The sequence below is a fragment of the Nannobrachium achirus genome (assembly GCF_963921795.1).
Source record: "Nannobrachium achirus genome assembly, chromosome: 5".
Taxonomy (NCBI): Eukaryota; Metazoa; Chordata; class Actinopteri; order Myctophiformes; family Myctophidae; genus Nannobrachium; species Nannobrachium achirus.
In genome coordinates, this window is record NC_137814.1 from 35433277 (window position 1) to 35577455 (window position 144179).

Genomic DNA, 144179 nt, shown 5'->3' on the forward strand with positions numbered 1-144179 from the left:
TGGTAGTTTTTTGGGGCTTGTTTTTAAAGTGTTGTTTTTTGGGGATAGATTGAAACACAGGACAGATACATGATAAAAACAGAACACATCAAGCCTGGCCAGGACAGCTGCCCTGGACCGACCAGGTTACCATAATGTACCAACTATTAATAGATATAAATACTGTATAAGTATCATGTACAATCTTTCACCAGGCAGTATGGTGCATTCATCAAACGGGCATACATCTATTGTTCATGAATGGATATATAAAGACTGTTATGTACACTAGAATGTCAGCCGGCTACAGAGAGGGAATATGGATAAATAGGTCAAGTCAATCTACAGTGAAGGAGCAATATACACCGGTCCATCTCAATTGTTCCTATTGTATTTTGCATTACAAGTATTCCAGCAATTACTAGGCATCTGGACTAGGGCATTAACGAGTCGACTTCATTACACAAGTCGACTCCCACCAGAGAAAGTCAAAAGTCAAAAAAAAAAAAAAAAAAAAACCTTTCTATTGTGAAAATAGCAGATCTACATGCTCACAAAGCCTTGCGTTGCGAGGCATTGTGAGCATGTAGATCGGCTATTTTCACAATTTTGCCTCTATATATTTGACAATTTGACCAATGTTTAATTTGCCATTTTATAGATATTAAAGAGTCCTTAAATTGCACTTAAATTGCACTTTAGAAATGTGAAGATACCCTCTACTTTATGTTGGTTTGTTTACAGTTGAGTGAGAAAACGATGTTTCACATTAAGTTAATCATCTGGGGGGTCGTGTGTGATGTGATGACGTCATCAAACGATAAAGTCGACTTCAACTCAACTTTTTACTCTAGTCTAGTCGACTTGCGAAAATCGTCGTAAATGCCCTAATCTGAACCGTACTGTCTGAACTCCTGCCTGATCCCCTGGATTATGATCCTCTGCCAGATTATCCCTACCGGTTACCAGCCTCGAAACCAGACAAATATGTCATTACAGAAAAATTAACGTTCTGGCCCCGCTCAGTTGTGATTTCACACCCTCCCAAGTAGGGAGGGACCAATCAGGGCCCAGTATGCAAGTACAGGTATGCATTTTTTCAAAATCCGCCCCTTGGTAATGCAGTTCCCACACAGAGATTCCAGGCTAATATAAACATAGTGATAGTCTGGCCATGCCAGGCTAACCAGTTACATTTGCCTTCTCTGGTTGATCTCCTGGTTCTGACCCTTTACTGTTTAATGGATTAAACCTTGTCAATTTCGATTTTGAGGTCTTCGTGTTTGAGGGTACGTTCTTACTTATTCTGAGTCAATGACGATTACAGATTTTCAGGCAATGGTTGATATTACGTGACGAAGTGGTGGTGGGTGGTAGAAGTAATTGTCTTGACACGATTACTTTTGTGACACAGAGCTTTTGAAATATCAACCTACCTGAACCAAAATAAAAAACCTGTGTTATTAATATAAATCATAGCAATGTAGGCCTACTCAGTCACTGTAGAAAGGATATTTGTACTTCCCCAAACTTGTACATTAGGGCGGAATCGATTATTTTCTTAGCGATTAGTCTATCGATACATTTCTCAACGAATAAAATAATTGAGAGGCATGTTTCTTTTTGTTATATCAACAAATCAATTGACCATTATTTATTTAGTAAAATAGTAAAAATGGCAGACAACAAGCTCAAAAGGCGATGTAACACATTGTGAGCTTGTAGATTTGTTATTTTCATCTTGTAGAGCTGCTATTTTCACTACAGTATATTGAAGAAAAAAAGAAAAAAATAGCGATCAATTATTTATCGAAGATTTTATAAAATTATCGGTTATCTGTTTAGTTTTTTCAATAATGGATTAGTTCGATTAATTTTAGGCCTAGAATTATTTAATGCTTTAACTATTGATAAATAGCAGATCTACAAGCTCACAGTGCCGCGCTGCAGGCTTGTAGATCTGCTATTTTAGTTTAGTTTTTTTGTCTTTTTTCTCCAATATATCTTTTTAGAAGCAAACATTTGTAACTCAAATATTTGCTTCTGTGGGGTCCCTAGAACAACATATTTTGAGATGGAGGTCGGCCAAATAAATGTCATTTTGGGGGGTCCTTGACATAAAAAAGTTTAAGCACGACTGACATAGAAACATGAGTTTTTCAAAACGTAAAATGGAAAAGGATTTAGAAGACATTTATAGAATCGGGTCAATATATTCAAAGACTTGCAGCACAAAGTTTCTAGATTTTTCCAAAATAGCAGATCTACAAGCTCGCAGTACGGCACTCAGTGAGCTTGTATATCTGCTATTCTTTAATAGTTAAAGCATAAAATAATGGTTAAAGTGGTTCAAATCTAAAGTGAACTGCGTTCAGGCCTAAATGGCGATTATCTGCTGCACCCCTAATTTACATTCATAGCTAACACAGTACCTTCATTTCCCAGAAGTAGCGCATGGTCTCCACCCTCTCCAGATACTGAAAGAAGACCAGCTTCATGTCCTGATTGTCATACTGATGAACTGGCCTCTTCTTGGGTGAAGGAAACACTTGGTCATCATCACCCCTCTCTCCATGGGACCTCTCTGGCCTCCTTGTGTGGCTGACATCAGGTGCCTGGCTAGGAGGGCTGGGCCTTTTGTCTGACCTGGAAAGGAGAGAAAAAAGGTCAATTAATAATCAGTAATTGAACACACACACACACACACACACACACACACACACACACACACACACACACACACACACACACACACACAATAGTTGAAAATAATTAAAACTGTCAATAGCTGACCTACAAGCCTCAAAATGTTCATGAATTGTAAAATAGGGCTTTAATTTAAGTATTTTATATTTTATTTAAAAAATAAAGCGTAGGAAACATTAAAAAAGTGAAAATGATTCAGTTTTAAAAAAAAAATGATAGCAGCCAAGCTAGTGAGCTAATTAATATCTTCTGGTTTTGATTGATTGAATACTTTATTAGCAGCTCACATAGGAAAAGCACATGTATAATGATGACATATGGCCTATGGCTTGTTTACATTGGGGTCCTTGTGCACCCATTTCATTGAGAGTTTCAGCTGAAGGATGACAACACAAGGTTTATACTAGGCTCAATACGTTTTTGCATGAACAATTATGCAAATCTACACAGTTCAGTAAGTGAGGACTATGGGACGGTAATTGGATTGGAAAAAAGAAGAAGAAGAACGTCATGCAGACATGCACCAATTTAATTGCAAACATATCAAAATATAACCTCGTGAGCTTTTATTAAGAGGCAACACAGCTTCACATGACCACACACGTGACCAAACGTCAAAAGTTCAGCGGGAACCAACCCGGAAAAACAACAACATCATCATGGCGAGCAAAGAGACGACAGCCGCGCTCTCGGAGTCAGTGCAGTGTCCAGTCTGTTCCAGGGCCTTCCAGCCTTCCAAGATCAACGCACACCTGGACAGATGCTTGCTGGCAGTGTCTGGTGACGACTGTCCTCCGGCAGCAACAACAACAGACGTGAGAGAAGCAGACTCACCGCCTCTGAAGAAATCACGCATTTCTGGTGAAACGCCTCCACCTCACACCCCCACATCAGCCACTGCAGACAGCGAGCCGATACCCAGTGGTGGTGCCACTGCACCAGTGTTCTCCATGTTCCACAGCAGCAACAAGAGTAACAAGACTCCGTTTAAAAATGTACGAAACGTGCTATTGTCTGTGAAACAAAGTCCCAATGCCGCTGTCGGCAAAGGAACGAAGCGCAATCTTGAAGAGAACGGCGTGGAACAGATAGGAGCTGCAGCTGTGAATGTGATGCACACTGCTTCCCACATCCGCCCTTCTACAAATGAACCCATAAAGATGTCATCGTCATCATCGTCGAACCCACTATTGATCACCCGCATCGACAAGCCTCTGGCGGACAAACTGCGACCAAACACACTGGATGAATATTTCGGGCAGAACAAAGCGGTGGGGGAGCACACGTTGATCCGTTCACTGCTGGAGTCTACTGAGATCCCATCACTGATCCTCTGGGGGCCCCCTGGATGTGGAAAGGTATGTCATGTCACTCACATACTAATATAATCTCTCAAGAAGAGACTGATGAAAAAGGAACTTTTTTTTTTGGGACCATGGCTAGACCGATTTCTCACATACAGTGAGAACACACACTTTTATTCCAGGGACTCAGCCTCAGGGAGGGACGCGTATTTGGAATTGACACCAGGCCTCCAGGGAAACCCCGCCCACCGAAGCTTTTGATTGGCTGAAGCGGAGCTAGGGAGCGCTCAATTGTAGTCGCTTGGACAGGGCGTGTATCGTGGGCTTGCCCAGGCCTTACGGCCTGGGCATAAATATAACGATTGCATTCACCACGGCTTCGTAACTCGCGCGGCGCTCCGCCGGCCGCGCGGCCCTGGCCCGCTCTTCGCGAAGAGCAGGACCAAGGTCCGCTGGCCTGCGCGCCGCTTGCAGTGTCGTGGACAATCGAGCGGCTCCGTCTGGAGGCCTGGTGTCAATTCCAAATACGCGGGAGGGACCCCCAAAGTAATATGTGTGTATTGGCTGCAAACCCCAGACGCCATCTGAAAATAGTTTGTGCCAGTGACCCCCCCCCCCCCCCCCCTAGAATATTTGTGTTGAGGGTATTCAAAATCTTCTCACATTTTTCCAAGATTATTATTATTATTATTAATATTTTTATCAGATGTTGTGATGCAACTCATAGTGAGCTTTTAGATTCATTGGCTATTTTCAAATATCCGACATATGGTTTAAAGTAGTTAGACTATCAAAACTATCATCATTCTATATAATTCACCAAATATGTGTGTCTGTCTGTCTGTCTGACTTTGAGAACCACTGTATATTCAGGGTGAAAACCAGGAATTTAAATCTAAACAATTACCACTTTCTCACCCTCTTTATTTGTGCCTGTGTGTGTGTGTGTGTGTGTGTGTGTGCACCTTTTATAGACAACGCTTGCTCATATCATTGCCAGCGCCAGTAAAAAGAAGGGGACCGTTCGCTTTGTTACTCTGTCAGCCACCAGCGCTTCCACCAGTGACGTCCGGGAAGTTATCAAACAGGCACATAATGAACTCCGACTGTGCAAGAGGAAGACTATCCTCTTCATTGACGAGATCCACCGCTTCAACAAATCCCAACAGGTGGGATTTTGATTTGAGACTACTTGTCCCCCTTACGTCAAATTCAGTGATGTGAAGTAATTGAAGCTGTGCAGTTTTATTTATGACTCCCTCCTTCAGTGGTATTCCCCTCGACCACAGTCACATCATTAAAGCACATGCTCTGCACACGAAGGTTAATCAGTCTGCCTGGTCTTAACCGCAGTCTGATGAGAATGTGCTTCCCTAAAATAAACACTTGGCCAGCACCTCCCCCCTCCTGGAAAATTACCCTCCTATGCCCCTTCACAATTCATGTTTTATTGCACATATTGAGTTGAATCAAATGCGTATTTATGAAAAACCCACTCAATTTAAAATTTTAAATATAATTTCATACCAGAAAAGCAAGAAACATGAGCATTCCAAATTATTACAATATGTTTTCAGATTGATCCATGGATAGACACAGACATTACAGTCATGAGAGCTGGCTCAGTCAGTGTGACTCAAAACAGCTTCAACAGACCAAGTTAATAATCAACAAAATGAATACTTATTACTTACCCCTGGCATTTTTCTACTTCATCACAGAATGTCAAAGCCTTCCTTGTTCTTCCCATGTTCCTTTTGTTCTCCCCCCTCTCTCGCTTTCTGTATTTGTACATTTAGGATACCTTCCTTCCTCATGTGGAGTGTGGGACAGTCACCCTGATAGGGGCCACCACAGAGAACCCCTCCTTCCAGGTGAACGCCGCGCTGCTGAGCAGGTGTAGGGTGCTGGTGCTGGAGAGACTGTCTGTAGAGGCGATGAGTTTGATCCTGCGCAGGGCAGTGGCCTCACTTGGGATCAGGGTGCTGGGAGAGGAACCAAACGGTCCCCAGGAAGACGACCTATCAGATGGCTCTCAGTGAGTGCTCCTTGCTCCCAGAATCCTCCCCTTTTGTTGTGTTGGATTGTACGAGAGAGCTGTGAAGACCCACAGCTCCACATCCTCTCCTCTGTCCTTGATTGGCTGAAGAATGGGAAATTCTCTCTCCTCTTGCGTGCCCTCCTGTAAGAGTACAGGAAGGAATTGATATGGTTCAGCCAGACTATAGGCAGTCATTAATTTGGAACCAGGAGTCCCTATAGACTTGTTACATTATATAACCCTAAATATGGGAGTCTCCCCTTGCACTTCATCTTTATTTGTTGACAGAAAGGAATGGAGTCTGCAGTGGATATACAGTCTGCTTATTGTGGTAACTGTTAACTGCTGGTAGCTGAGAAAAGCTGTATTTTAACAGCTTGCGAGATTCATGTTTAATGATGGCCTGAAGCTTTTGAGCTTGTTGTAACTTGTGTTGGCTGCATATAAATGTTTGGAGTCCAAAGAGATGCTCCAACAGTGTTTATTTGTCATGTACAGACAGATCACCACCTCAGTCATTTGTTTGGCTTGACTGTGTGTGTGTGTGTGTGTGTGTGTGTGTGTGTGTGTGTGTGTGTGTGTGTGTTTTTTTATTTCTTTTTCTTTTTCTTACCTAAGCACTTGTCGTAATGAACAAGAACAACACAATTGTACTCGACGGGTTAACCATTTTATGGCAGAGGAGATCTGAGCAGAAAGAATGGTGTGATGAGGAACGTAGGCATTGGGGTGGGTGCTGCAGTCTCCATGGATGCTGCCACGGCGTAATTAAAGAGTCATCCATGGCTCTAGTGTTTGTCACCATTCACTGGGGTTCTAGGGAGCCAAAAACGGCCATGTGCTCCAAGGGGTGGTTGGGGGCAAGTTTGAAGCAGGGCAAAGATGCTTCACCATCAATGTCACTTCACAATATATGAAACAAACTGTTCATTTATTAACTTGTGTTTTACTTGTACCATGAAATCTTAAGCCTTGTACTCATTTAGGCTTAATAAAATATGAAATCTGCATTCAAAATCAGTTTTTATTTTTAGAATTCCTTTTTGCGATCTAATAACATGTTAGTAGCAGTAGCAGGTGGTTTAAATTCATATTCCCTGTCTGTTCACGTCACAAAGCAAAGAACGATGATAGACAATCTTTACAAATGATTTTAATTCATGCACTTTCTTTCTTCTTTTTTTTTTGCAGGCCAAAAGTTTACATTGAACAGAAAGCTCTGGACACCATTGCTCACCTTTGTGACGGTGATGCCAGGGCTGGACTCAATGGTCTCCAGCTGGCTGTTCAGGCTCGGGTGGGGGCGGCCCGCCCTGACCGTTTAGCCCAGGACTCTTCTCCCCTGGAGATTGTGGTGCAGGAAGTGCATGTCAAAGAGGGTATGCAGAGGTCCCATATTCTCTACGATAAAGCAGGTAATCCCAGAATATTACTATGCACTCGTAGGGCCAATGCATACTCCACTTTTAGAGCCGAATTTCATTTGGTTAAGCTCTGTCTAAACTAGAATATGACGTCATTCAAAGGGCGGCTACCGAGATTTTGTGGCTCCCCGGGCCAAGTGCCGAATTTCATTTGGTTAAGCTCTGTCTAAACTAGAATATGACGTCATTCAAAGGGCGGCTACCGAGATTTTGTGGCTCCCCGGGCCAAACCAAAATACATTTGGCCCTAAGGCCATGGCTACACGGAACTGGATATTTCTGAAGCTAGACATTTTTTTGTGCTGTTGGGGCTTGCAGCCACATGAAGCTGGATATTTTTTAAACCGGATAAATAAGTGAAGACATTGAAAAATATCCGATACACTGGATCCGTGTAGACATGGAACCCGGATATCCCTGAAGACTTTACTGTGTGTGTGTGCTTGTTAGACCTAGATATCTTTGTCGTGTGGACCGAGATATTTTTCTATGTGGATATCTGAAAAAACGGGATATATGAATTTAATATCCAGCTCCGTGTGGACCTAGATATTTTTCTATGTGGATATCTGAAAAACCGGGATATATGAAAAATCCAGCTCCGTGTAGCCATGGCCTAAAAGTGGAGTATGCATCGGCCCTTATCATGTGGCCTGCTTTACTGCAGTCACTGCCAAAGAATACTCCCTAACCTAAATTGTTTTCAAGCCATCCATCTACACCTGAGGAAACGATGATGCTCTTTTTATTAGTTTGTTAATTGGTCTGCCCAGAGCTGGCGGTTGCGCTGTCCAGATTCTGCAGCTGACACACATAAAAGTTACGCGTCAAGTCAGATGAAGGAAATAGAAAGTGTTAATAGTTTTTTGATGCGTTTCACAGGTTCTGAAATTGAGCGTCTCGGACCTGCATATATACATTTCTTAGCCAAGGCACAAACTGCTCCTAATACACATATAGTATTTCTGTATATCTCCTATCTTAGCTGGTGTACGTCAGAGTTTGTGCTAATTAACTTACTCATTGACTCAGCAGATTTGGTAAGGCAAGCTTTAAGCCAATACAAGGGAAGTGTATTTTTTTGCACTTTTCAACAAAAAAAGGCCATTTCAATACAGTTAAAGGTGTTGTAAGTGATATTGTTTTTGTTAAATCATAAAGTTAATTCTTAAAAAGTTAAAGCGTTATATTCATTGCCATAGGGTTCAGAAACCGTCTCTCCAGCTCTTTAGTACTGGTAAGCAGAAATTCAATTGGATGAAATTGGTATCCCTGAAAAGATTATTTTCTTCTAACTAAAGACATGCAGAGATCCCTATTATTGAACAAAAACTCAGGAATAAAGATGCATTTAGAAAATAAGGTCTGCACTCCGCAAACCGGTGAAAATAAACTGCATTGTTTTATTGCGTACAATGTTTCAATCGAGTGGGCACTACAGAGTTTTATTGAACACTTATTCTAACAAAGAAATACAGTATCACTTACGTACACCACCTTTTTAAAGAATAGAATACTAATGAGTTTAAATAATAAAATATAATTATAATAATAGAAAAATCATAAACCTCAGCAAAAGGCGGTGGCAAACTGAAAGGTCTTCAGCTTTGAACAAGAGTTGTAGCAGACCTGCAGTTTAATGGGAGTTTATTTCAAATAAGTGCTACATAAAAAAAACTAACGCTGCACATTTAGGCCCCATTTACTGTACACTGGCAGCCAAATCCAGCCTGAATCTTATCTGAGCCACATCCAGATTTATTTTTTTTACTCAAAAACATTAAATTCTTAATAAACCAACCGTTTATTTTTTTTTGTTTTTATTTTTTTTATTTTTTTATCATTAATTTGACATACAGCGAGGAGCCAGTGTAAAGATCTGAGAACTGGTGTGATATGGTCTGCTGTCTTGGTATTATAAGAACTTGAGAAGCAGCGCTCTGAATCAACTGCAGCTGTCTGATCCGTTTCCTTAGCGCTTCATGGCGATGGCGACTGACTGTGTTGCCACATAATCAGAGACTGAGTGACGCCTCTGCCCAGGGAAGCATGATTAGTGTGTTTATCAGAACCAAATACTAGTCTGCATTGTTAGTCTCCCAGCTGGGGTGTAGGAGTTAATACAGCCTGCTTAGAATAGCAGTGTCAACATTCTAATGCATCAGGATTTGGTCCCGGAGAAGCAACAGACCATTTATCATTTAGGAAAAGCTACCCCAGAGTGACAAACGAGATAGTGTTTCAGATCATTAGAGGACCACTGTCTAATAATGGAACGTTACTTGTCACGCATAAGGCCCAGTCGAATAAAGGCTTCATGCAACAGCAGCTTTAGAAGAATCAACAGGTTCAGTTAAGGATTATTAAAAGCTATGGTTTTGTCAGAGGCAGAGACCCTCACACTACCTTTTGGCACTGAGATGATAGTATAATGGCACTGTCGTCTCGTGGTTGTAACAATAACAGTGGAATGAGTTACTGTAATATGATAAAATATTGCATACACACACCAGCAGGCAGATTTAAATCTTAATGTGTTTATGCTGTGTGCCATTGTTTATTCCTGTCTACCAGCTGAGAGCTGTCTATAATGGCCTCCTCTGTACTTATGAGAGCTTCTTGTAGGATTTAGATGGAGAGAGTGAGGCGGCATAGAGTAAAGTTTCAATGTACAGATTTATTTTTATTATTATAATTATTATTACCCATAATTATTTATTTTTTTGTTTAGACTGATGCTAGGTTCTTGGTTTGCCTACAATCCAAGATTACTGAGGCACTGCACTGTCAATGCGTTTGATGTATACGTTTACCATGCTTACTGTAAGTCGCTCTGGATGAAGAGCGTCTGCTACAGTAAATGCCTATTGCCTACATTGCAAATTGTAGAAAAACAATAGTTAAAACACTTTGGCAACACTTGCCCCTCCCTCTCGCCCCATCTAAGACATGACACCGTCTCATTATGCAACACTCAGCTGTCTCTGAAGCCCCAGATTTACTGTACCCTGCTCCACACACGGGGCTCCCAAATCTGCCCTCCGTTTGACTTATGACCTTGAGGGAGCTAGCAGTGGGTGCAGTCTGGCATTCACCCCTTTTTATTATAGAGGATAATCTTTGTGAATGTGAATTGCTTCATTCCCTTTCTTACTCTGATGATGATGAGATGCGTAGGGCTGTCATGATTATGACATTTTACATGACGATTAATTGTCACTCAAATAATTGCGATTAACGATTTAATTGTGTTTTTGTTGCTGACAATTACATTTCTATTTGGCTTTTAGGCTTTTAAGTTGCACATGGTTGATATGACACATAACCTAAATATATAAAGAAATTACTGACATATTTGACAACTTAAGAACATTGCTAGTGGAAATAGACAATTGTAGATCTGTTATTTGCACTATTATTTTTTTACATAAAAAAAACAATCAACATGGAAACGATTATGACGATTATGAAAAATAATAACGATTATGTCAAATAATTGCGATTAGATGATTATGTAATAATTGTGATAGCCCTAGAGATGCGTGAAGACTGACCCATCTCCTTTATTGTGTGTGTGTGTGTGTGTGTGTGTGTGTGTGTGTGTGTGTGTGTGTGTGTGTGTGTGTGTGTGTGTGTGTGTGTGTGTGTGTGTGTGTGTGTGTGTGTGTGTGTGTGTGTGTGTGTGTGTGTGTGTGTGTGTGTGTGTGTGTGTGTGTGTGTGTGTGTGTGTGCGCGCGCATATCAAGGAGAGGAACACTACAACTGCATCTCAGCATTGCATAAGTCAATGAGGGGCTCTCACGCAAATGCCTCCCTCTACTGGTTGGGTCGCATGCTGGAGGGAGGCGAGGATCCTCTGTATGTGGCTCGCAGGCTGGTCCGCTTCGCCAGTGAAGATATTGGTGTGTGACTATAGAATAATTAAGATTTATGGATTATTTTTGTGCGAGCAAATATTTACACCGAGTTAAAACTTGGTGAAATGATCCCTTTCTATACAAATGTGTGTGAAATTGAAAAACAAGGCCGGTTGGTAAAATTACCAGGCATATTGTAAACAAATATCACCCACTCTATTCCCACTGGGAATGCTGGTTTTGGTTCATTGTTTCCCATTTGATCTAACCAGCAGAGACATAAACTTGTACAAGTAGGGGGCCAGATTGGAAATAGTTGTTTTCAAAAGGATAGAAAACATTTTTAACTTTTCAAGTGCTTGATATACAGTGTGTACAGTAGTTGCACATGGTGTCGCGCACTGAAAAGAGCTGATCTTCAAACTCACTGTAGATCTCCTATTTTGTGCATCACCATCATGCTACATTATAAATCTGGCTTAATAATTATTCTGACTGGATGTCGCATGTGTGTTGGTCAGGTATGGCAGATCCCTCTGCCCTCCCCCAGGCTGTGTCTGCCTTCCAGGCCTGTCACTTCATCGGGATGCCTGAATGTGAGGTAAGCCACACATACGCACACATCACTCACATCAGACATTTGGGTCTCATCTCATACTTGCAATGCCCCTACCCGTTAACCACTTGAACTGTCAACTTGACATTTGACTCTGTACATGGCTGTACACCGGCAGCCATGTGAATTATGGTCAATGAACACCTCCAGTGTCTCTGACATACGGTACATAGAATCGTGAGATGATTTGTAGTTGATCTGCCAAAAAAAGGCTCCATTTACTTTCCTTCCTTTTACCCTGCTCGACAGGTGATCCTGGCTCAGTGTGTAGTGTATTTGGCTCGGGCACCGAAGTCTGTGGATATCTACAAGGCCTACAACAATGTGAAGGCCAGTCTGAGGAACCACAAAGGACCCCTACCTTCAGTTCCCCTGCACCTTCGCAATGCCTCCACCAAGCTAATGAAGCAACTGGGATACGCGAAGGGTTACAAATACAATCCAGCCTTCAGTTCCGCTGTAGAGCAGCAGTATTTACCCGAGGAGCTGCAGGGAATAGACTTCTTCACTTGGACGCCTGCTGAGTGAGCCCTGAGCATTGGTTGGGATAATAATATGTACACAGAATATCCTGTTGAGTTCAAGGAAAGGCAAACTGAATTTATTTGAGCAAGATGGCAGTGTGCACAGACAGTAGTTTATTTCAGCTCAATTCACAAGTACCATTTGATTAGTCAAGCAGGCTTTTCTGTTGGAAATCAAAAAAGGATTGGGGGGTGTTTTCCCGTAATATAGGATAAATAAGCAGTCATATTTTAAATTAAATTCAAATTCAATATTTCAAATATTTCTCACTCAGTCGTACGAGAGTCAAAATCCAGGGAATCTCCTTCATACCAGTAGAAGATAAACACTGTTTAAATGATAAATGTTTTCAGATCTATTGTAAATATTGCAATATTTACAAAAAAGTATAATGTAAAAATGTCTAACGGATTGTTCTCATTAAAATCTTTGACTTTTTGCCTCTAAGATTCTTTCAGTTTGACAAAAAACTTCATCAGCAGCCATGCAGCAAAGCAAAGACTTTTTTTTAGCCATTGTCTGCAAGAAAGAAAAATCTAAAAGAAAAGTCATTACTGCTATATATTTTGTGAATAAACAGTAGCTAAGAATGGTACCATCACTCACCTCACTGATCCAGGGGATAAAAGAAGCCACACCGGGTAAACACTGGGTTTCTGGGCAGTATTACAGCCACTTCCACTGACAAAGCTGGTCACTACTTGGACACATTGAAGTAATTCACAAGACAATACATTAAATAAGTCAATCAAGAAGTAATCAAGAATAAATATCAACTGCTATTCTGAGAGGACAATATCATAGAAAGTCACAAGTAATTCACAAGAAAATACATTAAATAAGTCAATCAAGAAGGTAATACAATCAAGAATAAAAAATCAAGAGTAAAACCTTTTGCAGTCTACAGGGGAAGCAGAATATAACAAAACGGGTAATCAATATCAGTGAGCATTAACCAATATGTGCTTGGGATCAGACCAGTTAAAATTACAGGAGTAAGGGTCAGAATCGCAAGTGTCATATATGGACATCACACAAAAACAGGTTACAGGTTTTCCAGCTTAGTGAGGGCTTACACACAAACACTGTGTCCCATACCTGTAGTTTGTCTTGGTCTAGTACCAGTGGAGGAGTCTTTTGCTCCTCTGCCACAAGAGTCTTGGCTGTTGTGCTCAGACACCTTGGCAATGGAATTGAGTTTCTCCTACTGAAGGCTTTTCGTTTAGGCTCGACTTCTCTTGTTGGTTTGAAATGGCGCCATCTGTCTGCTCGTTATTGGTTTTCTCCTGGTCGTCATTTGTGGAACTGGTGTCCTAACTCTGGAGTCTGGACTGGATAGAAAAAGATCAAAGGAAAGTTACGGAGGCTCTAAGGGAAAAATTATAAAAGATTTCATGATGGTCTCAGAACACGTTGCTTCACACTCCATCGTGAGCGTATAGACTTGCTCTGCGCTGCAGCCGTATAAGTGAATTTATGAGGGCGTCCACTCAGTGTTTTAAAACACACAAACGTACCTATTTTGCTGTGCAGCTCCTTGATTTCCACACAGAGCTTCTCAATGTCCTCATCCAATTCCTTTTTTATTATTGTGTGGACGGCGTTGAGTAAAGCAGACACCTTTTTGGAGATTGTACGTTCTGGAGAGAACACAGACACACAAGAGATTGTTTTAGGGTAACCCAAACAATAGCTATGAGGCCTAGAACATCTATGCTTAGATATGAGCAGCCATGTAATATTCTACCTCTCTAGGTACTATATAGCTCAAAAGGTGTGTGTTCACCTGTGGAGTCTCTGTCATGGTTGCCCTTCAGAGTGTTCTGACAGATCAGATCCACATCATCGCAGTACTCTTAGCCGTCCCGTAATGGTGGCGGTCTATGCGTTCCTTGACGGTGGACAGGTCCATAGGCTGCTTGATCACCTTAGCATACTCTGGGTTCTGAAGCAAGACAGCAAATATAAAGTCTATGTCTCTTGACAACAATAAATAAATAAAATACTCCAAGCTGTGCCACCCGAAAAAGGGATTTTCTTTTATACATGAAATGGCCCCTCAAAACGATGGTTTAGTGATGAGTCATCAATTTTCACAGTCTTTTGGGGTCCGTTTTTAGCCCAAGGAATGTTTTTCATGCAAAACAAATGCTTGCAATGGATTCAGAATAATTATAGTGTAGTGTATAGTAAGTGAAGGTATGTAGGTCGTTTTCAAAACTTTCCCCTGATGGGATTCCTTGGGACTTTTTTCTCTCACTAAGGACAATGAGGATACAGAATCAGTTGAGTTTGCCACTATTGCAATTTGTTTTAGGTTTAGCCTAATTTTGGCCTAAAATTACTGGACTAATTGGTCTATAGTGTGTTGCCCTGTGGGCAACCACACTAAATAGCAGATCTACAAGCTCACAACGCTCTCACCAGCTTTCTTCTTGGAGGTGGGGGCCCTGGCAGCCTGCTGTATGACCTCTTCAAAGAACATGCTCCTCTCCTCGCTGTTAGGAACCTGGACGTTGAACACCTCACAGTACTTCTCAAGGAACAGATCCTGCACCTGGGGACAGTGGTGGGACAAACATATGGACCATGATCTCTAATCTTCAAGAGGCATTGTGATAAAGGGGAAAGTGGGTTAAAAGGCATTAATTTTTATTTTATTTTTTTAATAGAATAAAATAAAGAAAAAATGTTTTTGTTAAAGCTCTATATGATGGTAATGTAAAGGGATTCATGCAAGAGTCAGGGTTCCCACACATTTTTTACAATGACATTTCAAAACATTTCCATAGCTTTTCCAAAGTATTTCATGCCATCTCAAGGATAAGGTGTGCCAAAGAGTGGCCATTTCTTGGGTAAACACAGCCTTACACAAGTGTTCTGATTAGACTATAGCATTTGTTCTATGCAATCAAACAATTGAAACACCTGTGTTTTGACCCAAGAAATGGCCGCTAAGGACTACAATGACGCAGCCGCTGGCACACACTATCCACAAGTTTCCGCGGGAGTTTACTGGAGACTATCGGGACCAAACTTCCGGGTTTAACTGCAGACATACAAGCTCACATCGCGTCGCAGGTGCTACCCGTTGTGAGCTTGTAAATCGGCGCCGGAAGCTCGGTAGAGACGTCTGCGCAATGCACTATGGGGCGTTGGAAACTCGTGGATATTAATCGTGCAAACCAGTGTGTTATCAATGTATGAAGACTCGATTGAAGGTGTCACGTGACAAAAAGAACAGATCTACGGTGTAAGCTAACAACCTATCACGTAGCACTGCATTTTACCATGTTACATCTTTCGCATAATGTTGGACAAAAACAATGTGTTCAATAACAGGGGATCTCCCGTTCTCTTAATTAACAGAAAATACATTTTCAGGTAGGTGACAACATAGTCTCGCGTGGCCAGACTGTTGCCTCCGCGATTTGGTCAAATGCTCCCGGCATACAGTCTGGCAGACGGAAATAGAAACGATGAGTGCGAGATGAAGCGGAAGTGAAGCCCCCACGTCACTTCCGTTTCAGTCTCACATCACACATATTTATCATTATATAAATAAAAATCATATAAGCATGTTTAGCTTGCTGCTTAGCAGAAATGATATTTTAAAATATATATTTTTTTAACGTTAATGCCCGTTTTCGATACTCGCCGTTCGGGAGCTGCTGTTCCAGACTATATAGCATTCAGAGATTGTGGAATAGTTGTCTGGCTACGCGAGACTAGTGACAACATTACAGTGAACAGCGTGTGTGTGTGTGTGTGTGTGTGTGTGTGTGTGTGTGTGTGTGTGTGTGTGTGTGTGTGTGCGCGCGGCCGCGCGCGCACCTCTGCACTCAGCTGGTCATAAGGCAGGTTACAGGTGGCCAGCAGCATTATTGGGGAAAAGGAAAGGATGGAGTTGAGCAGGCTGATGAACGTTTCTCTGATTGTAACACCCACCGTCTCCCACCACCTTTCAACATTAGGGATGTATAGGATGCTGGGAGTTACGCCTTGCTTCAACAAACACCTACAACCATAATGGGACACATGCATGACCAAGACGTTCAATAGATTTATTTTTAATATTGCAGAAAAACAACATGTTACACTTGACCTAACCTATAACAAGCTACAGGACACAAGGAGACACATTAAGTTTCCTTATGTCTAGATAGAACAGATCGTTTCCCCTCATCTTACACCAGGCATTGACACTAAGGCTTGCCCACCTGCCCCCAGGAAGGTAAATAAAACGACAGGTGAAGTTTGCGTTCAGGTTTTCCCGACCGAGCAAATGTTCATTTCAACACCAGATATCTGTCTAAACACCTGAACGTGGCCAGAGCGCTCTGTCTTCTGGTCTGTGGAATGTAAAATAAGAGCACTGTTTACCTATAATGTTTTTACTGTTAAACTTAAAAATATAAAATAACAAGTGTGAAACCATAGACATAGGTATTTGGAGGTATTGAGGTATGATATTTGCTTTACCCCCAGGGCAAAAATCCACTCGTCCGAGACAGTTTGGCCTCCTGGCCCCCAAGTTGTGGAATAAACTCCCTGTCGCACTTAGAACAATAACGGACTCACTCGCTAGCTTTTGCCGTGGACTGAAGACTCACCTTTTCAGACTCCACCTAAACCCTTAGCACTACTGAAAAAATCAATAACCATAAATGAAGCAAGTTAGCATTTGTTTTTTAGGTTTTTAGAACCTTTTTTTCTTTACTGATTATGTCGTTTTTTTCTAGATAGATATTCATTTGTTATATTGCTGTTGATGTACTGACATTGTGTACTGACAATGACTGATGTACTGACAGCAGAAAAAATGCCTGAGAGAGCCCTGGCCTGTCATAGTGTGTTATGCGTCACTGACGTAAGTTTGTTGATGTGTTTATTGGTTTACCTTGTTTACCTTGTATTCATATAGAGTGATGCCTGCTCGTAGACAATATTTCAGACCTTTTAGAATATTGAATGTAGATGCCTGACTTGGGTATTGAATGTTACTCACTGTTGAATGATATTGTGGAGAATATTGTTGATGAATGATATTGTTAATTGTTAAATGTAATATATTGTATTTATCTTTCTTTGTAGAAATAAAACCATGACACTTCTATAAAACCCATCTGGAACTCCTCTTCATGCACACTCTAACCGGTGAACCACGGCAGTGTTAAAACCCCTAGCCAGCCACCTGAACCCTAGCTCAATCATTTTATTTAGAAACTTTTACAAAAACGCCCATTGAACTCAATAGACTTTTGAAGTTACACAAAGTTTAATCAAGGGGAAATAAATGTTTATGGGAAACTTTAGGAACACCCCAGGCCAGCACAATAATATAGTGACTGATAAAGGGAAATGACTGCAAATTAATTTATATACACATAGTAAAGAATTGTCTTAAAGTTACCTAGTTTTCCTTTAATGTATCCTGTTATATGAAGCCATATGAACCATGCAACCTGCTGAAATTGAGGCGTCCTCCTGAAGCAGGCACTTTGGCCTGAGGCTGGTGTTGAGAAGTGAGGTGGTCTTCATCTTCACTATCGTCATCCTCATCTGGAAAAGCATACACACAACTAAACTTTTACTCACCCGCATCCAAATAAGTGTAACAGATGCTAAAAGGGTTAGTGGAATTTGGGAAAGGAATTTGAATGAACGGTACCCTACAGCGGCCAAATAAAGTTGGGCTCCCATTGGTTTAGTGATGAGTCATCACTTTTCAGAGTTTTGTGGGTGCTTTCTGGAGCTGTGGTGACCCCGAAGGTCGCCGGCTCGGGCGCCCTAGCTAAATAATTAGAGCATGCCCTGAGCTACATCTGTGCAAAATCTTGCACTTTTAGACTGATTAGCACGAGAAAAAAAAACCCTAAGGCCTCCGACTAACATGAATGCTCACCCATACATGCATCGTTTTCTGAGGCCATTTCTAGCCCAAGGAATGTTTTTTGTGCAAAACAAATGCCTGCAATGGATTCAGCATCATGACAAACCCCAAGTTAGACCCCTCAGATCCTATACCTAAATACCCAGAAAAAAAGTTTTTCTCATTGAACTGCACACACACTCCCTGGATGCCAATTCAGAACTTCTACCCCATGTTTTTCACATGGGCCTTTTCTAGCGCCACCATGATCCATGTGATCGACATGGATCTGTCCAATTTTGCATATTCCATCCTGATTGGCCAATATTGGCTTCAAAGGTTTGCTCAGTAGGATTGCTCGGTTTTTAACAAAATGCCTCAAATCACAAACGAAGCGTGCAATTTTCATGAAATTGTGCACACACATTCCCACAAGGCTGAGAAAGAAATGCCACTACAGAATGTTCAAATCAGCCTCATGGTGGCGCTATAACAGGCCGATTCGTGTTTTAACCAGTAACTCTACCGATCAGTGTGCAGAAAAATATTTTCTCTGCATTTCTCACATCAGCCTTTTTTAGCACAACCTTTAGGCTGACATATATGTAAAACACATGTTTGGATATTACTCCTTCAGATGTTATCCAAAAATCACACAAATCAGTACAAAGTATCTCTACAGTCATGTGATCAAGACGGATCTGTCCAATGTTTCATATACCATCCTGTTTGGCTCAGATTGGTATCCAAACTTTGCTGGATTGGTTAGTTTTGAACAAAATGCCTCAAATCATGAATGCAGCTTGCACTTTCCGTAAAACTTTCTACACATATTCCCACTACTAGGTCAAGGAACAAATGCCACCCTTTTCAGATTGGCCTGTTATAATGCCAGCATCAGGTCGACTTTTGCAAACAATTTGCAGCGTCTGTGAAAGGCTGAAGAAGACCCGGCACCATTTTCACATTGGCCTATTATAACACCACCAGGAGGCCAGAATAACCTTCCTGACCTGTTGGAGACCTGTGCTTGGGAGAGCACTGCTTCTATTTCATAAGGAAAAACGTCATTATGTGCCTGTATAGCACCACCAGCAGGCCAACCGAGTTTATGGAGTAACATTTAGCCAATGAGGAACCAGCATTCTTGTGACGTCACATTTATTCCTCATTGGCTAAAAGCATCTTTTTTGCTGCTTCCTCATTGGTTAAAAGTTACTCTATAAAGTAACCCTATTTCTTGAAAGGGAAAATGCAAAAAAACAGCAACTGCACGCACATTTCAGAGATTTGCATATTTCTAGTTCCAAACATCACACGAATCAGTGCACACTGCGCAGTATCTCTATGTCATGATCAAGGTGAATCTGTCATATGTCATATGTGACCTCACCAGTATGACACGAGCAATCTAGCCAGCAGGATAAAAAGCATTGCAGTTTCAGAGAGTCCAGATTAAATCAATGTTCCCCATAAGCTCCAGCAGAGCCTGTCCTTCAAGACTAGATTCTTCACCACAGAGCTCATCAAGACTGCTTTTATAAAGACCAAGAGTTGACCAAGAGTCTAGAATCTAAAAACATATTTATTTTCTTTGGCTGTTGAGCTCTTAATTCTTCTACAGAACAACACCCAACAAACAGGTTTACTTCAATTCAACATTGTTGTGTTCAAAATGTTTCATTGGACGGCCCATCTGGATGGGCCACCGGAGCAACAGCATTGTAATTTAGCAGTGGGACACAAGCTGTATTTCTTTGGGAATAATACTGACAACAAGATAGGGATTGCTGTGCAGGTTTTAAACACAGTGTCTTCACGCTGGACATTTTCTCCAGAGACAAATAGTCGTCACCTTGGTGTTCCCTACACAGCTGTGCTGATAGAAGATATCGCCTACATATGGGGAGGGCATAGTTTCTTGATCAAGCTTCATGCATTTGATGTCAACACCCACAGATGGTTCCAACCACAGGTGTCTGGGACTGTTCCGGGGGCGAGGGCGGGCCATTCAGCCTGTGTTATGGGGAAGACAGTCATGTATATATATGGAGGATGCAACTATACTGGATACGTGAATGACATGTACAGGTTGGACACCAAGACAATGGTCTGGTCTTTGATTAACACGAGAGGCACCGCAGCATCTGCTTCAGGATATCACTCTGCCACCGCCATTGGGACAAAGATGTTTGTATTTGGGGGGAGAGACGATCAGGGCTGTCTGATCAACAGCTTCAGAGTGTTTGACACAGAAACCAACTGCTGGCTGAACATGCCTTCTGCACAGCTTCAACCAGAAGGACGAATCTGTCACGCAGCTTGTACCTACAACGGAGAGCTGTACATATTTGGTGGCTACAATAGATTTGACTTGAGCCCCAGTTTCAAAAGGAGCTTCGACGTTCTGTGGATATTCAGTCCAGAGAGCTTCTTGTGGAAGGAGGTTAGGCCCAAGGGGAAAGTCCCATCTCTGGCGTATCAATGTAAGATGTTCTTTTGCATTGTGGGAGATCGTATCTTCCTCTTTAGAGCACATGACAAACATGACCAGTATGTATTAGACTTAAGTCCCAGTCTTAAGACGCTATGCAAGTTAGCTGTTATTCAGTACGGTCTGGATCAGTCAGTACTCCCACACGACATCAAGTGGGAACTGGCAGTGGCAGCCATACCAACAACAGTAGATAAAAGAACAAAGGGGTACTGTTGTAGACCCCATAGGCCTATAGTCAGAGACCCAGTCACCCAAAATTTGAGAGGATCTCTGATGTATGCCATATGTTGTATTGTATTTGTGTTCTTTTCTATTAATTTGGTCAAAAAGGTATACAGAATAGGAGGCCTGCCCTGATCACATCAGTGTGATGTGAACTAGATTTGTTTTTCTTTAAGTCCTCAGTAACATGTGTAGGCTGTCAATAAATGCTTCCCAGAACAAAGGCCCAAATTCTTTGTCTGTATTAATTCTTTGGAGGAAAGGGACGGATGATTTGTATATGCACACACATCAACAAAATGTTGGTAATGTGTGTGTTGTTGCAGACGAGTGGAGCTGTGAGGAAAGCAGCAGGGAGGAGACGGGATTGAGAAAGGAGGAGTGAAAGGCAGAGGACAGGAGAGGAAACCGAAACATGTATATGTGACAGTTTCTTTTTTTGAGTTTCAGTGAAATTGAGAACTGGAGCGCTCGTCGTGCGGCGCGGGGCAGAACAAGCGGTCGGCCGGTCGCTGATCCACAACAACAACAACAACGACGACAACGTAGCGTCGGCAGGAATGATAGCGCCTCACCCCACGGAGGTTAGGGTTAGGGTTAAGGTAAGAGGCATAGTTTTACTGAGGTTAAGGTTAGGGTTAGGGTTAGAGTTATAGGCATAGTAAGCTAATGGCTAAACACAGCCGAGCTAGGCAAGTAGATAAACAACGAAAGAGGTGTCGCAAACGAGTGACGTCAGCGACTGCACAAGTGAATGGCTGTTGTCGCCATCTCATGGTGAATACGCAGAATTACACGCGCTGATAAGAGACTATTAAAGGGCCAGTTCACCTCTGGGACAACCAGATCTTATTGTATTGTTGTTTGGGACAATCCTGAGTTATTTTTTGTGTTCAATCTGTGTTTTTAGATATTTTAGTATTTCAGCATGAATGATGATGCATTTTGCATCATATGACTCATCATGCTGCATCATTCCAGGTGGTGTTAGGGGTGTGTGGTGAACGACAAAACGAGCGCTCTTACCCCAATCTCACTGAGTTACCCAACCTGACTGTAACATATACATCTGTGAGGGGTTGAGGGGTGTGGGCCTGAGGAGGCTGGTCCTTGATGGCTGCTACATTCTAGCTTGGTGGCTCCACGGACAGCCCCACACCTACGCACTGCAGCTGCCAAGGCCATCACTATAAAAGTGCCGCTTAGAAATGGAGCTCTAGTCAGTGTGTGGCAGCCGGAGAGAGAAGATCTGTCTGGGAGACGGCCACCAGGCTAAGGATGTCACACAGACCAGTAAGCCGGATAGCGACCCGGCCATGTTTATTTGACAGGTAGGCCCATTATTTGTGTCTTGAAGTTTTTTTGTTTAATTTTTTTGAATTAAAGCCCCAGGCCATTTCCCAGCGGGGAACTAGAACTCCAGCCTGACTGTGATCCACACTACTCCTCCCACCCAAACCTTTCCTGTTGCCAATTATTACACACCTTCGAGCACAGGTCTCCACCAGGTCAGGTATGTTATTGTGGCCTCCTGGTGGCGCCAAATGTGAAAAGGGTGCCATGTCTTTGGACTATAACGTTGACGCTGCATGATTTAAGCATTTTGTTCAAACTGGAGCAATCCTGCAAAATTTGGAAGCCAATGTTAGCCAATTATGATGGAACATGAAATATCGGACAGAGATGTCTTGATCACATGACTATAGAGTCACTGTGTACTGATTTGCATGATTTTTGGATAAAATCTCAAGGAATAATAGGAATAAATGTGTTTTACACAAGTCAGCCTCCTGGTGGCGCTATAAAAGGCAGATATGAGAAATGCAGGGCAAAGGTTTTTCCTTGGCCTCTAGGGAGTGCACACACAAAGTTGTACACTGATCAGTCGAGTAATAGGTAAAAATACGAATCGTCCTGTTATAGCGCCACCATGAGGCTGATTAGAGTGGCATTTATTCCTCAGCCTATTGGGAGTGTGCATGCACAATTTAACCAAAATGGTACACTGCGTTCATCATTTCAGGCTTTTTGTTCAAAACAAACCAATCCTGCAAACTTTGGAAGACTGTTTTAGCCAATCAGGATGAAATATGGAAAATCGGACAGAAGTTCGTTTAGCAAAAATGGGCCTGCTGGTGGTGCTAGAAAATGTGAAAAATGTGGGGCAGAGGTTCTGAATTGGTATCCAGGGAGTGTGTGTGCACAGTTTGGCAGTGACCGGAGATTAGCTGGTAACAAACTTGGATGGACGGACCAAGCCCCCAGAACGGCTTGTAAACATTGAAGCGGCCGCCCTACTGGCCAAAGCTGGAATTTCAGGCGGGGTGAAACATACATGCACGAGCATAAGAGCGCGCCGCTGGGGTCTACAATAGGGTTCAATGGACGTCATTACGTCTCAACGTCAAACACTTTGGCCACTAGGTAGTGGCCAATATCCCCCAGAATGCACCTGGATTAGCTACTTCCGCATGCTTCAAAACACCACTGAGCACCATAGAGCTATAATAATGCTGAGCACTTGCATTGAAGTGAATGGCTGGGGGCGGGGCTGTCCGCTCTCTATTAAATATACTCTATGGGACGGACGGACGGACGGACGGACACGGACACACACACGCACAGACGGACAGACCTATGGGAGGGGCCAGCAGCACTGCTGGTCTTTTTTTGGGACCTTCCCGGTTAGTTCTGGTTATATGGAAACGTAAGCAGAACTTGGTCCCGGAAAAGGTTCTTGAAAGTTCTTGGTTCTGAAAAGTTCTGGTTCTAGTTCTGGGTTGGCCCTACAGCCTACAGTGGAAATGGGCCGGGGCTCTCTACATGCCTTTCGGCTGGTGGAGACAATAATGGAGGTGAATCATGACCATATAACCTTTGATCCTATGTGAAAACATATTTTAATATTACATTATTTGATATACTACATTTAATAACTACCCTTTGTTTAGCGATTTTCAAAATGTTCTTTTCATAGAAAAAAAGGTTATATGGTCATGATTCACCTCCATCCTGGATGGCTTGGTTCGAGGCTTAACATAATTGTTATAAATATTTTTGTAAAAGTCTATGGCGAAAATGAATGGGGAATGACGTGGTGACCCCAGGAATCAACTTCCGCTGCGATGCTCTATAACCATTTCCGGTACAAATAAATGCTTCTTATAACTTATACATATGACAAGGGGCATAAACATGGCCATATGAACATAAAGAACCATATACAAAATAAAGAACCAAAATAAGAAATAAACTATTATACTGGCAGTTACACCCTCATATATAAATAGTAAAAGGGCCCTTAACAAAAGGCTGTTAACATGGTCATATAATGTAATGTTTAACTCAGTATTCTTATTCTTATTACTTTACCTGTCCTGTGTTAGTTGCTTCTGGTGAGAGAAGTTGAAGCTCATTCTTTATCTTATGTCAAAAATTGTGCATCCATAGCTGAGTGGTTAGTGAGCCTGCCAAGGGTCCCTGGTTGTCACAGGTACGATTCCAGGCCAGGTTAGCAATGTGTTGCAGTGTCCCTGAGTAAAACACTCAACCCCTGTTTTCTCCCTCCTCCTCTTATTATTTTCTCTGGAATTCTTTTGAAAAAGTGCTAGAGTTTATAGGCTAATAAACTTGTGTTATTAAAAAAAAATATATATATATATATATATATATATATATATTTTTTTTTTTTTTTCTTCAAATAATTAAAAGCTAAAATATAGGAAACAAAACAAACTTTGTTGTGGACCCCAGCGAGATAGATTCTACTCCGAATGAATAAAAAATAAATACACATAGTTATTTATAAAAACACATTATAATGATCATTTCATAATTAGGCCTACTTGTTAGTTGTCTTTATAGTCTTTATAGTAACCTCTTATAGAGACTGAGTTATTATAAAGCAATATACAATTATTGTTATTATACGATAATTTAACATAGGATAAGCCTACATAGAAACTGTCATTATAAAGTTCACATAACACATTATGGTTTATAATGTGTTATAATTGAGTAGCCTACATGTGAGAGCGTACAACTGCAATTACACATGCATGTCATGCTTATGTGTTATGCTTATTGCTAATCATTAAGTATTCATGAGTGTTTATTAAAATAATGGTGTATTTATAATATAGCTCTATTTTTCACAGGTACTTGAGCTTTTATTCTGACAGATCGAGACTCAGTGGGCGTGTGCCGCTAATTCTGAGGAGGGAGTTTTGACAAGGTAGAACTGAGGGAGGAGACCACAGCGCGCGCACGGTAAAAGTAGACCATTCTGTCCGACTCAGAACTCAGAAGAACCGAGTAGCTGCAGCGGTTAATACTTGGAAGAACCAGAATGTCCACGTCCTGGATTCGCCGTTTAGGAACATGGGGGATGACATGGTGGACATGGTGGAGAAGCCTCAGAGGACTAGACAGCAGCCGCAGCCTAGGAGTGAGTGTATTATATTTCTTCATTCTAATCTAACCACTAGTAGCATTTAAGTTAGATGTGTGGATGAATGGAACTCTACGTGTTCTAGCTCTCTTGTTAGCCTAGCTAGCTTGGCAGATCTACAACTTAAGCTAACAATTAATTCTCTCTGGTGTAGGGACGCAGCTTTTCCTTGCTCACATTTACATTCTAGTTATTGTTACGCTGTAATCCTCAACTGTTCCAAGTTATGAGCAGAGTTTGAGTTGGGCCTATGCGCTGTAGGCACGCCATGGTCGAGACTGGAATGTAACTTTGCACTTGGTGGTAGTGGTACACGACACGTGCGGGAGCAGCGTCTAGCTCGTCTTCGTTACCGTTTAACCATTAAGAATTTGATTACCGGTAAGCACTAACGGTTAATGGTGACCGATTAAAAAAATAATAATAATCAATCTGCGTCGCGTGTCACACCAAAATCCCCGGACATCAATTGTTTGTGTTATCACCTAGGGCTAGGCTATGCAACTATTCTCCCTGCAGTCACACATTTTTGTGCGGTCACCAATGTCTGTGTAACCTTGCATGCGTCTGTCTGCGACACACACACACACACACACACACACACACACACACACACACACACGCGCGCTGCTGACAGACAACTTGACTAGCTTGTTCACCAAGAAACAAACAGCGATTGGTTTTAACAGACCCCCGTGAGTCCCGTTTTAAAGAGAAAGGAAGAGCTTAAAACACAACTCTCTGGTGTTACGTGTTGATGACATTGGTTTATAGCCGATCTGCAAGCTCAAAACCTGTCGCGCTTGTTGATAAGTGGAACGTGCATATTACTGTGCTGTGTTCTATTCGTCTGTCATTCAATGTTATGAGATACTTAAATGGTTTCCTGTGGAAATAAGCTTAGTCTTTTCTAGGATCTCCTTTTAGTAGACCTTGTACCAGTGAACTGTACCGTCATGAAACTGTACCTTTTCCTATGCAAACTTCTAATAAAGTCTTCAATCAATCAATCAAACAAACGTTAAACCAGCCGTCTTTACACAGTAAATTAGGAACACATGTCTCCATTTGGTGATCACCATATGACCAACATCTAGAGCAGTGGTTCCAGGGGCGGTGACGTTTCAATATTCAAATGGGTGCTCGTTTTTGACCCCGCCCCGCCCCCCCCCCCTCCCCCCCCGCCCTCCCCCCCCGCCCCCGCCCCCGCCCGCCTGCCTGCCTGCTCGGCCAGCCGCTTAGACAAAATGATAATGACCATTGCTATGTTTGGCCACTAGAGGGCACTGAAAACCCACAACGCTAATATGTTCCCCATTTTCAGCAGTTTTGTGACAAGTTTTATTTAGTATCACTTTAGTTAGTAGGCCTATCACTACAATATAGAAATACTCTGTTACAAATATAAGTCCTGAATTAAAAATGCTGGCATGCTTACTTGAGTAAAAGTCCAAAAGTATTGGTATAACATAAAAAGCCTACAAAAAGGAAAAGCTAGGCTTTAGGTCTATACTGTATAGACCTACTGTATATTTGTGTATTTATATTTTTTTGGCACTGTGTTGATAAGTAGTTCCTAATGTTTGGATGAATGGACCATTGTAAGTTCTTTGAGTTTGCAATATGCTTAGAAAAGTCACTTAAAATTGCAATCCATTATAGAAACGTTAAGCACTACTATTCTTTGTTGTGTTGTGTTTTTTTTTTTTTTCAAACTGTTCTCGACACTCGGCTGTACACAACAGTCCTTTTTATTTTTCTTACTGTCCTGTAACCTTAACTGGGTGACTTAATTTCCCCTTCCCCTTCTTTGTATATACTTACTGATTGTTTAGACTTACTGTTTTCTCTTTTATTATATATTTTTTCTCTCTCATTTTCTTTTCTTTACATATCTACTGCATAGTACTGTGTTCTATTCGTCTGTGTCATTCAATGTTATATGATATACTTTAATGGTTTCCTGTTGAAATAAGCTTAGTCTTTCAGGATCTCATTTTAGTAGACCTTGTACCAGTGAACTGTACCGTCATGAAACTGTACATTTTCCTATGCAAACTTCTAATAAAGCCTTCAATCAATCAAATAGGCTTTAGGCTACATCAATTATATGTAATTCAAAGGAGCTTTACTGGCATGATAAAATACTATAATGCCTCATTCACATAGGGAGCAGCAAAGCTAAAGTTTAGCTTGCTTGGTCAATGTTATCTCAATGGAAACCAGCTTTAAAGCTTTCAAAGCTTTGTTCTGTGTATCTCCTGTATCTTTAAAGCTGGTTTCCATTGAGATAACATTGACCAAGCAAGCAAAACTTTAGCTTTGCTGCTCCCTATGTGAATGAGGCATAAGAACAGTTCAGTTGAGATTTTTTTTTTATTATTTTGGAGGTGGGGGTAGAATACTGTAGAGCTACATGGCTACATCACACAGAGTAGACATACAGCCAGGATGTGGAGGCGGGCTATGACGCTGGGTGACGCCCTCGAAAGGGACAAAGCCGACGTGTGATATCGGCCGAGTGCCAGGAATGCAGTTTGGCCAGTTTGGGGCGAACGACTGAGAATCAATGGGCTCTCATAACAGTACGCTCAAGCACTCACGCGCCCCCTCTGTTCCCGCCGCTGAGTGGTTCTCAAACCTTTTTGGCTGCTGTTCCCCTGACAACAGTATTTTGCTTATCAAAAGCTCATCAACTGTCCAGTTCAAAAGTCAATATGTCAATTTTGTCAAAAATAAAACAGCATAATGGCGAATAAACATTGATTTCTGTTCAATAACAGTTGTACTAGTCAAGTTATTTATGTAATTTGGTTTTACAATTCACAGATTTGCAGGTTCAAACAAAGACTGTCAATGTTTTGTCATTACCCACAATAGTAATGTCATTCTCTCCTCTACCCCCATTTGAGAAACACTGATCTAGAGTCCTGTCATTGATCCCTTATAACAGTGAAAATACTCCATTACTTCCCATATACAGTATACACAAATAATTACACATTATACTCCATGTAATACCTAAGAGATACATTCTGGTTCATTGCATACAATGATGCAATAAAATACAGACACTTTTAATTAATGAGTGGTTATTATCCATACTATAATTAGAGAGAGAGGTCAGTAGGTCACAAAATGCATTATCTATTCACTCGCTTCAGCGACTGATCTCAAATTTAACATGGTTGCCATTAACATTATACACACGGTGACGGAGCCCGAATTTCATTTTTCCCAAATTCTAGCTATTTATTAGCGTTTCTTCACTCTACAGCTCTACAGCCTGTTGTCAGGGTTACGGTCCGTTCCTCCAGGCCATGGGATCTGTAGCCCCGGGCCCACACACACCTCTCTCTCTCTCTCTCTCTCTCTCTCTCTCTCTCTCTCTCTCTCTCTCTCTCATGCAACGGGTGATGTGTGTCACATCTTCCAACGGGTATAGAAAAATTATGTGGAGCAAATACATCCTCATACTTCTATTCACCTAATTTTGCTGTTAAAGTTGTACCATGTAACTTTTTTTATAAAACAAATCTTAAAATTGTCCTAACTGTTAAATCGCTAAAGTTTTAGAACACCCACTCCGTTATTTTCAGCTTCTGAAGCCTTCTCTTTATATGTTTTCTATGATCCTGGCCGTGGACCGGATTTCGCGCCAAAATGACGTAATCTGCATCATCTGTATACGTTGTGTATACGTTGCCCAATCACATCGCCGATCATGCACACATGGTACACTACCGGCCAATCACAGCGCATCTTGAAGTGGGGTCGCCATATTTGTAGTCGCCCGTGTGTCTCTTTACTCAAAAGGTAATCTCGCCTACCAGGCAGGGTGAAATAGTCCGTTTCTCCGGAATGCCTGAACGCACAGGAACCAGGGACCCCTCTAAAGATAGCTCTCGGCGTTGTGGAGGCAGACGCGGGGGTGTGAAGGTACGAAAAACGGGCGAAAGACGCGAACGCGACCGCGGTTTGCTATAGGGGTACTGACCACTAGTTGAGCATCTTACACAGTATAGCTTTAAATTATTTGTATCCATCATAAATATACACTCCTCCATGGGCTGCTCCTTACATTATGATGCTCCCACATATTCTCACGCACGCACCATGCAGTTACAGTTACTTTCCCCATAACCCACACTCTGCACATATTTTGCAGCACATATATTCGAACGGGTAAGGTCTAGTTAAAGATAACTAAAGGGTGAGGTCGCACAGGACGGGATTCATTTGCAAGTGTGATTCGAGTTGCGGTTGGTTGTTTAAGTTGGACAAAATGTGGGCAAATTATTTTCTCAAATATGGATATGACTGATGTCTGACATCATAGATGTCTTATGTTATAGACCACATGAGACTCACAATATGTCCATATGGGCATTCCAAGCTATCGGCTTAATATTGATGACATCCGGGATCTCCATAATTGGAATCCAACTTATCCAAGGGACAAGGACGGAATTGTGACTCTTGTCGGGGCAGCCACACTAGTTAGACTGACACAATATGTATATATATTGGCATTCCCAGATATGGGCTTAATATTGACTACATCAAGGATCTCCATATGGCAAAAAAGGGATTCTGTTAGTGTGGTTCCCCTAACAGGGCATTGTCTGGGAGCGATATGGGCATTGCCAAATATGGGTCACAATGTGATAGCTATAGACATTGAGGTGTTACGTAAGGACTAGTCTCGCGTAGCCAGACAACTATTCCACAATCTCTGAATGCTATATAGAGTCTGGAACAGCAGCTCCCGAACGGCGAGTATCGAAAACGGGCATTAACGTTCAAAAAAATATATTTTAAAATGTCATTTCTGCTAAGCAGCAAGCTAAACATGCTTATATGATTTTTATTTATATAATGATAAATATGTGTGATGTGAGACTGAAACGGAAGTGACGTGGGGGCTTCACTTCCGCTTCATCTCGCACTCATCGTTTCTATTTCCGTCTGCCAGACTTGACCAAATCGCGGAGGCAACAGTCTGGCCACGCGAGACTACGTAAGGACATACAGACAGAATGTGCCAGTTTCATAGTTAATAATTGTCCCATGGTAGTAGTAAAACCTGATAAAAATATCAAACTTTTTAAAAAAGTGTACACGTCCAGACGGATGGAGTCAGCATATCTAACTCTGTATCACGTGGACTTAACTTAAGTTTGTGGGATTTAATGGATCTTTTTCTAAATGTGTTTCAGTACCCCATCAAGGCTCTAGCACGACGTCCCATTTCTGAGGGTGGGGGGGTGACTGTAACCATCAAGGTTGTCCCCAAACAAAAACAACTCAAGGATCTTCAACACCGAGATAAGAAGAAAGTTGAGGTGCAGGTGAACGACCAATTGACTGTTCGTGAGTTCCTGAAGTTGGTGGATGAAAAAGTAAGTGATATATTTGCCAGAGGTGCCACGTCTGTGTCTCATTTGTATAGTTGCCATTGGCGGATATGGATATTGTTTTTGTTGCATTCCTAATGGTTAATGGGGTCGCCAAAATAAATCCTTTGTTATATGGGGTCGTGCTAGAAAAAACTTTTCTCTAATAATGTCCTGTATTCAATAAAAAAACGGGCCTTCTTTAATTTCTGGGGGCTGTTGAAAAAAACACTTACAAGCCTTCGTTCCAATATAAGCCTCTAGAGGGCGATGTTTACTATGGTACTGTGTGAGCCACAGATATAAAGAGCTAGATGCCTCGTTCGCCTCTGCAGTTAATTGGAGCGATGTGCAAAAGTTCCTGGAAAAACCAAGGGAACGCTGTCAGTCAAAGTGACTACTGGCCAATCACAGCGTGTCTTTTCCGTGACTTATCCAAGGACCACAATTCATTTCAACAGAGCCAGTTCCGATGTTGCGCTGCTCAGCTGTTCTTACAGGCTGCATACGTAAAGACCAGCCCCCACCTGCCTCTGATTGGCTTACCGACTTCCGTATGTGTGGCGCACGCGGAAGCAATGAACACGGAAGTGACGAAGATTCCCTTGGTTGCTAGATGCATACGCCCCCTAGCCGAAGGAGGCGTCTAGCTTTATATGTCTGTGGTGTGAGCAGCGTGACCTGCTCCTGTCTCCAAACTACTTCTGTGTGCATTAGCGTGACAACAACAACACATCAGGGATGCAAGTTTAGCTATGATGTAGCCACCATGTTCAGAGTAGATGACACCGGTCCGTGGACCGTCGCGGACCCCCTGATTTAATGCGTGACAAACACAACCCAGTGTGAAGGATATCCTTCTCCCAGAAAAAGCAGATATGCTCTTTTCTTGCAAAAAATCATGACTGACTTCTATAACCACCTTCCTCCTCTTCGTTGCAGAGTAATCCTTAACTTGTTCTATGCTAAAACAAGAAGGAGTCTGTGCTGGAGAACTGATGATTTAATAACAAAAATATATTCCAAATAAACACGTGAACAGCCAGTATACAGTATATAGTATAGGGCAGGGGTCTTCAACAGGGGGTCCGCGACCCCCAGGTTTTTTTTTTTTCACATTTATGTTAAAAAATTAATCATGATTCTATCCATTTTGAATAGCTTGAATACATGATTACTATGCAATTGACAGATTGTTGATATTATTGACATTGGTTCTCAGTTAATAAGTAGTATGTTGTACGGCCCACCCTGCTCGCTGTAACTTGTACATGTTTAAAATAAAAAAAAATATGTCGTAGCCCCGACCCCCCCACCCTACGAGGTCCCTGCTCCATCAGTTTGGGGGTCCCCGGCCTGAAAACGTTGAAGACCCCTCAGGGGTAGACATTAAGGGAAATTTACTACTGGCCCTCAGGGGAATATCATTCCCCATAAAAACAACTCATTTGATTCAATAACATGTAGGCCTACTCTTAACACCAGCTGTAGCCTGTTTAACTGGTGAGGGCCCCAGCCCAGATTGACAGCTGTCTGTCTGCCTTCCCAGGATCTCCTAATTTGGGGTTAATTAGCATAGGATCAAGGCTATCAAAGCTGTATTTTATAGATGATATAAAAATTCCTTTTGTTCCTTTTAAAGAGCCGTTCAAAAGACTGGCTCATTCTAGTTACTATAGTTACGTTCATTTCAAAGAGCCGTTCAAAAGACTCTATTCGTTCACGAACGTCCCATCTCTAAGTAGCAGGCTAGCTGCTCTGCCTTGTGTAACTGTGACTGCAGCTGATGTACACACGCATGATGCACGCAGAAGGCAACTTTGCTCGTCTTTGATCGGGATCACGCAACGTTATATTTTAACGGTAATTACGAGACGAGTTCACCGAAATTATTACAAAACAGTACAGAAATTAGATAAACGTTTTTACTTGTTTTATTTTCAATTAAGGCATTAAATTCACTGGCCCAACGGGCAAGTCCCTGATGAGTTCTGGTGGCCCTGTCACTCTAAAAAGTACATGCGGGCCAGCGGGCCATTTATAATGTCGAGGGCTGCCCCTGGTATAGGGTTACACTTCTCAGCCTTAATATCAGACAGCTTAACATGTGCAACCCTAACAGTGCAGTGTTGTCTCCTTAAAGATCTGCCTACCTTCGATATGCTTAAGGCGCTCTACAGACGGACAGCGGTTGCCGCAGGGGCTCCCGCTTGGTCCCCGCTTGTCTGTGGGGACCGCGCCGCGGTGATACACAAACACACTCGCTCAGTGAGTAAAACGTTGCGCGGTATTTCATAAAGATGTTCTCAATCCATCTCTCGCCGCCCGTGTACGCATGCACAAACGGGAATTTCACAGACCGCGCCCGGCACCCGCTCGCCGCCCGCTCGCCGCCCTAAAACTTCGCTGCGCGGCCGAAAAAGCCGCCCGCCTCTCATTGAAAATGAATTGCTAGGAGGCGGTGACCGCGTCTAGTGTGGTGGGCACCTACCTCAGTCATAATTGTATTGTGCAAACTGCCTGTGGTCATTTATATCTTCCAGGGTTTTGGAACTACTGAGGAAACAACCGGCCTCCAATCACTGATCTTTTACCAGAGTCGATGTGTGTTCCACACGGGCTACGGGAATGGAGACAGCAATCTGATGGACTTATGCCAGGGCTTGAGAGACGATCAGTCACCTTGCATTGAGGTTGATCAATGGATGGTGAGTCATCCCAAAGTCACACACTCACACTCACAACTAAAACATGCTTGTTTCATGAAGGTCTTTTAGAACTATTTTAATCAAACTATAATCAAAACACTTAAGATTTATGTGATAATACAGCATTGATAGTATAAAAAAAAGAAATAAACGGTCATGATATTTTTTTCTTTTAAATCTTAAAGTGTGTCATCACTGATATAAATAGGAACTTAAAGGAGTAGTTCACCCCCAAAATGACTTTTTTTCTATTGATTACTCACGCCATGGAGAGTAGAGTTCAATAATATCTTTTGGTTTTTGATTCCGGAACGGGTCCCCATCCGGAACGAATGGGGGTAAATTTACTCTAATCAAACTTTTGTCTTGGAATGTGACAAAAAACAAAAAATATTATTGAACTCTACTCTCCATGGCATGAGTAATCAATAGAAAAAGTCATTTTGGGGGTGAACTACTCCTTTAACAGCATACTATTGGTTCCATTGATCCAACTTGAAATATGTGTGCTTGTGTGCTGCTCAATGTGTTTAAAATCAGATTATTTTTTAATCTGGGAATTAAAGCTGGGAACAGCTTTCTGTAGTTTACATCTAGACTGTGATATGACTAAAAATAGTTAGAAACAGTAAAAATATCATTGTTATGCTGAAGTGGGAGGCTATAGTCTATAGTGGGAGGATATAGTCTTTATAGGCATGCCACGATTTATGAAAAAATCACACTCGTGTGTGTGTGTGTGTGTGTGTGTGGGTGTGGGTGTGTGTGTGCAACAGCGCCCCTCCCTTAACATGTGTGGTCAGAAAAGGTTACTGCAGGCTACAGACAGACACAGAGACACGGAGACAGACAGACAGACCCACACACACGGCCACGTATAGGAGCGTTGTGACCACCGCTCAAAAATCGATTTAAATAGATTCAAACGGGACGATTCAAATTGATTTAGTAAAAAAAAATCTTCATACATTTTTTAACTTTTCTTTTTTTTCTTTCATATCAGACACACGATATGAAATGTGAGCTTACCATAATCATATTCCATCATTATTTAATAGCTTTTGGAGAGAGATAGTTCAGAGCACTGCAGAGGAGAGGTCTGTGTCTGTCACCAGGTGTTGCTCGTTGGCACATTGTTGCGACCGTAGGTCGCACTTTACTATCAAAACCACCACAAAGTGTAACTCCGTCCGTCCCTCCGTCTGTCTGTCTGTCAGTCTGTCTGTCACACCTCACACGTCACACTTTTTCCCTGCTTATATCTCCGCAACCGTTGCCCCGATCCATGCCAAATTTTGCACACACGTTCCTTGGCTGCCAAACTACAACCTCCAAGGACCCCCGGAGCTCCAGGGACCCCCAGGTCCCTGGGGGACCCCCAGATGTAAAAAATGACCAAATGCGCAAACATGACCAAATGACCACCCCAACGGGGCTGCTCACGGGGAATTCCCGGGGACCACCGACTCTTGGTGCTCCAGAACGGATGCAAAAGTGGTGGCGCCCCCAGTGGAGGACCCCCTACACTGCAGCTCACATAAAATGCCGTAACTCTGGCTAGGAGCGACCGGGACAGCCAGGGCCGGTACCTATTCGTCCGTCTTGCCGGCGCGGAGACCCCACCCCTCATTTCTCACATGGCCCTCTTCTAGCGCCACCATGAGGCCGATTCTTGCAAAACACATTTTTGGACACTGCTCCTACAATTTTCGCCCTAAAATCACGCAAATCGGTACACAGTATGTCTACACTCATCCCATCAACATGAATCTGTCCCATATAGTGCCACCTCCAGGCCGATTTTTAAAAACACATTTTTGGACACTGCTCCTACAGATTTTGCCCTAAAATCACGAAAATCACTACACAGTATGTCTACACTCATGTCATCAACATGGATCAGGAAGATTTTGGCAAAACACATTTTTGCCCTATTTGTGGAGATAAGTGACCTACGGTCGCTTATCTCCCGATTAGGGAGCCTTACTGGTACATATGAGATTTACTGTCCTACTGCCTGATGTTATTATTTATTTATTGGGGCTGGTACCAGCAAAAAGCAGCATACCTTTGCAATGTTATAGAAAATTATCTATTGGTTATTTCTAAACTAATTCATTTTACAATGGACGCTCAAATGTGTACTTGTCAAACTGGTGGCAGAGGGCAGCCTTATGCAAGAATTAATGTGAATTGGGCCGCTCGGCTTGCCATACATTCAGAGCATAGAAATGCATTTTCTAGAACAGATCCACAGAAAACAGCCAGGAAGTGATTTGGGACTCCATTATTGCTAACGTGCGGTAGATTTTTGAGAGCAGCGTTACGGGAGATGTTTTTACTGTACACGGCGGCGCGACCCCTCATCAGCTTACAATCATCAGACAAGGTAAAAAGAACGAGCCGTATTGGGGCGAACGGGAACGTCTGAAGCAATAAAAGAGTTAATAGCTGGGGTGGTGGTTTAAGAGAAATAATAATGTAAAAAAAAAAGTAATTGTGCTAAAAGATTGTGAAATCGTGAACCTAGAATCGTGATTCGAATCGTATCGTGAGTTGAGTGAATCGTGGTATGCATAAGTCTTTACATTCATATTGTATGCCTCTTTGATTCTGTTTGAGAGGAGGGAGCACAGTTTAGTCCTTGAATGCCTTTGATGCACTTTGAAATAACTGTTTTGTTTTTCTGTGTGTGTGTATGACTTCTAGTTTGCTGTTTAATGAAAAAATGTGTTTCACAATGGGTAATTTAACCACTTATTTAACTTTATCAGGTGCTTAATGATAAGCATGCCAATTATGGGGAAATGGATGTCGAAGATGACTACCTCAATGGCTACATTGCCGGAAGAGTTGCCTGAAGAGACTGTCAGATTGAGGATTCATCCTCAAAAGTTTGAGTGAGTAAAATACTATCTAGTGTTCCCTGGGAAACTGCCAGCAGTCTTGTTTGTGCTTAAAGGACAACTCTTTTTCTTTTTTTTAACAACAAGGGTTCATATTTTGGATTGTAATTAGAGAAAAGAAGATGAGTGTTAAAATGATGCACCACAAGATGCAACACAATCTTTCATGGGCAGATGTGACTTATGGGGGCTAGTAGTGTTACTGTAAATAATAATAAAGAAATCACTGGCTTATTGTGTCTAAAATACATATTTAGCACTACACATGCCCCCACCTACTGAAGTCAAAGTAATTAAAAAATTGATAAAACGATAGAAAGCAGTAAATGCAAACAATTTAACACTCTATTTTCCCTAATTACTTACGACTACGAATTAATAATTCTGTTGCTGTCACATAGCGCTAGTGTGTTAAGAAGAATACGCATGTCATATTACTTCCATATTACTTGGGAGCTGATGCATAATTCTATACCACCTGAATGGCAGATATGAGGGTGATTAGCGCCTCCATCCTTTCACATGCACCTCCTCCGAAATTATTCTATAGGCCTACTGCCTGAATGACATCATAGTGAGTAGTAGAGATGATTGATGATACATTAGACCAGAAAAATAAGTATATATGAAATGACAGGATGTTTATTTGTTGCGCTAGTACAAATACTGTTACATAACTGTCAACATGTTGTCTTTTATATTATACAGTGGTGGAAAAAGTACTCGCATGTTTTACTTAAGTAAAAGTATCAATACTGTAATACAAAAATACTCAAAATGTATGAGTAAAAGTACAAGAAGCCAAAGTATAAAATAGGGCTAAAGTGGTTTATTTATTTTTTTATATTTTGACTATAGCCTATCCATACGTTCAATTACAACTCTTCTCTCCCAAGCTTGTCAAATACACTCTAGTAGCCTACTGCATAGCCTATAGTAACTTATTAATCTCTGGTGGTATAATGTGCTTATTATGACTGTTATGCCATGAAAACATAGTAGCCTATTTCTAATTTCATGAACATCACATATTATGCATCTCCGCTATTCAGGTGGTATTGTAATCGAATTATGCATTATTAGATGGTATTTTGCAAAGTAGAATGTTCTTCCTCTCTACTTGTGCTTACGATTAAGCCAGCAGAGAATTATAACTCTCAGCAAGTGGCGAAATTTCACCTTGCGTGTGTCAACAATCCAACAACAGACAAGTGTATTTTCATTTAATCGGTCGGTCTGCCCTGTCGTAAATGAACTGCAGTAAGAACCAGAACAGACAAGCGCATTTTCATTTTGACAAACGGATAACAAGACGGCGGTCTCAAAGTATTTATAAATTCTTCTTTGTAGCATTGTGACCAGCAAGTATTATGACATGCGTATCCTTCTTAACCACTTTAATTAGCCTACAAAAACAAATATGTTGCTACATACTGTAGTGTACATGTAATGTAAGCCCCTCCCATACACTAAAATGTGTTCCTGACCTGGCCTGAATGGATTAACACACTAGCGCTATGTGACAGCAACAGAACACACAAGATACAGACAGGGCCGTACAGCCATCCGATCGCGACAGTCTGGGGCGCGGTTTGGATCACCGTGGTTATCCATCTTCTCCAGTGGGATCCATAATCAGGCGTCATTGACAACACGTGTAGTCTCCCATGCAAGACTCAGTTTGACTGCATAGCTTGGTGAACAGCACCCTCTAGTGGCCAACAGGGTTTATTTCATTGTCATTTTTCCAAGTAGTTAAGAATTTGGATTTAAAACCAGTAAGACGCCTAAGGGCGACAAGGGGTCGCGCCATGTCTTGGCCATCTGGCCAGCGATGTATATAGGACCAGCATGGAGATGCTGGTACCCATATATAGAGATCCTTGGAGATATGCATGGAGTTATATGTAGATATGCTGTGAGACCACAAACATGCTTACTCAGTTATTCGTTATGTGAAAGTCCTTTGACGTCTATGACATCTGACATCATACATTCCCTTTTATGCCCATATGTGGAGATCCCTGTCTGTAGAACCAGCCACACTGTCTTGTCCATATATGGATTCTGTTAGCGTGGTATGTGGCCGATGTGGCCTCCATACTGTGTATGGGCATTCCCATATAAAGTCCTGTTAGATGTGGGCTTAACATTGATCACATCAGGGATTTCCATATATGGGCTTAAAAGGGATTCTGTTAGTGCGGTTCCCCTGACATCACAGTGATGTCAGAGCGACAAACCCATATAGTGCGGTTCCCCTGACATCACAGTGATGTCAGAGCGACAAACCCATAGAGCGTAAAAAACCTTACACAGACAGAGACAAGATGTGTCGCAACCAGACCATGCCTGTGAACTCTTAAGTTCAACACATTTCCCGTGGTTGTTTTGTGTACTGACGTGAAAGTATCATCTTGTGGGATATTTAAGACATATCAGTGATGTCAGGCACTTGTTTCACCTGTTTTTGCCCATATGGTGTTCCGTGATTTATTTAAGACATATATCAATGATGTCAACTAAGTCATCTCCAAATTTGTTCACTGTTTCAGCATTGGGCATTGTTATCAGTGATGACAGTCGTGAAGTCATCTCCAGATTTGGGCACTGTTTTGTATCAGTGATGTCAGTCATCTCCAAGTTTGGGTTGACTGATGTCAGTCAATGATGTCAGTCATCTCCAAATGCGGCTGTTACCATGGTGGCGACACTTAGGGCTGTCACAATATGACATTTTACATGACGATTAATTGTCACTCAAATAATTGCCGATTAACTATTTAATTGTGTATTTGTCATTGATAATTACATTTCGGTTTGGCTTTTAGGCTTTGAAGTTGCATATGGTAGACATGACACATAACCTAAATATACAATTACATTACTGACATATTTGACAACTTACTACTTAAAAAATAACCTTGATAGTGGAAATAGCCGATCTACAAGCTCACAACGTGTTGCGATGCGACGCGTTGTGAGCTTGTAGATCTGCTATTTCCACTATTTCTCAAATTTTTCAACATTCACGGTTATGACGATTATGACAAAATAATTACGATAATGTCAAATAATCACGATTAGACGTTTAAGTAATAGTTGTGACAGCCCTAGCGACACTGTTTAGTATCAGTGGCGTCAGCATGCAGGCAGACGGAGTGGCGTCAGCATGCAGGCAGACGGAGGACAGACATTCTGTAAATTAATAGTTAGATGGGGTTTCAAATAGGGTTTGAAACATGTCTTTTTGAAGTGGTAAATTACAGCCATTCTGCTGTAGTCCACAATCAATAATTGTTTTTTTTTCTTTCTTTTGCTCTATACTGCCTTTCAGAAGATGTCTACTGCCTTAAGGAAGATGAGGGACAAGAATGTGCCCACACACAGCTGATGTTGTTGTGTGTGTGTTTGTGTGTGTTTTCCTAATTTTATAAATTTTGAATTTCAATTTCTATTTTTCTTTCATGTTTACCACACACAGCTGTTCCTTTTTGTGTGTGTGTGTGTGTGTGTGTGTGTGTGTGTGCCTTAAAGAAGATGCCGGACAAGAATGTGCCCACACACAGCTGATGTTGTTGTGTGTGTGTTTGTGTGTGTTTTCCTAATTTTATGCATTTTGAATTTCAATTTCTATTTTTCTTTCATGTTTACCACACACAGCTGTTCTTTTGTGTGTGTGTGTGTGTGTGTGTGTGTGTGTGTGTGTGTGTGTGTGTGTGTGTGTGTGTGTGTGTGTGTGTGTGTGTGTGTGTGTGTGTGTGTGTGTGTGTGTGTGTGTGTGTGTGTGTGTGTGTGTGTGCGACCATCTGTTTTATTTGTTATCACACTGTGGTTAATTTGTACCTACCAACACACAAACAGTGTTTTGTAAAAGCATAACTGGTATTAGTAGTCAGGACTCAGGAGTACTCTGTGACCTTTATATAGGCATTTTTCTGCAAGCCTTCTGTTCATGTAGTCTGCTGCTCTCTTTTTAAACCACTTATAGGCCTATTCAAACATAGTCACTACTCACTACAAGCTCACATCTATTTTTGAAAGAAAATTTACAGTGACATTTTTGCCAATAATGCTGTGCACAAGATAGAGGTGCTAGGATGAAAGTGGTTGAAATGTTCAGCTTGAATGTTTTACGGTTGCTTTAAGATGTGTATACTATACCACAAACAAAAACATAAGCTTACGTGATGCAGTGTGCAGCCGTCAAGACCCAGTTAGGTGCAATGAGTGTCCCTCCACAAGTGGGGAAGAAAGATTCCAGAGAAACCTAAGAGCAATAGAACTTGTCACATTTATGCGTCCCATTAAATTATCAGTTTCTGTGTTACAATGGTTCATGGTTCTTTTCCTTTATATCGTTTACTTGGATCGGAATTTATGATAGCACAGCCATGTGTTTTAGAATCTACTATATGTAGTCAGGTCATGGATATGTTTAGGCTCACAAATCATAACTAGAAAAAAAGCCCCCTGCGGGTGCTTAATGGGAACACACGCTGGAAGCGGAGGCGGCGCGGAACGCCTCGTCTGCTGTGCCGATACGCCACTGTTCTATTTGACCAGCGTTGCCGAGCGTTGAACATGTTCTCCCATGCTTCTCCCCACCGGGGGAAATGGATGTGCTGTGTGGCAGCGCGCCGCATCCAGTTGGGGTTACCGCGCGGCACTTCACGTGCGTCGATACCGCGATGCGACGCTGCGCAGCTGCCCGCGTTCAGTGTGTGCTCCCCTCCCCTTTATGTCCCTAGTGGCCAGTTGTCTAGGTGGCCACCTCTCCAAGTGCCCACATATCCCTATTGTCCAGTTAAAGGGAATGGCCTACAACCAAACACGGCCCTGACTGCGTGGGGCCCCAGACAGCCACCTAGGGCCGGCCCTGCGCCACCTGCCCAGCCACAGGAAAAGTAGATGATCAGCGAGGCATTTTTGTATTATGTTTTTTACACAATTGAACAACGGACAGTCGGACGCAGAGTTAGCAGAAATGCGGACAGACTGGCTGGTACGTATTCTGATTAAGGTAGTGAGATAATATCCAAGATTTCTCATTAACAAAAAGGCACACATGGACACTAATGGTAAAATATATAATATAGTTACTGTAATTTTCTACGCCACCTAAATAATAACACAACCTCCTCCAGTCCCTTAAGCGGCCGTGGCCCCACCTCCCCACCCGGTCTGGGCTGTCTGAAAGTGAGTTAGTCTTTTTTAGGGTGTCAGGCATATTCGCCTATAACATATTCGCCTACACGCATTTGGTCCTTTCGCCTGGCATTTTCGCCTTGGAGGAGAGTCTTTTCACCTACCTGTCTGAGTCATTTCACCTACCCTCAATTCTGCTGTCAGACTGTCCATGTTTGCATATTATCTCTTTGTCATTTAAATATTATAGTGACTGTGACAGTGGTGTTACAGTACATGTCAAACCTACACACGGCTATCCTATGCACTCCATAGTAATCACATAAATACAGAGCTATTGGAATCAGGTGCGCCCAAATAATTAATTAATCTATGTCCCGATACTACATTCTTTGGTGCAGTATTGAACAGTATTGTAAAATGAACAGTATTGTAGGCCTATATTGTTTTAACATTAGGCTATACAAAATAGATATGTAGGCTATTAGCCTATATAGGTCTAAGATATATAATACACCTAAATAGCCTATAGAATCAACCTTGCCGGTCAACAGGCATAAAAAACTATTTTGCCATTTTTGAGGAATAAAATGTGATGTAAATAATAAATGTCAAATAAACTGTTAGATTCACTTGACAACACTGTCACAGTCACTATAATATTTAAATGACAAAGAGAAAATATGCAAACTGTGTGTGTGTGTGTGTGTGTGTGTGTGTGTGTGTGTGTGTGTGTGTGTGTGTGTGTGTGTGTGTGTGTGTGTGTGTGTGTGTGTGTGTGTGTGTGTGTGTGTGTGTGTGTGTGTGTGTGTGTGTGTGTGTGTGTGTGTGTGTGTGTGTGTGTGTGTGTGTGTGTGTGTGTGTGTGTGTGTGTGTGTGTGTGTGTGTGTGTGTGTGTGAGAGAGATGTTCTGGGCTTGTGTTGACCTGAATGGCCCCTGGCTGCACAGTGAGTGGGGCTAAGCGTCCTAGCGAGAGGTGGCTAAAATATATGCCTGTATAAAAAATGATGTTTTATATTAATTGTATGACATTTAAGTACAATCATGGCGGCAAACATAGCTTAGTTGCTTGCCAGAGTATTGAGCAATGTACATGCCAAGCGGGGAACCGTTATCTTTACTGGTTTGCTGGGAATAGGCCGCCATGGGCTCCATGGCCTGCCTCTCCTATAATAGTTAGATGACACCATTACTAATATTAAGAAAACAAGTTGGCTTGGGTTATAATAATTAAATACAGTAGCTGAAGTTAGATACCGTATTTGAGGAATTTCTGAAACTGAGTTCAGTGCATATGTTCTATGTATATAAGCTATTATCTTAATCTTATTATCTTATTATATCTTATCTTATTATCTTATAAGAGAACATTTCATGCAATTGTTGTCTACACTGTCTCACTTGACCAGAGGGTTCGTCTCCACTTCATGGTGATGCTTGTAAGCCTGCCCCCACCCCCCAAGATGAGAAGGGTATTATGTCTCATCTTGTGAAACTTCTAGATGCCTTTTGGTGTGTGTGTTGATATTGTGTTGATACTGTGTTGCTGCTACACAGTAGGTCAGGGGTCTTCAACATGTTCAGGCCAAGTTGAGCAAGAAGATGAAGCAGGGACCCCCACAACCTTTTTCATAGATTCCATATAGTTTCATCGTTTGACAGCACAATCATCTGTGTATTTAGGATTCATGTTAATACCGGTATGTGTTTTCAGATATTTAACCACTTGAACCGTCAATACTTAAAGACATAGAGTTCAATTATGTTTTTTGTATTTGTCGCAAAAATTGATTTTAGTACATTTTCCTCCATTGATTCCATATGGGGACCCGGGTAAATTAAAATTAAAAAAATGTTGTCTTAGGAATGCGACAAATACAAAAAATATAATTGAACTCCTATGTCTCCAAGGCATGAGTACTCACTACTCAATAGAAAAAAAGTCATTTTGGGGATGAACTACTCCTTTAAGCCGACTCATACTTGCCTACCTACAAGTGCAACTGAAACAGCTTGCACAATGCACACAGAAAAAATAATCTAGGCGTTTAAGTTTAGAATGAAAGCCATTTAGACCTGGGCCAATCGAAGAGGGTGTTTATATCAATAAAACCGCAATGATATGCCACCACCTGCTGATCAGATTTTTGTTAACTTACCAGAGAACTGTCAGGTCATGAATATGGTTTGTCTCATAAATTATAAGATCGTAGATGTTAGATGACACCTTTACTAATATTAAGACAAGTTGGCTTTTATCACTTATAATAATTAAATTATAGTAGCTGAAGTTAGGTTTTTGAGGAATTTCAGTTCAGTGTACGTATGTTTTATGTATAATCTTATTCAAAACATGACATCTCTACAAAAAAAAGTGTAATTTAAAATGGATTGTTCTCATTAAAATCTTTCTGACTTTTTAAAGATTTTTGCTGTTTGACAAAATACTACAACATAAGCAGAGATTTGAGAAGTCCTTTTAATGCACAGTCAGTCACGGGGGCAGCCAAGCAAAAACTTCAATTTTGAGCCATTGTCTGCAAAAAAGATAGAAATAAATAAGGCAAATGATATCTTGTGTGAATACACAACAGTAGCTAAGAATGGTATCTCCATTGGGTATCACTCACCTAGGGCTGTCACAATTATTATATAATCGTGATTATTTGACATAATCGCGATTATTTTTCATAATCGTCATAATCGTTCCATGTTGAAAAATGTTAATATATTTTTTTAAAGGTCAAAAATAGTGGAAATAGCAGATCTACAGGCTCACAACATGAGCTTGTACATCTGCTATTTCCACTATCAATGTTCTTTTCTAAGTGTAAAGTTGTCCAATATGTCCTTAATTTCTTTGTATATTTAGGTTATGTGTCATATCTACTATGTGCAACTTCAAAGCCTAAAAGCCAAACAGAAATGTGATTGTCAACGCCAAAACACAATTAAATCGTCAATAGCAATTATTTTCGTGACAATTAATCGTCATGTGAAATGTGATAATCGTGACAGCCCTACACTCACCTCACTGATCCAGGGGATGAAAGAAGCCACACGGGTAAACACTGTGGGTTTCTGGGCAGTATTACAGCCACTTCCACTGACAAAGCTGGTCACTCCTTGGACATACCATTTTCCATCTTCACCCTTACAGTTCAGAGGACCCCCAGAGTCACCCTAAAAAGAAGTCATGTAATGTGTTATGAGAAAATAAATAACAAGCTGGTCCATAACCGCATGTCCTCGTCTGCAACTGCAACTACAGATCCCATAGCCTGTGGCAAAAAGACCAATAAACAGGGAATAGTGAAGAATCCCTGCATATGCCAGTGGTCAATTTCATAACGATTGTCAACCCACTCAAGAGGGCAAACACTGTTTAACCATGTTATGCAATCAAGACTCAGACTTAAGAGTACTGGAGCACATATAAATGTGCCTTTATTATAAGCAAAGACTGATGTTTCAGAACCATAGCATCTTCATTAGAGTGAGTAGTAGTGTCCTCTTCACAGTCAGTGTCGGTTTTTGCTTAAACCTTATAAATGTATGTTCAAGAACTGCTACTGTGCTCTCGTTGGTGAAATTGTCTAAACCAAAGAGCAGATACTGTAGTTTAAAAAAAAAACTTTTATGTCCTCAGAAGAGGCCATTTTTTTGCAGCATTGTTAACAGTGCCATCACATGCTCCAAGGCCTCATCAGTCATCATTGTTTGAAATGTTACTCCCTATCAAGTTCCGACTTGTATACTGTCATCATACTGATTTCACATTACAGTACACTAATTGCTGTCCTTTGTTTAGTTTTTTGGAGAGAAATGATAGTTTGGTGATTACTACTCACATGGCAGGCAGACTTGCTCTCTCCTCCAGCACAGATCATTGTTGTCTTCACTGAGCTTCCCCACCAGTCACTGCGACTACAGATGCTGTACTCCACCACAGGGAGCAGGGCCTGCTGGAGTGTGCTTGCCCTGGGACCACCAGCTGACAGACCAAGACAAAAAGAAAGAGGTCGGACCTGCTATATTTATACATTATTATACACCTTATTTTGTCGTTGTCGGGTGGAAACCTAGCTTGTATGTCCAAAACCGTTCGCTTTGTATTTATCATTTTAAAAATGGTTTAAACTGGTGAAAACAGCCGATCTACAAGCACACAACGCCTCGCGGTGCAAGGCATTTGCTTGTAGATCTGCTATTTCACTACTTTTGTGCAACACTCTTGTATGATGAAGTAGGGCCTTCATTTACGACAGAACATGCTACTGTATTTTTGAAACTTGGAGATACAAGGTTTATGCCTGACAGTGTCGATTGGCAATAAAAACAATTTCAAACATACCTGGCATAAACATTATTCTGATAACAAATAAAATACAACAAATACAACTTACAGTACAGGCGTCCCCAGCCTGTGACGTAACAAGGCTGTTTGTTTACAAGGATGGCTCCAGCTGCCATGCATGCTGGCTGGACTTTGTCGTTGATGACGGCATTCTTCTCCAGCTTCAGCAGGGCGATGTCGTTCCTAGTCGGGATGAAATGACAAAAAAAGAGTGCTGAAAACTGAGAACAAATTAGTATAGCCCGTTTAGTGCCATTTGAAAACGTTGATATTTGTTCAGCTGTTGATCTACAAGAAATTCTCAGGGCACGCTTCTTGGTCAAGGACATATTTTTTTGTCAGTGGTGGAACGTAACTAGGTGCATTTACTCAAGCACTGTACTTAAGTACAATTTTGAGGTATGTGTACCCAATTTCCAATACTGTTACTTCTATTCCACTACATATCAGAGGCAAATATAATGTACACAATATGTTGCGATGCGACACATTGTGAGCTTGTAGAGCTGTTATTTTCAAAAGATTTTTATACATTTCAAATGCTAAAATGGGACATTCTGCATAATGAGTACTTTTACTTTTGGTATTATTGGTAGTATTGATGCCAATACTTTTGCACTTTAAGGGTGCCCATACACCAAAATACCGAGAGTGGAATTTCAATGAGAATGGAGCGTTTTTTGCAGAAATCCTCTACTGGCAACAAGGGAGGCTCTCTCCATTCCGACATGTCGCCACTCCGAAATTGACTTCTTATTGTCGGAGTGGCGACACTCCCATGGGCCTAAGGTTTAGGGTTAGGGTTAGAGATAGGGTTAGTGTCGGAACAGAGACATGTCAGAAAGGAGACATGTCGGAGTGGAGATATAACCTGGCAACAAACGCTCCATTCTCATTGAAATGCATTGGCGGATTCCACTCTAGGTATTTTGGTGTGAGGGCACCCTTACTCAAGTAGCTACATTTTGAATTCTGGACTTCTACTCGTAACAGAGTATTTCTATATTGCAGTGTTGATACTTTACTTCAGTAGAAAATGTGACTACTTTTTCCACAGCTGCACATGGAGACCTTTGCTGCTCAACCTACCCACAGGAGACACAGTTGTCATTCCACTTAGGGTGGAGGAACATTTTCTCCACCATGATGGACTGCTCAGATCCGTCTGTTTTGTCCAGGTCATGCTCGGCCAGAACCACCCTGTATGTGTGGAACCTGGATAAAGAGTGAACAACAAGAACACAGAGGGACCTCGTCTGATTAGTCATTTTACAGCAGTGGTTCTCAACCTGTGGGTCGGGACCCCCAGTGGGGTCCCCAAATTATTTTGTGGGGTCCCCAGATGATTAACTTAATGTGCAACATTTTCTCACCCAACAGTAAACAAACCAACATACCGTTTAAGTGTATAGCACATTTCTAAAGTGACAATTGAAGACATTTCAATTGTGAGCATGTAGATCTGTTATTTTAACAATAGAACCGTGTTATACGAAATGTAATGCCTCAACTCTTATTGCTTGTTAGGGTGGTGGGGTCCCCAATTCAAATATGATTATTTTGGGGGTTGCGGCCTGAAAAGGTTGAGATCCCCTGTTTTACAGTACTACCATCTGTTTTTATTTGTTATCACACTGTGGTTAATTTGTACCTACCAACACACAAACAGTGTTTTGTAAAAGCATAACTGGTATTAGTAGTCAGGACTCAGGAGTACTCTGTGACCTTTATATAGGCATTTTTCTACAAGCCTTCTGTTCATGTAGTCTGCTGCTCTCTTCTTTAACCACTTATAGGCCTATTCAAACATAGTCACTACTCACTACAAGCTCACATCTATTTTTGAAAGAAAATTTACCGTGACATTTTTGCCAATAATGCTGTGCACAAGATAGAGGTGCCAGGATGAAAGTGGTTGAAATGTTCAGCTTGAATGTTTTACGGTTAATTTAAGATGTGTATACTATACCACAAACAAAAACATAAGCTTACGTGATGCAGTGTGCAGCCGTCAAGACCCAGTTAGGTGCAATGAGTGTCCCTCCACAAGTGGGGAAGAAAGATTCCAGAGAAACCTAAGAGCAATAGAACTGTCACATTTATGCGTCCCATTAAATTATCAGTTTCTGTGTTACAATGGTTCATGGTTCTTTTCCTTTATATCTTTTACTTGGATCGGAATTTATGATAGCACAGCCATGTGTTTTAGAATCTACTATATGTAGTCAGGTCATGGATATGTTTAGGCTCACAAATCATTATAATATCAAAGATGTTAGATGACACCATTACTAATATTAAGAAAACAAGTTGGCTTGGGTTATAATAATTAAATACAGTAGCTGAAGTTAGATACCGTATTTGAGGAATTTCTGAAACTGAGTTCAGTGCATATGTTCTATGTATATAAGCTATTATCTTATTCAGAACATGACATCTTTATATGTATCCATTTATGTTGCTCTACCTGCCATGGCCAACTATAAGGACGGGCTTCTTCACCGTTCACCACACGGCTGGTGCTGGGCTCATGGCTTGGAGTGCCACATCCAGATGTTCCAGACACTAGAATACACAGTGATCCAGGGCTGACATCATGAGTATGTTGCTCTTTACAAGTGTGCATTCTGTTACAAATAATCTAAATAAGTGGTTCTCAACCATTTTAATTACAGGAACCGCCAGTTTGATATGCATTAGGCCACATGCACCGGCCACCTAATTTAATGCTACTTAATAAACTGAAAACAATGTGTTTTAATTGTTAACTCACCAGTAGTGATGGCTAACAGGAAGACAAGTGCCAGTTCCATTCTCCTGTGCATCCAAAAGAACAGGCTGACCTCGCAGAGCTATTTATAGGCAGCTATGGTAAACCCAGACTGCCTGGGATATTTCCTCCCATTCTCCAGGTGGTGGTTCTCCCATTCTCCACATTATTTAACCTTTTGTCTAATCTTATGTACATACATACTGTTCAAACTGGTTTATGCTATGTATACCATATACCAGTGGTTTTCAAACATTATATGTCAAGGACCCCCAAATTGACACTTGTTAGCTCACAGATCCCCATTTGAAAAGATATGCCAGGGACCCCCATAATAGAAGATGTTTACGGCTCTAGCAGTGATTCCCAAACATTTTAATTTCAAGGACCCCCAGCAGCAAAAATTGTTACGGTCAACTTAGCCATTGAATCAGGAAGCAGCATTCTCTGTGAGGTCACCATTATAGAGTAAGTCCAATGAATTAAACCATTTTGTTAAGTTTCAACAAGATTTTTGGCTACAATACACTCGCAATTCCTAATGTCACAGACATTATTTGGGAATTGTTCCAGTACCCATATCCGTCTGTCTGTCCGTCTGTCTGTCTGTCTGTCTGTCTGTCTGTCTGTCTGATCTCCATATAATGTATGGGCATGAAAGCATGCCCATACATTATATGGAGATCTTATATCTCTGTCTGGCTCTCTTTTATGCCCATGGTCCATCCATGTCCAGGCCAGTCTGTGATGTCATCTCCAAATTTGGTCACTTGTTTCATATCATGTCAGACAGACATTATTTGGGCATTATTTCAGCATGCGACTGTTTGTTACCCTGGTGGCGACACTGTTTATTATCATCAGTGATGTCAGCATGCAGGCTGTTTCAACAGTTTATGCCCATACTGTAGTGTAGTGTATGGTGTTCCGATGTCAGTCAGTGATGTCGGGCATTGTTTCAGCATGCGGCTGTTACCATGGCAGCGAGTCGGCGACACTGTTTAGTATCAGTGACTGTATCAGTGACTGTTCAGGGACAGACAGACCAACAGACATTTTTCAAATTAATAGTTAAAATCCAATGGGGAAAACCCTGTGAAAAAAACACAGGGAGTTACATGATGGACACAGGGTGATGTCATCCAATGGGAAACCCCTTGAAATAACAGTGACGTCATCAACTGGGTTATGACGTCACCATCATCTCCATCAATCTCCGTGATTGGTCAAGTCTCACAACTGACATCACATACTGTCTTTACTATAAAACGGGAGGAGCGGCTCTTGTTTCTTTCATTTGCTGGAAAGCATACTCCACGCCAGAGGAGGGCGATCTAGATATAATTGCGGTTGCTAACAGCCAGTGGAAACAAACCAGACCAGTAGAGGAAATTTGTAGTTTAAAGATGGCGCTACCCGGCACTTTACTCGTGCGGCTAAGAGCATTGTACAACCTTGGGAAATACTGTGATAGAGGACGGAAAATCGAAACAAATTTAGCTGACGTTCGGTGGTATAAAACAAAGGCTCAAACATCTCAGGAACATACGACGTCAGCGTCCAGAATACAACAGGGTGAGTGAAAATGTCTGCATCTGACACTGTCTTCCAAGGGCGCACATCGTGCAAATTATATATTTATTACCATTAATTCTAGTATTTGTGTTTTTATTAGAACCCAATAAAATGGATCTTACACGGAGATAAGAGAGCATTAACTACTTCTGTCCATCTGGCCAGGGGTCATCGCCAAAACATTTTTTTTTTGCACAGACATACAAAATGAGTGGACAATAATATTACCATAAACACATTGACAGCTAGCCTTGAATGACACGAACAGGTCTGTAATTCTGAGAGTGTAGGCTACAAATTCCATTCGATTGGTTGGTTGATTGATTGAAGACTTAGAGTTTGCATAGGAAAGGGTAGTTTCATGACCGTACAGTTCACTGGTACAAGGCCAACTTAAAGGATTCCTCAAAAAAGCTATTGGGCTTGTTTCAATTGGGGTCCTTTTTTAACTCGCAACATAGAATGACATACAAATAAAACACTCTATGCAGAAAATATCAGAAAAACAGTTGTAAAACACAATGCTAATTGTATTTACAATAGAAGTATTGCTCTGTTTTCTTTTACCAGTTTAGGGGGGTCCTTGCAAATAAAACAGTTCAGAATAGTTGGACTCATAATGTGCCATAGTGTTGTAGTAAATAAGTGGTCAAACATATTCTGAAGAAAACCTGGAGACTTGACATTCAGTAATGTCTAAGATTATAAATTAGGTGTGTAAAAAAGTATTTTGCCACAGACATTTTGTCCGTGTACTACGGACATGTTGATGACCCCTGCTTCTGACCCATGTTCCCGGTCTAGGTAGCCCTGACCTGCTGAAGCAGTTCCCTGAGCCCAGGAACCTGCTGCATAATGCCATCTCCAGTTCACTGGGAGTCAACGACCTGTCCCAACTGGTCCAGTACAGCTGCACAGACCACGGGGATGTCAAGGTCAGAGAAGGTCACACGTACCAGCCGGAAAGCATGACATAACGTTTTCATCGTTTACCTGGGGCTCCCCTTGGAACAACCCCAAGGACCCCACTTTTTGAGAACCACTGATGTAGACCATGCTGCTCTTATAAGCAAAATTGTCAAATAAGGAATGGATTGAGCCAGCTCTAATTCTAATGGTTGCAAATGCTAATTAAGGATTTCCCCCCTCTATTGTCAACAATTTAGAAGGGGGTTAACCTCTGAATGGCGTCATATTGTTTGGACAGAGTCGAACTGATTTAACTGGGCTCTAAACGTGGAGTATGCATCGGCCCTTATTCTTGCTTTTGTCCCCTTTTATAGAGAGCGACTGTCACTGTCACGTGGCCTAGCAGAATTGAGATGGAGGGCTTTGCCTCTAAGAAAGTTGATGCTGAACGATTTGCGGCTGCCGCTGTCTGTCTCAAGCTGAAAGTAAGCAAATAAATGTCTGTGTGCACAATGTGGACAATTAGATGAAGCACATTGCCTGCTTTATAGATATTAAATTGTTTATCTTGTATCACTTCTCTCTTCCTGTGAAGGAGCTTGGTGTGATTGGTCCAGACAATCAGCTGAACACAAAGAGAGCCGCTCGAGGGAGAGCACCAAAGCAGTCGTTGTTTTTTCATCACACTGAGGAGGACCCCTGGATTGATGTTGAGTGTCGTCCTACGACTACAGAAGAGGGAGGCAGTGGATCCCCTCGTCCCCCTGGAGACACTGGCAACATCTCGGAAGCTCTTTCCCTGTTTCCAAGCCCTAAAACCCTCCTTACTACTGTCATCCAGAGGGCCACAGCATCCAACAGCACAAGGGTCAGTAAATCACATCCCTTTACCAAACGGGGCCCATGCCGCCCGTCACTCTTAGGCCTTCTCATACTTGTGTGCCGAAAGCAGACAACCTACAAGCTCACAACGGGTCGCAGATGTGACTTGTTGTATGTCTGTTATAAATTCATAGAATATGATGATGATGATGGTCCGATTATCTCGCGGTTGGGCTCAAGAGATGCCCAATCTCTCGCCACGAGCCACTCAAAAAATATCCGTTTTTGCGTGCACCTTGCTTTCCACCACTTGTCCCATAGACTCCCATTAATGCTTATCCTTTTTTATTTTATTTTATTCAAACAAAAGTGAGTGCTGTTCCCAATACTATACCCACCCGTTCACTCAGATCAGCCAACACAGGGATGCTGACAGAACCCTCGCAAAAAAAAAAAAAAAACAGGACAAAAATCCACTCGTCCTAGACAATTTGCCCTCCTGACCCCAAACTGTGGAAAAAACTCCCTATCGTACTTAGAACTACAGACTCACTCCCTAGCTTCCGCCGTGGACTGAAGACACACCTCTTTAGACTCCACCTAAACCCATAGCACTACTGTAACCCTCCCCTTCCATCGATGACCACACATGAAGCTGGATGCATTTCTTTCTTTTTAGTTATTATTTTTTTTTTCTAAATTGATATTCCTATGCATTTGTTGTATTGTTGTTGATGTACTGACATATTATGTTGCTTATTGCTATTGTAAGTCACTTTGAATTAAAAGCGCCTGCTAAATGCCTAAAATGTAAATTAATTGTATAACTCTACAGGAGCTAATTAAGTACAAAACAACGCAAGGGAAGCTGAAGAGATGTGAGCTCACCCTGCATTGGCCAGAGAAGATGAAATTCACAGCCACAGCTCGCAACAGAATGGCAGCAGAGAGGGCAGTTGCAGCTCTTGCCTGTGTGAAACTGAAGGTGAGGACAAATGCAGAAATGTATATATAATCCTTGTAAATGAATATATTTTATACCAGTGGTTCTCAAAGTGGATTACAGGGACTCTGTGGGTTCCTTTAGGGGGGTCTAAATTGACCATTACAAGTCTGTAACTCTGACAGTGTACAAATGGAACCAAATGAACCCAAACTGGTCGATTTGGTTCCATTTGTACACTGTCAGAGTTAAGGGGAGACCTTGAAATTTGAAAGTTTGAGAAACACTGTTTTATACCATCACGTCAGAATGTGTCTCTCTCTATCTTGTTAATCTCCCTGCCATGTCCAGGAGCTGGAGCTGATCAACCAGGACAACAAAGCCCTGACTCATGCCAAGTACCACCGAGAGATGGTTAAGGAGGCAGCAGAGAGGGAACGACTGCCCCTCCCCCTGGAGATCCCAGAGCACCTGGAGGACAACGTGAGAGAATACCTCGCTCAGGTCAGTTCCCACTTCAGACCAGGGACATGCTGCAGATGGAATGTGGAGCGATTGGCGATCGCCTGCGCTGACAGTAATGCACGTGCCTTGTCTTTACGTCGTGGCTACAGCTCGGTCCATAGGGACTGGGCTTGGGCACAGGAGGGTGGCCGGTTCAAGTCCAGCAAGGACCACTGCATCAAGTTAAGTCTGGTGCTGTAGCTGGATAGATGTCAGTCTCCTGGGCTCTGCCGAGGTGCTCTTGAGCAAGGCTGAGCAAAGCTGTCCAAATCCTAACTCCCGGTCACTCCACCATCTCTCCACATTGCATGTCATGTCTGTATTTCACACCTAAATGTTTGTAAAAACTGAGTGAGATTTTATAACTCAATAAAGTTAATCTTCATTACAGTATCCTGTGGAGGAAGAAATACAGAGACTGTGGGAGGATAAAGAGGACGGAGGGCAGCAGAGCTTAAACCAAGAGGACTGGGAAGAGGAGGACTCAGTGACGGACGCCATCACAGGCAGGCCGTACCAGCCGCTCTCTATGCAGCAGGCCCAGCAGCTGAACGTTGACCTGCAGGAGCAGTGGGAGAGAGCCAACCCTGCTCTCGGGGTGGAGCTTCCCGTCGACGGCCACCGCCAGCGGGTGGTGTCGGCAGTGGAGTCCTCGAGGGTGGTGGTAATCGCCGGGGAGACGGGGTGTGGTAAAACCACCCGGATCCCTCGCTTCCTGCTGGAGGGGCGTGTGAGAGGAGGCGACGGGGCGGAGTGCAACATCCTAGTCACCCAGCCGCGTCGCATCAGTGCCGTGTCAGTGGCTCACCGCGTTGCCCATGAAGTGGGCCCGGCTCTAAAGCACTCGGTGGGGTATCAGGTAAACACAAAGACTGGACTGTTGTATACTGTATAATAATGAAATTAATGAGTTCTTATTTCCGAGCCTTGTCCAATGACCCATCCCAAGATTATAAGCCACCAAAACACAATTAGAAAACATTACGATCCTTTCTCAATACCTGAATGTTGCTTGGTAAACACAGTTTACACAAATATAATTAAACATTGAAATTATATTGGTATCATTATATTGGTATCAGATGAGGCAATTTATGTAATACTTTGGTTGCAAATACATGCATCACTACTTAACTACATCAAACCATCAAATCATCATACAAAGGACAATACAACACAAATTGGTAATCATTCTCAATTTCTTCAAGATCACTGTTATTACAAATACACTCTTCTTTTAGTGCAAGAGCAAGATCCCAGAACCAAGTTGGGATTGTCCTTGGATAATGGAGCTGTATATATATTTGTCACTGGCATTATATCTATCCCCTTTTTATTATGCCAAATGTTCTGATTGTTGGTTTACACCAGGGTTTCTCAAACCTTTTTAGGCTGTTACCACCAAAATAAACATATGAACTGGGGACCCCCACCCTGACAAGAACTTGGAATTGTGACTCCACAGATATTGTGAAAATAGCAGATCTAGTACATGCTCACAACGCCTCGCAGTGTGAGGCGTTGTGAGCATGTAGATCTCAAAATACCCCACAAAATAATTTGGGTACTCGGGGTCCCGACCCCAAGTTTTAGAACCACTGGTTTACACAATATGTACTCTGACCATTTTAACATACAGAAAAACGTGTCTATCATGTGCTTATACTAGGTGAGGCTGGACAGCCGTCCTCCGGAGCACAGCGGAGGAGCCCTCCTCTTCCTCACAGTGGGCGTGCTGTTGAGGAAGATGCAGGGGAACGCCTCCCTGAGGGGCGTCAGCCACGTGGTGGTGGACGAGGTCCACGAGAGAGACGTCAACACAGACCTGCTGCTGGCCCTGCTGCGTTCCGCCCTGGACCAAAACCCAGAGCTCCGCGTGGTGCTGATGAGCGCCACCGGGGACAACCAGAGGCTGGCTGAGTACTTTGGGGGCTGCCCGATAGTCAAGGTGCCTGGGTTCATGCACCCGGTCCAGGATAGATACCTGGAGGACGTTTTGAGGGAGATGGGGCGCCGACCTTCACCGCCAAAGAGGCTGGACCGGGACAGACAGGTGAGACTTTTAGAATGTTATGCTTTTGTTTCTGCGTTTAGATATTAAGCCCCATTTTTAAAAAAATGGTCGATCTATTAACTCTATTTTTGAAGCGGTGAAAGCCGCTTCCAAGGAGTGGCTTTGTCTGTCCCGTACATGTTTTTTTGAGGATTCCCATTCCCATAGATTCTCAAGGAGTGGCTTTGTCTGTCCTGTACATGTCCCGTGCATGCAGAATTGAGGATTGGTCACGCTTCACATGACAATTTGGCCCTCCAGACAAAATCATTCATTCATTCATTCAGAATTCATAAAAATATAGAACTAAAGCACATAGAAAGTATAGATCTAGAACACGGAATGTATAGATCTAGAACACAGATTTCATAGCTCTAGAACACATAGAATAAAAATTCACCGCTTCACTTCGAACCGAGGTTTGATTTTTGAACATGTTTTAAAAATCCTTTATTTATTACCTATAATGACATGCCCAAAAATAGGGACACCGGTCCATAGATTAACTGTCTCATTTATATGAAAGCGTGTGTGTGTGTGTGTGTGTGTGTGTGTGTGTGTGTGTGTCTTTTGTGTATTTGTTCAGGAAGGAAAATACGACGTAACGCCAGACCTGGATCTAGTGGCTGATGTAATCGACCACATAGACAGACACGGGGAGCCAGGTAACCACCTCCGTAGTCTTTACCACTCATTTGTTGTCAGGAATGGAGAGTAAGAGAGAGATGACTGCAACAAAGCAGAAAGCCCACAACACACAGTTTAAAATAAAACGTTTTGGGGTGGAGAGTAATCAATTATACTCTTGTTGTATAAGCATATTCACACTCTTCCCACCACATTTTGTTGTTAATGATATTCACCCTGTTCATTATATTTGTAAACCCCATGGTTTCTCATGCATCAGGTGCAGTGTTATGTTTCCTTCCTGGGTGGCAGGACATCAAGGCAGTTCAAGAGAAGCTAGAGGGGAAGTCTGGCTTTTCCTCGGGCTCCCAACTAATCCTCCCACGTAAGAGATTAAAGATGGACCAAACGTGGTCCACTTCATGTCCTTTGGTTTGCATTTGCTCATTCTGATATTGCAAAGACCTGGTTTCACTGAAATAAAAAAACCTTTATCTCTTGTTTTTACCCTCTCCTACCCAGTGCATTCAAGCATGTCAGTGGCAGACCAGCAGGTGGTTTTCCAGCGCCCCCCAGTGGGCCAGAGGAAGATCGTCCTGGCTACCAACATTGCAGAGACCTCCATCACCATAGACGACATTGTTCATGTTGTGGATGTTGGAACTCAGAAAGAGCAGAACTATGACCCACGCACTAAGGTCAGTTACAGCTACTCCATTCTACTACATGTAGTTACTATTGTGCACTGACGTTCATCAATGCTATGAACAAAATCGATGTACTGTATGCATTCCTAACACAACAGGCTACATTTTGGGAATCATTTTGGACAGACCAGTTCAGGACCAGTTCAGGACTTAATTTGTGAAAGAAATTGGCATCCCCCAATTTAAATTGTATTTCATTAGGTCAGTTTTATGCATTTATGGATAGATTGGTTATGAGTAAGGTTAAGCTATGGGTTCGGGGATATGGATTTTCATTTTTTTTTATTGCAATGATCTCAATCTTTACATTCCACATTTCACATTTCATGTCCACATTTGCAATCACCTTTTCTTTTTTCTTTCTTTTTTAATAAATATATACACAGAGTGAAAAACGAAAATACAACAATCACATTTCTCCAAACTAAACACATTATGGTATTAATTAAAACTGATCAATATTGAAGCAACTGTATGTCCCATTGTTCTGATGTGAGGAGGCAGAAAAAAAACTGATGGTGGGGGGGAATTTAATAATAACACTATGATAAAATCAAACAAACCACAACAAATAATAATAATATGGGGGGATATGGAATTAATGTAATTCAAGGGAATGTCCCCAAATGTTTACAAAATCAAAATGCGTGATCTTGGACAATAATACCTCTTATGGGGTGTCTACCTGCTCAGCCAGTTGGTGCACGTGGTGTATAAGGACCTAGGTTTGATTTCCGGCCCTTGTCTCTTGTCCCGCATGTCTCTCCTCTCTCTCACTGCCCTTGGTTTCCTGTTATTCTACTATCTGAAGTAAGCATAACAAAACATTAAATCTAATCTTGTGTTTTTACTTGTTTTTTAAATAGGTTTCTTGTCTGGACACTGTGTGGGTCTCCCGTTCCAATGTAACACAGCGACGTGGGAGGGCGGGGCGATGCCAACCAGGACATGCGTACCACCTGTTTCCACGACAACAACTGGAAACCATGGCGACATTTCCCATCCCTGAGATTTTGCGTACCCCTTTGGAGAGCGTTGTAATGCAGGCCAAAATCCACAGTCCCAATTGCAAGGTAAGGGAATAACATCAGCCTTTGCTATGATCCAAATGTAGTGGGAAATGAAAGTAAATCTAGATATGAGTGATCTGACTATGCTTTTTCTGTTGTTAGGCTCTTGACTTCTTATCCCAAGTTTTGGACAGTCCAGAGCAAGTTGCTACAAGGAACGCTGTACGCAATCTACAAGAGATTGGTGAGCAACACAGAGCTATTTATTTTCTCCATCATGTGATGTTGTTTCTATGAGCATTAGGGATGGGACGATACGCGATATTATCGTTTATTGCGATAAAAAACACTCACGATAATCGTATTGTGGAGATTTAATTTATCGTGATATCGTCCTCCGTCATGCACTGGGATCAATTCACTTTTTATTTGCCGAGCTGCATATCCGGCACCACTTAAATTCTCTATTGGTAAAAGGTACTCTCTATCAAAATAGCCGATCTACAAGCTCACAGTGTGCCACATTGCGACACGTTGTGAGCTTGTAGATCTGCTATTTTTGGCATCTGTTCCGCCCCAGGATAATGGACTTTGATTATCGCGATAATATCGTAAATCGCGATTTCTATTCTCACAATAGTCGTGATATTACATTTTCATATCGTCCCATCCCTAATGAGCATATTTTTAATCTTCTTTCAGAAATGTCCTATTTTATACTTTGTGCACAAGTAGCAAACATTTTTGCTAGTAGTTTGTTCCTGAAAGGTAATGGTTTTGGACATACAATGTTTCTGACCAACAGCAATGATAGACAGGCCTACCTTTTTTTACCTCAATGCTATCAGGTGTTCTAGACAAGACAGAATCGCTGACGCCCTTAGGAGAACGTGTTTCCTGCATATCCTGTGACCCCCAGCTGGGGAAAGTGTTGGTCCTGGCTGCTATGTTCCGTTGTGTCCTGCCTGTGCTGTCTGTTGCTGCCTGTCTGACCAGAGACCCATTCTACAACAGCCTGCAGAACAGAGCAATGGTCACCAAGGTCAGAGATACACACACACACACACACACACACACACACACACACACACACACACACACACAAATTGATCCTCTTAAACACTAAAACCCCAAAAACCTACACAATTAAAAACAGAAATGCTGTAAAAAATCTTATGTTGAGAGTAGGCTGTCACTCCATATATTGCTGTATAAGCTTGTTTTATATGTACGGATGTGACTGACTGTGCGCCTAAACTTCCAATAAAAATATTAATGAAAAAAAAGGCAGATCTACAAGATAATTGTAAAATTCATACATTTTTCACTGATATTTTCACAATCATTCCACATAAATGTGTTTTGACAACTTCTCTGAACGTTGCCTAAACAAGATTCCCCGACACTTGTGCCAAAATGACATAGGCACTGGAAATGTATTTATTTATTATAATGTTAAAAATACACAGTTTATGACAGCGTTTTGATCCGTTCCAAAGTATCCTTGGCGTGTTAGGACCCTACAGCATTCCTTCCATTATAGACAAACACTTAGACCCATTTAGAACGGGTACACATTTTGTGTATCATTATTTTATGCTTTAACTATTGAAAAATAGCAGATATACAAGCTCACAGCGCGGCACCGAGTGCCGCGCTGCGAGCTCGTAGATCTGCTATTTTTGAAAAGTCGTGAACATTAGAATTTTGACCCGATTCTATAAGTGTCTTTTGAATCCTTCTAATTCTAGGCCTAAATGGGTTAATGACAATGGAGCTACTCTAGGTGTCGCCAAAATATTACAATGAACACAGTATGACTTTAAATGGTTAAACTAAACACACACACTGCTCTGGCTCTCTTTCTTTTTCTCCTTGGTGCAGGCCAAAGAGGCTCTGAGTGGCTCCAGCTTCAGTGACTACCTGGTGTTCAGCAGAGCAGTGTTGGGCTGGAGGAGGGTTCAGCAGGAGGGTGACAGAGCCGACAGACAGGACTACCTGGAGGATCACTCCTTGTCTGGATCCAGCCTACGATTTATTAATGGTAAGGAATTTAAGCTTTGTCCTACTATGTTGCACGCCGAAAATAACTTGTCCAAAAATGTAACACCAATGTATTATTAGGCTTACACTTATGCAACACTTTGTAGATTTTAAAACTAAGTCCATTGTTCTCGTGTGAGGACTGAGGTCATATTGTGTGTCAGAGTATACCTTATGTCAGGGGTTCTCAATCTTTTTGATCTCACGGCCCCATATTATTAGCAACGTTTTTGGTGACCCCATCACCCCCCCGTAGAAATACACGGTATACACAATATATAGGGTCCTTTTTTCTTCCTCCTCACATCAGGTTCACGTCAGAACAATGGGACATACAGTTGGTTCAACGTTGTCAGCATGTTCCTCCTTTAACTCATGTGTTGCCATGGCCGAGGAGCCCGAAAAGATCCCGTTGTACGGCCCTGCCATGCCCGAGGAACACGAGAATTTTAAAAAAAAAAATCAAAAAAAAATTTTTGACCCCAAAAAATGTAGTAGGCATGATAGCGATCGCGAAATTGCATGTTTAACCCCCATAGCAACCCCATCTTTCAAACATGGCAGCCATCTTTGTTTACATTTTAGGAAAACATAATGGTTGCTATCTCATGAATGCCTGAACGGATTTCCATTCGGATTTTTTTGTTTGAAAGCTGTGAGCAATGTGGACACACGTGGTGCATTATCTAGGCATGGGTGTGCATGATCCGTTCACTATGAATTACATGGAAGTCTATGGAGACAGTTTGGCATATGAGAGTACGAAGGTATTGTTAAATGGCAGCAGATGAGTTAAGTTCAAAGAGCAGGCACACGTGATCTTAACACATCGGCTGTACTACTCCCCACACTGGGATCTGGCTGCAATGTTGGCAAAAAGTAATAATGAATGTTGTTTCTGTTCCAGGTTTAATTTCTCAGTTCAGTGAGAACCTTAATGAAGCCCATCTAGTGTCTCGTTCCAGTGAGTGCCAGCAGGCCTCGGCTCTCTGCAACCAGCAGAGCAGGCAGGAAGAGCTGGTGAAAGCTGTACTGCTTGCTGGTCTCTTCCCCAAACTCATTAAGGTATACATTATAGTACTTTCTCCAACGCAGCATCAAATATACAGTCAAATAATGTCTAGCAGATACTCGAAACATCTTTACTAGTTACTACCATTATATGAGAAAATCCGGTGCACTTTTACTTTTACATGTGAACATATTGTTTTCTACAACAGTGTTTAATAGTGTTTAAGTAAAGCAATGTTTGCTGGTTGTTAAGTTTAGGCAGTGTTTAATAGGGGTTAGGGAGTAGGCAGTGTTTAAGGGTGGTTAAGGTTAAGCAGTGTTTAGTTTGATAGTGATTAAATTACATTATAATTAAAGTTACAATTATTATAATTAAAGTTACAATTATTTATAATTGTGTCATATGACATTGCACAATATACAATTATGCACTGCATAGTGTGAATTATGTTGTAGCCTAATCAGAGTTTACAGAAGTTATCTACTTGTTGTAGCTACACAATGAAAATGACTGGCGTTGCACATAATGTATGTTGTGATCATGCAATAACCGATACTTTGTATTGCTGTTTAGGTGAAGAAGGGCATGGTGACCAAGGGAGGGCGCTTTCGACCCGACAGTGCAGGCTACCGCATACACAGTGGACCAGTACTCCTTCACCGCACCTCAGTCAACAGGTGTGTGTCTGTGTGAGAATTAACTTGTGTAATGTTTATGCTGTTAGTGTTTGTAATGTGCATGTTATACAGTACATTCAAGTGCTCTTTTCTCTCCATGAACATTAACATTTAGAGGGCAGCAAACTCATTATCCCATTTAGGCCTAGAATTATTGAATGCTTTAACCAGTGAAAAATAGCAGAGATACAAGCTCACAGCGCGGCACCGAGTGCCGCGCTGAGAGCTTGTAGATCTGCTATTTTTGAAAAAGTCGCGAAAATGTGTGCAAATTAGAGATGGACATCGGTATCGGCCAGTATCGAAAATCGGCCGGTATTATATAAAATCGGCCTCAATCGGTGACCGGCCGGTCCTAACGCAATTTCCGGTTTTCCGCCAATCAAAAATGACACGCATTCGCAGTACGCAACATGTGGCTCAACGCGCGCTGACCAAAACAAAGCAGCAGCGAAGCTAACGCTAACAGACTCATGAAGAAAACATGTCGCAGATTTGGACTTATTTCACTGTGTGCCAGGATGATCCAAAACTCGCTCTTTGCATTGATATTACCCGTTCGCTCAAATAAATAACTCCATCTCATTACAGTACATCTGAACAAAAGCAACGATGCGAGCTGAACGGGGCTTCCGTCTATCTCTCTCGCTCTCTCTCCCCGTCCCTCCCTCCCTCCACACACACTCTGACTCTCACACCCACAACGAACAGCAGCGAGTGGTGGCTGGCTGCGTGAGTTTAGTCGAAAACAGCTGATCTACAAGGCATACAAACTCACATCATGCTAAAGAATGGCCAGATTAATGCACACGCTTTATGTGCTGAAGCACAGGGCACCATGCTATTCCCGCAAAAGTGCTGAAATCTATAGCAAAGGCTGCCGAAGAAGCGCTAAAAATGTCCGAGAAGCGTCTATTTTATTTCCCGTGCGAATCGTCTATTTTACGTGCTATCAACAGTGATTTTCCGATGTTTCCTCCGTTGGTAGCCAGCCACACATATATCCCAAATATTGCGCTACATAAATGCATGTAATCATGAGCAGCATGAGTGTCCACTGTAGCCTGCTTGTTTAGCGTCCTGTGCTAAGATAAACACTTCTCTGAGTCTCATCACCCAATGTTGCCAGGTTTTGTTTTTGAGAGAGAAACAAGCAACCAGGGGGGTTGCTTGTTGATACTAATGACAGTATAAAAACAGAAAGGATTGCCAAGCCAATTTCACCAGCATATTAATAACAATGATAATAATAATAGTTAAATAGCACCAGCTTTCATTTTTCAAGTACAAACATTGCACTAGATTGAGTTCAAGTTTTATTTTCTTAAGTTAACTCAGTGCTGCTTAAAAAATTGTTGATTGTGACATTGAAAGTCAACTATTCCAGTGTTTAACTGGGGTACTACGAGTACCCCTGGTGATACCCAGAGGTACTGCATGGGATACTGAAGAAATTACATGGTAGAATACCAGCCAACTGAGATGTGTTTTTGAATTTTGTTGATCAGTTGATGATTGGTTGTTGATTACTAGTTATTGACATGAAAACTGACTGAATCTTATTGTCAGTGTTGAAAATAAATCTGCTCAGGATGCACTGTTTGAAACTCACTCCATTTCTTATTTGTGATGTTATATTGTTGAACAGTCGTGTTATGCATATAGCCTACCATAGTTGTGGTTTTAATTGCAGTTATATAAGCAAAATGTTGTCTGGGAAAGGGAGTACTTGGATAAAAAAATCATGGAAAGGGTACTCAAGCCAAAAAATATATGGTGTATTGTATAATTATTGTTCTTTCTTAGATAGAAAATCGGTATCGGAAAAATCGGTATCGGCAGATCAGAATTTAATAAAACCGGAAATCGGAATCGGCCAAGAATTTTGCAATCGGTCCATCTCTAGTGCAAATCTTTGAATATATGTATTTTCAAAGCGAACGTTTGTAACTCTAATCTTGCTTCTGGGTGGTCCCTGGAACTAGATATTTTGAAATGGCGGTCCGTGGCCAAATAAATATCATTTTGGGGGTCCTTCACATGAAAAGGTTTGAGAACCACTGACATAGTAGTCTCTCAAGAACAGACTAACTGAGCTCCAGTTAAATGAAAAGGACCTTTTCTTTGACGATGGCTGGCCAGATTGCTGACATAGAAACATCGGTTTTTCAAAAGATCTTAGAAGGATTCAAAAGACACTTATGTAATCGGGTCAAAAATCTAATTTCCACGATTCTTCAAAAATAGCAGATCTACAAGCTCGCAGCGCGGCACTCGGTGCCGCGCTGTGAGCTTGTATATCTGCTATTTTTCAATAGTTAAAGCATAAAATAATGATGCACTATAATGTGTACCCGTTCTAAATGGGTTAAATTGTCCCAGGGTTTGATTCCATTTGATCAAAAGAGATAATGATTCCTGTGTGGCACAGGGGGAAGCCGCTCCCCAGTCGATGGCTGACCTTCTTCAGTGCAGTCCAATCCAACGACAACGTTTGGATCAGAGACTCGTCTGCTGTTCATCCCCTCGCCTTGTTGCTGCTCACAGACTGTGACGTCACAGAGACGGGTAGGCACATGTTTTATTAATCACATTCTATGTCAGCTTCACCCAGCTGATGGCTGCTCAGGTTGTCATGATGAGCACTCAAGGGGGGAGCTGGTAACAGTTCTTCTGCTGCCGTTGACGATCCTCACCGGCATTTAAAGGGTTAAATCATGGTGCCGTTGACGGTGAGCACCGTCAATCTTACTGTATTTACAGTAGAAGTATAATTACTTACAGTACGTCGCTCCGGTCCCGCCTGCATCGGTAATGTCCGCAATTTGTTTACAACGCACGTTGGGCGTGCACGCGAAGTGAAGCTCCGCCATCGTAAATCCATTGAGAGGCCCATAAAGAGACTTCATTTACTCAAAAAGAGACATTTTGATCCAAAGGGTGGCCTGTTTAGAGTAGAAAATACACTCGGCAGGGCACAGCACTGTCATGCGACTAGATGACGTAAACGTTGCCGTCAAGTGATAATCCAAAAAAACTAAAATAACCCCCATCCGGCACCAAGCATCCCTTCAAATTAAAAGGCAGTAGTAGTGTTAAGGGCTTACTTGCTGATACAGGTGGCCTTCTGATTAAGGGTAACCGTTGTTGTCTGATTATGTCCCATGACATAGGCTTAAGTTAAAACAATCAACCACTGACAGACAGCAGTGACATTCAGTCTTATATCCTCTCTTTCCTGTTCTTAAAATAAAATAAAATAATATAAATGTTTCTCCCCTCTGCCTTTCCCTTCTTTCTGCTCCAGTGAGAGGGGACCGTGTCCGTGTGTCGCTAAACGGCTGTTCTATGGTGCACTGTGAGCTATCAGTTCAGACCTGGGAGCTACTGTGGGAGCTCCGAACGTCCATTCAGACCATGTTGCACCGAAACCTCAACAACCCCAACACCATCAAGCCAAACTCTGCGCAGGACGGCAAGCTCATCACTTTACTGGTGGAGCTGCTCAACAACTCGGACTCCAACCCACACACAGAGGCACACAGTAGCGACAGTGAGGTGGACTGATGACGTTCAATGACAATCGGAGAGTGAATGAACAGATTGTTGCACGTGTGTGTGTATTGTACAGTATAAATTGGGGGATATTGCAGCTGTAATGCACTGAAGAATCAAGCAAAAATTATTTAATGTAATGTTATTTTTCAAATGGTACAATAGCAAAATGCAGTCAATGATTTGTGTAGTCATTGCGCAATTTTGAGGCTGAGCCTTCATAGTCATCTTCACAGCAGAAGATGAGAGGTGGAAGAATAGTGAGATGCTGATGGTTATAAGTATAACTTGTGAAAAGAAGACTTCTGCACACCCAGTTACTTTCAAGCAGGTGCGTAAGCTACAAGACATAAGTAGTAACTTGTAATAATATACCATCAGAAGTTGGATGGAGTTATGTACAGTTTCTGTTAAAGTAATCAAAACTGTTGACGTGTGTACAGTTGACTGTTTTCTGACCCTGTAAATGTCTACAGTGGTCCACAATATGAAGTTCATTTTCATGACTGGATTATGGACTCTGGGTATTTGCTTTTGAAAAGCATATGTTGAGTTTTACTCTGTTAATGAGTATCTAGAGAGGTCAGTGAGATGAACGATGTTGGCCAAAGGCTGTTGAATTTGACTGTATGTAATGAGTCAAATCTGAGGTGAAATATTTATTCATACTATTTAGTTGTGTACACAATAATACTAACGCATCAAAACCTTGGAAACAGTTCATGTGAAACAAACTGATGAAAATAAATGGATGCATAAATACTGTATCTTTATTGACTTCTGAAGAATACATCTATGCAATACACTTGGAATGTGCTGTACGTTCAAGAAAACTCCTTCATAAATTGCAGATGGAAGCTTGTCAGACGTTTCAGCACTTCCTCTATAGTATTCACCGAGGCCATGACAATGAACCTGCAGAGACAGAAGGATTCTTCCTAATGTATGGTTTGTCGTACGACAGCGTTTCACTGGAAATAGCCGATAGAGCTTGTAAATCTGCTATTTTAGGTGTGTGACACTCGTACAACAAAGTATAAATCGACCTGTAATTAGGTAAAAGACTAGTAGCTAGTTACAAGACTGGTTGTGCTGTTGTCCCCTGGATTACACAGTGGAGTTGACAGCCAAGTTTACAACATTCTCTGCTATCTTGAAGGCCTATTGTATGTGCACACCATTTCAGTTTAGAATTAGAATTTAGGTATTTAGCAGACACTTATCCAGAGCGACTTAAAATAAACAAGGTTATCACGTACTGTAGAATGCAGGGAGACAGTGTTGTGCCTCAGAAAACGGGAGAAAACTAGGATCCCAGGTAAACCAAGAACCAGTCTAAATATGCTGTACTATCAAAATATCAATGTACATTGAAACAATAAGATAACAGGTAAACAATGAACCTAGCATCCGTTTAATTAAAATGCTTGAAAACAAGACTGGTACTGTAAATAGGCTCTAATGAGTATAATGATGGTGAACGATCAAGAATGAAATCATGGAAATATTCTTAATACTACACCTGATATGGTAGGTACCCTCCCTCTGCCCGTGCTCACAGCCTGGACCAACACACAATCCAGCTTCTTCTAGGAGTCTGTCACAATAGAAGACATCTGGTGGCATTCTCAGCTCCTGGGATATGCAAAGACACTGGAAATGATGGTGTCCAACTCTTAAGGTTATTAGGTTTATTCCTTTTAGTGTTGATGATGTCTTGTATATTATAATATTACTGTATGTCTTTAAATGTCTTGAATGATGAATTGAATACACAGGACCACAATGGAAACAAGCCCTCAGGGCGTTTTGTGTTATCCTTTTAGCATCATTGTATAATCGTACCAATGTAGGCTACTTCTTGCAAACTGTTAATAAAGTACTGTATTCTATACATTAATTACTGTACATGTTCTATCTTGAAAGATGTATAATAGACACTACCAGATAATATTCTGAATTCTAACCATGGCCTTTTTAACCGCTCCAAGTGGGAGATGCAGTCTGGGGAATACGAAAGACCCTCCCTTCACTGGCTGGCAGCTGAAGCCTGGCAGGCTGTTTAGAACCTCAAGCACTCTCTTAACATTATGGACCAGCATGGCACGGATGTTCTGTATCTCCTATAAAAGTAACGAGAAATATTGGGCAAAAGATTAGGCTGTCAGGTCCCACCTTGTCTCTGAAGAATCTAAAGATGTGCTAGACTTTTGATAGTCAAGCAGCAGATACATTATAAAGCACTTTTATTTCTCAATGGATAAGCTCAGATGTGAAACATACAGCGAAATGATAAATAAGTGAATGAATATAAACCTAAATTATAATGTTTTCTTTCACCTCATTATAGACAGGGTATGAGGGGTCCCCTGGTTGCGGAGGGTTCACCATGAGATCCAGGGCCATCTGACCAGTCACAGGTGCACATGAGTCTGTGGAGAACATCGTGTAGACATACTTCATAACAGTGGGGTCCAAGTTTACCAGCTCAACATATCCACCACGCAGACCACACCTGGAGGGGAAGCAAATGCAAACTCAAACTATGCTCTTAATATTGAGATTAAGTTCAAATTAGAGCTTAGAATATGTGTTCAAATGCTTCACTTGTCATCACCAGACAAAAAAAGATGATTGACGCATTTCGCAATATGCAAATCAGAGCATCTCACTCACTCTCCCATGAAGCCTTTGGATACTGAGTGGAAGGAAGCCAGCTCCACTGTATCTGAGAGAGGAGGCCCCATCTCAGCCAAAACCCTCTTATATGAGACAAACTCCTTTCCCTCTTCAATAACACTGTCCTGGTATACCTGCAGATAAAAGGGTAGTTCAGGGGAGTACAATAATGGGATTAGAAATGTGTGGTTTGGCTTCATATTATTATAGATCAGGGTTCCCCAATAGGCGGCCCGCGGGCCATTTGCGGCCCGCGGGGGGCTACTGTCAGGCCCTCACCAACCCCAGTAATAATGGTGGTATAAGAGTAGCAACAACAGTGGTATATTGTCGTTGTCAGGTGGAAGTATCTCCAAATGTGTACGTTCTTTCGCAAAGTAAAGCCCTGCTTCATCATTCAAGGTCGTCTCACAAAAGTAGTGAAAACAGCAGATCTACAAGCACACAACGTGTGCTTGTAGATCGACTGTTTTCACTAGTTTAAATCATTTTTTAAATGATAAATGCAAAACGAACGGTTTTGGACATACAAGATTTTCACCCGACAACGACGATATCTGAACCGTCGCTGGAGTAGCGGGAATGCCACCGTTGTCCCCTGCAATGTTGTGGCCCTCGGCTTGGTACCCTAGACATGATTCGGCCCTTGGGGAAAACTAATTGGGGAACCCTGTTATAGATGATATTACAGTTAAAGACATTTACCTCATCAGCGATGATAAAGAGCCTCTCCTCTGAAGCAAATTTGATGACTTCTTCAATTGATTTCCTGCTTTGAATATGACCTAGTGGCAACAAAGTATGGATGATGTTGCAAGGCATGATCACTAGGAACAGGCAGACATAAATCTACTATACAACATTTAAATTACCCGTAGGATACCCAGGGTTGTTGACATACAGCACTACAGGGTTACAGATTTCCTTTGCAGACTGCAGTGCTCTATGGAGTTCATCTATCTGGAGCTCCCAGCCCTGTTCTTCATTCAGGTAATATGGTACGATGGTGGCTCCTAGCCCCTCCACTGCCATATTTACAGATGAGGAGCATGGCATTGGAATTAACACTCCAGTGGAGGGTGAGTTCTCACTGTTCACCAATATGCTTAGGATTTTCTGAGGCACAAATAAAGCAAAGTATTGTCAGTATTTGGTATATTATGTATATGCTATATCACAGTGTTTTTGAGATTCAGTGAGATTGAGACCAGGAGTGCTAGTTTTGGGGCGCAATGTGGAGCAAGTGGTGCCTCCTACCGGGGACTGCCCATAAGGTGAACTACAAAACAAGCCCTCCGGTCCCAATCTCACTGGTACCTCAAAAACACAGTAACATATACGGTACATAAAGATGATTATTAGGAGGAGGTGGAGGAAAAACAGAAGAAGATAATATTACCATAATGGACCACTGGGAGCCAGGAGTAATGAAGATATTATCAGGATGCGATGGAATCCCACCATCTCTTTGAGAAATGAACTTTGCAACATTTTGCAGCACACTGAATATACCCGCTGTAGAAGTATATGAACCTACAACAAGACCAAGATTTGCTTATGAACATTCAAAATGGCACTCAGATGGGTATACCTGCACTGTGAGTCAGCTAGGCTGATGATGAAACACATTCAAAATGACATGACTAACTTTGCTGAACTATGACCACACAACGTCATACACAGGGGTGTCGCACCAAATTCTGGGCCCTGGGTACTATATTGGAAAAATAGCAGATATACAAGCTCACAGCGCAGCACCGAGTGCCGTGCTGCGAGCTTGTAGTCCCACTTTTCCCCCTCTTGTGACGCTCCTGGCCATACACATTAACTGTGTCCAGTTTCTTTCTAACTGGACTTGTCAACTTCACAGTACTCACTCACCTACACTCCCTCCATCACATGCTTCAAGCAGCCTCTGAACCCTCGCTCTGACATCCACTGGGAGTTTGTCATTGTTGGCAAGCTGGGGGTAAAAACAGGCTGCAAGAACCTGTCCATTATTTAGACATAAAGGGTCAGGGCACATGAAAGTTAAGCCAGGGAAAATACTGTAAATATGGGGTTATGGCCCCTCTGGGCTCTTGTGTCAAGGCAGATGTCGGCAGAGACAAAGAAGACCATGTTTTTACTGAAATAAATCGATGCACCCCATTTTTCTACAGCACAGATATTTTTATTCAACTCTTTTTAATACACCAATTACAAGTTTGCAATATGAGAGCTTCTGGGCCAAGATGTAATAGACTGATCAAAGACTTGATCCAAGTCATTAGTCAATCAGTGACATGATTATTTCTTCCAAAATGTTAGTTCTTTAATGCCCCAACTTTTCTTTAAATTAAATAAAGTACTGTGTGCACATTGCAATGTAGCCCAAAGGGCGTTATTGCTTTAGTGTACATTTCAGCCTTCATGCCTTTTTCAGTATAACTTTTCTTACAGAATATAATACTTGTCAAGGGGTGAAGATATAATATTACCTGTCGGACGAATGTCAAAGGTTTTACTCCTGCTCTGTGTGGGTCACCCCAGGAGACATCTATCACTTGCTTGTATGGTTTCTGTACTCCCTAAAGACAAATAAATACAGGTTTGTTTTTTGACCACACCACTCTAAACATATGATTATGATATATGCATTACCAATATGCAGAACATTTATCTATGTCAATATCTTCAATACCTTTTAAGTTTTTACCTGTTTAAGTTCCTCTTTGATATGGTTCACTCGTCTCCCCAGAGCTTCCAGCTCTGACTGTCTGATGTTCCTCACCTTCGGACTGATGTGCGTCAAGAAAGACATGTCTCTCACTCTTCTTGGTTCTATCAATCCGATACAATATCATCAAAGTTGGTAAGGTGTGGATGTGAAGAACCTCACAGTCAACGGTATACACTTCCCAAAGTCTATGTGTAGCCTATGTATCTGTTCTAGAAGGTTAGTGAGCTTTATGCAGAGGACTTTCTTTATATCACGTTTTTCTTTTCTTTAAAGATCCCTTCAATGAGCATGGAATGGGTCAGAGAGCTATATATGGAATAAAGAGGTTAATATGTCCCCCAGGGTATTCATTAACGGTGCTCAACTTTTTTTCTGTCTGTCTGTCTGTCTGTCTGTCTGTCTGTCTGTCTGTCTGTCTGTCTGTCTGTCTGTCTGTCTGTCACACCTCATGCTCTATATAGGGCCAAGACACTTGCCCTATAAGACGTCTGTATCAGTGATGTCAGTCATAAAGTCATCTCCAAATCTGGGCACTGTTTAGTTTAGTCATCTCCAAATGTGGGCTGACAGACAGACATTCAGTAAAACACACACACACACACACACACACACACACACATATATATAAATATATATATATATATATATATATATATATATATATATTTGTTTTACCACTAAACATAACCAACAGTTTCACGTTTTATTGTTATTGTGGCTTTCATTTGCAGCACATAGGCCTATCTATCCATAGTACACTCTCAATGTTCAGAGCTTGAATCATTCTGACTGAATCACTGACTTTATTCACTGCAGTCTGCAACATTTGGGGTGTTAATTTAACGAATTAAATTTTGCTCTCTCAGAGTTAAATAGACCTTTCGATAAGCCCTGAAACCCCAGACAGTTTAATTTACAGCAGCCTCATTCATGGATTTGATAAATTAGGCCTACATTTTTATTCACTTTTGAATCTCTTCCAAATCTGTCAACAAGGCCTACTACAAATCACATAAGTCCTGGGCATAATAAATCAGTGTGACTAAATCAGTAGGACTCCATAGACCATAATTAACAATCTGATTCTATATTTCATGATTTAAAATGTATATAGCATAGTTTATTATAGACTATCCTGTAGCTGAGGAAAATACAACAGCACTCTATGTTAGCATATATTGACTGTTGATGATAATGTTCATTCAGCCTTGTATTCCTTAATCAGTCGTTATTTAACTGGATAAAAGAAAATCACAATTCAAATACAAATACCCATCCCAATATAAATACAAAATACTGGTATGTGAGATATATTTAAGATACAAATACATATTTTGTATTTTGAAAATACATGCAAACATTTGATAAAGAACTGATGCAATGATTAGTTAATTCATGAAGAATTTCTAAGAATACATTTGTCATACAAGGAGATGAAAGAAAGAAACAATCTCTCACAGATGTATGTAATTTCTACGTACAATGATGCACATTGAATAATACATGAGGTCAAACTGTTATCCAAATATTTTAATAAGAGAGACAAGGGAGCAGAAGGCATTTCATCAAGAAAAGAAACACTAACACAAAAGAAAAATAAATAGAGTGACATGCTTCATCATTCTATGGCTTATGCATGCATTTATTTACCAGAGCTTGGATTACTGCAACGGTATGTTCACAGAGCTTAACCTGACAAAAAGAAACTCTCACCTGTGGTGTCTGGTGTGTACCACAGAACCTCCTAGACCTAGATAATAAAAACAAGCCCCAACTCTACCACTTTTCGAAGCTACAGTATTTTTCTTTTCCTTCTTTTTTACAGTGTTTACTCTAACCAGTAATGGAGAAAAAAGGCTAGATCTTGTTTGGGTAAAAAAAAAAAGATCTGGCGCATCTAAATGTATTTGTTGTGCTACTTTAACCCTTTTGTCTTTTGTATTTTTTGCATGTTTTGTACTTTTCAATTGTACATCTTCCATCTGTGAAGCATTTCATATATTCCCTATAGATTCCCTTCATATATGAAATATGCTACATTTAAAGCTGCCTTGAATTGCTATATATAGATGTTTCTTTTTTCAAATGAATACATTAAGAGGAGATCACAGTATTTCAAATGTAGGCTTCACAAATGATATTCAAGAGAACTCCTTCATAAACTGTATGTGGAAGCTTGTCAAACGGCTTAATATTTCCTCCATAGTTTCCAGAGATGTCATAACACAAAATCTGCAAAGAGAAATTAGGATCAGTGCAAAACATGACATTTGTGGTTCAAATATAAATACACAGCAAGCTGCAGGTATTATTTTTCTAACATCTATCAGAGTAGGCCTATAGACAAATGTTGAATTTAGCAGCTGAAATCTCAGGATTTGTGGAATGATGCCGTACACCGTTTACGGACTGCACATGAAACAAAAGCTGCATTGAGAATAATGGTGGTGTACGTTCTGCTTATAAGGACATTGTAGGAATGTAGCCGACTATACCTGATATGGTGTGTTCCCTCCCTCTGCCCATGCTCAGAACCAGGGCAAACGCACAACCCAGCTTGTTCCAGCAGCCTGGCACTGTAGAAGACATCTGGTGGCATTCCAAGCTCCTGGAACATCCAAAGATACAGCCATGTGTAAAATATTGGATCTTTTATAGAAGTACACTTTCTTTGTTTTTTTCTGCTTTGGCAGTGGTTAATGCTTAATAATATATATAGTATTCGAACCATGGCCTTTTTAACTGCTCCAGGTGGGAGATGCAGTCTGGGTAATACAAAGGACCCTCCTTTCACTGGCTGACAGCTGAATCCTGGCAGGCTGTTTAGAACCTCAAGGACCCTCTTAACATTGTGGACCACCATGGTATGGATGTGTTGTATCTCCTGTATGAGAAAAGAGAGATGTCTTTGTTCAGGTACCAATTTCTCTCAGAACAAGCACAGCATAACTGCACATGAAACACACAAATGTGAGTGTGATATGAATCGAAATGTAAATATTTACCTCATTATAGACAGGGTACGAGAGGTCCCCTGGTTGCGGAGGGTTCACCATGAGATCCACGGCCATCTGACCAGTCACAGCTGAGCAAGTATCTGTGGAGAACATTGTGTAGACATACTTCTCAACAGTGGGGTCCAGGTTTATCACCTCAACATATCCACCACGGAGACCACACCTAGAGGAGAAGCAAATACAAACCATGCTCTTAATAGAGAGATCTTGTTCAAATTGGAGCTTAGTAGCTTACTGTATTCAAATGCTTCGCTCAATGTCATCATCAGCCAAAAATAGATAATCGACAGATCACTCACTCTCCCATGAAGCCTTTGGATGCTGAGTTGAAGGAAGCCAGCTCCACTGTATTTGAGAGAGGAGGCCCCATCTCGGTCAAAACCCTCTTATATGAGACAAACTCCTTTCCCTCTTCAATAACACTGTTCTGGTATATCTGCAGTTACAAGGGAATGAGGAGGGGGGAAAGTACAATAATGGCATCAGAAATGTGAGGTTTGTTTTCACATTGTTCCTGCATAATATATGATGATACGACATTTAAAGACATTAACCTCGTCGGCCATGAGGAAGAGCTTCTCTTCTGAAGCAAACTGGATGACTTCTTCCATTGATTTCCTGCTTTGAACATTTCCAAGATTTCCAGGGTTGTTGACATACAGCACTGTGGGGTTACAGATTTCCTTTGCAGACTGCAGTGCTCTATGGAGTTCATCTATCTGGAGCTCCCAGCCCTGTTCTTCATTCAGGTAGTATGGTACGATGGTGGCTCCTAGACCCTCCAGGGTCATATTTACAGATGTGGAGCATGGCATTGGAATTAATACTCCAGTGGAGGGTGAGCTCTGACTGTTCACCAATAGGCTTAGAACTTTCTAAGGAGCAAATACAAATGTTATGTCAGTACTTGGTATATGATGATGCAAATGGTGATGATGAGGAAGTAGTATGAGATCAAACAAATGTGGATTAATAAGATGATATTAATTCTTACCATAACGGACCTCTGAGAACCAGAGGTAATGAATATATTATCTGGGTGCGATGGAATCCCACCGTCTCTTTGAGATATGAACTTTGCAACATTTTGTTGCACATGGAGTAGGCCCCCTGTTGGAGTATATGAACCTGCAAAAAGGCCAAAGTTTGCTTACAAACATTCACCTGCTTTGTGGTTGATATATTGCACATAAAAGGAAGTACAGGTAACCACTAACTTTGCTGATCAATAACGTCATACACAGTAACTGTAACAGTACTACTCACCTACACTCCTTCCATCACATGCTTTAAGCAGCCTCCGAGCCCTCTCTCTGACATCCACTGGCAAATTGTCATTTTCGGCAAGCTGGGGGTAAAGACAGGCTGCAAGAACCTGTCCATTATTTAGCCACAAAGGGAGCAGGAGGCATTAAGGTTTTTGTTTCTGCTTTTTTAATAGCCCACTTTGACAAAAATATCAATGGCTCCAATCTGAGAGGTTACATTTAATAGTTTGATCATGGACTTGGTGCAAATCATTAGTCAATCAGTGTCATCCGCTGTAAGGAATATAATTTCTTTACAAATCAGATAGGGGAGAGCGGGGTAAAGTGAGACACCCCCTGTATCTAGGCAATGGAACACATTTGTGGTCATGTGAACATTATATTTTCAAGCCCCTTGAATTTCCCACTTGCCATGAAGAGAGAGAACTCTTCTTTGCATGTAAAAGTAAATTTTCTTGCTGTCAACATAATCAGCTGTTGTGTCAAAGAAAATTGATGCAGGGAGAACATTTTATATCATACATTTTGATGAACTATCAACTTATAAATCCATGTGATAGATGCTAGCTGAAGATTACCCTTAATTGAGAAAAGATATCCCTTTCCCAAAATGTGGCTGTGGGGTAAAGTGAGACAATTGCTTCGGGGTAAAGTGAGACACTATCTCACATTATCCCAACATGATAGACAGGGAGAAAGCTGTAAAAACCTGATTAAAGGGTGTACCAAACTTTTCTCAGTTGATTCTTATGTATTTTTCCCTGTAGAATCTATTTCTGATATATATTGTTTTGTATTGTGCATAATTAATGAGATAATTAGCATATTTGCCTAAATATGATAATTATCTCATTAGTTATGCACAATACAACAATATACTTTGCAGAAATGCATTCTACAAAAAAAAATTACATAAGGATCAACTGAGGAAAGTTTGGTAAAGCCTTCTATCAATTTTTTATAGGCTTTTTCATTTTCTCTTTCTGCCCATGTGACACATTATTTGACACATGGGTGAACATGACAGGACAAACCCTATGAAAAGAATGTCTGCTATGTACATTTTTGTATTGTGCATATTTAACCTGGTTAACCGGGTTTTTGTGTTTTTATGGTAGTTTTAAAGTGAAAAAGGTGAGTGGATCACTTTACCCCGTTGATTTCTCTGGTCTGTCTCAGTTTACACCGGTGCTGGGGTAAACTGAGACACACAACCACTTTTTTTAAAACAATCATTATTTTCACTGCCTTTTGTCTTGAATACATTCTGATAACTTCCATTGTTAGGAAACATCCCAAATTACTGGGAAATGCGTCAATTTTTACTGATATATCTTTTGGTTTGCCTAGAGGGGAGCAAATGTAAAAAGTGTCTCAGTTTATCCCGCTCTCCTATCTTTTTTTTGCCCCAAGTGTCTTACATTGAAAATGGAAATAAAGGCATTCATGCCTTTCTCAGACCAACTTTCTTACAGAACATAATGTTTAAGGGTTGAAGGTACAATATTACCTGCCGGACGAAAGTCAAAGGCTTTAATCCTGCCCTGTGTGGGTCACCCCAGGAGACATCTATCACTTGCTTATATGGCTTCTGTACTCCCTATAAAGAAGGAAATAATAATACAGGTAGTTTTTTTTTTTTTTAAACATACGATTATGAAATATATTACCCATCTGCACAACATGCAATATCTTCAATACTTTGTAGGTATTTACCTGTCTAAGTTCTTCTTCGATCAGTTTGGCTTGTTTCCCCAGAACGTCCAGCTCTGACTGTCTGATGTTCCTCACCTTTGGACTGATCTGTCTCAAGAGAGACATGATTTCTCACTCTTCTTGATCCTATACTGTCCTCTGAAATGTCATCAACGTGTGCAAGCCAGGTACTGTATGTGTGCACCGCTGTATATCCTATCTCTATTCTGTCTTTTCTAAGGTCAATGAGCTTTGTTCATTGGCCTTGCCTCATATGACGTTTTCTTTTTTTCTCCCCCTTTTTTAAGATCCATTCAGTGAACACATGCAGAGCATGTCAGAAATAGTACATACTGATACATACGTTACACTGTTGAACAAAGTACAAAACCCATTACTTGAGATGAGTATTACTCCTGGTTAGTGGTTAGATATTACTCCACTACAACTTAAAGTTGTTCATTCAGTTAAAGCACTGACGTACTGCTTAAATAAATACTCAATAAATCAAACGTATATTTTCTTTGTAAAATCAATACATTGCTGTATTGTTTTAATTCTCTAAAACCACATATTGAATGCAATCGATACAAATGCAGTTAACTCTACAAAAAGGACAGCCATTGTAATTTAAAATGTAATATTATTACTTGTATGAATTTGTGTTATCCAGGTTTATAAAGGTGAGAATGATGTGGCCAACTGCACTTAAAAGAAAAGAAAATTCAACACCTGACTTCAAAGCTATGTTTAAAAGTAAAGAGTAATGACAACAATCTTCATAAATATTTTGTGGAGTCATAAGTACAATATTGAATTGAAATGTAGTGGAGTAAAAGTCATTACACATGAAAATACTCAAGTAAAATACTGATACTTGAAAGGGTTAGCCCTGACTTTGTTACTGTCCACCACTGAATTAGTTTATACAGGTGTGGTAAACGATTAAACATTATTGATCGTAGTGCATAAGATGTTTCTTCCCAGATAGTCATTTATTGTTTCATTTCTTTGTTGTTATTCTAATTAGAATTAAGACTAAAACACAATGGTGGTTTTCACTGTCTGGCACACTGGCAATGCTGCTTATGCTACTAATGCCAGCCTTGGACAATATGGCCTACTTTATATGGGTATTCATTAACAGTGCTGAACTTATATGGGTGTACTCCCTGTACAATACACCCATGACTGTATGGCTACGCAAAGCTCCAACATGGTGATTACGTTTGCTGACGACGCAGCACAGTGACCCGATGCCTTCTCTCCTGTAGAGAACCTGACACAGCGGTGCCAGGAGAACAACCTGTCTGTCAACGTTGATAAGACCACAGACAGAACTGATTGTGGGCCATGGCAGAGCACGCCCCATCTATACATCTACGGCATTGCAGTGATATAATCCTGGATTCCAGGAATCCAAGGTTATCAAAGACCATGCAGCCACAGGCTGTTTCTTTTTTTGTCATTTAAGTATTTATTTATTTTTCAAAAAATAATATACATATACAGTATATGACAAAGAACAAAGAACAAAAAAATATGTATAGGCCTATATATATAAAATAGACAAAACAAAACACAAACAGGCAGTCAAAACTAAACAAATAGGACAACACCCCCCTAGACCCTTGTATGATTATGATTAAATGCTTAAATTGTAATGGACCAATCCCCAATCACATACACACCCATTGTAACTGTTACAATGGGTGTGTATGTGATTGGGGATTGGTCCATTGTAATCATTATTGAGCTCATCTACACCACCAGGGCTCTTACGAATATCTGATTGCCAGGAAAAACGATGTGAAAGGGAAGTTCCGTTTAGTATGGAACTATTTATTTTTATATTAAGGGCTCTATTTTCATCCTTGCTAAACCCTAAACCCCTAAACTTCTTTGCCTTTTTTACTATTTTGAAAAACATTTTTAAATAGTTCAAATAGCTGATCTACAAGCTCACAACGTGTCGATGTAGATTGTCAGTAGCCTGTTGCCTGACTCCCCACTACACACTACACTACACACACACACACACACACACACCTACACACACACACGCACACACACGCGCGCACGCACACACACACACACACACACACACACACACACACACACACACACGCACGCACGCACGCACACACACACACACACACACACACACGTATAGTACAGTACTGTATATGTACATCATATTTATAAGTAGGACCTACTGTATGCACACAGAAACTTCAATGACTAATGAACTGTTCTTATTCTTAGTTCTTTCTTTTGTTATTGTTGTGATTGTTGCTACAATGCGGAAGAATCCAAACCTCTTTTGTACTTTTGTAAAAGACATGTGGACATGTCTGTGAGTCTGTCCACCTAGATTTTGTCTTTTGGATCTATTATTTTAAGATGTTGATTTTTCTTTCCACAATAGCCTAAAACTTAAATGTAACTTTTCATACCAAATTGTTGGAAGATGCACAACAAAGAGTTGAGTTGTATATACAAAGAGTTGAGTTGTGACTGTGAGTGAATATTTGGCAAGTTGTTACACTTTGTATCCTTATTTCTAAAAATACAATGAAATAAAATAATCTTTACTAATTGAATGCAACTCACTTTGATAAGAGGCTGCTTACAGCACAACCACAAACCATCCCAGAGGTATCATATCAGACTGATTTCAGTATGAGACTCCAAAATGTCATTGTTATAAACTCAAACATATAGTGTAATATAAGTATCAAAAAAATATCTTTATGAGAGACAAGCAATTGTCATGATTTATGTACAACAACGTACAACAATTACAGAGCCATGAAATTGCTAAACAAAACACACTGTAACACAAACTAATCAACAGAAATAGATTCTAAAAGGTGTTCCTCTATTGTCTCTTTTCAAATGAATAAATAGAGACCACAGCACTTCAAATGTAGCCTTAACAAATATTCTATTCAAGAGAACTCCTTCATAAACTGTATGTGGAAGCTTATCAAACGGCTCAATATTTCCTCCATGGTATTCAGCGATGTCATAACACAAAATCTGCAAGAGAAATGAGGGTCAGTGATGCATATTTGTCATGCCTCAAATGTTAATACACAGCAAGCAATAGAAGAGTAGACAAATGCTAAATTTAGCAGCTGTATTCTCAGGATAACATTTATTTTGTGGAAACACATATATCAATACGTCATACATAATTTACAGTCCGCACATGAGACTGTTACAGCTGTCATTTAAGGCTTCATTGAGAATAATGGTGGTGTATGTTCTGCTGATAAGGAAATTGTAGGAATTTAGCCTACTATTACTATACCTGATATGGTGTGTTCCCTCCCTCTGCCCATGCTCACAACCAGGGCCAACACACAACCCAGCTTGTTCTAGCAGCCTGGCACTGTAGAAGACATCTGGTGGCATTCCAAGCTCCTGGAACATCCAAAGGTACACCCATGTGTAAAACATTGCATCTTTTATAGAAGTCCACTTGTTTGTTTCTGCTTTGGCATGGGTTGATTGATTGATTGATTGATTGATTGATTGATCATGATTCATGGTGGATCATGATGTTGGGTGCATGAGATAATTATGGTTAATGCTTATCTTTACAAGATAGTATTCTAACCATGGCCTTTTTAACTGCTCCAGGTGGGAGATGCAGTCTGGGGAATACAAAGGACCCTCCTTTCACTGGCTGACAGCTGAATCCTGGCAGGCTGTTTAGAACCTCATGGACCCTCTTAGCATTATGGACCACCATGGCACGTATTTTCTGTATCTCCTGTATAGGGAAAGAGAAAGCCGTCATGTGACGTCCCACCATTTCTCAGAACAAGCACATAACTGCACGAGACATAATAGTAAATATTCTTCTGTACTAAAGGACAGCTTCTGTGAAACATTGCTGCACAACTATATGAATCAAAATGAAAATGTATGTTGTTACCTCATTATAGACAGGGTATGAGGGGTCCCCTGGTTGCGGAGGGTTCACCATGAGATCCACAGCCATCTGACCAATCACAGCTGAACAGGGGTCTGTGGAGAACATAGTGTGGGCATAGTTCATGATAACGGGATCCAGGTTAACAAGCTCAACATAGCCACCTCGCAGACCACACCTGTAGAAGGGGAAAATACAAACCATGTTTTAAATGTCAGTGAGATTTTGTCAAAATACACTCAGGTTTATATAATGTCTTAAGTTGTGTTGCTACCATTGGCCCTTAAAGGAGTCATCCAGACCAAAACACATGTAGGGTTAAATCTGTCTTTTATCATACCCCTTTATACCTGCTTTAGTCGATTTTTTTCATAGCTGCCCCTGTTGCTAGATTTCGGCTGCCCCTGTTGCTAGATTTTGCGGGCCCTCTCATAACTAACAGAGTAGATAGACTTTATACTAGTGCGGTTATTTCTTCAGCTTCAAAGTTAGTATTTTTTTATTGGATTGTGTTTACACAACGTCCTGAGACCAACCAAACCGCTGTTTTGACCTCACAGGCACCCTTACTTGTCAAACGGCTTCTGCTCTGCACCAGAGCAGGGAGAGGAGAGGCTAGAAAGGGAGGGGAGGGAGGGGTCGGTTTGACAAGTAAGGGTGCCTGTGAGGTCAAAACAGCGGTTTGGTTGGTCTCAGGACGTTGTGTAAACACAATCCAATAAAAAAATACTAACTTTGAAGCTGAAGAAATAACCGCACTAGTATAAAGTCTATCTACTCTGTTAGTTATGAGAGGGCCTGCGAAATCTAGCAACAGAGGCAGCCGAGATCTAGCAACAGGGGCAGCTATGAAAAAAATGGAATAAAGCAGGTATAAAGGGGTATGATAAAAGACAGATTTAACCCTATATGTGTTTTGGTCTGGATGACTCCTTTAAGTTATGCTGCTTTCGTTTGCCAAAGCAGACAAGGTAAATAAGTAACACAACAGATAACTCACTCATACTCAAACTATGCTCTTAATGGTGAGATCTTGTTCAAATTGGAGCTTAGTAGCGTTTTCAAATGCTTCACATGTCATCATCAGCCAAAAATAAATCAGATAATTGACACATTTAGCAAAACAAAGCAGAGCATCTCACTCACTCTCCCATGAAGCCTTTTGATGCTGAGTGGAAGGACGCCAGCTCCACTGTATCTGAGAGAGGAGGCCCCATCTCAGCCAAAACCTTCTTATATGAGACAAACTCCATTCCCTCTTCAATAACACTGTCCTGGTATACCTGCAGATAGAAGGGGAAGAGGGAGAAAAGTACAATAATGACATAGTTCGGTTATTCCTAAGATAGATGATAAAAGCTACAGTTAAAGGCATTTACCTCATCAGCCATGAGAAAAAGCTTCTCCTCTGAAGCAAACTGGATGACTTCTTCCATTGATCTCCTGCTTTGAACATAACCTAATGGCAACAAGGTATGGATTATGTTACAAGGCAAGTTCACTGGGAACAGACGGAAACATAAATCTATTATGCAACATTTACAATTACCTGTAGGATTTCCAGGGTTGTTGACATACAGGACAGCAGGGTTACATATTTCCTTTGCAGACTGCAGTGCTCTATGGAGTTCATCTATCTGGAGCTCCCAGCCCTGTTCTTCATTCAGGTAGTATGGTACGATGGTGGCTCCTAGACCCTCCAGGGTCATATTTACAGATGAGCAGGATGGCGCTGGAATTAACACTCCAGTGGAAGGTGAGCTCTGACTGTTCACCAATAGGTTTAGAATGTGCTAACGGAACAAAGTTAAACACAATGTCATAATCTACTTGATTATGTTGACAGTTATTTTGACGTACTGTATAGGTGGAGGAACAAAATAATAGATAAAATAAGCATAGATTAAGAAGATAAGTAGATGACATTAATGATTCTTACCATAATGGACCTCTGAGAACCAGAGGTAATGAATATGTTTTCAGGGTCTGATGGAATCCCACCATCTCTTTTAGATATGAACTTGGAGACATTTTGCTGAACATGAAATAGACCAGCAGTTGGAGTATATGAACCTACAAAAAAGGCCAACGTTTTCTTTTGAACATTCACAGCCAGATGAGCATACGTGTAAAAGCATGTGTCTTGGAAAATATATATTTTTGTATAAATTGTATGTTACAGCGACTTCAAAATCATCTACAACCACTACAATACACTTAACATCTTAAATACAATATCAACACAGGCCTACTCACCCACACTTCCTCCCTCACATGCTTCAAGCAGACTATGGGCCCTTTCTCTGACATCCACTGCCAGTTTGTCACTGTTGGCAAGCTGGGGGTAAAGGCAGGCTGCAAGAACCTGTCCATTATTTGGACAAACAGGCGGGTGGTCAGGATAAAGAAAGATTAGTATTCTGTCAGTGAAAATGGCAGGCAAGTGCACTCAGGTGTTCATGGTAAGGTAAGGTTAAAGGGAAACATTACCTGTCGGACAAATGACAGGGGTTTTACTCCTAACCTGTGTGGGTCACCGCAGGAGACATCTATCACTTGCTTGTATGGTTTTCTTGCTCCCTGTAGATGAGGTGATTCAGTTCGTATTGTAAGCATGTGTTGTAAAAATATACAGTGTATATATATCTTTTTAAAATATGTTTCTTATTCCTTCTCTTATTATCTAGATCAGTGGTTTTCAACCTGTGGGTCGGGACCAAATTATGTTGAGGTAAGTGACAATTTAAGGACCCTAAAATGTCAAATTAAACATTGGCCAAATTATCAGAGGCAGAAATTGGGAAAATAGCCGATCTACAATCTGCTAATTTCACGATAGAACCGTGTTATACAAAATGCTATGCCTCGGCTCTTAGTGCTCGTCAGGGTGGGGGGGTCCCCAGTTAAAATATGATTATTTTGGGGGTCGCGGCCTGAAAAGGTTGAGAACCACTGATCTAGATAGAGAGGCAGGAAACTGATGGCAGAGGAAGAGCTGACACATTATCCAGCCATCTACCAGTGCACCCCTGTAGCACATGGACATGTCAACATCGTGTATACTTTAAGATAAATACCTTTTTAAGCTCTTCTTCAATTTGGCTGGCTCGTCTTCCCAGGGCTTCCAGCTCTGACACTCTGATGTTCCTCACCTTTGGACTTATCTGTCTCAAGAGAGACATGTCTAGATCTCCTTACGTGTGCTGGTCAGCAAATAGGTTCTGCTCTTCCAAAGGGTTGGAGGGTTTCTAGGCATAGAAACACATAAATAAAAAGTTAGTTAACATGCCAAGTTTAAATGTGTCCAGTCTAAAGAGGCAAGTAAGAACACATAGTCAAACACATTGCTCTGGCTTTGCCAGTATGTTATTTCAGCCAGGAAATAATTTTCAAAAAAGGATTTGCTAAAATCGATAATAGGCGTCAGGCCTTTTTTAATCACACTCATGGATCCAACTGTGACCGACAACAACTCCAACCCTCTTTTCTCCACTAAAATACTTGAAAGGAACAAAGAGAAGGGGCCTATTAAGGTGCAAGTCTAATCAGCAGACATGTAAACTATAAAAATAGAGTCCTCTGTGGCAAGTTGGCACCTCGGCAGAGTGCCGAGATGGCAAGGCGAAAGTTGGCATATATATATATATAGATAGATAGATAGATAGATAGATAGATAGATAGATAGATAGATTATGTATTATGTATGTATAGATAGATAGATAGATAGATAGATAGATAGATTATTCTTTTTCCCATTATTACCCTTGCCTTGTTACTATTATGTGTGGTGTAGTAGGGCCAATGCTTGGTGGTAAATGTTTCACATCGGACCTAAATAAAACACGTGCCACCCTTAGTTCCTGTTTTGATTCCTCTCATCTCGCTGTGCTCCAACCAGCCCAGGCACAGGTTGATGCTACCTGTGGTCTACTACTACTCTGCGGCAACGTCCAACATGATGAAACACAGTCTTTCCACACCAAGGTAGACCCTCCCGGGGGTTTATCTACGAAAACGCAACAATAATCCGTCGTAAATCTCCGCGCTGCTCCTCCAGAAAGACAGCGACACGTCCGCGTTCAGAGCGGTTGTTGTCGGCAGCGAGATGGCACTGAGCTCGGGGGGCTGGACCCATCCAGCCCCGGCGGCCCCCGGTGGAGCTCCGTCCTCCCAGGCTCTGCAGCACGGCGGCGGCGGCGGCGGCGGCGGGCCTGCGCTAGTGGCAAGCTGCAGCACCGTGCTGATGTCGGTGCGGGTGTCGGTGTGTCACTCGGGGATCCGCCCGCTGTGCCTCCCCGGGGCGGGCAACGAGGCAATGCGGCTGCAGCTCAGCATGGATCCCGGCCGGCAGGGAGAGTTTCGCCTGGCGCTGAGAGACACGAGCGGAAGCCGAAGCGTGGTGAGATGATTTTTTTGTTTGAATTGACAATGTGACAGTGACACGCCTCGCCCTCGATCATCATCTCATGATCTGTCGACTACAGATACTAAACGTTTATAAATCGTTTGTTGTGGGGTGGAAAACCCAAACCGTTGTATCATTTTTTAAAATTATCTAAAATAGTGATCTACAGGCGTTGTGTGCTTGTAGATCTGCTATTTTCACTAGTTTTGTGCGACAGTCTTGTATGAAGTTGAAGGGCTTTGATTTACGAAAATGTGAGACTTGGAGATACAGTACGAGGTTTCTGCCTGACAGTGACTCTTATGCACAGTAGTATAACCCTCGTGGTTAATTTACTGTTCCGTTTGGTTTTGTTTTTACACTACAGTCACTGCATGTATGCATGAACACAGGATTGTCCTGTGTGTACTGGATGGCATATCATCCACGGTCCACCTCATGTCATTTAGGTTACAACAATAATAGCCAATGCTGGGTTTCATTTCACTGATTCAGCTACATTTCAAAATATTTGCTCTTGTTTATTTATTGAGAAACAAAAAAGGCAGTTAATTGAGTGGTAGGCCTCATCCAAGACCTGTGCATATAGGTTGAAACGAATCATATCAATTCAAACTAGAAAAATATTGTTCCTTCGAAACAATTGTGGGCTCGCTTCAAGCCAGAAAACAATGGCTATAAAAGCACAAAATGTCAAGATCGCAGGCAGTGCTCTCTTTGACGTTACTGACATCAAAGTTTGTCCATTTTGTTCCAAAAATGTGTTGTGCAAAAGTTGACCCGCTGGTGGCGCTATAACAGGCCAATGTGAGAAGGTTGGTATCTGTTCCTTGACCTATTGGGAATGTGCTTGCAAGATTTCACGCACATCCCAGGCTGTGTTCATGATTTGAGGTGTTTTTGGCTTTGGACACTTTATCGCTGCTTGCAGCTATATTTATTATTATTATTTTATAATTTTTTTGTGTGCACTTCATAGGCATGTTAGATAAAGGTCCTTAGATTGCGTGTAGAATGTTTCATGCAAATTGCAAAAAAAAAATCTTAACGGGTTTAAGCGTTTTACAAACTGCTCAAAATGATATAGCGCCCCCCTTTGGCCAATTGGGGTAAGATTGGTTTTAGTGATATTTGGACTAACACTCTACATCTTTGCCAAATGCCATGAACATGTTACTTTGCATGTATGATTTAGAGGCAGAAGAATAATTTGCATAAAACTGCAATATTCATTGAATTTATTTAAAAAAGCATGTTTCAATTTTAAAGAAATCCGATCTGACAGATCTTTAGATATCGGTCCAAAGTTCACGTAAAAAAAGTTTTGTGCACGTGGAGCGAAGATTCCAGAATAAAAGCGGGTTTACGCGTTTTACAAACTGCTCAAAATGGCGGAAAATTGAAGGGCGGAGCTTACTTAACAACGACACAGATGTCTTCCGCTCGAGTCAAAGCACGCGTGTAACAAGTTGCATGTCTTCAAACGAAACGAGTCATGACTTATGCCCGTTTGAAGTTTGAATTTTCAAGCGCTTCGTATAGCGCCCCCCTTTGGCCGATTGGAATAAAATTGGTTTCAGTGATACTTTGACTAACCCTCCACATCTTTGCCAAATGCCATGAACGTGTAACTTTGCATGTATGATTTAGAGGCCAAAGAATAATTTGCATAAAACCGCAATATTGATTAAATTATTAAAAAATTATATTTCACTTTAAAAAAAATCTGGTTGATCAATCTGACCGTATTGGTCCAAAGTTCATGTGAAAAAAGTTTCGTGCACTTGACGCGAAAATCCCAGGAGGAGATAGATTTTTACTGTTTTTCATATAATTCCGAATTGTGGGAGACCTAAAGGTCAGAGGTCAAAAGTTAGAGGGTAAAAGTTGTTCGGCATGAGGAGACGCATACGTGTATACAGGTTTCATGGCTGTACGTATAACACAGCATGAGCTATACCTGTTCAAAGTTCGCACTTTCGAAGGCTTCCTACAGCGCCACCATTTGGCCGATTGCTATAAAAAATAATAGCGCACTTCGCCACTGTAAACTGAACACATTGATGTTTTTATTTTCATTTTCTCACTAAGTATGTAGGAGTAGAAAGGAACCGAAGTTCCCGTCTACTGTCTGACTGACTGACTGACTGATAGATAAACTAGAAAAATATTGTTCCTTCGAAACAATTGTGGGCTCGCTTCAAGCCGGAAAACAATGGCTATAAAAGTACAAAATGTCAAGATCGCAGGCAGTGCTCTCTTTGACGTTACTGACGTCAAAGATTGGTCCATTTTGTTCGAAAAATGTGTTGTGCAAAAGTTGACCCGCTGGTGGCGCTATAACAGGCCAATGTAAGAAGGGTGGTATCTGTTCCTTGACCTATTGGGAATGTGCTTGCAAGATTTCACACCCATTGCAGGCTGTGTTCATGATTTGAGGTGTTTTTGGCTTTGGCCACTTTATCGCTGCTTGCAGCTATATTCATTATTATTTTTTATTTTTTTGTGTGTGTGCACTTCATAGGCATATTAGATAAAGGTCCTTAGATTGTGTGTAGAATGTTTCATGCAAATTGCAAAAAAAAAAATCCTAATGGGTTTAAGCGTTTCACAAACTGCTCAAAATGATATAGCGCCCCCCTTTGGCCAATTGGGGTAAGATTGGTTTTAGTGATATTTGGACTAACACTCTACATCTTTGCCAAATGCCATGAACATGTTACTTTGCATGTATGATTTAGAGGCAGAAGAATAATTTGCATAAAACTGCAATATTCATTGAATTTATTTAAAAAAGCATGTTTCAATTTTAAAGAAATCCGATCTGACAGATCTTTAGATATCGGTCCAAAGTTCACGTAAAAAAGAGTTTTGTGCACGTGGAGCGAAAATTCCAGAATAAAAGCGGGTTTACGCGTTTTACAAACTGCTCAAAATGGCGGAAAATCGAAGGGCGGAGCTTACTTAACAACGACACAGATGTCTTCCGCTCGAGTCAAAGCACGCGTATAACAAGTTGCATGTCTTCAAACGAAACGAGTCATGACTTATGCCCGTTTGAAGTTTGAATTTTCAAACGCTTCGTATAGCGCCCCCCTTTGGCCGATTGGAATAAAATTGGTTTCAGTGATACTTTGACTAACCCTCCACATCTTTGCCAAATGCCATGAACGTGTACCTTTGCATGTATGATTTAGAGGCCGAAGAATAATTTGCATAAAACCGCAATATTGATTAAATTATTAAAAAATTATATTTCACTTTAAAAAAAATCTGGTTGATCAATCTGACCGTATTGGTCCAAAGTTCATGTGAAAAAAGTTTTGTGCACTTGACGCGAAAATCCCAGGAGGAGATAGATTTTTACTGTTTTTCATATAATTCCGAATTGTGGGAGACCTAAAGGTCAGAGGTCAAAAGTTAGAGGGAAAAAGTTGTTCGGCATGAGGAGACGCATAAGTGTATACAGGTTTCATGGCTGTATGTATAACACAGCATGAGCTATACCTGTTCAAAGATCGCACTTTCGAAGGCTTCCTACAGCGCCACCATTTGGCCGATTGCTATAAAAAATAATAGCACACTTCGCCACTGTAAACTGAACACATTGATGTTTTTATTTTCATTTTCTCACTAAGTATGTAGGAGTAGAAAGGAACCGAAGATCCCGTCTACTGATTGCCTGATAGATAAATAAATAATGACAATATCTAAAGTGTGCTCGCCTTATAGGCGAGCCCACAATAATGACAATATCTAAAGTGTGCTCGCCTTATAGGCGAGCCCACAATGAGCTTTATTGGCAAGAGAAATCATATGTTTACATTGTCAAGCAAGTGTCGAAATATAATAAAAACAGTTGAAAATGGAAACAGACCTATGGCACATTGTGTCGTTATATATGTGTGTACATACACACAGGGTATAAAGCTTTTTGAAACAAATAGCAGCATATATCATATAAAAAAAAATCTTTCTTTTTTTTGCGCTCAATGTATTTTAATTTTCCTTTGTCTTCCGTCCTGCAGTTCATCGCTGAGTTTGACTTGCGCTCGGTGCAGTACGAAGTCAAGTCTCCGCGGTGTCATGAGATGCGTCTTGCTACGCCGCCCCACGACTGCATCCGATTCAACTTCCGCTGTGACCGGGAGGCGGAGGAATGGGCCACTGTAGTGATGTCATCACTAAGGGAGGCACACCGAGGTCAGAGAGTGGTCACTTTTGCTTCCTTTTCCTTTTGCGTCTTCTTTCTCCCCACAAAGCTGTTGAGAAGTGTGTTTTTACACCAGTGGTTCTCAACCAGTGGTTCCGGTGACCACCAGTGGTCCTTGAGGGGTTCCAGGTGGTCCCAAGCTAAGTGACGTAGAGTTGGTAACCAAATGGACCCTTATAGATCTTTAAACAACCCACCTGTACAATACAGTACAGTAAAGGCGCTCTGTTTTTTTATTTATTCATGTCATAGCCCGTTTCATTAAAGAATTGTTATTTTGCTTGTTATCTCTCCTAAGGCACCACATCAATACAGCAGGGAATTGTGGACAAAGTCATGTCCAACGATAACAAGATCTTGGGTCTGAGAGGCTAAATCTCATCAAATGGTGGTCCGTGGCTCAAACGCCAAATAAATAATGGACCTTGATATGAAAAGGGTTGAAAACCACTGTATTTCACTGAAAGCTGATCGCCTTTTTTTTTTTGTGTGTTTCTGCTGTCAGTTGCAAACATCACTGCTCATGACTCGGATGACAGAAGACTCCACACAGCTGCAGCTATTGAACAATGGAGCTCTGCTTCATTACCACTCACTGGTACGCAACTTGACTTTCTTATTGTGATCTCTCTCTCTCTCCAGGGGTGTCACAAGGGGGGGAAAAGTGGGACTGAGTTACTAGGGCCCAAGGTGGAGGAGGGGCCTTCATTATTTTATACTTTAGCTATTGAAAAATAGCAGATCTACAAGCTCACAGCGTGGCACTCGGTGCCGCGCTGCGAGCTTGTAGATCTGCTACTTGTGAAAAGTCGTGAAAAATGTAAGCAAACATTTGTAACTCAAATTTTGCTTCTGGGGGGGGGGTCCCTGGAACTAAATATTTTGAGATGGGGGTCCTTCAGGTTTTTCAAAAAACCTTAGAAGGATTTGAAATATTCAAAGACTTTTCAAGATTTTTCAAAAATAGCAGATCTACAAGCTCGCAGCGCAGCACTTGGTGCCGCCCTGTGAGCTTGTATATCTGCTGTTTTTCAATAGTTAAAGTACCCAGGACCCAGACACCTCTGCTCTCTCTCTCTCAACAGTGCACTAAAATATCATTACCTGTCATCAATTTGTTACAGAGGAGCTTTGCCTTGAGCTGGCGAGGGCCATCGAAGCAGGCGACACACAGGCTGCCTCCCAGCACGCGTCATCTCTGGCTCGGCAAAAGGCAGCGTTGACGATTCATCTCTCCGAAAAGAGCTACGCCGACGGAGAGATTAGGTAGGGACTGCGGAAATGGGGCGTTTTTTACTTTGACTGGTTATTCTTGAGTCGAGAAATTAAGTTGTGATGAATTTGAGCTTACAGGATGCCCCTTCTGTCTTGTAGTTTATCGGTGGCAGTGGAAGACGTTTCTTCATCCTGCTGTGTCACGGTGAAAGTCTTTCCCCACATGACTGTGGCTGCACTGAAGCAGCAGGTTGGAAAACAAAATATCAGTGGACTATCTTCTCACAAAAAAAAAAGATAAGTAAACATGGCATTTGTAAAGTCAACACACGCTCCTTTTTGTCAGGTATTTCTGGAATATGGCTTTCATCCGCGAGTGCAACGCTGGGTCATTGGGCAGTGCTTGTGCACGGAGCCACGGTCCCTGGCCTCCTATGGTGTCCAGAAAGACGGGGACACCGCGTACCTCTACCTGGTGTCTGCCCGCCAGGCCCGCATCACCCGGCAGCTGTTCCAGCAAGACCAGGAGAATGCCTTGCTAGCCCCACCTCCACCCCAGAGCAACGCTTCACCCTCTCAAGACTGGAGAGGATACAGTACCCTTCCGTCTCGGCTCAACTACAGCACTCCAGGTGTGCACAATCACATATAGTGGCCATAGAATCTATAGTATAGAATAGATCACTGGTTCCCAAACACTGGGTCGGGACCCAATTGTGGGTCACACACTTACCCTGCAAAATAATTTATTTGTAAACTAAGTTATTTGTCATATCTGCCCGTGCAAGTTCTGTTTACAAATAATCATAGGCAAACAGAAATGTTATTGTTATATTGCAACCGTAGGTCACAAGTTTACTATGAGAAACGTCACAGCTTGTCCGCATGTAGACGTGTACACATTTTTATGGTCTATGGGTTTGCCACTCTGACATCATGCTCTGATGTCACTGTGATGTCCGGCACATCTTGTCCACGTATCCGTTTATCTCTGAAGGTCACGCTTGACACTGTGGTTCCCTTGACACGTCACTGTTACGTCACAGGTTGATATCACAGGTGGCATCCCCTATGTAAAAGTCCATATATGGGTATTCCCCAGAATCCCTTTTATGCCCATATATGATGATCCCTGATCAGGCCATGTCTTGGCCAGATGGCCAAGACATGGCCCATATCTGTGTGGCTGGTTCAGATAGGGATCTCCATGTATGGGCATAAAAGATATTGTATGTTGTGATGTCATGGGAACCACTCTAACAGAATCCCTTTTATGCCCATATATGGAGATCCCTCATGTCATCAATATTAAGTCCATATCTAACAGGACTTCATATTGGAATGCCCATACTGTAGGAGGAACACAGCCCATAACTGTGTGGCTGGTTCAGACATGGATCTCCATATATGGGTAACTGGTCCGATATACAGTACATCACTGGCCAGATGGCCAAGAATTGGCGCGACCTCGCCCTTGCATTCAATGCCAAAATCACTATTAAATCGTTAATTGTAATCATTGTCAAGTAAAATGTCAGGGTCATGACATGCCTGGCATGCTGTGTTTGCTATGAGACACGTGAAACCCCTGTCAACAACTTCTCAGCTGTTTACACCACTAGCAAGTTAAAGCAGTGCTAAAAAGAATCATCTTTTTCCTAGGCTGGCTAGTTACTAAGAGCTGCTTCTGTTATAGCCTGTGGTGTCTCCCTGGGCAACCTTTAGATTATTGAGGGCAGTGGTGTTATTATCTACAGCAGTGGTTCTCAACCTTTTCAGGCCGCGACCCCCAAAATAATCATATTTGATCTGGGGACCCCCCCCCCACCCTGCACAAACACTTGGAATTAATTGTAGGAGTTGGCATTATGATTACATTTGATTTGATATATTCCGTTGTTTTCACAATTTCTGCCTCTAAAATTTGACCAATGTTTGACCAGAGGTATTAAAAAAGTCCTTACGTTGTCACTTTAGAAATGTGCAGATATCCATACACTTATACTGTATGTTGTTCAGTTTACTGTTGAGTGAGAAATAATAACAATTAGCTAAACATCTGGGGACACCCCAGTCCCGACCCACAGGTTGAGAACCACTGGTCTACAGAATGAAACTTGTCTATTATACCCTCTTAATGGTTTCAAAATGAAATGGCTCTCTCAGTAACACTTTTTTTCTTTGGCTTGTAGGTGGAGCTGCGGATAGACCAACAGGCGGTGAGATCAAAGATGCCCTCAACCTAGAGACTTTGCAGATAAATGACAAGCCCAGCAAATCCAGTAAATCACAGGTACATTACAAGTACTCTGTACGCTACGTACTAAAAAGTTGCTGTCACACATTGGAAGTAAGCTAATAATATTATAATATGTTTGTCCCCTCTCATTGTCTTTGCAGACAGAGTGGGCTTGTCCATCATGCACTTTCATTAACAAGCCTTCGCGTCCCGGCTGTGAGATCTGTGCTACGGCCAGGCCAGACACGCACAAGCACAGTCGAATTCAACAGGTATAGCAGGCAGTCTCAAAATATACAGTACCCTTTTCACACCGTGTACTATTCATTAGAATTGTCCCGTCAAGTAACGTTTCTGTCTTTCTCTCATGAAGGAAAAAGGACGAAGAGAAGACAGAGGAGAGTCTGGTTTAACTAGTAGTTGACTGCCCAGCAATCCAGTCTGCTCTCTCTCTCTCTCTCACACACACCCAGCCAGTGAGATCGCTAACTCGGTTGGTTTGGTTTGACTAATTACTGACAACATATATATATATACTCACACATCCAGATGTCCGGTGCACTGCAGGTCCTGGTGACTAGCTGGCTGGCTGGCTGGGAAAGACTGGAGCTTTAGTAGCGCTGTAACACCACACAGGGGTGGGTGGGGTTGAGTTGGGGTTCAGATGAGAAATTACACGCAAAGAGCATCTGCTTTTGACAGTCTATGTGGACATGATGACATGGTTACAAAACTTTGCATCTGGGCAGAGCAGCGGCAAACCTCGCCATTATTTATTTTAAAGGTTGCTATGGGGGGTGGATATGTGGTGCAAACTGTGCAGACTCATCCAATATTTATTTAAGAAGGGGGTGATAAGTCCCCCCTATTTTATCACAAGAGAAGATAAGAGAATGTCAGAATTGGCCAACTGTGAAAGGAGAGGTCAGTACATTGTACAATATCTTTCTGTCACTGATTGGTGGCAAATCATTTGAAAAAAGACAAGTTTGTTGAAAGAATATCTGCTGCATTTACAGGGTTTTAAAGTGCTTTTATTTTTTATAACATTGTATTAAGTGTATTATTTTTAACAAAGTTTCATTGAACAATGTGTGTCATGTCACTCTTCACAATTCACTATGAGCTGTGATAGTGAAATTATTTGTTTTATCAGTACATACTGTAATACTGTAAATTGGTATCTGCTGAATAAACAAGAAAATGTCTAAGATTCATAAGTGAATGTATGAATGATTATCACACTATCAGGGAGAACAAACAGACCTTTGGTTCCTGAAGTACACTTGGCTGGCTAAATCATATTTCATGTGTCATAATCATTACATCACCGCCTCTGGTGTATATTGATTTATTCATTCTAAACTGTAATAACACTGAAATGATCAAACGTGGAGCCATAATTTGACCTCTAGCCCCTAATCATTGTGTAACTGGATTGCATTTCTGGAATAGAAATAGAACAGATTCTTTTTCTTGTACTCTAATGTGTTTTCTATTTCTTTTACACATTTCAGTGTTTATCTGTGCTAATGACAAGCAGAGTTTTCCACAAGTTATTGTGCATAAAGTGAAATATTCCAAATGTTTTTGTTTAATCTGAATGCAGCATACAGCTTGTGCAATCAGAAATCCAGTATCTTTAGAATCTTATATTACAATGTGAGCCATGGCATGGAGGAGATCAGCGCCTGTGGCACTGTTGAGGTGTTATGGAAGTCCAGCTTTGCTTTGATAGCGGCCTTCAGCTCATCTGTATTGTGGGGTCAGGTGTCTCATCCTCATCTTGACAATACAACAGATTTTCTATGGTGGTCAGGCCAGTTGGCTGGTCAGTCAAGCACATTAATATCATGGTCAATACACCACTAGTAGTTTTGGCAGTGTGGGTAAAAGTAGCCTAGACCAAATACTGAGTCTTCATCAAAATGTTCCTAAAACATGGTCATTAGTTTATTAAAGGACAACTCTGCCCTAAATAACATCTAGGCTCATTTTCCTACTTGTAAAGACTGTCCATGGGGTCTATTAGGCAGAAATGCTCCTGTTGTCGAGTTTCCCCAGCAGCCCTCATAGCTTAGAGTGGAGCTCATAAGCCTATTGCCTTTACACTATTTGTTGCAGTCAAAAGTGTTTATTTTTCATTAATGTGTTAATAGTTGTCATTACTAACAAATCCATGCCTTGGTTGTCCAACACGAGCTGCCACAGTCTTGTAAATGTTTTGGGGTGAGCTTTCGGCACAACTGCCAAGTGTGTCTTTTCCGGGACTTTGCAAAACACAGAACAGCCTAACATGTGTTTAGTAGACTACAGCGGCTTGTGTGGGACAACCAAGGCATGAATGTGTTTGTAATGACGTCTAGTAACACGTTCATGAAAAAGATTGTCACTTTTGACCGCAACAAATAGCGTAAAAGCAATAGGCTCATGGGCTCCACTTCAAGCTACCGGTATGAGGGCTGCTGGCCTGCTGGGGAAACTGGACAACACATTTCTGCCTAATAGACCCAATGGACAGTCATTTGGGATTAATACAAGTAGAAACATTTGCCTAGATGTTATTTAGGTGATAATATTACAATGTCCATTAGTGAGGACCAATTATATGAAACATTGAAGATGACGTTGTCCTTTAAGTACAGTAGAGTACATGTACTTGGTTACTTTCCACCACTGTATGGAATAAGATCAGAATATATACGGTAACATTTTAAAATCACAGTCATCGAGCACATCTTTCTGTGTGTTTTATTTTGGCATTTATAAATTAAAAAGAGTTCACATGGTTCAGTTAACAAACAAGTATAAAAACAGTGACAGTTTGTGCAGCACCTACAGACCTTCAGATATGGCACAGCTTCTCTTGAATGGTCATAACCACTTAAAGGAGGCATCCAGACCAAAACACATATAGGGTTAAATCTACCTTTTATCATACCCCTTCATACCCGCTTTTGTCGATTTTTGTCATAGCTGCCCCTGTTGCTAGATTTCGCGTGCCATCTCATAACTAACACGGTGGATTGTCCTCAGGCGAGTGCGGTCAAACTTAGTATTTTTTTATTGGATTGTGTTTACACGTCCTGAGACGAACCAAACCGCTGTTTTGACCTCACATGCACCCTTACTTGTCAAACAGCTTCTGCTCAGCACCAGAGCAGAGAGGAGAGCATAGAAAGGGAGGGAAGGAGCAGAGGATCTTCTCATCTGTTTGACAAGAACGGTGCCTGTGAGGTCAAAACAGCGGTTTGGTTGTTCTCAGAACGTTGTGTAAACACAATCCAATAGAAAAATACTAACTTTGAAGCTAAAGAAATAACCGCACTCGCCTGAGGACAATCCACTGTGTTAGTTATGAGAGGGCCCACAAAATTTAGCAACAGGGGCAGCCGAAATCTAGCAACAGGGGCAGCTATGAAAGAAATCGACTGAAGTAGGTATGAAGGGGTATGATAAAAGGCAGATTTAACCCTATATTAGTTTTGGTCTGGATGCCTCCTTTAAGTTAACTTATTTAATTGTACCATGAATAGCCAATCTACTAGCATACATGTTGTTATGAGATAGATCTATTTTTGTTATTTGGGATTTTGTTTTTGTTATTTTGTCCTACAATGACAAGATAGGGATGCTTCCCTTAGATCATGTTGGAGCTTTTGCCTTGTTTAGTTTAAGATTAGCTCATCCACATACTGGTGCCCTGAAAACAATCATTAAAACCAGTGCAGGAGTTTTCATAGTGTACCAGAGAGAATAGAATACCCCTTAAAAACATTCACAGCAAAGTACTTAAAGATACACCATGTAACCTTTTTCCAAGTTAATTTTATCATTATGGTAAAGTATGTCAATACAATATAGCTAACACAACTGCAGTGGTCGTGTTAGGTCTCCCTGCTCTTCTACTGAGACATTTAGAACCGCGTGAATCAAAACAGCATCCCGGTTTCGACAATGGAACAAGGGGGGAGCGCTTGTTTTCTGTGGAGATGACGGAGGCACGCCGGCGTTATATTATAAACACAATCTGATCTAGCAATCATGACATAGGCTATTTATTATAATCACTAATTCACTATGAAGTGTCTTTAATTATAATTAAAGTAAAAATAGTCAAAATACAAACAAGGACAAATTGTTCTGCCCACAACCTTATCAAACTAAAATGCCTAAACTACTGTAAATGTAGGCATATTATAACTATGATAATGGTTATTAATTAGTCCCAATTATTAAGTATAATACTTGACCTTATAAATATAGAATGTTTATGATTAGGCTATATGTGTTATGAAACATCGCATAGTCGAGCGTTGCGACGGACACATGAGCCGACTCAGCGCCGTTACCGACTTATGTGCCTTTAACTTATGGACAGAATAGTAAATCTTCAGCCCCCCGAATTTTGTCACCTCCGCGCGGTCCAGGGGAACACACCGGAGCGCTCCCTACCTCCGGTTCAGCCAATCACTAGCTTCCACTGCCGATACCGGGATGCTGTTTAGATACACGCTTTAGAACCTGTGGTCTGGTAGGAGTGGTGCTGCCCATTGGTCAACATTATATTTCTCCCCTGAGCAAGCAGGCATAACATGTCAGCGCTTTGCACAGGGAAACCAGGTTGGAATCCCTGGCAGGACACGACACTTACAGAGTAGTGCAAGCAGAACCAATCAGTACACAATTTCTTTAGAAAGTCCCCAATTTGCATACAAAAGGTATATATTATACAGTATATATAGAAAGAAAAGCATTTACGTTTAATTGGTTTTGGAAATACAAAGCACTCCATTCTGTCAACATGGAAACAAAATGATCTGTGCCTTTTAATTTAATACATTAAATCTGTAATTATCCTTCAACTGAAAGTTAATTTAATAAAGTTTCTTTTAATTGACTAGATTATTTTCCACTTTATTAAATAATAATAAATAATAATAATAATGAAGTCTCGCTCTCATAGCTTTATAATAAGAAGCTCGCTGCACTTTTCGCTGCTCCAGATCGGTGAGATCAATCAGTCGAAATGGTATTCCTGAATGTGACAGTCCAAGACTATCTGTATCAAGCGCCGGCGCAGGGCCCCCGCCGATGCAACCATGCTATCACCCGTCCAGTGCCCGCTGCTCTTAATGTCAACATCCCCGGCAATGTGACCAACTGGGCTGAACTGATGTCCCACCTGGACTCCACAATGCCCAGAATGGCTAACACCGAGCAACATGTCGAAGCGCTACTCGTGCTAGGAGCCAATGTTCCAACTGGGAACGGCCTAGACCCACGAACCATGCAGGGGATCAGGCGCATGGTCATGGTTCCCATTCTGGGAAATGGACAGGACGACTATAAATGGGAAGACGACATTGTGCAGTGGGCCGGGCAGGGTGGCACCCTGCCCCTGGACGTCAACCTGATCCGCCTAAATGTGAATCAGGGTGGAGTAGCGGAGATCGGGGGGGCACTGAGCCTTTTTCCCTGGTGGATTATTGTGTCTCCTTTTCTTTGAACACAATAAACGCTTTAGTGTCAAAAAAAATAAAAGAAAAAAATAATAATGAAGTGCTTAAAGTAAACATTACAAAAACAAACAGGGAGTGTATTCTTTCCAAGACAAGTGTAATGACAATCTTACTAATGGACATACTGTAAGTAAGTCATTCGTCATGCTCTCTCCTCCTTTGAAGGCAAACCTGAGTACAAATCATAACGTCCACCGACATTCAGACCCAACACTCCCGCCTCCCCCTTCCCCCCTCCTCCTCCTCCCCCCCCCCCCCCCCCCCTCCTCCTCCCACACACACACACACACACACACACACGGACCCACCCATTGTCAGGGCCTGTGTGTGTAGTGTACCATCATCATCCCATGTGTGAGTAGACTCTACTACTTCCAGAATAGAATATTCCAGAACAGCAGCCAGCAGGGATAGATCATCAAGGACACGAGAGGGTAGACCAGCGAGCCGTACAGGCAGTTGTCCAGGATGCCCTGCGAGATGACAGACAGGAAGAGCATCCAGCCTTCCATGAAGCTGACGGGCATTTCCTGCAGCTCCTGGAAGAAGAACACGCAGAAGAGTAGCGTGCAGGCGGGGCTGAGGATGATCATGACGAAGGCTGACAGAGCCCTAGGGAGGCAGGAGGAAAGAAGCGTATTAAGAGGCTTTACTTCTACAGCACTAGCCCTTGTGCCCGAGCGTACACCGTATGACTCATGTGCACTTGCAAAGTCACAATCGTTTAGGTCAGGGGTCTTCAACAGGGGGTCCGGGACTCCTAGGGGGTACTCAGAGTTACTACAGGGGGTCCTCCAAATATTTGAGTGATAGAAAGTTTTTTTCGACTTTTTTATATTAACCACTTGAACCCTAGTGTCGATATTCTGAGAACTTTAGCCAAAAATAGCAGATCTACAAGCTGCGAGGCGTTGTGAGCTTATAGAACGGCTATTTTCAGCAAAGAGCTTTGGTGTAGAGGGGAAAAAGAGCAGACCAAGTTCAGAGTGAAAGGTCAAGTTATTAAGTATTGACGGTTCAAGTGGTTAAATATCTGAAAACACAAATGGACATGAATCCAAAATACACTGATGATCGTGCTGTAAAATGATGAAACTATGGAATCTATGAAAAAGTTGTGGGGGTCCCTGCTTCATCTCTCTCTCAACTAAGGGGTCCTTGGGCTGAAAACGTTGAAGACCCCTGGTTTAGGTTCCAAAGGAACACTTTGTCATTTTCAAATTGCTCAAATAGATACATCGTTAGTATTTGAGACTATAATTTCAGCAAAGGAACCAACTACTTAATTTCAAGTACTGCGTTATCCATCTCACTAAGCAAGTGAAAGACAAGGGCAAATGAAACGTGGGTGAATTACTTGGGTACGTGGGGTGTGATGAAGGCTGCCAGGGGCACCAAGGTGAGTGCCAGGATGAAGCCCAGGGAGAAATTGATGAGGGCGGTGCAACCCAGCAGCACAGCCAAGTACAAGACAGCCACCAGCTTCAGAACCTTCCACCCCTGCTCTGTTCCCTGTCCTGTCAGGAGCCTGGGGGACACAACAACAAGAGCACAACAGAAGTCATTGACACTGTAACCTTTTTACACTTGCCTGCCTAACATAGCTATTTTACTAAGCTCGCGACACATCGTGGATGCAAAGCTGGGGTATTCGTATTTTCTGTGTGCCACACCATTGTACAACAGAGCATACATTAGCCAATGACCGATGGAAAAGATGCAAAGGCTAAAGATCTAAGTTGTACTTTACCTTCATGATGCTCCAAAATAATCATATTTTAACTGGGGACTCCCCACCCTGACGAGGACTAAGAGTTGAGGCATTACATTTTGTATAACATGGTTCTATTGTGAAAATAGCAGATCTACATGCTCACAGCGCCTCGCGCTCCTTTCTGGAAGTGGGTGTACTTCTCGTAGCTTCCAGCAGGAAGCGCCGTGTACATTACATTCTAGGAGGATGGTTAGCTTAGCGTCTTCACGTCCACTCCACGGGCCAGAGGATCAGCCACAACAGGCTGCACGATGGCTGGATCAAAAGTGTCTAGGTCGCTGTGCGTGGATCGCGGACTCAAGCACGCTCGGGCGCCGCTTCCCTATCGCTCTTTTCCCTGCTTCGCCGCACGCAAACGAATGGAGGAGAGCTCCCCGCCGCGTCCCCAAAGTAAGACCGGCGCCCTCTAATAGCACTATATACACGCTCATACCGAGCACTCCAGTATGTGTTGTTATCATTTGGGCATTGTTTTTTTTTAAAACATGTTTATAAATAAATAGAAGATTTGTTCGGCAGTACCCGTGTTCAGGGGTGTCTGGGGGGGCTAGGAAAGTGTTAATCATCTCGGGACACCCCCAAAATAATATGGGGAACCAATCCTGACCCACAGGTTGGGAACCACTGCCCTAGATGACCAAGAATGAGGGGCATTCAAAGGCCTTAACGCTCGTGGCTGTAGCATCAGCGACTACCTGTTGGTGTTGTGAGGAAGAGCGAGGCCTGCTGTGTAGATGGCAATGACGGTCAGGACCACAGCCTCTGTCTCAGACACTGGGAAGTGCTCCACAGCCATCTCCTGAGAGTAGATGGGCAGAGTGTACAGAGCTGCACCCGTCAGGTGGCTGATCACCAGCGGAGTCAACACAGACAGCACCCCTGGACTGGAGGGCTGTGAGACAGTGGACAGGAAAGGAAGATGATGGATACTGTTTTTTCCCACTCCCTGGAATATGGTTGTTGTGTCACTTACACGTAGGCCTGTCACAATTATTACATAATCGTCTAATCGCAATTATTTTTGCCATAATCGTTTACATGTTGAGAAATGTTCATATATTTTCAAACATTTAAAAAATTGTATACTATACTATCAATGTTCTTTTTTAAGTATAAAGTTGTCAAATATGTCTGTCATTTCTTTGTATATATTTAGATTATGTGTCATATCTGCCATGTAAACTTCAAAGCCTACAAGCCAAACAGAAATGTAATTGTCAACGACAAAAACACAATTAAATCGTTAATCGCAATTATTTGAGCGACAATTAATCGCTATGAAAATGTCATAATCGTGACAGCCCTACTTACACACTTGCAAAGATTATTCATCATCTTCTTTTGTTTGTTCTTTTGTAATGAAACTAGAGGTTCGCGGCCTTCGGCCGCTCACATCTAGAGTCCACGCCCGCTTCTTTACTAAAAAACTTAAAAAAAAAAAAGAAAAAAATTGGTGGGGGGGAACTATTGTGTCGGAACTATTGTGCCGCAGCGCACGTTTCCGGTCGGACATATTTGACCGCCGGACGCACTGGAGAGAAGTGACTGTTATGCCTCTGCCATTTCTCTGCACTCAATGTGGAGGCAGCAGCAGCAGTGCACATTAGGGATGGGTATCGTTTGGATTTTTACGATTCCGGTTCCGGTTCTGCTTATCTGTTCCGATTCCTAACGGTTCCTATTTCGGTTCCAAAATGGTTAAAAACACATTTTTTTAGCCGAAGCTGAATAGAGATTTTTTGCCTCTGCTATTTCTCTGCACTCAATGTGGAGGCAGCAGCAGCAGTGCACATTAGGGATGGGTATCGTTTGGATTTTTACGATTCCGGTTCCGGTTCTGCTTACCTGTTCCGATTCCTAACGGTTCCTATTTCGGTTCCAAAATGGTTTAAAACACATTTTTTTAGCCGAAGCTGAATAGAGATTTTTTTTATTTTTTATTCTATACACACATTATTTTTAAACATTCTTTATTTATTTATTTGGTAATAAAAGGTAATGTAATGTCTTCAGTTGCATAATTGCACATTTATGGCCTAATTGTGTTATGATTACTATTTTAGGCCTGCCAATGTTTGGGGAGAATTCAGTTTCATTTTAGCAACACTGTCTCACTCACTCACACACACACACACACACACACACACACACACACACACACACACACACACACACACACACACACACACACACACACACACACACACACACACACACACACACACACACACACACACACACACACACACACACACACACACACACACACACACACACACACACACACACACACACACACACAGCTGGTGTAAGTATCTTGCTATGAACTGTCTCTAGATGTGAGTCGCCCGAAGAGCCGCCGAGCTTCTTGTAGGATACAGTCAGGCTCTCAGCTAGCTAGCGTAGTAGCGCTAATGTTAGACCCTCTGTGGAACACGTGGATTCTAGTTTGGTTAATTCCAGCAGAAAAGCTTGGTTACTGGTTGGCTATATCTTCCCAATTGGCCAATTCCTACTTGTCTTGAGACGGGGGAAGCAGGGGGACAGGGAGGAGGGGAGGAAAGGAATGCAGCATGTAGCGACGCTCCGTGCTGTCTGTGTCTGTACTTCTCCTCCATTCAACACAGAGAAGAGAGAATGCGCCCGGTGCACCGGCACTGCACACACACTCCAGCGTGTGTAGACTTGTGCTTCGACGCATCGCGGTGTATTTGTGCTGTTTGTGCTGTCTTCCCTGTTGCCTCCTCTCTCTCGTGCTTAGCGAATGAGCGGACGGCATAGGGTTATGGGCGGTATTCCTTACCGTCCTGACGACTACCGACTACCTATGCGACGACTACCTATGCGACTACCTATGAGTTGGAGTGGATGTAAAGGGGGCGTGGAAGTGGGATGCGGCAATAAGAACAATGTAATAATAGATGAAATGTGAAAAGACAGAGAGACAGAGGAAGGAGTCCGTCTAACCTGCTCGATGTCGTCGTCTTCTCTTGGTGGTGGAGATACAAGTTGAACCCATAAATCTAAGGCCTGTATCATGGTCAAGGGCACCAACATTTACATTTTTAGTACCAATGATGATGATTACTATTGTTTAATGTTACCTAACAAATCAAAATGTTAACACAAATGGCATCAAAGTCTTCAAGCTTATGCTGAATGTGTGCAGCAAGCCTATAACAGGCTAAGATATATCTGCTTTTATCCATTTCAGGTTTCCATCCAATCCAATGGATGTAAAATATCACCAAAAGATGCTTGGGAAACGGAACGTTCCTGGTTTGATTGTCTGGCTAAGTCTCATAGTGTTCTTGAGCAATACAATGAACACCCAACTGTTCCCAACGAGGAGGTTGTTACATTGTAAGGTTTTGTAATCTGTCGGTAAGTTAATAGTATGTGTGTGCATGGTTGAATATAAACTTACATGTACAGTATGTAAGACGGAAGATGCTATATAAATGCAACAATTATTGTACCATTTAACATTTACCAAAAGGATACACGAAGCAACAGTATGAGAGCAAGCAGGCCGAAGGCTGGCATGTAGTAACCGATGGAGACGAAGCGAGAGAGCGAAGGCATAAGATAGAAGAAGTAGGACTGGTGGAGGCGTTCCAAGAGATTATTGAGCTTCCGAAACATTCCTTCCAGGAGCCTGGGAAAACAAAACAGTCCAGATCCCGGAACCAAGTCATTAATACTGAGTATCTGCAATGATCAAGTATAAATTCAATTCATTTTTTTTTCTTTTTCATATGAGTCTAGATAATACACCTTCAGACTTCAAGTACATTAAAAGTTAGTATAAAAAAAATTCAATGGCGTTGGACTTCTTGGTTAGACTTGGTTTTACCCTCTTATTTTTTGCATACAGAGTAAAAAGCATTCTAAACTGAAACATTTAATTAGAATTCAATTCAATTCAATTATCCCATAAAACAAAAAACACAGGACTTTTCTTCCATGCTGACCCAAGTTATGGACAATGTCATTTGTATGGCTGTCATAAACAAATAGCAATGCAGACAAATACTGTATGTAAAGCAATTCAAATATACAATGATCCTGATCGGGACATCAGTAAAATTACAATGACAAAAAGCATTAAGCACAAAGTCACCCTATCTACAACGTCACAATATCAAATTCACAACACACATGATGAATCAAGGAAATAACAAAGAAAACAAAAGTAATTACCGATCTACAAGCTTGCTGAGACTATTTTCAGCAAAGCGATTTGGTGTGGAGGGGGAAAAAAAGGAGTTGGGCCAACTAAGGATAGACCCCTGGTGGTTAAAATGTCTTCAAGGAGCAGAGTGAACTGGCACTGACCTGCCGATGGTGGTGGCGTCAGTCTTGTACTGGCGGAAACTGTTGACCCCCTTGATGGTGGCAGCTTCTATGTGGTAGCGCAAGAACAGTCCGTGGTCACCCCAGGGACGTCCACTGGCCTGCTTCAGTACCATCAGCATCATGGTTTGGACTGCATGGCTGTAACCCGACGCAGTGTCCCAGTCGTTTCTCTGAAGCTGTACAAGGTGACAGCAGAGAAACTGTCACAAAATTGTCCAAAAGTACACAATCCCTAACACATGATAAGATAAGAAAACTTTATTGTACATCAGATTTTGCATAAAATGGAAATTTGTTTTTGGCACACAGGCAGTCAGTCAGTATACTGAACAACAATAAAACATACATAGAATACACAAATGCATTAAAATCCCATAACATAGCAGCAATGATAAGGGTAGTCGGGGTTGGAACTATTCAAACATTTTCTTATTTAAAATTCCTACTGCAGTTGGCACAAATGATGTCTTGTAACCCTTCTTTTTAGCTAGAGGTACTTTAAGCCTCCTGCCTGATGCTCAAATGAAGGGCGAAGAAGGTGTGTAGAGTCACTGTAAATCTGAATAGCCTTTTTGGTTATGTTGCGGTTGTACATATCCTCTGAAGTTACAATTGTTTGTTTCCAAAGATCTTACTTGCCTGATTAACTACCTGGGTGAGCTTGTTCCTCTAACAGAGGTTCCCATACCAGGAAACGATGTTAAAAGTGAGAACGCTCTCTCTGAATGACCGACAGACCATGGTCAGGGTGTGTTTGACAGCATTAAAACTTCTTAGTTGCCTTAGAAGAAATCATTTTCACAATTGTCCATTGTGAAAATGATTTGCTAAACGATTACAGAATAAACAGAGTGAATGTGATCATCATCTTCAATAGCTGTAGATGGTTCTCCAGCTCATACCTTGCCCTGGATGGTGCAGAGGACCCCTATCTTCTGGCAGAAGGCGTAGAAGAGGTTGGCCAGGTCCAGGTTGGGCAGCTGACCATTAAGGCCCTCCAGAACCAGGTCCATGCTGGTGATGACATCACTGCTGAGCTCCAGGGACAGGGCAGCCTGGATGGAGCCACCACGACCTTGCAGTGGAGAGTAGTCCATACCTGACAAACAGTGATAAGTGTGTTTGTTCTAGAGAAACCAAACATAAACAGCTGAAAAGAGAGGAACTGTAAGTCTGCACTAAGCCTATCAAAGATCATTCCTTCAATGGACTTATTGAAAGAGATTTGAAAACTTGGTTGTATTCTGTTGTGGTTTTTTTAAGTTGTCCTTTATTTTGTAGTTGTGTAGTATGTTGGAAATTGTATTTATTATCATTGATAATTTTTTATCAATATAATTATAATATATGATATGATAATCTTTTACCTAGCCATGCCCTCCCGGGGTTGGGAGTGATCTCGGCGGAATTAAAATTAAGTATCTACGTTTAAATATATGTGCCCCTCCCCCCAAACAAAAGTGCAAATGTGTTTGCACACATGTGCACTAAAAAGGACCACAATAGAGCACCGAAGTCTGACATCATATAAGAACTGCAGAGATTTGACTCATATGGTTATCAAGCATCAACTGACGGTGAAAAGATTATCATAATATTTTTCCTCCAAACAGACGTTATCTAAATGTAACTAAATATCATAAAGGACACCGAGTCAAATACCGGTACCTGACAAAATCGCTAGGTTTGTTTAGTTTTGGAACACAGTTCTTATACTGTAGGATGCAATCTATGGTTTGCGTATGGGAATTCCAAAACAAAGAATAACACTGTGACCAGTGGTGGGTTCTAGAATTCGTTTGAGGGCATACTATAATCTACAATCTGCTGTCTTTCCTGTGGCCAGCGCATACTCGAGTGCATAATGCTTATCAGATACGCTTTAAAGTTTCACAAGGGCATACGCTTTTTCTATTTATTTATTTTCTTCAGGGCATACTACGCATAGCCTGTTACACGGTAGAACACACAACTGACTGTGACCCAGGGGTTATGGGAGTGACGCCAGGATTTCGGTACTCTATCAACAATGTTAATAATAACAGGGTTCCCACACATTTTGACCAATTAAATTCCAAAACGTTTCCAGAATATTTAACCCAATTTCAAGGACTATATAACCTGCCTCTAATATTTGACAATTTGGCCCATGTTTCATTTGTCATTTCAGGGGTATTAACAAAATCAATAACCAAAGACAATGCATAGCTATTTTTTCCAGGACCTTCCAGAACCCTTGATAAATTCCAAAACTTTTCCAGTACTGGAAAAATATTTTTCTAATTTCAAAATATTTCCAGGAGTTTCATGACCGTGGGAACTCTGTAATAAATAAATCAATGGAAAAGGCTACTGTAGTCCAACTCACCTGTAGTGTTGGTGTGGTGGTAGCCCTCCAGCCAGGCCTGCATGCCAATCAGATCATGATCATTCACCAGGAAGATGATATCCTTGGCCCAGTAAACCTGACCTGTAAAACAGCACAACAGTCCTCATTTCAATAAATACCATAACTATCTCTCTACACAACATATCCTCTGGAGCTAAGCTAATTTGTGGCAGGAGTATGACAAGAGATGAAATGCTAACTGCAACAATTGAATAAAATCTCAACAGTATTCATGCAGAGTAGGGATGGGACGATAAGCGATATTTTCATTTATCGTGTAAAAAAAACTCATGATAATCGTATCGTGGAGATTTAATTATCGTGATATCGTCCTCCGTCATGCACTGGGATCAATTCACCTTTTATTTGCCGAGCTGCATATCCGGTACCACATAAACCCTCTATAATTGGTAAACTTATAATATACGTACTTGATACAGTCTTTGTTTCTCTCTCTATCAAATGTCTTTGCCAAAAAGAGCTTGTAGATCGGCTATTCTTTGGCCAATGTTCCACCCCAGGATAATGGATTTTGGTTATCGCAATAATATCGTAAATCGCGATTTCTTTTGTCACAATAATCGTGATATGAAACTTTCATATCGTCCCATCCCTAATGCAGAGTGAGGTGTAAGGCTGTGTGTGCTAGTTTAGCTTGCCTGGTTCTATACAGCGGTGGTCCCAAACTTTTCAGCTTGTGACCCAAACTAGTGAATCGATCTACAAGTTCACAACGCGTCGCGATAGATCGGCTATTTTCACTACTTCTTAATTATTTTGTATTCACAGCGTTTCCTCAGAGTTACTACAGTGGGTCCTCCAAATCGTTGTGTGATAGAAACCTTTTTCATCTTTCTTATATTAACCACTTGAACTTGGAACTTTAGCCAAAAATAGGAGATCTACAAGCTCACAACGAGCTTGTAGATCGGATATTTCCGGCCACAAGGTTTGGTGTAGAGGGGAAAAAGAGCAGACTAAGTACAGAGTGAAAGGTCAAGTTAAGTATTGACGGTTCAAGTGGTTAAATATCTGAAAACACACATTGACATGAATCCAAAATACAATGATGATGATGATCTCAAGGATAGGCATCAATAAGCATTACGCTTCTGCCTATACCTTTTCGATACAGGTTTAAAAAAAGAAACGAAAACAAAAATGACTTGTAATGTCTCACTGATTATCGAAATAAACTATTCATTCATTCATTCATTCATTGTGCTGTCAAAAAATTAAACTATATTGAATCTATGAAAAGGTTGTGCTGGTGGTCCCCGTTTCATCTCTCTCTCTCTCAACTAAGGGGTCCTTGGCCTGAAAACGTTGAAGACCCCTGCTATACAACAGTATACAACAACAATCCATGAAAAGGGGCAGAGTGCTCATTCTGAAGGTACTGTGCCACGGTGAAAAGGCAGGGTACTCACTCCTAAAGTACTGTGCTAAGTTGAAAAGAGAACGGGTACTCACTCCTAAAGTACTGTGCTAAGTTGAAAAGAGAACGGGTACTCACTCCTAAAGTACTGTGCTAAGTTGAAAAGAGAACGGGTACTCACTCCTAAAGTACTGTGCTAAGTTGAAAAGAGAACAGGTACTCACTCCTAAAGTACTGTGCTAAGTTGAAAAGAGAACGGGTACTCACTCCTAAAGTACTGTGCTAAGTTGAAAAGAGAACGGGTACTCACTCCTAAAGTACTGTGCTAAGTTGAAAAGAGAACGGGTACTCAATCCTAAAGTACTGTGCTAAGTTGAAAAGAGAACGGGTACTCACTCCTAAAGTACTGTGCTAAGTTGAAAAGAGAACGGGTACTCACTCCTAAAGTACTGTGCTAAGTTGAAAAGAGAACGGGTACTCACTCCTAAAGTACTGTGCTAAGTTGAAAAGAGACAGGGTACTCACTCCTAAAGTACTGTGCTAAGTTGAAAAGAGACAGGGTACTCACTCCTAAAGTACTGTGCTAAGCCAAGCAGTAGGCCCACCGCCTGGTTGTTGCTGTTCCCTGGGGTGCATGGGGCGCTCAGCACCAGGGCTTCTGTGCGAGGGGCTCTGGGAGCCCGCAGGATCCCATACACATTAGTACCTTTCACCATCTGGAGAGAGGGAGGGGGATCAGAGGGAGAGCAATGAAAGGAAGCACCAGAAGGAGAAATAGGAGCATATTGTCGTTGTCAGATGGAAACCTCGTACATGTATGTCCAAAGCTGTTCGTTTTGTATTTATCATTTTAAAAATGATTTAAACGAGTGAAAATGGAAATCTGGAGGTCTCAGTTGGAACTGTTACCCCTGCGACCCGATTCCGGATAAGCGGTTGAAGATGGATGGATGGATGGAAAATAGCCGATCTACAAGCACACAACGCCCTGCATTGCGAGGCGTTGTGTGCTTGTAGATCTGCTATTTTCACTAGTTTTGTGCACCAGTCTTGTATGATGAAGCAGAAAAAACTAACTAATTTGAAACTCTGAGATACGAGGTTTCTGCATGACAGTGACAATATTTATTTTCTTTTCTTTCTACTTCATACATAGCCATTCAGCTCTTTTAAAACTCACCAGTGGTGTAAAGTAACTAAGCACTGTACTTCAGTACTCCACTACAATTAATTGACAACTTTATTTACTAGTTTCTTTGAAGATTTTGATTGTTATTACAAAACATACAGTACATTAACCACTTCAGCTCTGTATACATTTCAGCCATTTGAAAATAGCAGCTCTACAAGCTCACAATGTGAGCTTGCATTTTGAGCTTGTATCTGCTATTTCCAAAATATTTTTATACATGAAATTAGACATTCTGCATAATGAGTAATATTACTTTTGGTACATTTTGATGCTAATTTTGTACTTTTACTCGAGTAAATTTTGAATTCCAGACTTTTACTCGTAACATAGTATTTCTACATTGCAGCATTGAAACTTTTAACATAAGTACAAAATGGTAAATGGTAAATGGTGCATTTATATAGCGCTTTTAATCCAAAGCGCTTTACATAGATTGTGCATTACATTCACCCATTCACACACACATTCATACACCGGTGGCGGAGGAAGCCATGCAAGGCACCAACCTACTCACCGGAGGCAATTAGGGGTTCAGAGTCTTGCCCAAGGACCCTTCGACATTAACTCAGGGGGAGCCCGGATTCGAACTGGGAACCCTTCGGGATTTATACCCTTCGTGCTCTAATACCAGTTTCTCTACCCCTGAGCTATGCCGCCCCACAACATATGAGTACATTTCCCCACCACTGAAACTCACATATCTCTCTTTGTTTTCATCAGGGAAGGGAAGTGTGCGGGTGAAGGTTTGGGTAAACACCTCCAGCCCTCGGGACTGCATGGTTTTCACCAGCCACTCCACAGGCATCCCGCTGCAGTGCACAGAACAACACAACCAGTTAGATCGGAGTCAAGATAGGTTGTCTTAGGGATGGGACAATATGACAATTTCATGTCACGATTATTGTGATCAAAGAAATTGCGATTTATGATATTATCGCGATAATTAAAATATCCCCAACATCCATTATCCTGGAGCGGAACATTTGCCAAAAGAATAGGCGATCTACAAGCTCACAACGCGTCGCAAAGACAATTTTTTACTGTATGGTAGAGTGAAAAAAAAAAAGTATCAAGTATGTTATTTCCAGGTCCGTTTCACCAATTATATAGGGTTTAATGGTACCGGATATGCGGTTCCTCTAAATAAAAGGTGAATTGATCCCAGTGCATGACAGAGGATAATTTCACGATAAATATAAATCTCCACAATATGATTGTTTTTTGTTCCAGGTACCCTGAAAAAGAAAGATTTAAGTTACAAATGTTCACTTAAAAAAAAATTATATATATATATATATATATATATATATATATATATATAAATAAAGATTTGCAAGTGTTTGCACTTGGTGCCACGCTATGAGCTTGTATACCTGCTATTTTTTTAATAGCAAAAATATATAAAATAATGGTAAATGTGGTTTAAAATCTAATGTGACAGATGCTTTCCAGGTCTAAAGGGGTTTTAACAGCTGATGCTGCTGGGCTGACTGAAGGAGGCTTCGTCATCTCAACATAATATAACTTACTCTGCCTTCTTTTTATGAGCTGCAAACTCCCTGCCAGTGGCCATGGCCCTCTCCCCTGCCGGGAACCGCTCCTCCACCATAGTGGAACCCATGGCATTCTCTGACATGTATGTGCGCAGAGTGAACGGGTCGAAGGCAAGGCCCATGAACCATGCCACACCCGCCATGTAACATATAACACTGAGAGGAATATGCAAAGGAGAAACATTTTTAAGAAATTTGCACAAATACAATGTAGATTATAATTGTGAACAAAATGTTAATTCATTACATACATCGATAGGCCTATACAGACATACATATTTATGATACAGAGTCCCTGATTGATTGATTGAATTCAGAATGTACTGTATTAGAAGGTTGCATATTATGAAAAAGTAGTGTTTCATCATGACAAATCACATTCACTGGTACACCGAACACCGTCAACTAAAAGGAGATCCTAGTAAGCTTTTCGGCTTATTTACACAGGAACCACTTTATGTATCTCATAGTCTATAACATTGAAAGACAGACGTACAGATAGGTACAAGTACAACACCTCTCACTTCAAATGACTTACCAGATCGGGGCATTCAGGCGGGTTAGCATGCTTATCAAAGCACGCCTTCTGTTTGGGTCTGACAGTAGTCCCATGAATGCTGTCTTGTACCCCAAGGCTGGTCAAAGCACTGTAGACCATTACACACAGCAGGCAAAACATAATTACAATACCAATAGCACACTAGAGTGGATATACTTTACTTAAATCTGTGATATGAAAAGCGACTCTCATTAGGCTAATTTATCTGGTGAAATACAAGGAATATACACTTTTCCGCATTTGCTGGGGACCCCCTGGAAGAGCTCGGGGGTTCCTGGACCTCATTTGACACCACTGTTTAAATGACTAGGCTAGAGCGACAGCATTTATCATGTGTGTTATGGAATACTACATTATTCTACACCAATATCGTAGGCCTACCATTGTCGTCCCATTGTCAATCATCTCTTGTCCCGTGCATGTTTGCTGCTATAGCTAACGTTAGCTATCTTAGCCAAATGACCAGTTATATACACATTGATTAACATTTAACGGGGAAGGGAGAAAGGGAGGGGGAGGCTCTTTTTTCACGCAAATATTCCGTAGTTATAAATTGTTATAAATACCTCCGAGTGCACAACACACACCTAGGATTCTGCAGCTTTTTTCAGCTGCTGATGAAGCGTGTATTTCCTTGTTCCCGGGGACATTTAATGCGACGGACCAACTTCCGGCCGAGAAAAATGTTTCCTAGCATTTCTTAGAGGCAATATTATTTAAAGCCATTTCTACATTACTTATGAAAGCATAATAATGAAATATGCAAATTGAATACGCTATATAAACAATTCATGTCCCCAAACGTTTTGCAGCAAATTTAATCATTCAATCATATAGGCTAAGGCTTTATCACAAAAACAGACAGATAAATCCAGGTTTCACTTTTTTTGTACACTTTATTTTTTATATTAATTACAAAAATATCTAAGACTGGTCATTACATACATCAAAAAATGTACCCAACTTTTTCATTCATTTCAACACTGACGTTCCCTTCCCTCTCCTCCCCCTCCAATCACTCTCCAGTGAGCACAGACACTTGTAGGTGTTGCCGCACTACCTCATCCAATACTTTGCTTACACCTTTACAAGCCGTCATTGCGGCCTCCATCAGAGTCTCTAGGTGGTCCTGATGTAGTCTAGCGTCCATCTGCAGCAAAGCGATCTGCCCCCCGCGTGGCAGGAGCGCCATGGCCAAGGAGCTTCCTCCACTCTCCTCTACATGGGATAGGTCTGCCAGGGGCGTCTCATCCACAAAGCCCACTGTGCAGGCGCACACGTAGTCTCGCATTGGAATGCCAGCGTCGATCACTGCCAGTGTGGCGGCATTCACGCACGCACTGTAGTTCCCACCATCCGACTGCAAAATCTGTTTTGAGAGAAGGTATTTTGTCATTGTGAAAATATTATAAACACCTTTAAAATCCCTTGAGCATTCCTATCCTGAGGCAAATGTTCAGCGAAAATGTGTCATGCTGGGACACGTAAGATTGTAGATTGGCTATTTTCGGCCCGGACCGCTGGCCTTGCGGTCCGGGCACCTAGGCTGACAGTGTGTTGCAGGTTCGAGTACCGATCTTGAAGACCTGTGCAGCATGTCACGCCCAGTCTCACTCTCCATTTCCTGTCTAGCTACTATATACTATCAATAAAAGGCAGAATGTGTGTGTGTGTGTGTGTGTGTGTGTGTGTGTGTGTGTGTGTGTGTGTGTGTGTGTGTGTGTGTGTGTGTGTGTGTGTGTGTGTGTGTGTGTGTGTGTGTGTGCAGAGGGAAAAGCAGTCACAGTGGTTCTCAACCAGTGGGTCCAAATGATTTTGGGGGGTCCCCAGATGACGGTGAAGTGTCAATTTACAACCTTTTTAATACCTCAAAAAAACTTAATAAAAACATTACTGCATCAAAGGGTAATCTACAAACTATACTATAAAAACTGGTCACAGGCGAAATTCTCAAATAACATAAGAGAAAATAAGAAAATAACGATCTACAAGCTCACAACACCGCATTGTGAGCTTGTACATCAGCTATTTTCACAATATTTATCTGGGGAACCGATTAACTAAATGGAATGTGTGAACTCCTACAATTGGTGTTCAAATGTGATTGTTATTTTTTAAATGGGGGGGGGGGGGGGGGGGGGGGTCACTGAAAAGGTTGAGAACCACGGGTATAGAGCCCTGGGGTACCCCGATCAACTAGCCGCAAATTGCAACACTAGATTTTTTTATACTCGGATGAATCTAGGGTTGCAATACCTCCCATAGGGATCCAATGCATGAAAACAGTTTTTTGCTATCTGATTGTATTAAACGACTTCAAACACACCAATATTGTGGCTCTATGGAAAGCTTGGAATTTACTCTTGCTATCTGCAAAGTGTTTGTTTCTGAAAATTCCACCGTGGAATTGTTATGATTTATTTTCTGTCAATAAAATCCGAGCAGCCATGTTTTTTTTCTAAGTCTTGAACTTAGGAAGCGCTCGTCTTCTATAACACCATGCCCGCTGCCTCCTGCATTAGGCTATGTGACAGAACCAGCTGGTACACAGGACTGCTGAGTGACTTCCCACGAGCGCTTCCAAACTCCAGCACTTAGAAAAAATAATCACCCGAACTGAATTTCTTGACAGAAAATAAAATCATAACAATTCCACGGTGGATTTTTCAGAAACAAACACTTTGCAGATAGCAAGAGTAAATTCCAAGCTTTCCATAGAGCCACAATATTGGTGAGTTTGAAGTCGTTTAATACAATCAGATAGCAAAAAACTGTTTTCATGCATTGGATCCCTATGGGAGGTATTGCAACCCTAGATTCATCCGAGTATAAAAAAATCTAGTGTTGCAATTTGCGGCTACCGATCAACCAAGGTTCATTGTGGTTAATAGGCGGTGTCTTTTAGAGTTCATTAGTGTTTGTAATGAACCTTAACATAGATGTCTATTTGAGAACGTGGATACAGCTGGGTCATCACAGCCGCCTCAAACGTCTGCTTCAGGTGAAGACTCATCTCTGTGGACTTCCGGTCTCCATGAGGTCTCCTCTTCCTCTCCGCCGTGCTGAAGGTGGCCATGCTGTATTGACAGTTGATAACAGCTCTGTCATAAAGGGTCCGACTGCGTGAACCTCGCATCTAGGGGTGACAGAAAATGAGATTGATTGCACAGAATAGAGCAGTGTTTCTCAAACTTTCAAATTTCAAGGTCTCGCCTTAACTCTGACAGTGTACAAATGGAACCAAATGAACTAACGGGTTCATTAGGTTCCATTTGTACACAGTCAGTTACAGATTTGTATGGGTCAATTTAGACCCCTTTGAGAACCACTGGAATAGAGAGTATCGATCAATCTATACAGGATTAATTCGTTTTGATTACAATTTCTCCCCCCTCATCTTTATAGTAATCATACTATATTTGGACAAATTAAATTACTTGCTACTTGAGTCTGACTTGGGATTTGATTGAACACTCCGACTAGATTAACAACACTTAAAATTGAAAATGTTTTTCTCTCTGCCTTGAAGTAGAAATGCTACAGACTCATCTGTAGCATTTCACACTGTCCTGAACCTTTTTCTATACAAACCTCTAATGAAGTATTCAATCAATGAAAAGAGTAAAATGACGTCTATATGGGTTTATTGTGGCTCAAAGTATTAGTACTAAATGTAGTGTACTAGGCCTACTACTTATATATTTACAACAAAGTAAAACTTGACAGAATAATGTCTTGAAACATTAGTTGGTTAGCTTTGTTGAGAGTTGGGACTCTCACAAGTCTATTTCCCACATAGACCTGGAAAGATGCACAGGCAACAATAATGACAAACCATAACTAATCGACTTTAACTGATTGTCAAATACATCAATCACTGTTGCAGCCAAATTCTCGTCTGTCATTAGCAATAATCAGGACCCAATTTAACGCATTTTGCAGCTTTTTAGATAGCCAACATCTCATGAGCTAGCTAGTTATTAGCATTAAAGCTATACTTACTTCATGGGGACCGTAAACAACAGCAAGAACTTTGGTATTGCCCTGCTCTATGTACGCAGAGCCGTCAGCCTGGGCAAACACACCCATACGAGCTTGTACTTTTCTAAGTTCAGATGCTTTTCTTCCATCTAGACGGTATCCCTGATCGGACAGCAACTCAAGGCCTGCCATATTTGTGGAAATCAAACAGCGATGTTGGCGAACTGCACACACGTGTGTAGTTAAACTACATTACCCATAATCCCACCCACTGAGTCAAGGGGGGGGGGGGGGGGGATCTGGGTCCAGGGTTGCCATCTAGTGGTGACCAAAGACACTGCCTGGACTTTGGTCCAAAGTCCAGGCAGTGAGGTAGACATGCAGTAGTAGCCCATCTTCTTTTGTCCCAATACAAAATCAGGGATAAAGTTTTGACCATATATTTTAAATGTAATTTAAACATTAAACATCTAAGATACAGTTTTTCCACCATGCATTCAATACATTATTTTACAAACGTGATCTGAGCAGGTCTGTTGACCAACTGTACAACTGTTGAAACTAGGCTAATTCCTAATCTGTCTGGTTTGACTTCATGGCATGCATGCACGCACGGACAGGGCAGTGAAAAATCGAGCTTTCAGTCTACCCATGTGCTAAATGTCCGATTAATTCCACCTGAAGGAAAATGACAACCTTGACACTTTTAAAAATAAAATTTATTAGCATCTCTAATGTGTATAAATAAAAACACATATGAAACAATGCATACGTATAATGTAATGAGCTGGACAATGACTGGGTTACGTGTGATACAAACGAGCAGTCTTGGTTTTAGCCAGTGTACTGTGAGGGAAAAATATGTACCTTGAAATAAAGCCGTTCAAATCTGCATACCCATCAGTTGCAACCCTACATTCTTTCATAAGAATGAAACAAACATTGTAGTTTAAATAGTTTAGGAATGCCAATAGAGAAAATTTAGGGAAAAAATGCTGTTTTGTCATCCTGTTTCAGGAGATTTAAAAACACCTTTTTATTGAATGCATATTATAAAGTTTGTACTTCTTTCACAAACAACGTTGAGGCACAAGCCACAACACTATACATTTGACTGATCATTTTTACATTATACTCTAGAAAAATCCCAAGGATTTTAAATTTGAGTATACAGTTGCGCAACTAAAATAGCTGATTTACAAGCTCACTTCGCACTGTGTGCCACTTAACACGTGAGTTTGTAAATGTGCTCGCACAACTAAGCATAACTTCGGCGTCACTTCACTCTTTCCCATATTCTGGAGGCGATTGCTCTACCAACTTTTAGCAAAGGGTCTTTATAAGCCAACCGGTAATCTAGGGATAAAGTGAATATAATGTTAGACACAGCAAATAATGGTGAGATATATTAAATGACAAATTGACATGTAACTAAACAGATCCAAAGGGAGTTTACCATCAGTAACAAGGTTTTCCATTTTCTGAAATGGCTTGCTGTGACTGGGTCAGAATACCAAGAGCAGTATGAATTGATGCTTTGTGGGGTTTGAGGACATGCCTCTCTAAGGCAAAAGCAAAGAAGAGAAAAAGGACCTCTCGTCTTCTGTTACCCAATGTTTTCTATTTGGTCATGCTTTGAACACTCGTCATGTTCAAATGTCTTACAAAAGTAACAGCTATGCACATATGATAAATACTACTTCTGAAAGCTGGCCAAACTTTGCGAGATCCAGAGATAAGAGTAAGGTTCTCTCTCATCTTGGATTTGTAACAGACCATAAATATACATTGTATACTACTAGAGGCAATACCCTATAACCCACACAATTGTGTGTCATACTGCCACAGACAAATCAGTTAATGTGGATTACTATTGGCCATTGTCTCAAGTTTTTGAAAAAATATCACATTGTAAAAGGGAGTACAACATCCAAGACTAGAACTGCTTCAAAGTTAAAAAGAAAAGAAAGAAAGTGGATAAAAAAACAACCAAAAGAAAACAAAGTGATGTGTCTGCTTTAATATGCAGGTGAGTGAGGGAGGTTATCGGCACCAAAGTATCATGGCGACCTCATTCAGCCTTGTGGAATGAAGGAACTACGTGGTAGATTAGAACAACGATGGTCTCTTTCCCATCCCAAGTCTTTAGAAGAGTGCAAAGATCTCCTTATTTTGTGTGTGTTTTAGCCCTGATATATCCACATTCTCATGTCCTAAAACTCAGCAAACTCCTTTGCACATTTTTCCGTTACGGAAACACGGATCTCCTCCTCTTCGTAGTCATCAAAGTTGCTGGTGTCCCCTTGACCTCTGCACTTTGGTATGAATGGCGCTTCCACCTGTAAAACAAAAACCCAAAAGAGACAAGAAAAATATGACACTGAAAGGAATGTGCTTGCCAAATTACGTTGCCAGTCCACCTTCTCCAAGACTTTGTTTTGGAACAATGTGTGTAATCATCATACAAGTCCTAGTGGGCAGAGATGTGTACTTCGTGGGATTCGAACAACATAGGCATGAGGATGTGCATGCCAATGCCAGAGTTATACTTAGTTGAGTGTCATACACCAAAAACAACCAGAGGAGCCTGGCCAATCCTGTCTTTCTAAAAGACAGTCATCAAAGATAAATAAATACCCATTTTCAGTCATCGATACCACAATCAAATCACGCTCATCACGGTGAGAGTGCGCTACATACACAGGCTGCTGGGTGATTTCCAGGTCAAAAAGAAAAACAAGTCTAACTGGTCAGTCGTGCCTGCATGACTGAAACGTACAGTATGCAAAAAAATACAAGCTTCACGTCCCACAAAAAAAGAAAAAGAGTTGATCATGCAAAGTATAAAGAAAGCCTGATCAACTGCCTCAGATAACAGTCTAACAACACCCAGAGGACTTGCATATACGCCGTTAAACAATTTAGAAGGTGGTGACAGAAACTGTGGGGGCGATAGAAAATTTCCAGTTTCAAATCGAACCCAAAGGATTCACAATGTGAGATAGGTGAACATTCAATAAGTGTTTCTTTGTTATAAGGTTACTGGCTCTATTCTTTTTAACTGCAAAGAATACATTAAAGTAAGTGATATTTAAAAAAGTAAATATATTATGATGATAGTAGTAATTTCTATACAGGGATCTCATAATCTCTCCAGCTCTTTAATAAAAAGAAAATACATTTTCAGGTGGGTGTGGGTCACCAATTTCATCCAATCAGGTCTGAGAACCCATTTATCAGTTTAATCTTGTTTCATCACTTCCAATTTTGCTTGTTTATTCTGTATCTTTGTTCTGTATTCTCTCTCCTGATTGGATTAAATTGGTATCCCAAACTGAAACTGAAATTGAATTCTCTTTACCCAAAAAGCTGGAGACATAGGGAGATCCCGGTTACTGAACAAACACTCCATATACAGTAGCAATGATTACTAGTTAATTTAACAACACAAATATCACTTGAACAAGGGCTACAGTTAAAAAGTGAGAAAATGTACAGTATTGGTATTCATGCGTTGACTTGGATTGATTTAGGAACACTTTTCCTGTATGTATATTCATTCATATTTCAGTCAACCGAATATTTCATTCTCTCAAGTGATTTAATTATTTTAGTGGTCACACACTTGAGGATGGACAGACTAGTGTACTGTTATTACCATGGCTCCCACATTTCAAGCGAGTTTCATAGTGGTCGGACTGTGACATGAGATTGTAATATTATGTTGGTGTACATAGTGTATTGTCTTGCCTTCCGCTCGTAGATAGCGATCCAGTCTGTTGTGGCAAACCACTTGTGGCCCTTGATGTCGTTAACGCCATTCTTCAAGTTGCCATAGCGTTTGGTCAGGTCCACCTGCAGTAGGTTTCTCAACAGGTCTTTCAAGTCTGAGCTGAAGTGCGAAGGGAATCGTACCTGGGCAAGGGCCAAAGGATTATTCCACGTAAACTTTGCGTTTAAATGCCAATTTCTGCCCAGGGAACATTTTTTACATTCTCAGACAGCATGCACAGGTTCCATTACAATGACAATTACATGTAAAACATTTTTAGTTAAGAACGTTTTGAAAAAGCCTCTCTCCAATCAGATGATAGTGTGGAAATATAAAAGTTTCTTACCTTTCCAGACACAATCTTCTCATAGATCTGAATGGGTTGATCTGCAAAGAATGGAGGGTAGCCAGCTGCCATCTCATAAATAAGGACTCCCAGAGCCCACCAGTCCACAGCTTTATTATAGCCCTACAAAAAGAAAGAAATAACCTCATCAGCATGACAATAGAAAGCACTGCACATTACATTGAAATCTAAATATTACATCCATTTTCCCAGCAGCTTCCTCATGTCCTGACGGCTGCACACCACTGCAGTTTTGACTTTGACACCAAATTCTGATTTAGTTTTAGTCATAGTCTTTTGAATAAAATTCCATTTAGTTTTAGTCATATTTTAGATTAATATATTTTATAAACGTTTTAGTCGACTAAATCTACAGTTGATTTTGTTGTCTAAATTGTATTTTGGTGGGCTTTGATGGTGTGATGGCAGAGATTTCACACTTGGTTGCATGCTGAAAATACACGTCTCGAAACACGTGTGTGCTTGTAGATTGCCATTTTCAGAAGGCAACACCCGAGCGCAATCAAACATAAAATCATGACTTCTACTGGATCTCTTCTCCACTAGGCCCTCCCTAACATTTTAGTCTAGTTTTTAATTTGTTGACAAAAATGTCAATATATGTAGCCTTAGTTTTAGTCATCATAGCTTAGTTTTATTTCATTTTTGTCAGTGAAAAAAGGTACATTTTTCATCATAGAGCTATTTTTTAAGATTTGTTTTAGGCTTTTCTGCCTTTATTGATAGTGCAAGACAGGAAAGAGGGAGAGAGAGATGGGGAGAGACACGCAAAGGTCATCGGGACATCAAAGGTCGTCGGCACGACATGCTGTTATGCATTAGAGCCTATGTGGTATGCACCTGGAACCGCTAGGCAAGAGGGCGCCCCCTGGCAAGTTATTTAACCCGTATCGATTGCTTGTCTGTCCTTCACACAGCGACATAAAGTCTGTTTTTTCAGTCAGGGGTCTTCAATGTTTTCAGGCCAAGGACCCCTTAGTTGAGAGAGAGATGACGCAGGGACCCCCACAACCTTTTCAGAGATTCTATATAGTTTCATCGTTTGACAGCACAATCATCAATGTATTTTCGATTCATGTCAATTTGTGTTTTCTGATATTTAACCACTTGAACCATCAATACTTAATAAACTTGACCTTTCACTCTGAACTTAGTCTGCTCTTTTTCCCCTCTACACCAAACCTCTTTGCCAAAAATAGACAATCGACAAGCTCACAAGTAGATCTGGTGCTTGTAGCTATTTTTGGCAAGATTTGGACGCTAGGGTTCAAGTCATTAATATAAAAAAGGAGGAAAAAGGTTTCTATCACACAAAGATTTGGAGGACCCCATGTAGTAACCCTGAGGACCCCCTAGGGGTCCCGGACCCCTGTTGAAGACCCTTGGGTTAAGTTATATAACCCTATCAGAGCATATTGGTTATCGAGTTACAGAATTAACTTCGCTCACTAATCTCTCCCTTTCACATGACTGACGACCGCAGACTGAAGTTTGTCGGCAAAAATATGCACCGTTTTCCCCCCGTAAGTAAAGCAGATAACCCACTCAGTTGTCAAATAATGTATAAACATTTAATCTAAAAGTATTACGTATTACATCCATGGGATTATGATACAAATTACAATTTCTATTCAGTAACATTTTACATTTCAAAGTAATCTGACAAATTATAAGAGATAAATTATATAAAGTAAGCGTAAATGGAATATCACATGATCTGCGGATCAACAGAGTAGACATTGTACATACTTTGCTGAGAATGATTTCTGGAGCCAGGTACTCCGGTGTTCCACACAGTGTCCAGGTCCTGCCTTTTACCCGCTTGGCAAATCCAAAGTCTGTCACCTATAGGGCCCAAGGAACAAACATACCGTATGGGCAAAGAGTTGAGGCCAAGCTAAAGTAAAATAATGTGTTCTTTCCCGGATCCATAGCATACCTGAATGTAGCCATGGTGGTCGATGAGGAGGTTCTCTGGCTTCAGATCTCTGTAGATTAGGTCTAGCGAATGGAGGTACTCAAAGGTCAGCACTATCTGGGCAGCATAAAAACGTGCGTGTGGTTCACTGGAGAGGAGAAATGTTGTGTTCACATTCACATTTAGCGGGAAAAGAAAACCAGAACGAAGACATCTTAAACAACCAACCACTAAGGACAGGAGGACACTGGCATAGAATAAAGTACCAGTAAATGATAAATTAACTAAGCGACATCAGCCCTAAAGAAAATGACAGTTTAGACCCATTAAGACCGGTAACGCATCTGTGTCACGTAACCATTTTAACCATTATTTTGTATATACTTTGGCTGTTCAAAAATTGCAGATATACAAGCTCATAGAGCGGCACAGAGTGCCGCGCTATGAGCTTGTACATCTGCTATTTATGAAAAATCGTGAACGGAAATCTTTGAATATATATTCTTTTAAAGCGAACATTTTAACTCAAATCTTTGCTTCTGTGGGGTCCCTGGAACGAAATATTTTGAGATGGGGTTCCGTGGTCAAATACATATAATTCTAGGGGTCCTTGACTTTAAAAAACTTTGAGCGCCACAGATAAAGAAACATACATTTTTCTGAAAACCATTAGGATTTAGAAGACATTTTTAGGTATTTTTCAGGTCTTAATGGGTTCGATGTGCCATAAGGATTGCTTGTGTATGTAGACTGTGCTTCATGTGATTAAACACCGAGACATGTTGCTAATGTAAATGCAAAAGCATAAGGTGAATAAACCTTTTGATGTTTAACCCCTATAATTATTGAATGTTTTAACCGGTGAAAAATAGCAGATATACAAGCTCACAGCGCGGCACCGAGTGCCGCGCTGCGAGCTTGTAGATCTGCTATTTTTTTTAAAGTCGTGAAATCTTTGAATATATGTATTTTCAAAGTGAACATTTGTAACTCAAATTTTGCTTCTGGGTGGTCCCTGGAACTAAATATTTTGAGATGGGGGTCCGTGGCCAAATAAATATCATTTTGGGGGTCCTTCACATGAAAAAGTATGAGAACCACTGACATAGTAGTCTCTCAAGAACAGACTAACTGAGCTCCATTTAAGGACTAGAAACATAGGTTTTTCAAAAAGTCTTAGAAGGATTCAAAAGACAAAATTTTAATTTTCACGATTTTTCTATCAATAGTTGAATCATAAAATAATGATACACAAAATGTGTACCCGTTCTAAATGGGTTAATAAGAAAGATGCAGAGATTGAACAGACCTGAACCTTCCAATTCTTCTTAAATGTGAGAACATCTCTCCTCCCGGAACATACTCCATTACCATGTACAAATTAGAATTGTCCTATAAAAAAAACAACAACAAAAGTAAACAGGAAACCAAAACGTAGCAGAGAACTTGGTGAAGGATGTTTTCTATACCAATGAAGAATGCAATGGTTACCCTACCTTGAAAGAATACTCAAGTCTGACGAGGAAGGGGAAGCTCACTGCCTGCAATATTCTTTTCTCGTTTAGTGTGTGTTCTATTTGTTTGAGTTTCACCACCTAAGACAGAGAGGATTAATCAGCTAATTGCGTTCATGGGAAAACGTCACTCATACTGGCAAAACAGCACAGGTGTTTTCTTTTTGGATCAACCGTTTTTAATTTTCCACCCCCATTTTAGCCACTGCAAATTCACCCTATTGTTTGTATAGTACAGTCCAAACATACATAGGGCTGTCACGATTATGACATTTTACATGACGATTAATTGTCTCTCAAACAATTGCGATTAACGATTTAATTGTGTATTTGTCGTTGACAATTACATTTCTGTTTGGCTTGTAGGCTTTGAAATTGCACATGGCAGATATGACACGTAACCTAAATATACAAAGAAATTAAGGACATATTTCACAACTTTACACTTAACCCTAGGATGCATGAGTGGGGTCAAAAATGACCCCAGGGGTTGTTATTCTTCAATATCTTTAAAATTAAAAGTTTAAATATTTTCATATTCCAGGTATTCCTCATAAAACATGTTTGTGACATGAGGCCATTTGCATTTTTATCATTCCTTTCATTAATTTTAAGAAATTGCAGTTTTTGTATCACTACCCCACTCTTCCATGAGTGGGGTCAAAAATGACCCCAATTAAAATCAATGCATTTTTGCAATAAACTACTTCGCTCTCACACATAACTCTGACATACTTTTGCCTAGCAACGTGATTTCAACTTTAAAACACTCACACGACTTTGGCCTTTTTTCCGCCAATAGGGACGAGCTGGAATTGTTGAAGCCCCGCCCCCTCTGTCTACTAAACGTGTGCAGCAGCTGTCACATTTTGCTGTCACACTTTTCTCTCACACGTAACTCTGACATACTTTTGCGTAGCAACGTGATTTCAACTTTAAAACGCTCACACGACTTGGCACTTTTTCCGGCCAATAGGGACGAGCTGTAATTGTTGAAGCCCCGCCCCCCCTGTCTTCCTATTGGCTGGGCTTTAAACATCCATAACTCCAGTTCGCAGCATGGTACCGTCTCGAAATTTGGTGTCTGGACTTAGACCGCCATAGGGATGAGTTGCAATTGTTGAAGCCACGCCCCCTCTTCCCTCCTATTGGCTGGGCTTTAAACATCCATAACTCCAGTTTGCAGCATTGTATACGGTCTCGAAAATTGGTGTCTGGACTTATATGGACGAGCTGTAATTGTTGAAGCCCCGCCCCCTCTTACAAGTCTGTTGTTTCCACCCGCCCTGACGGTCGCTTACTGGTAATAGTAGTAATAATAGTAATAAAAGTAATAATAGTGTAATAGTTGTAGTAATAGTAGTAATAATAGTTGTGACCGTAGATTGCAAGTATGTGAACGGTCAAAGCTTGTCCATATGTATGTATGTATCTCTGTCACGCCTGACACTGTGGGTCTATGGGTTTGTCGCTCTGACATCAAGCTCTGATGTCACTGTGATGTCAGGGGAACCACTCTAACAGAATGGGTTTGCCGCTCTGACATCACGCTCTGGCTTCACTATGATGTCAAACTAACAGAATCCCTTTTATGCCCATACATGGAGTTCCCTGATGTCATTAATACCAGTAAGACTCCCTAATCGGGAGATAAGCGACCGTTGGTCGCTTATCTCCACAAATAGGCCAAAAGTTTGTTTTACCAATTATCAAGACATACGGGCAGTTGACAGTTTGCCATGGTTACTCATTGAAGTTGAATCTCCATATATGGAGACATAAGTTGCTCATACCATAGCAACCATGTTTTTTACAGGGCCTGGGATTGATGACATCAGAAATCTCCATATATGGGCATGAAAGGGATTTTGTTTCTGGAAATATGTCTGTGGGGTGCCACATTTGGAATAAAACACTTACATCACACATCTGGATATCCATACAGCCCATCTAGTTTGCCTGTGTCCATTTATGCCCATATATCTGATGACATTGGGACACTGATCTCCATATATGGGCATAAAACTTATGTTAATTAGTAAAGCCTGGGGATCTCCATATATGGGCATGAGGGGTACCCTAAAAGGGCATCATCTGGGAATAGCAAATATAGTTATCTTAGAAAGTGAAAATCTTACATCAAAGGCCATAACTACCTACCTACCACCATACTGCATTCCTCATTAAACTACCTACCAGTAAGATGCCTATAGGGAGAAAAGCAAAGGGCGAGGTTGCACCATTTCTTGGTCTTCTGGCCAGTGATGTATATCGGACCATTTAACCATATATGGAGACATCTGGTACCCAAAGATATTCACAGATATGGGCTTAATATTGATGACATAAGGGATCTCCATATATGGGCGTAAAAGGGATTTGGTTCCCCTGGCATCACAGGGATCTCCATATATGGGCATAAAATGGATTTGGTTACCCTGGCAACACGGGGATCTCCATATCTCCATATATGGGCATAAAAGGGATTTGGTTCCCCTGGCATCACAGGGATCTCCATATATGGGCATAAAAGGGATTTGGTTCCCCTGACATTACAGTGATGTCAGTGGCTGGTTCTACAGAGGGGATCTCCATTTATGGGCATAAAAGGGAATGTATGTATGATGATGTCAGATATCATAGACGTCATAGGACTTTCACATAACGAATAACTGAGTAAGCATGTAAACCTGTAAAATCTATATTTGGGCATGGCTGATTTATGACCTCATCATGATGACACGAGCAAACACAGCTGAATTGTATAAATGATCAGTGCAGAAACCAACAGAAGTATTTGACCAAGACTCTTCGATTTAAACATCAACAAAGGTGTGACGTTTGTTGATGGTCACGTGTGACGTGTGACGGACGGACGGACGGACGGACAGCCGGTGGAGGTTTTCATAGTAAACTGCTCCCTGACGGTCGCAACAACAGACTTGTCAAAGGGGGTGGGGCTTCAACAATTACAGCTCGTCTATATTGGCTGTCTAAGTCCAGACACCAAGTTACGAAACGGTACCATGCTGCAAAATGGAGTTATGGCTGTTTATAGCCAAGCCAATAGGAAGACAGGGGGGGGCGGGGCTTCAACAATTACAGCTCGTCCCTGTTGGCCGGAAAAAGTGCCAAGTCGTGTGAGCGTTTTAAAGTTGAAATCACGTTGCTACGCAAAAGTATGTCAGAGTAACGTGTGAGAGAAAAGTGTGATAGCAAAATGTGACAGCTGCTGCATGTGTTTAGTAGACAGAGGGGGCGGGGCTTCAACAATTCCAGCTTGTCCCTATTGGCAGAAAAAAGGCCCAAGTCGTGTGAGTGTTTTAAAGTTGAAATCACGTTGCTAGGCAAAAGTATGGCAGAGTTACGTGTGAGAGCAAGTCGTTTATTGCAAAAATACATTGATTTTAATTGGGGTCGTTTTTGACCCCACTCATGGAAGAGTGTAGGTATTGGTTGGTCATGCATCCAAGGGTTAAAAAGAACATTGATAGTGGGAATAGCCGATCTACAAGCTCACAACGCGTCGCAATGCGACGCGTTGTGTTTGAACATATATAAACATCTTTCAACATGTAAACGATTATGACGATTATCACAAAATAATTGTGATTATGTCAAATAATTGTGATTATGTCAAATAATTGCGATTAGACGATTATGTAATAATTGTGACAGCCCTAAACATACAGACCCCGATTCACACGATACACACACACACACACACACACACACACACGTCCCATCATCACTGACCTTTTGCTTGTCCAGTATTTTCATGGCAAAGTACTGCTCTGAGGCTTTGTGTTTCACCAGCATGACTCTTCCAAAGGAGCCGGTGCCCAGTGTCTTTAATCTGTCAAAGTCATCTAGGCACGTTGTGCTCTGTGGAAAGTTGAAGCAAGAACACAGGAAGTTGGCCTACTTCAAGGACACACAACTGCACAAAAGGTGAACTTATAGTTACAAGTTCCTCTGTCAGCATGTATCTATTCTGCAAATCTTTGCTTTTGGGGGTCCCTGCAACAAAATATTTGAGATGGCTCCTCTGTCACACTCACTTGTTGTGGACATTCCCATTTCCGTAAGAAGTCTTCTTTGGCTTTGGCTAGAAATTCTTTCACTGAAATGGAGGAAAGAGAGAGATAGATATTAAGCATACAGATACTGGCATCCAAGGCTAACTTTTACTTTGTTGTACAACTATGTCGCTTGCCGAAAATGACTGGAAATGTTTTCACTTGGAACTATTTTTGGCAAGCAACACGATTGTACCTAGATTGTTTAAAAAAAAAACTTGAGTTTTGGATGGAACTGGCAAAAAAGACAAATATGGGAATATAAATATAAATATATATAGGAATACTAGAAAGGTGGGGGCGGGTCTAAATATCCAATATGTATACAACACCAAACTGGATGTTAAAATATTACATATTTTGTTTCTAATACTACAACACAAAATGACTCAAAACAACAACCACCAAGACAGGCAGACTAGTAAGAAATGATGCAAAGAGACTGCATATTTTCCCTTCTTTTTTCTTATAAAGGGAGCTTGCACAGGAGAAGTCTCTCCAAGTTCTTTTATGCATCACTTTCTGTACTGTAATATCATTTTAGGGAAGGAACTCAAGACAAGAGTATTACAAATGATGATTATCAAGGACAAACCAACATTACATGGAAAACACAGCAGACAGCAGATATCCAGAATGACAGAATGTGGATGACAAAAACATGGGTGCATGATTAGCAAAGCACAAAACACAGCAAGCTTATCCAACAGGTTATCACAAAGAGAACACTTCGGTTCTGTCTTTTGGTCATCGTTTGGGAAGATAAGCATACCAAAAGTCTCTATAGTTCACCACGGATTTGCAGGAACATTCACCCACATGGATGGGATGAAACAGAGAGAGAGAGAGAGATTTTATGTACCCAACAAGTGTATCAGACCAACAGACATGAAGCATATGTAGTGAAGAAAGCTCAAAGAAAATAAAAGACACAAGCAGCGTTGACGTACGGCTGTGGTAAGAGTTTTTTTTCCTTCTTTTTTTTTAACTGCGTTTTCCACCAATTGAGGTTTGACTTGAGAGTTAGTCAGTCATGTTAATGTTCCTAGCCACAGAGAAGCATGACTGGCTGTGATTGTGGATGACACGGTCATGGCTTGTTTTGATCATACAGTAATACATTGTTTAAGTTTACCATCTTTGCCTGTCATTGTCAGTCATTTATTTGTACTGTATGTACATGTCAGTAAGTCTTTGTATATTTAAGCTATTTACAGTAGGCCTATGTTAAAACTACCTTGTGCAAATGTATACAGTATGTTAACTTGACCATGTTCCAATGTTAAATGCTAATTAAATGGCTCTTCTTCATAGGGGTAATAGTGGCAAGTGGCATAACATGAACTGAAGGAGACAATTAAATTGTTAATCACAATTATTTTCATGGTAATTAATCATCAACTAAACTTCCGTGCAGGGGCGTAAATAGCAGGACACAGACAACGCTATTGGGTGAAGAGACGTTCTTCTGAGTAAAAACAACACTCGTGCATTATGGAATATAAATTTCAACACAAGACTTTGGGGCAACAGTTAATATTTACCATGCTCTCTGAAACCAAGACAATGTAGACATATGGAACAAAATGTTCCCAACTGCTCTTTTGTCGTCCTCCTCCTTACTTTAGCAGGTGAGTTAAGTAATTAATATAAATAATGCTGGTTTTTCAGTGATGCATCGCTGTCAATTAAACTGTGTGCTGTCATTAATGTAGGCCTAGTTGTCTTAATGGATGATATTTATAATGCTAAAAATAAATCATATGGCCCTATATTGGCTCTTCTCTTCTGTTGTGGTTGGGCTACATTTTGACATTAGATGCCGAGCTTGTAGATGTCTTCTGTTGGAGCCTGGTGTCCCGCATTTGCGCTGTCCGTCCATTCTATAAATTTTCTCTTTTTTTTTTGGCCTTGGTGAAGATCTCGCGTAGGGGCCTGGCGGGGTTGTTTGTTACGCCCCTGCTTCCGTGATTGTGACAGCCCTGCTTTGAGAGTAGTATCAGCACAGATTGACAGAACAGATAAGTCAAATGCCATGTCTAAAACCATGTGACACAAATTCAGTTCAGTTCAGATTGAGGAGATACCGAGGACTCGGGGGTAAAAAAACTAACAAAAAAACACTGTAAGTCTCATGCCATGTCCTCTAGCCTCAAATGTGTGTGAAACCATCCTGAATGCATTATTCAGTCTTAAACCTTCAGTGTGTTTGGTGGCTCTACTTCTAAGAATGCTGAACATCTGCAATGTCCATGGTTCAGTTGTCTGATGGGGACCTGTGGGCATAGAAATTGTTGATAGTTCTCATGGGTGAACCATCATGTGTAGGGTGGGTTCAGTAATGAAACCCACTATGGGTCACAAATGGTTTGTGATGAGGTACTGCTCAAATAGTAAAGGCAAAAATCTCGATATTCATTGTTTCAAGGTCCCACTAGTACAACGGTTAGGTTTAGGGTTAGGGTTTAGACTTAGGGTTAGCATTCACCAATGTCAGCATGCGTTCACCAGCGTCGGCAGGTTAGCCTCGGACTACTGGGACCTCGAAACAACAGCCTCGGAAGAGCGATACGCACCCATATACCTCTTTCCCTGCACCATGTTCACTGAGAAATGGAAGCAAGCTCGTTAGCATGTTGTAGATAATATAAATGAATGTTCAGCAAGCTAGCCAGTATCTGTTTTAACCCATACTTCTGCTCCCCCTGTTTGAATCACATCATCTGACAAGTTGTTTCCACAAAGAGACCGACAAAACCTGACAAAGTCAGGGCTTGACTTTAATTTAACTTTTTGAGGCACTTGTCCTTTGGACAACTACATTTCCCACTTGTTCGGGCACAAAAGTCACTTGTCCGGATAAGAATGAGACATCTCACAGTCATTTCTTTCTTAAATGCATGCATGGGAGTCAGACATTGAAATAGAATGAATAACAAAAGGGCAAGCCTTAATAAGCCCTGCCAAGTACTGAAAGTGCTACAATAAGTGTCTTTAGGGTCAATATTTTGCCATGATGAAACACATACAGACTCACAAGGTGAAAACAATGGCATGCAGGCATGCACGCTGTGCCAGATGTTAAAAAGAACTGCTAGTATGGTTTGCCCAGACCATTGTTCCTGAAAAGACAAATGAAGCAGTTTAATATGATGCCAGTGGAAGTGAGAACCCTGGACTTTGTGACTTGAAAATCTAAGTAGAAGTGATTTTGCTATCCTGAAATTACATTGTAATCAAGGCAGGAGAGTGATTTTCACATCCACTAACTAAATTGATAATTTGATCACTTATACAGTCACTTTCATTGTTTTTCTCAATTGCTAGTTAAAGATCGGAAAATTATTGTTGTTCATCTGCCAAATTGTGGACCGCAAAGACAGAGAGACAGCAAACAACCATTGTCTTTCTTGTTGACAAATAGAATGTGCTGTACCAAGGGACATTGGCTACGGTTACTGATAGCAGACAAAGGAACAGAGCTATATAGGTAACCAGGTCGTCTTGTGAGAGCTGCTCCAGACAAATCTCCTGCTCAGGGCATGGGTGTCAGCTTAAATGGTTTTAAAACACTCAGAAGTATGATAGCCATTGCTGATCTGATCTTCCCAGCCTCCCGGAGCGTCTCTGGCTGGCAACGTGCAGTGTGTCTGGTCTCCCTGGCTCTCAATAACTCAATAAATCTTAGAGGGACATATTCACAGCATCATAAAATGACAACTGCTTTAAACAACTTGGGTGCACTGCTGGCCACAGACAGTTGTCTGCTTTATTAAGAGCATGTGCCAGGAAATGTTCCACCGCAAACATAAAATATACAACCATCTAAATTGGTTGGAATTCTTCATTTATTTTGTACAGAGATCGGTTCAGCTAATTCGGTAAGCCGTTTGTCCACTTCTGTTTAGCCATTATCTAGGTGTATGAAAAATATTTCAGATTTATTACGTTGGAATGGTTGTTCATTAAAGTGTCCCATCGCAGATTGACTCTGGAATAGGGCTAGTTACGTCAATCCTTTCAAAGCTTGTAATGCCCCTTATCCTCTGACGAAGGTCTGACGACAAGCTGCTCCAGTCAATGACACACAATGTGCAAGAGTGTGACTTTACGGATCTTCATACAGCAAGATTAAGTAATGTGGCAGCTACTGCTCTTGGTATACATTGTACAAATGATCTAGGCATATTCTATATTGTACACTGTACAATATAGAATATGCCAAGATCATTTGTCTTTCTTTAAATCTTTTTACGGTGTTATAACTAGTTACTATTACCTAGATGCTGCTGCATTGATTGAAGGAAGCTGGTCAAAAATAAGTACACAAGATGTAACAATAAAGCACAAGCTTGAACTGTGTGTGTGTGTGTGTGTGTGTGTGTGTGTGTGTGTGTGTGTGTGTGTGTGTGTGTGTGTGTGTGTGTGTGTGTGTGTGTGTGTGTGTGTGTACTCGCGCGTGCGCGTGAGAGAACGCTTGTAGTAGGGCCCAGTTTTATGAATGGAATGGATGCATTTGTCATTTCTTCACCATATTTGGGCACTATGCTGCACTGAGGGAAAGCTTTGTTTATATAGCTGAGAATAACATGCTGGTGATGTCAGGAGCAGAAGCACGTACCATATTAGAAATTGTGTGCGATTTAGTTGTATATTAGGGCAATCTGTTATCTGTACCGTTGCAAAGTCTGTGTTCTGAGCGCTGCTCAATAAATAAGCTTCAGTTGTAACATGCCACGGTGCCACCACATCAACATTTTAAACTGAGACTAGACAGAGAGCACAGTCCTCTTATTTGCTCATCCACCAAATGGCAGCAGATTACTGTCTTGCAGCCTCGCCCATATTAACCTAGAGATGTTTAGCCTTTCTGCAGGGATAAACCGCACGCCTCGGCTAATACTGCGCTAGGGCCAGGAACGCTATCATCTGGAGGCAACGGACTGACACTGACAGGGCCTGATGTGGGCTGCTAATCCCCCCATAGCTACCGTTAGCATGCTAACTGGTCAACAAACTTGATGCCATTTGCAATTCAATCGTCCTCTCCCCGTTATTATACAACAGCCGTGCAGCAGAGTTCGAGTTTGTCTGCAAGCATCTGCTAGATGTTACAGTTACAACTCCTTTATAGCGGCCAATGCTCCCCACTGCTGTGCCTGTGGCAATGCACACACTTCTTTACAATGTTTCACCATGACAGCATTCTCTGCGCTAGATAGATCTATAATAACAGTGCAGCTAACGTTAACTGGGCCTTTTAGATGTTTTCATCTGTACGTCCAAAACACAGTATTGTATTTGTTACCCGGGATATTTGATTGATTGAATCGTTTAGAAGCCCTGCAGGCACTTATAGCTCCCAAACTGGCAATGTTTACAACATTGTGCAACTAATGTGTGCCGCTGCCTTTTAAATCGTTAGTTCGTCGCTCGACAAAAATGACCAGCTGGTAAGAAAAGTGTCTCCGTAATGCACTTTGTCTCAGCAGGTCATTTTTGTCGTGTTCATAAATTATAACCTATCAGGGGGGCTGCCACTGGGAACGCACGGGGGGTTTTGACAGCCCAGTAGCAAGTAGCATTTATTAGCTCTTCTATTTGTGTCAAAGGACCAAACAGTTGAATAAAAAGGCAGCGTTATTAACATCCCAACAACTCACCGCTCTCTATCTCGTTGCCTTTCTTGGCGGTGGCAGCGTTTCCCATGGTATGAAGACACGGCGCAGGCTGATGCGAGAGATGGCGGTACAGCTATAAACTACTAGCTGATGTTGGTGTCCCCAAGCTGTCTTTCTTTAATTTTCTTCTTCTTCTTTTCTCTTTTTGTTTTTTTGCAACCCTCCTTCTCTTCTTGCTGGAAACCAGTCAAATGAAAAGGCGGGTCCAAATGTGTGAAAAATGAATTAAATCCCTTCTAAACGCCCCCCCTCTAGTTCACAATGATCTCCGGTCTCTTCTCTTTCCCAGTAGGCTACTTCACTAATTCCTATCTATCTGGTTGGCATGGTGCTCAGCTCAGCTAGCGGTGACTTGTGCATGCATCCGCGGCTGCTATGTATGGATTGACCTTACAGTCTCTGGATTGGCTGTAAAGTATTTGGATTGGTCCTACAGTGTCTGGATTGTCCCCTTACTATTTGGATTGGCCCTATATTGTTTGGATTGGCCCTGCAGTATTTGGATTGGCCCCTGTCTGTCTGTCTGTCTGTCTGTCTGTCTGTCTGTCTGTCTGTCTGCCTTCAACACAAACTTTACATCACAGCAGCAGCTTCCGTGTTGTTATGCATCACGGTTAGATTGGTCTGATATGAGCTTTTCACTCCCTCGACATTCCTAAAGCTGACGCTTAAAATTGGCCTAGTTATTGGTGTTTTTTTGTAAACTGTACAGGGTTGGGTAAACTGACTATAGGCATTGAGGCCTAGTCGGGAGGAAAAAAACAAAAAAAGTAGGCCATATCAATAGATTATTTAATATTATTATATTTTATTATTTATGAACGGTCAAATTCAGTGGTGTAAGTAACATTGGTCAAATTGTTAAATATTAGAGGCAGAAATTGTGAAAATAGCCGATTCCAGACTTTTACTTTCAGTAAAGTAAAGAGTGTTTCATTGTAGTAGCCTATTGATACTTTTATAAGTAAAACAATTGAATACTTTTTCCACCACTGGTCAAATGTATATGGTTGGAACACTTCATTGGCTATTGTGAAGTGTGTGACCCAATTGTTTTTAATCATTAACACTGTATTAATGATAATCCAGTGAATGAATGGGAGGTGTTGTGAGCATGTAGATCGGCTATTTTCACAATTTCTGCCTCTAATATTTAACAATTTGACCAATGTTAATTTGTCATTTTAGAGGTATTAAATTGTCACTTTATAAATGTGCAGATAACCTTAAACTTTATGTTGGTTTGTTTACTGTTGAGTGAGAAAGCAATGTTTCACATTACGTTAATCATCTGGGGACCCCCAGAATACTTTTGGGACCCCCTTGGGGGTCCCCAAATTGTTAAGGCATTCCACATTTTGGTGGCATAGCAGTAGAATGATCTGGGTTGAATGACATCAGTGGAGCTCCCTCTGGTGTTATGCTTGCGTGTGTCTTTAACATTATTGCGTATCTTGAAGACCAGGCCCAGTCCCATTGCAAGTTGCTGTCCTCTGTCCTCTACCCTGAGCCACCCCTAGCATAATGAGCAGGGATATGTAAGTTCTAGGTCAGGGGTCTTCAATGTTTGCAGGCCAAGGACCCCTTAGTTGAGAGAGCAGGGACCCCCACAACCTTTTCAGAGATTCCATATAGTTTCATTGTTTGACAGCACGATCAGTGTATTTTTGGATTCATGTCAATTTGTGGTTTCAGATATTTAACCACTTGAACCGTCAATACTTAACTTGACCTTTCACTCTGTACTTAGTCTGCTCTTTTTCCCCTCTACACCAAACCTCTTTGCCGAAGTTTGGCTTAAGTTCTCAGAATATGGACATAGGGTTCAAGTGGTTAATATAAAAACGTTCTATCACTTAAAGATTTGGAGGACCCCCTGTAGTAACTCTGAGGACCCCCTAGGGGTCCCGGACCCCCTGTTGAAGACCCATGTTCTAGGTGTTAGGCCAAGCAGTAGTAACCTGACCAGTTTGTTTTGGGATGTCAGAAACCTTGTTTTTGGAGCTGTGTGAAGCACAGGCTCCCTATACGTGGCCGTGCGGGTCTGTCTGTGTGTCTGTCTGTGTGTCTGTATGTAGCCTGAACTTCCTAAACTTCGGCACGCTACTAGTCCCACAGTTTTGCCACCACACACTCGCGCCATATGTCAAATCGACCGGCTTACTCGGGAATGGTGGGCTAGTAACTTGCTAAGAGAAAGGTTCAATAGTTTAATTGATATTAATTTATTAGTGAATTAATTTTTCCCATTGACTTATAATGGGAATCGCAAAAACTCACATTCAATTATTTGTCTCTCGCAAACCATAGGGGCTACAGTTTCAAGACTTGGAGAGGAGGTTCATAATGATTTCAAGGATTAAATAAAAAATAATTGTGTCATTTGGCCTCATGGTGGCGCTATAACAGCCCAGTTTACGTTTTGGCCTATAACTGTTGAACCGTAGGTCGGAAAATTAAAATTATTTTTACCCTGGATTCCCTGGGTCAAGACGCATCTCCCGATATAGGCCACGCCCATTTGCGCCAGGATAGATTTTCCGCCATTTTGAATTTTCTCCAAAACACACTTTTTGTTCCTTTTCCAACATATTTTCTTCAAATGTCTTAAAAACCGGTACACATGATCTATGAACCTATGCAATGAACATACTCAAGGGATATTGCGATAGTCCATTCCGTTCGTTCGTAACGGGCTTCCAAAGTTAGCGGGAGGGGCCCGTTTTGCAAACAATAGCCATAAATCACAAACAAAAGGTCCAGTCAACACTGAATTTCAACCACAGGTCGGGGGTGGCATACTCAACGAATCCCCAAAAGCATTTCCACTCTGCCTCATGGTGGCGCTATAACGGCCTACTTGTCTCGTAACTCTTGAACCGTAGGTCGAAAAATTAAAATTATTTTTTCCCTGGATTCCTTGGGTCAAGACGCATCTCCCCATATAGGCCACGCCCATTTGCGTCAGGATAGATTTTCCGCCATCTTGAATTTTCTCCAAAACACACTTTTTGCTCCTTTTCCTACATATTTTCGTCAAATGTCACAAAAATCGGTACACATGATCCTGGGTGACCAGAGAGGTGCCGTTGAGTCTAGCCTGCCCTGAGCATCAACTGCAATACACACACACACACACACACACACACACACACACACACACACACACAGCTCCACTTCACACGGGTGTGATTTTAATGCCTATGGTGCTATGGTACCATGAGGTGCATATCGGCAAGGACCTAAGGATGTGCAGTGCCAAGTCGAAGTTATCCAATCAGCCCTGCAGATCACAAAATAATATCGATAGAACCACAAATCCCTACATGGAGTACGCTGATGTCATCTATGATGTCATAGACATCTTCATATTTGGGCATGCCTGACACAGAACTCCATAAATGGACTAAGGAATCTCCATATAGGGGCATAAAAGCCTAAAAAGGGACTATGGGCAGATTTTTCACCCATATGGGATTCCTGGGTTCTTCACATGTCAAGCATTGAATGTGTTTATTGTAGGCTATCATATACAGTCTACAGTATAGCTACTGATAGCAGAATTATAGGCAGTACATTTTAGTAGGCCCACATAAAGCTTCCTCAAAAGCTTTATGTGAAATATGCAGTTTGCACACAGGGATATAGAAACCTTCCCAACTACTTGGCTAGTTCAAAGATTATCAGCATGATATATCAATTCAATTCAAAGGAGCTTTATTGGCATGAGAAAACATAGCCTACGTTAACATTGCCAAAGCAAGTAGGCCTATCACAAATACAATAAAAAACAGTTGAAAATGGGGAACATATACAGTTGGAGGGGGCACAGCATTGAGTAAACAGAGCTATGTCGCATTGTGACATTTTATATACAGGTTACAAATAGCAGCATTTTTTCTCTTCTCAAAATCCATCTAAAGGTATCAGCTCTGTTTCATACTGTATGTGCAGTATATCACTGCATTGACACTAGGGGGCAGCAATGCGCTATGTAGGAGTGTATTTGGTGAAACTTTGAATAGCCTTGACTTTTCTGACCAGCGATGGAGGTCCTCAACGCAGAACCTTCAACTTTCCATTCCATAATTTAAACCTTCCAGAACGTTCTGTGATTGTTTTTTGTTTCCGTTTCCGTGATAATCCATTGAATATTGGTTGTTAAGAGATTATCCTGGTAAATTGCTTTCTATTATATTCTGTTGAACAACTAGAAATGCGAGTCCCTATGTGATTGCTGGAAATGCAATGGCAATTGCAAGTGATATCCTCATTTTCCACCAGAGAGAGAAGTAGTCTGAATATCGTCTAACAATGTGGTAGGGTTATGAAGGAGCCATTCAGCCTGTGTGCCTACTGCCTATAGCTGATTGTGGGCGGGTTCACCTGGAGGGGAGGGGTGCCGTAACAATCACTTATGCTGATAAGGGAAATGGCGACCAAACAGTCGCTTGATGGCATGGTGTGGGCACGGAGGGAGATCACACGGTTTTTACCGTTTCTCTTTATATTGCATTTGAAAAGCTTACTGTTTAATCCTGGTTGTTACCTTGAATAAATGGGAACACCACCCAACAGTAGCTGAAGTCTGGACAATGATTACTTGAACGCGTTAAAAACGATTTCCATGTGCCCAGCCGAGTGGCGATTAGTTTGTTAAAGAGCGCCACTATACAAGTAAAAACCGTGTGATCTCCCTCCGTGCCCACACCATGCCATCAAGCGACTGTTTGGTCGCCATTTCCCTTATCAGCATAAGTGATTGTTACGGCACCCCTCCCCTCCAGGTGAACCCGCCCACAATCAGCTATAGGCAGTAGGCACACAGGCTGAATGGCTCCTTCAGGTTATAAAAAAGGAAACTAATTTTCTAGGGAACAGCTTGGATCCATGTTTATTTACTGTAGGCTTGTGTTTGTGAATACAGCAAAAATACACTTGGACCCATTTAGAATGTTAATGCAAGTGTGAAAATGTTTTCATTAAAATGTGTGTAGACATTTGGGACTCATATGTCAACTTCATCTGTTTTCAGTCACTTTTCCTGATTCTTACTTTTTCCTCTATTCCTCCAGTAAACTCTACAGTATGTCATGTTCATCCCAAATGACCAGCTGCTGTCCATATTGACTTTCCTATGTTCTTTGGAGCAAGGTCGACTATGCTTCAAAGGAAATGATTGATGCCCTGAAATGAATGAATGAAAACCCTTGCTTTCATTTTTGTCTGTTAAGACATAGGCCTATAGGAAGTATGGCTATACTGTAACCATGCCACATGCTGCATCATTTACATCTTTAGGCCTATAATAATATAATAATAATAACTAGAAAGGTGCCATTCTGGGAAATTGCATGTGTGGTTGCACTGACGCGAGTCGCGAGGAATTATATCTTACCATTTATATTATTGCGACCGTAGGTCACAGTTTAGTAATAGAACCATCACATCTTGACCGTATCTGTATGGGTAATACTTGTCTTTTTTCTTGATTGACTTTCTTGACAGCTCTGACATCCCTGTGATGTGTGTGTGTGTGTGTGTGTGTGTGTGTGTGTGTGTGTGTGTGTGTGTGTGTGTGTGTGTGTGTGTGTGTGTGTGTGTCTCAATATGTGGAGCTGACTACCATCACCTGGATCTCCATATACATATGTGGAGGTATGTAAAAGTCCATATACAGTATGGTTATTCCCCAGAATCCCTTATTTGCCCATATATGGAGATCTCTGATGTCATCAATATTAAGCCGATATCTAACAGGACTTGCTATGGGCATGCCCAATTGCCCATATATGGAGGCCACATTGGCCACATACCACATTAACAGAATCCATATATGGCCAAGACAGATGGCCAAGACAGCCCATATGTTTGTGGCTGGTTCTACAGACAGGGATCTCCATATATGGACAAAAAGGGATTGTATGTTTGATGTCAGATGTCATAGATGTCATAGGACTTTCACATAATGAACTAGAAGCAGTGCTCTTCCGAGCACAGGTCTCCACCAGGCCACACAAATCGGCCTGTTATAGCGCCACCATGAGGCTGATTTGAAAAATGTGGGGCAGAGGTTCTGATTTGGCATCCAGGGAGTGTGTGTGCTCAGTTTGGCAGCGATCGGGCAACGGCGCCGGAGATTAGCTGGTAACAACCAGGCCACACAAATCGGCCTGTTATAGCGCCACCATGAGGCTGATTTGGAAAATGTGGGGCAGAGGTTCTGAATTGGCATCCAGGGAGTGTGTGTGCTAATTTTGGCAGCGACCGGGCCAACGGCGCCGGAGATTAGCTGCTCACAAACTGCGAGGACGCACGGACGGACGCACGCACGCACGGACGGACGGACGGACGGACGGACGGAGGGGAAAACATACTCTCCCTCAGCCTTCGGCTGGTGGAGACAATAACTGAGTGAGCATGTTTGGGCTCTCACAGCATATCTCCATATACATGGATCTCCATATATGGGTACCAGGGGTCTCCATACATGGGTAACTGGTCCGATATACATCACTGGCCAGATGGCCAAGACATAGCGCGACCTTGCCCTTCAGGATTGGTCAAGTGAAGCATGACCAATCCTGTCTGATTGGACTTTATATTGTCCTAGATATCTGGCTATTCTTACAACCCAGATAACTTCAGTTAAAAGGTTAACAAAAAAACAGGTTCACTTTAGCTGGCATAGAAGCTCTCTGACCTAGAACAACAGTGTGTGTTGTGTGCAACCACACTAATAATAATGTTAACTAATGGCTACTATATCATTTAAACATGTATTAGTTATTCCTGTTGGGATGGGGTGGGGGGGTGTATGGAATCTAGAAATAAGCTTCTACACATTCACACAGGGTGGCTAGTATAACCACACATATTTTCTGTTGGCTGCTGACCAACTCCTCCGGAGCAGTTGGGGGTTAAGTGCTTTCCTCAAGGGATATCAGCAGAATTTATAGGGGGCGGGATTGGGTGGATCATGACACCAGTAACTCTCAAGCTTCCAGTCTTCTTCGTCTCGCAATCCACAGACCTCTTTATCAGTCCGAGCGTTCAACCTGGCAACTCCTGTGCACGCTTGCTTCTCTTGAGGCCACTGCCGCTGGGCCTTCATCACACCTTATGCACAAATCCCTTTGTGTTGTTTTTATTTAGAAAACAGGGAAGGCTTTGCACAGCACAGGGGTCTTCAACAGGGGGTCTGGGACCCCTTGGGGGTCCTCAGAGCTTTTTATCTCCTTTTCTATATTAACCACTTGAAACCTAGCGTCCATACTTTAGCCAAAAATAGCCGATCTACAAACTCACAACGACTCGCTGTGAGCTTGTAGATCGGCTATTTTCGGCAAAGAGGTTTCGTGTAGAGGGGAAAAAGAGCAGACCAAGTACAGAGCGATAGGTCAAGTTTATTACGTTTTGACGGTTCAAGACAAGTGGTTAAATATCTGAAAACACATTGACATGAATCCAAAACACACTGATGACTGTGCTGTCAAACGATGAAACTATATGGTATCTATGGGTTGTAGGGGTCCCTGCTTCATCTCTCTCTCTCGAACTAAGGGGTCCTTGGCCTGAAAACGTTGAAGACCCCTGGCACAGCAGTTTGTGGTCTCTAGCAATGTGTCTTGGTGGCCACAGTGTTGCTGAAGAAGGACGCACATACTTTCAATCAAACCCCAATGCTTGCACTAATCCAAGGTTGTGAGGTGATTAAAGAGAGAGGATGGTTGCAGCAGAGCGATGATCTGGCAATGTCTTCATTATCAATCACCAGCTCCTATTAGGATGTTGCATGCGGTTCCAGGACATTACCCATTTCCTCCTCTGTATATCAAAGCCTGTAGGCCCCCCCCCCCTTCCCCCCTTCAGCCTAATTCACTCCAGATGAGCACAATGGGACATTTGATTTCTTGCGCAAAGACACATGTATACAGCTGTGTCTCCCTGCCTCAAACAGCTGGCGTGGAGCCCTTGATACAACAGCAACTCTTAATCACGCATTTGTTTATGTAATTAAGATCAAAAAACGCAGTCAGTGATCTTTTGCTCTGCTCCCCTCTTCTGCTGTGGACTGATCAGATGTGTGTGATGTGATTCTTGGCTGTGTTATCGCTCACACTGCTAAAGCTAGCAAACGCTACCTTGTGGTCTAATGACATGCAGGTGATACAAATCATGACTATGCCGCAAAAGGTTTTCCAAGTGTGTGTCAACACGGATGACAGCTCACCCATAGTTCCAGTGACTATATACTTTGGCCCCTAATCAAGAGGCTCAGATGACCTGTTACATAAGCCTAGTACTGTCTGGTTGTGTCACATTTAGGTAATTTTGTAAATTAACTATAGTATTTCAACCATTGGTGTCCATGAGAAAGAAAAAAAACAGAAAGGAAAGGTCATCACCCAATTAATTAAATTAAGTCATTTTAGGTCTGTGAGACAGCACAAGAAAAATATGATCTTGTGCAATCTGGGAACAATGAGGTATCGGTATGCACTGCAGAGCTCGCCTTTGGATCTGTTATGATCCAAGTTCCTTAGAGCTTCACTCACTCAGCCCCATTTTTGGAGCGGTGAAAGCGCTCCCAATAGACAGGTATGTCCGTGGGTGGCTATGTCTCTGGGTGGCTATGTCTGTAGCCTGGCAATACCTTGAGTGGCCACACAAGTTAAAGGAGGGGCGCTGTTGTGCAGGCACACATACACACACACACACACACACACACACACACACACACACACACACATGCAGCAACACTCACCCCCCCCCCCCCCCCCCCACACACACACACACGCACGCACGCACACACACACACACACACGCGCGCGCACGCAGCAACACTCACCCCCCCCCCACACACACACACACACAACATCATGACACCCCCCCCCCCCACCCACACTCACGCAGCAACACTCACCCCCCCCCCCCACACACACACAACAGCATGACACACACACACACACACACCCCCACCCACACTCACTACACAAACGCACACACACACACGCGCACGCACCAACACTAACCCCCCCCACACACACACACACACACACACACACAACAGCATGACACATTAAAAAGCTAGCAACATCACTGCATTATAGATCTAGGACAGAATTCATAGATTTAGAACAAATAGTATCAAAAACAGAGACCTGGAACTGCTCAAATTCACCGCTCCACTTCGAACCAAGGTTTGATTTTTGTAATATAGCCCTTGTGAGTCCCAGGCAGTTGATCCAGGGATTTGCAGCTTGGTGCCCTCGTCCTCTGGTGGAGCTTCAGACTGGTGCTCTATGGGCATCCAGAGGTATCATATAGTGTGTACGTATGTGTGTCTGGGAATGTTGATCTGAAAACCATATAGGGTTTGTGTCTATTCGGTCTCTTCAACAGAGCCAGGTCTCCATTGTGGCTTCACGTGGGGGCAAACTCCAAGTTGTTTTGTCCTTTGGCAGGCTGAGTGCAGCACTACAACATAAACGCCTGCAATTTCACAACCACAGGATAAAGTATTTTAACAATTTTAGCCAACAGAGGATGGTCTCAAAGTGACAGTTGCACAAGCAGCTAATGTGGGATAGATGCACAGTGTTGCACCAATAGTAGTTCTTATATGTTCTCATATTTACCAATTTTTTCTTTCTTTTTTTATCTCCACAATTTAGTCACCTGATTCCTCCACACACACATTTTTTGTGTTGTTGTCACTGCTGTTGGATCCTACGGACTCAGCTGCCAGTGAGGAGCCCCCACCGGGAGGACGTAGAGCCTTCGACCTACTCCTCCTAGACAACACTCCCTGCCAACAGGTGCTGCTCCAGCCTGTAGGAATACCGGTAGGTGCAGTGACTAATATCAACCTCCCCACCAGGCCTCCCTCCCCCATACACCAATTGTATTTTGGTATAGACCAGGGCTGTCCAAACATGTTTCAAAGGGGGCTGCATAACATTCGAAAATATTAAAACACCCAAGAACCGGGGCGCCTGCTGGCCTACTTTGACATTGTCACATAGGCATGGATGCCTGGCGGTGTCGCCGGTTCGATTCCCGATTCCCGGACCATAACAAAGTCACATACATATGCATCGCATTTAAACGATTCTATTTAACTATCATCATCAATATTTAACATCAATGGACTTTTGTCAGGTGTGTGCTCTGAGTCTGAACAAAACACAAATAACAATTTTATTTCACATTACCAAATGTGACCAGACGTGCAAGGTAAAAAATACAATAAAATAGCCTATCTTTGACCCCTTCAGAATGAGACAACAGGGAACAAGGAATCCTGACTTATTATACTCTGGGAAAATATTATTGTTTGATGGTGCTGGCATGCCGTTTATATTACAATTTAGGAATGAAGCCGACGCATTTGGCCCGTGGGATGCACTTTGTTCACCCCTGGTATAGACGCTCGACAAAGCCGGATGCACCACAGTGGATACGAACCCTCAACCTCTGCGGTGCTGGGCAGGCACTTTACCACTGCACCACCGGAGCGCTGCGCTGCTCACTGTGTCACCCTTGAACCCTAGCGTCTCCTGATTAGTAGGTTGCTTTGCAAGGTTTCAGCTGCGAGACGGTGTGTGAATGTATGTGTGAATGGGTGAATGCACACTGTAAAAGTGCTATTACAAGTGCACCATTTACCGTTCACACTTTCAGGTTGAGACTGTCAATTAGTGACAGCCTGTGAACACCTGTAACACACTGTACTTTGACTTTGACTCTAGCACCATCTCCTGATATAAATAAGTCATAGCTTTCTTCCCCATAGCTTTCTTCTCATGACAGCTTCCACTACTACATGGAGCTAACTGAGAACTGACAGTCAACTATGTTTTTTAGACACCTCAATAAAATGATATAGTGTGCACATTCTGCACAATGAAAAACAAGAACTCAGAAACATGTGATATGTATTATTCTATTTTCCTGAACCGACAAAAGTCAAAGGTATACCCATAATTTAAAGAAAGTGTTTATACATACGCTTGTCCACCTGTCTCATATTGACTTAAATGCATTCCCATCAAACTTCTGGCTCCAATTTGCCTCTCAGTTCCTAGAACGTGTTATGTGTGACCTCTCCATCTTCAATAGGCCTATAAGCCTTGGTTAGAGTCTGACAGACAGAATTCAGCTAATTGCATTCAGGTTTGCCCTAGCAAGAGTTGTGTTCATTCATTGCACTTCAAAACATACATTATTTATCTTTCATGGTACGGACTGAAATATGTTTTTTAATTAAAGAAATGGTCCCTTTCGCACATCGAATGTCATACATACTTAATGTGAGATGTGAAAATACTTCACAAATCTAGGCACCGACTCACACAGTCCCTCATCCCTACTGCAGCATTTTTGGAGACGGCAGATTCTAGTAGGATAACACTGCACAATATAGCAGCCCAAACCAGATCAAAGGAAAGACAATCAAAGCCAGAGTGAAAGCTACAGCCTCAATAAGCTCCTTTAAATATCGGCCTCCCTCACCCCATCTATACA

The 144179-nt window shown here is 41.5% G+C and overlaps 8 protein-coding genes across 8 annotated transcripts; 3 read left to right on the plus strand and 5 right to left on the minus strand.

The window, feature by feature from the left end:
• Positions 1-3344: 3344 nt before the first annotated feature.
• wrnip1 (WRN helicase interacting protein 1) lies at positions 3345-12455 on the plus strand (the record flags this gene model as incomplete). Its single annotated transcript, XM_080725746.1, has 7 exons — positions 3345-4043; positions 4964-5158; positions 5789-6027; positions 7222-7445; positions 11201-11356; positions 11833-11912; positions 12177-12455. The coding sequence occupies 7 exons, from the start codon at positions 3345-3347 to the stop codon at positions 12453-12455; spliced, it is 1872 nt and encodes a 623-aa protein (XP_080581872.1).
• A 31716-nt stretch (positions 12456-44171) lies between these two features.
• LOC308285028 (chymotrypsin-like elastase family member 3B) lies at positions 44172-48822 on the minus strand (the record flags this gene model as incomplete). The annotated part of the gene is made up of 8 exons (XM_080725747.1): positions 44172-44189; positions 44683-44835; positions 45504-45646; positions 46059-46192; positions 47099-47224; positions 48002-48084; positions 48477-48574; positions 48783-48822. 8 exons carry the CDS (start codon positions 48820-48822, stop codon positions 44172-44174), a joined length of 795 nt encoding a protein of 264 aa, XP_080581873.1.
• Positions 48823-50185: 1363 nt separating this feature from the next.
• dhx30 (DEAH (Asp-Glu-Ala-His) box helicase 30) lies at positions 50186-65228 on the plus strand (the record flags this gene model as incomplete). The annotated part of the gene is made up of 19 exons (XM_080725748.1): positions 50186-50246; positions 51159-51289; positions 51638-51748; positions 51859-52131; positions 52921-53070; positions 53380-53532; positions 53924-54391; positions 55202-55585; positions 56172-56250; positions 56493-56597; positions 56735-56910; positions 57786-57992; positions 58092-58173; positions 58778-58971; positions 59814-59973; positions 60880-61037; positions 61558-61661; positions 64093-64229; positions 64969-65228. 19 exons carry the CDS (start codon positions 50186-50188, stop codon positions 65226-65228), a joined length of 3393 nt encoding a protein of 1130 aa, XP_080581874.1.
• A 1095-nt stretch (positions 65229-66323) lies between these two features.
• Positions 66324-93686, minus strand: LOC308285030 (alanine aminotransferase 1-like; the record flags this gene model as incomplete). The annotated part of the gene is made up of 22 exons (XM_080725749.1): positions 93154-93686; positions 83618-83788; positions 83031-83120; positions 82797-82905; positions 82480-82613; positions 82090-82333; positions 81920-81999; positions 81687-81823; positions 80544-80718; positions 80223-80378; positions 79914-80026; positions 79593-79639; positions 77825-77907; positions 76619-76705; positions 76413-76502; positions 74901-75009; positions 74629-74762; positions 74189-74509; positions 73934-74070; positions 67557-67731; positions 67184-67339; positions 66324-66377 (listed from the first exon to the last, which is right to left on the minus strand). Exons 2-22 carry the CDS (start codon positions 83720-83722, stop codon positions 66324-66326), a joined length of 2736 nt encoding a protein of 911 aa, XP_080581875.1. The 5' UTR covers positions 83723-83788; positions 93154-93686.
• Positions 84339-93147, plus strand: LOC308285031 (ranBP-type and C3HC4-type zinc finger-containing protein 1-like). Its single transcript, XM_080725750.1, has 9 exons — positions 84339-84939; positions 88974-89252; positions 89663-89756; positions 90283-90424; positions 90533-90623; positions 90720-91005; positions 92566-92666; positions 92774-92884; positions 92986-93147. The coding sequence occupies exons 1-9, from the start codon at positions 84646-84648 to the stop codon at positions 93034-93036; spliced, it is 1449 nt and encodes a 482-aa protein (XP_080581876.1). The 5' UTR covers positions 84339-84645; the 3' UTR covers positions 93037-93147.
• A 4789-nt stretch (positions 93687-98475) lies between the features above and the next one.
• On the minus strand, positions 98476-111993 carry gpaa1 (glycosylphosphatidylinositol anchor attachment 1). Its single transcript, XM_080725468.1, has 13 exons — positions 111905-111993; positions 111318-111426; positions 110756-110935; positions 109924-110035; positions 108603-108750; positions 106636-106737; positions 105170-105366; positions 104247-104443; positions 103413-103566; positions 102876-102938; positions 100604-100800; positions 99492-99662; positions 98476-98746 (listed from the first exon to the last, which is right to left on the minus strand). Exons 2-13 carry the CDS (start codon positions 111389-111391, stop codon positions 98503-98505), a joined length of 1839 nt encoding a protein of 612 aa, XP_080581594.1. The 5' UTR covers positions 111392-111426; positions 111905-111993; the 3' UTR covers positions 98476-98502.
• A 360-nt stretch (positions 111994-112353) lies between these two features.
• Positions 112354-115516, minus strand: LOC308285463 (exosome complex component RRP41-like; the record flags this gene model as incomplete). Its single annotated transcript, XM_080726233.1, has 3 exons — positions 115341-115516; positions 114268-114474; positions 112354-112707 (listed from the first exon to the last, which is right to left on the minus strand). The coding sequence occupies exons 1-3, from the start codon at positions 115509-115511 to the stop codon at positions 112354-112356; spliced, it is 732 nt and encodes a 243-aa protein (XP_080582359.1). The 5' UTR covers positions 115512-115516.
• Positions 115517-116020: 504 nt separating this feature from the next.
• LOC308285398 (cAMP-dependent protein kinase catalytic subunit beta) lies at positions 116021-132952 on the minus strand. The gene is made up of 10 exons (XM_080726138.1): positions 132633-132952; positions 126952-127013; positions 126647-126775; positions 122873-122971; positions 122686-122768; positions 121398-121524; positions 121208-121303; positions 119438-119560; positions 119070-119234; positions 116021-117658 (listed from the first exon to the last, which is right to left on the minus strand). Exons 1-10 carry the CDS (start codon positions 132676-132678, stop codon positions 117533-117535), a joined length of 1056 nt encoding a protein of 351 aa, XP_080582264.1. The 5' UTR covers positions 132679-132952; the 3' UTR covers positions 116021-117532.
• Between the last annotated feature and the right edge of the window lie 11227 nt (positions 132953-144179).

Coding starts and splice junctions, on each gene's coding strand:
- LOC308285031 (XM_080725750.1), top strand. CDS start 84,646: ATGGCACTGAGCTCGGGGGGCTGGACCCATCCAGCCCCGGCGGCCCCC. Junction 90,425..90,532: donor TACGCCGACGGAGAGATTAG/GTAGGGACTGCG, acceptor TCTGTCTTGTAG/TTTATCGGTGGCAGTGGAAG. Junction 90,624..90,719: donor TGGCTGCACTGAAGCAGCAG/GTTGGAAAACAA, acceptor CCTTTTTGTCAG/GTATTTCTGGAATATGGCTT.
- gpaa1 (XM_080725468.1), bottom strand. CDS start 111,391: ATGGGACTACTGTCAGACCCAAACAGAAGGCGTGCTTTGATAAGCATG. Junction 105,367..106,635: donor CCACCACACCAACACTACAG/GTGAGTTGGACT, acceptor ACTGTTTGTCAG/GTATGGACTACTCTCCACTG. Junction 103,567..104,246: donor GACGCCACCACCATCGGCAG/GTCAGTGCCAGT, acceptor TTGTTTTCCCAG/GCTCCTGGAAGGAATGTTTC.
- LOC308285398 (XM_080726138.1), bottom strand. CDS start 132,678: ATGGGAAACGCTGCCACCGCCAAGAAAGGCAACGAGATAGAGAGCG. Junction 122,972..126,646: donor AAATACTGGACAAGCAAAAG/GTCAGTGATGAT, acceptor TCTCTGTCTTAG/GTGGTGAAACTCAAACAAAT. Junction 121,525..122,685: donor AGAAGAATTGGAAGGTTCAG/GTCTGTTCAATC, acceptor TCTCCTCTCCAG/TGAACCACACGCACGTTTTT.